At 36.5% G+C, this 144,179-nt stretch overlaps 2 protein-coding genes across 15 annotated transcripts; both read left to right on the forward strand.

Annotated features, from left to right (window-relative positions):
- The first annotated feature begins 840 nt into the window (after positions 1-840).
- LOC131148234 (uncharacterized) lies at positions 841-1,305 on the forward strand. The gene has a single exon (XM_058097961.1). It carries the CDS (start codon positions 841-843, stop codon positions 1,303-1,305), a length of 465 nt encoding a protein of 154 aa, XP_057953944.1.
- A 44,480-nt stretch (positions 1,306-45,785) lies between these two features.
- Positions 45,786-112,093, forward strand: LOC131149508 (probable bifunctional methylthioribulose-1-phosphate dehydratase/enolase-phosphatase E1 2). Of its 14 annotated transcripts, none has more exons than XR_009135230.1 (15): positions 45,786-46,222; positions 54,031-54,078; positions 56,515-56,579; positions 56,750-57,300; positions 63,956-64,225; positions 64,517-64,653; positions 66,352-66,447; positions 83,048-83,137; positions 90,313-90,495; positions 93,336-93,491; positions 102,990-103,139; positions 103,211-103,312; positions 106,032-106,454; positions 106,628-106,708; positions 110,048-110,157. XR_009135230.1 is itself a non-coding variant. In XM_058100004.1 (15 exons), exons 3-15 carry the CDS (start codon positions 56,566-56,568, stop codon positions 111,887-111,889), a joined length of 2,070 nt encoding a protein of 689 aa, XP_057955987.1. In that variant the 5' UTR covers positions 45,786-46,222; positions 54,031-54,078; positions 56,515-56,565; the 3' UTR covers positions 111,890-112,093. The 14 variants fall into 14 exon arrangements, 11 of the variants coding, with proteins under 11 accessions (XP_057955987.1, XP_057955990.1, XP_057955991.1 ...); XR_009135231.1 differs by having other exon boundaries at positions 103,260-103,312; XM_058100004.1 differs by lacking the exons at positions 106,032-106,454; positions 106,628-106,708 and adding exons at positions 110,242-110,360; positions 111,798-112,093.
- Positions 112,094-144,179: the final 32,086 nt, after the last annotated feature.

Genomic DNA, 144,179 nt, shown 5'->3' on the forward strand with positions numbered 1-144,179 from the left:
GTATTATGATGCAAGTTGCTTGACCATAATAGCCAAATATTTATTATATCATATTTCTTATTTATATATGCTTGCTTGGTGTGTTTGTTGTTCTTGTGTTATGTCATTAGCATGTAAAATTTAAAATTTCAATGTTGGTTTATGCATGTGCAACTAGAGAATAAAATTAATTCCCAAGTCATAATACAATTTTTTTATAAAAAAAAAATATATTAAGGGAATTTGGAATTTTATTTGTTGCGTGTAATTTAGTTACCAATATTGGAATATTAAATTTATTTGAATATTAAACACATGTTTGTATCTCTCGTGAATTAAATAACTAAGTGGGTGAGGGAATATATTACATATAAATCTCATTGTCTCCATCACTAGTTTATAGGTGAAGAAATTAATTTTATGTGATGATATTAGTATCTTCCTCCCCATCGGATGGAATTAATTACAGACTCACCAAGTATAAACTCTAGTAATTGTTAGTATTGGGTCACCTCTCCATCTAGGGATTCACTACGGGACAATAGGTCTAGTATTATGTGATGGTATACACTTAGCTATGAATAATAGTATCCTCATCATCTGAGTTACTGCTATTGTTTATAAGACCAAAGCTAAGTCAACAGTTTAATTTTACTTGGCATAGTTACTTGCCTAGATAGTTAAATTAATAGGTCCTCACTTTTCTACACAAATGTTGAATAGTAGATTACCTCTCATCTAGCTATACTACTCAATTCTTTAGAAAAAATATTGGTAGAGGGAACCATATTCTTTTAATTGAATTAAAAGTTTATTATTGCTCATCATATTTTGTTATAATATGTGATTCTTAGGATTAAAATGGCTTTCAATCCTCTAGTTATTATTCTCAAAGAAAACAAACTGGTTGGACCTAATTATATTGATTGGAAAAGGAACTTGAATATTGTACTGACTACAAAGAAGTACAAGTGTGTGCTTGTAAAGGTATGTCCACAGAAACCCAGTGAAGGGGCAACCAATGAGGAAACCCAAGCTTACCGAAAGTGGATTAAGGCTGATAAGATACTGCGGTGTTACATTTTGGCATCTATGTCGAATGTTCTGCAACGTCAACATCAGTCTATGCCTTCTACCTATGATATAATGCAGAGCCTAAAAGAAATGTTTGGGGATCAAAATTGTGCTACTAGGCAGGCTGCTATGAAGGAACTTATGAATACTATTATGGTAGAAGGGACCCCAGTAAGGGATCATGTTCTGAAGATGATTGGTCATCTCAATGAGTTAGAGATCCTTAGAGCTGAAATCGATGGGGAAACCTAGGTCGATATCGTTCTCCAATCACCGTCTGACTCTTTCAAGCAAATTTTCCTAAACTACAACATGAATAATCTCTCTTACTCATTGGCAGAACTACTTAAAGAGCTTCAAGTAGCTGAGGGCCTCATCAGGAAGCCAACTATTGCTCTTGTGACTGAGAAAGGTTCTTTTTCAATGCCGAAAGAAGTAGAAAAAAGGTTTAGAAATCACAGGGAGCTCCTCTAGTAGTGCATGGGCTGCAGGATGGAGTGAAAAAGCCTAAGGGCAAGTGTTTTCATAGCAAGCAGGAAAGGCATTAGAAATCACAATGTAAAATTTATCTTGCCAAACAGAACAACAAAGGTATATCTCATTCCCTAGTAGTTGAAACGTGTTTAGCGGTGATATCTACCAGTAGCTAGTGTGTAGATACGGGAGCCACTAATCATATTTGCAATTCTTTGTAAGGGTTCCAGCAAACCCACTAATTAAGTGATAGGGAAATTTACGTATTTCTGGGAGATGGCACAAGAATGTCAGTAGTTGCAATAGGAGATACTCGCTTTTCTTTTGGTAGAGATAGGATTTTAATATTGAAAGACTCTTTTTATTTAACTTCCATTAGGAGGAATTTGATCTCAGTTTCCAAGTTGGTTTATCACGGATATTCCATTTATTTTAACAAATTGATGGTTATTATGTTAAATAAACGTTTTATTTGTTCTGGTACATTGGTGGATGATCTTTATATTATTAATCATGTTTCTCCTACAGTGCAACTAAATGAATTGAATAAAACTGATAAACTAACATGTATAGAAAGAAACCTTCAGAATTGAACCAAACTTAACTTTGGCACTAATGCCTAGGTCATATTAATCTGAGACGGATTTCAAGGCTGGTTTAGAATGGACCATTAGGTTCATTAGAAGTGGAGACACTACTAGTCTGTGAATCCTGCTTAGAAGGTAAGATGACCAAGCGGCCCTTTTTGGCTAAGGGGTATAGAGCAAAAAAGGCATTAGAACTGGTTCACTCTGATTTGTGTGGCTCCATGAATATCCAGGCTGGAAGTGGCTTTGAGTATTTCGTTACTTTCATTGATGATAACTCAAGGTATGGGTATATTTATTTGACGTGCCATAAGTCTGAATGCTTTGAGAAATTCAAGGTACTTAAGGCAGAAATGGAGAAGCGTCAGGGTAAATGTATCAAGACACTATGATCTAATCATCGTGGCGAATACCTCTTAGGAGAATTCGTGGATTACTTATTAAAGGAAGGAATTGAATCCCAGTTGTCTGCACCTGGAATACCACAACAGAATGGTATAGAAGAAAGAAGGAATATGACTCTTATGGACATGGTCAGATCTATGATGAGTTATTAAGATTTTCCTAATTCGTTTTGGGAGCATGCACTAGAAACAGCAGCCTATATTCTGAACTTTGTCCCATCTAAGTCAGTACCTACTACACCCACAGAATTGTGGACTAGGCACAAACCTAGTCTGCGGCATATTTGCATATGGGGTAGTCCAACACACGTGCAAAAAATTCAAATAGATAAGTTGGAATCAAAGACAGATGTCTACTTATTTGTTGGCTACCCTAGAGGAACAAAAGGTGGTTTATTTTATTGTATTAAGGATCAAAAGGTCATTGTTAGCTCCAATGCTCGATTCTTAGAAGATGACTATGTAATGAACCACAAACCCAGAAGTAGGATTGTTCTAGAAAATTTGAAAGGTGATATACCAGCTATACCAATAATGCAAGAAGAACCACCACAAGATAGATTTATTGACAACCCATTGCCTCGTTATAGTGGGAGGAATGTTGTGACTCAAGCTAAGTTTGACCCATCACGTGTAGCTACCATCAATACGCTAGTTGTACAACCAGGGCAGATTGATGGTGCACAAGGATCAGGATCAACACAACAAAACATGCCTCATCATAGTGGGAGGGTTGTACACCAGCCTGATCAGTATATGTTCTTAGGAGAGTCTTATGAAAGGATCCTTGATGATTTGGATACCAAACCCAGTAACTACTGTGAAGCATTTTAAAGATGCAGAACTCTGGTAGAAGGCTATGAAATCAGAGATGAAGTCTATGTACTCTAATCAAGTCTGGGATCTTGTAGAGCCACTTGAAGGGATAAAACCCGTCAGATGCAAGTGGATCTATAAGAAGAAAAGAGGAGCAGACGGGAGGGTGGAAACCTTCAAGGCTAGGCATGTTGCGAAAGGGTTTAATTAGAAAGAGGGAATCGACTATGAGGAAACTTTTTCATCAGTAGCCATGCTAAATTCTATCCGAATTCTTTTATCCATACAGCTCATTTCAATTATGAAATTTGGCAAATGGATGTCAAGATAGCTTACCTTAATGGAAGTCTTGATGAGTGCATCTATATAGTGCAACCAGATGGTTTTGCAGCAATAGGCCAACATGACATGTTATGCAAGCTTAAGAAGTCCATTTATGGACTTAAGCAGACATTTAGGTCTTGGAACATCCGTTTTGATCAAGTCATTAAATCTTATGGTTTTGATCAATGCCCTAATGAGTCATGTATATACAAAAAGCATGACGAAAACATGGTGGTATTCTTGGTGCTATATGTGGATGATATCTTACTCATCAAAAACGATGTGGGGGTATTATCTTCGATTAAGGTATGGTTATCTGAATAATTCGACATGAAGGACTTGAGAGAAGCCGGTCACATCCTTGGGATCAAGCTTTTGCAAGATCGCAAGCAAAGGATGTTGGGCTTATCACAATCTACTTATGTCAATATGATTCTTGCTCATTTTAGCATGCAGGATTCCATGAAAGAGTTACTCCCTTTCAGACATGGAATCTCTCTATCCAAGGATCAGTGTCCTAAAACATCAATTAAGGTAGAGAACATGAAGGCAGTTCCTTATGTATCAATAGTAGGAAGCCTCATGTATGCTATGCTTTGCACTAGACTTGACATCTATTTTTCCGTAGGCATTGGTAGCAGATATCAGTCTAATCGAGGGCGGGAACACTGAACTTTGGTAAAATATATAATCAAGTACCTAAAAAGGACTAGGGAATATATGTTGGTTTATCATGCAGATAGTTTAGTACCTATTAGGTACACAGACTTAGTTTTTCAGTTAGATAAGGATTCCATAAAATCAACCTCAGGAAATGTGTTTACCCTAGAAGGTGGAGCCATTAGTTGGAGGAGTATCAAGAAATAATGTGTTGCTGATTCCACTATGGAGGTTGAATATGTGGCAGCCTCTAAGGCAACCAAGGAGATCGTTTGGCTTAGGAACTTTCTATTGGATCTGGTAGTCGCGCCTTCGTTACAATCACCTATTACACTTTATTATGATAATAGTGGGGCAGTTGCTAACTCAAAGGAACCCAAGAGACTCAAGAGAGTTAAACACATCGAGCACAAGTATCACCTGATATGAGATATCGTGCATATAGGTGATGTAATGGTGATCAAGATTGCATCAGCAAGAAACCTGGCAAACCTGTTTACAAAGAGATTACTAGTTAGTACTTTTGATAGTCATGTAGATGGAATGGGAGCGAGATGTATGGCAGCATGGCTTTGAGTCTAAGTGGGAGATTGTTAGGGATTTATACTAAAAGACATGCTTTATGTAATCGGTTTTAGTATTTATTAATAGCTTCAGTTATTCCATTTTAATAAGAATCCTTATGAGCAATGTTTGTCTGACATTATTTATTTAATGATAATGCATGTGTGTCTTTTTTTCTATATAGTAGGTGATCTAGTGTGTAGAGTGTGGCTTATACACAGAAGATTAGATCATCAGTTACTATAGAATATAAGTTTATTGTTCACAGTCTTGAATGAAATTGGACACACCATTGGTAGGACTGTAACACAAAATTTAAATAGGTCTGTCTTGACTATTAAGAATGGTTCAAATCCAACTCCTTGTGCTAGTACACTTTGTGTGTATTGAACAGGACCGTCTTGAGGTAATTGCTTTTATACTCACTATATAAAACAATTAATACCTCATGGTTATTATAAGTGCTTATACTCTTAATCCTAATATGATTACTGGACACATGGATATAATGTTTATTACTTTGATTCATACAAGAGTGAGATTCTTTCTGGGTCAAAATACTCAGTGAGTTGGGTGATGACATTATGTGTATGGTGAACATTAACTATTGATGAAATCCATGTCCCGGTATTGGTATTGATGATACCCTCTTGAGGAAGCTTATAAGTTTTGATTGTGTTAAACCCTGCAAGTGGATTTTGAATCCGGCGTGTCAAATAAGTTAAGTGGAAGGTCTCAGGGAATTAATATGTCAATCAATTAAATTGTCAATAATTTAATTTAATAGATGGGTATCTGTAATCTTTACGTGACGAGATAAATAAGCATTTAATAATAGGAGCTCAAAATTTAATTTTGAATATGACAGGGAGTGCAATTATAATTCTTTAGTGGTATGAATTATAATTAACATAATTAAGGATAAAATCAGGTCAAATTAGGAATTCTTAATTACGTGGGAAGCCTTAGTCATATTTTCCTAGAGGTTCCTGTTGTAGCCTATATACATGCGCTCCATTCAGCAGTTAGGAGGGACAAAAAAAATCTCACAAAGGCAAATATTTTCATGAGAGAAGAAAACCCTAGCAGCCGCTTATGAGCCCACTCTCCTAGGAGCAAAGCATGTCTAAGGAATAAAGTAGAAGATTCATGGTCATCTTCAAGAGCTCGTTTTTGTACATGCAAATTTGAGATCAAACCAAACAGATCTTGCAGGTATAATCCTAATAACGTAATTAGGGATTGCTTGATCTGCTAATGTTTTTTTTTTGTTATCCGTACGCACTACAACCGGATCTTAGGGCTATTCCGCAAGTCCCTTAAGTGAAAATTTAGGAAACACTCTAAGAAACTTGAGGAATACAAAATTTAACTTTTTCTATCTATAAATACATGGTAAACCTAAGGATCATACATACCTACAAGCAGCAATCAATCTAAATTCTTTCAACTCTTCAAAGCTTTCTTGCTCAAATATTTTCTGAAGTATTGTTGTGTTCTTGGTGATACAAACTCACGGTTTCTGATCTCTTCTACTGAGTTTTTCAAATCTAATCAAAATATCGGTGATAAAAATCTGAGCTTCACTCTTTTATATTGATTTTTGATTGAAGTATATTGGTATTCAATTGTACTAATCTGCTCTTGTTGAGAGCTTTTCTTGTACCCAAGTTGTTTCTTATTTCTTATGTTGTTTGACAATTCAGGATTTTTGAATCATTGGCTAAAGAGAAGGGGTGTTCTTATTTGAGAGAGATCTCCATCTGATATAGAGAGGTTGTAACTTGCCCTATAAATAAGTTGGAAAGGAAAATCCTCATAGCGGTTGCTTGAGGTAAGGATGTAGGCGGCTGGCCGAACCTTGTAAAAATCTGGTGTCTCTCTCATCTTTCCTAAATCTCTTTAAATTTTTGCAAACATATTAACTACGTGGATGTTTTAATATTTTCTAAAGTTTGGATTTTATTGAACATTGATTTGAATCAAGGCTTTTGATTAGATTAAATTTTTTAAAGCTGAAATTATTGAAATACACAATTGACTTAAACCTTGTGTTTTACAAAGAATCTCCAGATTGATTTATTGGAATTATTCATTGAAGCTATCATTGTTCATTGTTTATAAGAAAATTTGATTCTGAAAATCTGATTATATATTGAAGCATTAGATTCAAATACTGAAGTGTTGAATATTAAAATTGAGTTGAATACATCATTTTATTGAAACAAAATTGTAAGGACACTTAAGATAATTTTTTGAAATTAATATTATCTTTGGTATACAAATCTAATCTAATATTTTATCTATTGAAATTCTAGAAGCTAAATAAGCAACATCATTTTTATTGGTTAATATAAATAAGTTATTTGATAAGAATTGTGTTGCTGATTAGAGAGTGTGGTTGCAATCAACAAGGATTAAACTAAAGTTCTAAAGAAGTTTTAAAAACCCAATTCACGCTCCCTCTTGGGATTACACCTTACTTTTCAATTGGTATCAAAGTGTAGGTTGTAGTAAATATTAAACTAGAAGCTACATAAAGATCCCTATGGCACACCTAGGTGTATCTCCCTTTGCCAAAGGACAATCCTCTTCTAGACCACCTATCTTTTGTGGTGTTAATTACACCTTCTGGAAACAGCGAATGAGAATTTACTTGCAAACTATGAATTGGAAAGCTTGGAAAGTAGTCACACATGGTGACCTCATCCCTACTAAAAGCGTAGGCAATAAAGACATACCTAAGGAAGAAAAAGAGATGACTGATAATGACCTAAAGATGCTGCAAATAAATTCAAGTGCAGTGAATGCACTATATTGTGCCCTTGATGTAAATGAAGTCAATAGGGTCATGGCATGTAAATTAGCAAAAGAAATATGGGATAAACTTGAAGTAACTTATGAAGGAACAGTTGATGCAAGGGATAGTAGGATTGATATGCTCACTAGCGAGTATGAAGCATTCAGAATGAACCCTAAAGAAACCATCACTAGTATGTACACTAGGTTTACCCATATTATAAACTCTCTTAATGCATAAAGGAAAAACTACTCTACCTATGAAATGATTCGAAAAATTCTTAGAGTACTTCCACCTATTTGGGAACCTAAGGCAATTGCAATAATGGAAGGAAGGAACTTGAAAAATACCTCCCTAGATGAATTAATAGGATCACTCCTCACATACGAAATTGAAATCAATGAAAGAAATTCTGAAGATAACAAAAGCAAGAAATCAATAGCCTTTAAGGCTGCAAAAGAAATTTTTAGTGAAGAAGAAGATAACAAACTAGATGATGATGATGATGATGATGATGTAGCCTTAATTACAAGAAGACTTGGAAAATTCTTCAAGAAGAATAAGAAATTTACTAGAAAATTCAGAGGCTCAAAAACTGATAAAAGAGAAACTAGTATGAAAGAAACAAAGAATGAACCTCATATATGCTATAACTGCAAGAAAGCTGGACATATAAAACCTAATTGTCCACAGCTAAAGAAAGAAGCCAAGAAGAAGAAAAAGAAGGCAATGAAAGCAACTACATGGGATGACTTGAGCTTAAGTGAATCAGAAAGCGAATCAAGTGATCAAGATGTTGCAAACCTTTGCTTCATGGCAAGAGATGTTGAGGTAAATTCCTACACTAGCTCATCTGAAGAATCTAGTGATGATTCATGTAGTGACTCGTGTGAAAGCATGCCTTTATATAGAGAAATTCAATCTGAACTATTTACTTTGCATAAAAGGTTCATAAGAGTAACCAAAAGAAACTTAGCTTTGAAAGAACAAAATGAAATACTCAAAAATCAACTTGATATTTCAAAATAAGCTGAAAAGAAAAAAAAAAAAAAAAAACTCACACATTGATGATCTCATGGATAAAATAAATGAGATGTCTCAAGACTTAGTAAAGCTGCAAGTAAATGGTGAAAGTAAAAAAGGATTCAAAAATAAGTAACCTTAAAACTAAAATTGAGGATAAATACAAAATCATCTACAATTTCACAAAAGGAAAGGAAAATTTTAAAAAGTTGATTGGAACACAAAGAATGTCATTAGATAAAGAAGGAATTGGATACAATGGAGTTGAAAATAGAAGAAAAAGAATCGCTATATGGGATACTTCATAAAAGAATCAAAACATTATGCTAGCACATCTTCTACAAATGCTTATGGACACACTACTTGTTTCTTGTGTAAGAAAAAAGGACATATAAAGTTTGAATGTCCATTTAAAAGGAAAAATGTTAAAGTCAAGAAAGTATGGAGAGTCAAAACTGAAAATAAACCTAAAATAAAAAGAACTAAGAAGGTTTGGGCACCAAAAGTAACACCTTAAAACCCCTCTTGTAGGTGAGTTTTAGGAAAACTCCAAGAAAAGAAAAATGGTACTTGGATAGTTGATGTTCAAGACATACGATCGGAGACAAGTCCAAATTTACCACATTAATGCAAAAAGATAGTGGACATGTCACCTTTGGAGATAACGCTAAAGGCAAAATAATCGGTATCGGAAAAGTAGGTAAAGAACCCTCCTTAACTATTGATGATGTTTTATTGGTAGATGGGTTTAAACATAATCTACTTAGCTTTAGTCAATTAAGTGATAAAGGTTTTGATGTAATCTTAAACAAGATAAGTGTGTAGTTGAAAATCTAGAAAAACATGATATCTTATTCACTGCAAATAGGGTTGATAATGTGTATTACATAAGATTTGAAAACCTAATATCTCAAGAAGTTACATGTTTAACATCTATGAATGAAGTTAGCTAGCTGCGTCATAGAAGACTAGGACACGCTAGTATGGACTTGTTATCTAAATTAGCTAAAAAGAGCTTAGTCAAAGGCCTACCTAGCACAAAGTTTATAAAAGACAAAATTTGTGATGTTTGCTAGCTTGGAAAGCAAACTAAGACAAGTTTTAAAAGGAAGAAACACATTTCCACTAGTAGACCCTTGGAACTTATCCACTTAGATTTATTTGGCCCTACTAGAATACAAACTCTAGGAGGAAAGCAATATTCTTTTGATGACTACTCCAGGTTTACCTAGGTACTCTTCTTAGCCTCCAAAGATGAAGCTTGCAAGATGTTAATCAGCTTATGCAAGAGACTCCAAAATGAAAAGGGGTATGGAGTTCTAAATATCATAAGTGATCAAGGAAGAGAATTTAAAAATAAAGAAGTTGATAAATTTTGTAATGAACATGGAATAAATCAAAAATTTTTAGCACCTCGAACTCCTAAAAAAATGGAGTTGTTGAAAGAAAGAATAGGTCTCTTCAAGAAATGGCTAGGACCTTGCTTAATGAGCATAAATTACCTAAGTATTTTTAGGCTGAAGTGGTAAATACCGCATGTTATGTGATGAATAGAGTCTCCATAATATCAAGCCTAGATAAGACCCCTTATGAACTATGGAAAGGAAGACGGCCTAACATATCTTATTTTCATGTATTTGGATGTAAATGTTTTGTATTGAATGATAAAGAAGACTTAGGAAAATTTGATGCAAAATCATACGAAGGAATCTTCCTAATGTGTTCATTTAATAGTAAAGCATTCAGAATCTACAACAAAAGAACACTCACAATCATAGAATCGATACATGTAGCCTTTGATGAGGCAAATCCATTCACTAAAAATGATATTAAGGAAGCTGAAACAATACAACAACTAGAAGACTTAGAAATTAAGGAAATAAAATATGAAAACAATGAATCAAATGATGGACCTACAGTTAAATCTAAACTACCTAAAGACCGAAAGTTTGTAAGAAATCACCCAAAAGACCAAATCATTGGTGAACCTTCACGTGGTGTGTCCACTAGATCCTCATTGAAAAATCTATGTAATCATTGTACATTTCTATCTCAAAAAGAACCAAAGAATTTAGAAGAAACCTTAAGTGATGATTCTTGGATAATAGCTATGCAAGAAGAATTAAATCAATTTGAAAGAAGTAAAGTATGGAAATTAGTTCCTAGACCTGATGTCCATTCAGTAATTGGAACCAAATGGGTATTTTGGAATAAAAAGGATGAAAATGGTATAGTAGTATGTAATAAAGCTAGACTTGTTGCTCAAGGATATAATCAAGAAGAAGGAATAGACTATGATGAGACCTTTGCTCCCGTAGCTAGAATGGAAGCCGTAAGAATGTTATTAGCTTATGCATCTCACAGAGAATTTAAAATCTATCAAATGGATGTGAAAAGTGCATTCTTAAATGGATTTATAAGTGAAGAAGTCTACGTGGCACAACCTCCAAGTTTTGGGGACACTCATAACCCTAATTATGTGTTTAGACTAAAAAAAACACTATACGAACTAAAACAAGCCCCAAAAGCTTGGTATGAACGGTTGAGTGGGTTTCTATTGGATAATGGCTTTTCTAGAGGAAAAGTAGATAGTGCATTATTTATTAAATCTAAAAATGAAGATATTCTTATTATTCAAATCTATGTGGATGATATCATTTTTGGTGCTACAAACAAAGATCTATGTAAAGTCTTTGCACAGTGAATGCAAGAAGAGTTGGAAATGAGTATGATGGGAGAATTAAGTTACTTCCTAAGACTTCAGATTAAGCAAGTTAAAAATGGAACCTTCATAAATCAATCAAAAGATATAAAAGATATGCTTAAGAAGTTTGATATGGAAGGTAGCAAACCCTATAGGAACCCCAATGAGTACGTCTATAAGTCTTGATAAGGATGAAAAAGGAAAAACGATAGATATGAAATATTACTGAGGTATGATAGGAAGTATACTATATTTGATAGCCAGTAGACCGGACATTATGTTTAATGTATTCATGTGTGCTCAATTTCAGGCAGCCTTTAGGAATCTCACCAAATAGTCATCAAAAGAATCTTAGATATTTAATAGGTACTATTGACTTGGGTCTATAGTATCCTAAAGATGCAGACTTTGAAATGATTAGTTATACGGATGCTGATTATGCTGGATGTAAAATTGATAGAAAAAGTACAAGTGGTACTTATCACTTTCTAGGAAGATCTCTTGTGTCTTGGTTCTCCAAGAAACAAAATTCTATAGACCTATCTACTGCTGAAGCTGAGTATGTGGCAGCAAGTAGTTGTTGTGCACAAACTCTTTACATGAAGTAACAATTAAAGATTTCAATTTGGAATATTCAGCTATACCTATAAAGTGTAATAATACCAGCACCATAAATATCTCCAAAAATCATATATCACACTCAAGAACCAAGCATATAGACATAAGGCATAACTTCTTAAGAGATCATTTGCAAAAAGAAGACATCTTACTTGAATTTGCGAATACAAGTGATCAATGGGCCGATATATTTACAAAACCTCTTCCAGATGATAGGTTTATCTCTATAAGACGGGAACTAGGCTTATTACATAGTAAAGAAGTTGTTTAAAAAGAAAATTGGATGTGAAGCCAAGAAAATATTGAAAGGAAAGTAAGGTTAGGAGACTGATCCTCTGAACCTCAGTTGATTGACTCGCTACTGTTTGGGTAAAATTTAAATGCACTAAATTTCCAGGCGACTGACCCTCGATTTCAGTCAACTGACTAATGGAGATTTAAATACCTAAAGTGCGCGAAACCCTAACCTTTCAACTTCTAAGGCACGTGACCCTGTTTCTCTTCTCTCATCCACTTATTCTCCTTCGATCCAAAGTGCCCTCATCTCTCAAAATCCTCCTTTTCAACCTTGAAACTCATCTTCCTACAACTTTCTCTCACTATTTTCTAGGGTTTTACCAGTTATTTTTTAAAGTTGAGGTGTAGTCCCAAGAGGGGGGTGAATTGGGATATAAAATTTTTATTTTAATTCCTTTTATAAATTCCCAACTTATTTTATATTTAGCAATTACTCAAGAATAATTAAATATTCAATGCTTGTATAGGCCCATCACAAATCACACTCAATTAATGAACGTATTTAATATCAACACAAAATAATGATTCTTAATGAAAATCAACCAATTGATTTACCAAACACAAGTTAATATATGAACTGCTGCACTATCAGGATTTGGTGATTAAATAGCAAATTTTGAATATGAATGCTTGCAAAGATTAAGCCCTGTATTAATGAAATTTATGTTTCAAAATGATAAGAAATATAACATCCAACACTCTTTCAAAAATTCAGATTTCAAATAAACCTTCAGTTAATAGGTTTTGGGTGTTAACCAATCAACCTACTCCCTTATGGTTTCCGCAATTTATATTGATCAACCAACGTACTTCCTTTTGGTTTTTGAAAGTCCCAAAAACAAATTAATCTTTAGTTTATTTAAAGTCCAATCTACATTAGTATTTATGATCAAGAAATTTAAATCAACCACGCAATTAACAAGTATGCTAAAATTAAAGAGTAAGGGAAAGAGAGTGAGACCAAGTTTTTTACGAGGTTCAGCTTATACCTAGCCTATGTCCTCACCTTAGGCAACAACCTAAGGATTCCACTATACCATTCCTTTTTGGATAGAACAAACCTTTTACAATCCCTCCTTTATGGTGGATCCCCCTCTCTAAGCGATACCCAATGCTCGATCACTCCTTCAATAGGATAGAGCTTTCCTCTCCAAGCGATACCCCACGCTTGGTCCAATGATCCAATCAACCTTGAACCGTAAAAAATTAAACCTATCACTGATATAATCTTTCTTTGAATGAAAGATTCAGACTTTAAAGCTCAATTTAGGTGTGAGAAGATCAACAAGAACTCAGTTGAGAGAATAGCAAGATGTGAGCAAGATAGCCTTTGTGAATTGAGAGCACTTGAGAGTATGTAGTTGCTGAAAATATTTCTTGGTTATTAAAATCTTTGTCTTGAAGGCTATATATAGAGTTTAAAAAGTTAATTTCTTGTTCCCAAGATTACTTGGAGTGTCGCTCAAGTTTGGAAAAAGTTTGGAGCCCAAGAAACCAATTTTTGAAACTTTCCCGTAAGCAATTTTTAAAAATCTCTCGAGTGGCAGTCACCTATCACGCATGGTCAGGCGGCTGTCTCGGTTAAATTTGAAAGTCATAACACTGGCAGTCACATATCGAAACATTGACAATTGCCTCAGTTGATAAGGCAGACGCCTGTCTGGCTATCGTGAAGCGCATGTCCCCTTTCTATCTACCAATCTTAAAAACATAAAAAGAGTCAATTGTCTGTGGGTTTTTGGTCAGGCGCCTGATGATTTCAAAAACACATGTTTTTTAAGGTTTTGATTTTAAAAACTCTTTTTTCTTGAGACCTTCATAATTTATAACTTTAGAAATTATATTTCAAGGTCTTTAAAAAATGGTTTCTAGGATTTTTAATTTTTACTAAAGAGCTTCAATGCTTTTATATTGAGTTTTACTTGAAGTACTTACATAAGACTTCCATAAGACTCTAAATTCTTCAACTCTTGGAGTCTTCATGTATGTCCTTGCTTTGAGTCATTTCTTGAGTTTTCATCATACTTTGAGCTTCCATGATATTTGACAAACTTTAAGCTTTCATGGTATTTGTCAATCTTATAACTTTGTCATCCTTTGAGTTGAGCTTTGCTTGAACCACTTTTTTGTATGTTTTCATTGTACTCTTGTGATTACTTGATCTTTGAGCTTTACTTAAACTTAAACTTGAGCTTTAAATACCTGTTCCCTAAAGATTAATACTCACAACTCAAACATGTTAAAGAACATTTTATTTGTTATCATCAAAACAAGATTAGTAAGTCATGTTAGGCCAACAATTTTCTTTGAACTCATCATGCCACATACAAAAATAGTTGGAGATAAGGCATCATTCTCCAGGTAAGATGATAGCTCATTTATTGAGCAATGTCTTGTAGCTCCACACGCAAAGAGACTATACAACGAGCTTCTTCGTTCGACAGAACCCATTTTCGGTAAATTTTTGGATATCGATTTCTTTGACAAAAACTTTCTTGATATTCTACCTATGTTTAGAGCATTAGGTTGGAAGAAATTCATCACCTATCAAGCTAAAGGTGTCTTTCCAAACCTTGTTAAGATTTTCTATACAAATATGATTAAAGGAGAGACGATAACCACTATCAAAGTCATAGGAAAATCAATTGCCCTGACTCCTCAGACCTTGGCCACCATTTTCAATATCCGACAAGGAGAGTTTGAACGTCCATCCCTTGGGCAATCTTGGATTATGGAACAAGGTTTCACCCCTGAAGACTTTTTGCCTCTGATCATGATTGAAGAACCCGTTTATTTTGTACATCCCGCACTATATAAGCAACTAAATCTTCAGGCACAAATCCTCCAAAAGATCATTACATACAATATTTTGCCTCAGGTAGGATCACATGACTACATTACCTATCTAGATTGTTTCATTATGTGGTGCTTACTCAAAGGAAAGAATCTTGATTTACCAAGTTTAATTCTTAAATGGATGATCTCTAGAGCAGAAGCCTGCAGAGTAATTTTTCCTTATAGAGGAATGCTAAATCTCATTTTTGCCCATCTAAACGCATCCTATCCATCTCACTTGCTCATCAAGAGAACCCATTATGACCTCTTCACCTATACTACACTTAGGCAAATGGGTTATGAGAAACTTGATCAAGGTTGGTTTCCTAAGTTTAACCGTAGACGCTTACAAGCTCAGGAACAACAACAACCACTTCCGTAACCAGATCAGCACCCTGCTCCTCCAGCTGATGATGCACCATATTAGTTTTTAACTTACCATTAGCAATTCTCCAATTTTAGTGGTGAAATTAGAGTTGGTTTTCAAACTCTTCAAGACAACTTTGCTGCTCTTTAAGTTAACTATTCTTCACTGGATCAACAACTTGGTCGTATTGAGCAGCTTATAGCTGGTTCTTCATGAGGAAAAGATCCAATGAAGATAAATGAAGCAGGCACTGAAGAAGAAGGAGATGAAGAAGAAGATGAAGATGATGATGAAGAAGAAGATACAACTACAGATGATTTGAAGATGATGATGAAGATGAAGATACAACTGCAAATGATTAGATATTTTTGTTGAAATTTTTATGTTAGACATTCGCTTTGTAATTCTTGGATGTTTCTCATGTTGCTTTTGGACTCCTTGATTACAATATGATGACTTTTACTCTCTATTTCTGTGCTGATACTGCTTTATGCTTTAGCGTGTTTGTGTTTATTGTTTCATCTCTTTTTGATTGATGTCAAAAGGGGGGAACTTTTGAGCAAAACTGAAGCACACCTAAGATATATATATATATATATATATATATATATATATATTGCTAATATAGATATTATAAATTGAGATATACACTACCGATATTCACTACTGATGATATTATGAAATGAGATATACACTAGTGATATACACTGTTGATGATATTATGAATTGAAAAATATGAACTTAACATTGATGATATTATGGATTGAAAAATATGAACTTAACATTAATGATCTTGAAATATGAACTTGAATTGAATTTGATGAACTGAAACTAAATCTGATACAATTTGATATGCAATTATATAAATAAATGACTTATTTTCCAAATTTTGTTAAGACTATGCTTATTGTAAGGGGGAGCCTTATTAAGGTTTACTCATTTTTACTCCTTACTTGTCATCATAAAAAATGAGGAGATTTTTGGCCTAACAAGGCTTAAGAATCTTATTTTGATGATAACAAATCAAGGGAACTTAACATATTTGGTTAAGTGATGATGTTTTAGGATTCAAGTGGTTTTAATAAAAGGTTCAAGATCTCAAGTGCTTAATGAAGTTCATTAAAAGCTTGGAATCAAAGATAGAAGATCAAATGAAGCTTAAAGTCTATTGAAGAATGAAGACAAGACAGACTCAAAGAATGGAAGCAAAATGTATGAAGACTTAATGTTTTAGAAAGTTAGAATCTTAAGAAATCTCATTTAAGTACTTCACAAATCTCAATGTAAATGTTTGAAGCTCTTAGGAATCATTATGGACTTAGAGACCTATTTTTGAACACCTTGGAAAATGTTTTAAAGACTCAATTAAGTTTTCAAAGATTAAATATTAAAATCAAATTTTTTGGAAAATTCTGAAAGCTGTAAGATCTGGCAACTAATAGTGTTTCATCAGTTGACTGACTTAATTATGTTGTTAAAAATTTGAGCAAACATAATAGAATTAGGCAACTGATCTCTCAAACTCAGGTGACTGACTCAATACTGACTTTTGAAATTCACTGAACTATAAAAGCTCAGGTGACTAACCATTCAGGATCAGGCGACTAACACTACACTGGCTTTCAAAATTTGTTGTTGTATAAAAGATCAGGCGATTGACTCCGATAATCTCATTCGACTAACCTTCGTAACTTTCAAATGAAAACAGAGAGTGAAAGTTTCCAAATTGGATTGCTTGGTCCCCAAATCTTATGAAAACTTGGGAAACACTCTAAGAAACTTGGGGAATACAAAAATTAACTTTTTCTATCTATAAATACATGGTAAACCTAAAGATCATATATACCTACAAGCAGCAATCAATATAAATTCTTTCTACTCTTCAAAGCTTGCTTGCTTAAATATTTTCTGAAGTCTTGTTGTGTTTTTGCTGATACAAACTCATGATTTTTAATCTCTTTCTCTTGTTGTTTGACGATTCAGGGTTGTTGAATCGTTGGCTAACAAGAAGGGGTGTTCTTATTAAAGAGGTTATCCACTTGATACAAAGAGGTTGTAACTTGGCCTGTAAAGAACTTGGAAAGGAAAATTCTCATAACGGTTGCTTGAGGCAAGGACGTAGGCTGGTGGTTGAACCTTGTAAAAATCTAGTGTCTCTCTCCTCTTCCCTAAATCTCTTTAAATTTTTGCAAACATATTAACTATGTGGACGTTTTAATATTTGCTAGAAGTTTGGATTTTATTGAACACTGATTTGAATCAAGGTTTTTTATTGGATTAAATTTTTGAAAACTGAAATTATTGAAATACACAACTAACTTAAATCTTGTGCTTATCTCATCTATTTTACAAAGAATCTCCAGATTGGTTTATTGGAACTATTCTTTGAAGCTATCATTGGTCATTGTTCATAAGAAAAATTGATTCTAAAAATCTGATTATATATTGAAGCATTAGATTCAAATACTGAAGTGCTGATTATTAAAACTGAGTTTAATACATCATTCTAGTGAAACAAAATTGCAAGGACACTTAAGATAATTTTCTGAAATTAATATTATCTTTGGTATGTAAATCTGATCTGATTTTTTTATCTATTGAAATTCTAGAAGTTGAATAAGCAACATCATTTTTATTGGTTAATATAAATAAGTTATTTGATTAGAAATGTGTTGCTGATTAGAGAGTGTGGTTGCAATCAACAACGATTAAACTAAAGTTCTAAAGAAGTTTTAAAAACCCAATTCACCCCCCCCCCCCCTCTTGGGATTACATCTTAAAGAGCAATAGCAACACAATGGTTAACCTGTGAGATCTTTTTTCTAGTTCACACAACCAAATTCTAAGAATCAAAACTTTGAATTTAGAGAGACTTGTAGAGGGACTTGACCCATTAGGTACGACATACAATTAGAAACACGAAGTTACAACAGCAACAAAACAACAAAGTTAAATAGCAACATGTAAAAACAGTAGTGTGAGTTTGAAGCTCATGCATGTTGTTTCCTTGCATTTGGTTAGTCTTCAACCAGTTTTGTAGGCAAGTTATTAGAATCTAGAGGCTTCGATAGGTTTTGTAGTAAATGCTTGATTGGGTTGGAAAATCTTTTGCACATGAAGTCGACTATTAATGCTAGTCAAAGAAGGTAATTTCTAGCTGTTGAATAATTCTTGCTTGATTCTCTAATTTCAAATTTCAAAAATTAGAACTTGACATGGAGGACTTAGAATCTATATATGATAACCAATCAGCAATATGAGATAATGTAAATCATATTAATGCATCAACATGACCAAAAAACATACTAACTCGCACAATAAGATTATAGTGCGTAGATTAACGAATCCATGACAGAGTATGCATATGAGTCTATGAGCGCATCTATTACAGTTTTTGCGATTAAATCTATTCATGAATTTGTGTATATGTCTATCATGAGTCTATGTGTGAGTCTATTCGTGAGTCTGTTTATGAATTTTAAAGCTAAGCTCCACTCTTTTCAATCATCAAAACTAACATCAATAGAGTTGTCTACTAGAAGTTATGGTAGCTTGAATTTTAGTGTGCAATCAACTACTAGTTTAAGTCATTTACTATTTTTTTTATTAGGAGAAATATTTTCAAATAAATTGATCGAAATGTCATTTTCCCCTTATCTCATCTCTTTTGCCCTTGAATAACACTTAGTGCATACTTTAGGTAGTATTATCCCATTATTTGTTCCCTCATTTTGTTCTCTACCTTTACTTCCAACACCCCCTCTCACTCTCTCAAAAAGCAAGAGGAAAGGAGTGAGAAAGGGTGATAAAGTGAAAAAAATCAATAGAAAAAGGAAAATCTTAAGAAGATTGTATAAATCAAGGAGAGTTTCTCATACTTGAAGTTCTCCCTCTACCCAATCTCCTTTTTCCCTAGCAAGTGCATAAACTTTTCATCTAAGAAAGTGAAAGAGAGGGATAGAGTGTAAGAAAGATTGAATGAGGGAAGGATAATATTTTCATACTTGAAGTTCTTGCTCTTCTACTCTTTCTATTCTTCTTTTTCTCTTTCCAATCCTTCTTACCATAGCAAGGACCCCAATTTTCTTGCAAGAAAATGGGAAATTAATAAACAAATAAATAATCAGAGGAAAGAAGGGAAACCTTGCTCTTGCTTCTTGAATGTCTAGGTTTTGCATTTTCTTCTCAATTATCTTTGTTAATTCATCTCCTACCTTCTTTTCCTTATATCTTGGATTTAAATCTTATCATTTTATGTATTAGAATATCCATTAAATATTCTCTCTAATACATGAAATATAATGATTAAAAGACCTTTTTATGTAACAAATTTGACTTATAAAAGTGGTATTTGTAATCATGTCATTTATAATTTTGTATTATGTTCATTCTTTGACTTTGGAAGCATAACATGTCTTTTTGTTAGATTATCACTTTACCTAAAAGTTTAAGCTGTTAAATTGTAGGATAATAATCTATATCAAGCTTATCAATTTTAAAGATATTCAAGTTGGCTTTTGAATGGTACTAATCTTGCATTTGGATTCATTTTGTAATTGAAAGTATTCTTACATAACCGAAAAGGTGCAATAGAGAATGTACATGACAATATCTTAGTTTAACTAAATTTTGACCACTTCCCTTTTGAGTTCGCCGACCAATAAAATGCTAGTTTAAAGCTCTTAGAGTCTTATTCTAAATAGTAGATGTGCACTATTTGGAGATTTAATAATAAAGTTATGATTAATTTTACCAAGACGCCATTATGGATTGTAGCACTCATGGACAACTTTTGAGATTCAACTAAGGACTCTTACTTTGAGTTTATTGATTGAATCATGTGACTACCACCCATCATTTTGAAGCCCTATGAATCTAGTTTCTAATAATGGTAACTTGGTCTCAATTGAAATTCTTTGGATGAAGTTGTTTGCTATATGTAGTTCAAATTAAGTATATTCTATATTTAAAAAAATTTAGGTTTTGTTTTCATTTTACCTTTTTTAACCTTACGAGGATGTAAATTTTTAAAAAGACCAAATGAAATCACACTTGATAGCAAGAAAGGGTTAAAAGATTTCTTCTTCCATTGGTTAGAGATACATAAATAACCTTCTTTTATGAAGCAATCTTGACCCTTTGGTTTATGATTTTTTTTTTAAAGATCTTTTTTCTTTCATAATATGGTTCATGATTGAATTAATTAACAAATCTTTTGAAAAGGTTGACCCTATTTCGGGCTAAACCGAACTGGTCTCACTTACGGGGCTAAGAATCCCCAATTCAATTTCTGGACTGAATCGAATCGGTCTCATTTACGGGACTGAGACTTCCCAGTTCAATTTTGGGCTAAACCCAACAAATACATGAAAAATATTTTTGTACATATGAAAGAGTTTCTAAATACAAGCATGGATATACACCATTAAAGCTCAATACAAACACTCTAGTATGATATGAAATATATGCTCAGTAAAGTAAAAGGTGCTTATCTGAATAATTTGCACAAATAAAAAACGTGGATATAAAAATGATTATTATGTTCTCCAACAAAGATTTTTGTAAATAAAAGTATTTGGAGAATCCAAAATTTAAGTTCAAGAAAATATTTGTGTAATAAATAATTTTCTCCCAAAAATATGTATCAAAGAAATAATCCAGAAGGAAACTTAAGCAATACTCTCAAAAATATTTTTCAAAGATTAAGTGTCTAGTGAGAGTATATGCAAATAAAATGCCCTAAATAAAATACTCTCCTCAAAAAATATTTTGAAATAAATGCATGAAAGAGAGTTAGAGAGATTTGTATAAAAGATTTTGCCCCAAAAGAATGATTTAAACAATAAAAATTGGTTTTGGGAAAACTTTGATTAACAAAGGTTTAGAGAGAATTTGGAATTAATCAAAGTTGCTAATCTGGAGTAATGAAGGGGTATTTATAGATTTTACGAAAATTACTACTGTTGGGGACACGTTGGGTATTTTTCAAATTGTTTAATTAAAACTTAATTACATTTAAGCCCTTAAAAAATTCGGAACCCGAGAGGTTCGGTCGATCAAATTTTAGGTTCGGTCAACTATCTCACTAAGTTCAGTTGACCGAGGCATTTTTGAACTACAGGTTTGGTCGACCGTCTTAGGGCGATTTTTGGAACCTCCGAAGTTCGATTAACCAAGCTAAGTTTGGTTGACCGAATTTGAACGTTCGATTGACTGGGTCATTTTACAACTACAAGTTTGGTCAACCAAGGCGTTGGGATTTCCCCACATGCTAATTCGGTCGACCGGAGCGTTGGAGTTCATTTTAAAGTTGGTCAACCAAATGGTCAACTGTTGACCCTAGGGCGGTTCGGTCGACCGAAGCTACTATGTACGTTCGGGTTCAGTCGACCGAGTAGTCAAACTGTTGACTCTCACAAGTTCGGTCAACCGAAGCTTTTATATAGCTTCGGGTTTGGTCAACTGAGGCCATTCAATTTGTACATTTGGGTCTGGATTTTCATTTAAAGTCATTCCTCTTCATATAAGTATAATTTCTAAGTTATAGGGGACTTTTCATGTGATATTTAGGAACCTAAAGTCACTCTATGGTCTTTGAGTGTTAACCCTAAAAATTCGGCATCAGTCGACCCCCTACGGTCATTTGGTTCCCTATGGTAAATCTACGGTCATCTGGGCAGTTAAAACATATCATGCAAGATGTATGCATTATTACAAACCAAAATAGAAAAATTAAATGCATATACAACTGAAAACATGTCTTCTTCTTCTTCTTATTCTTCTTCTTTTACTCTTCCATCTTCATGGAATATGTCAAATAATGTGTTCTTTGAGCTCCGTCTGGCTTCCATCTTAGACCTCTTATGTGTGTGGTAAATTATAACCTGTTCAACCACTAGAAACACATATAAGTAACTTGTGGTTTGTCATTATCAAAACTAAGGATTGGACTCAAAAAGCCAACACCTTCATCGAAACATGTCTTTTGAAATTGCTTCCTTGATATCAATGATTTTTTGTTGAACATCTTATAAACAGTTTGGTTTATAAATTTTAAATGAAAAGGATAAGAAAATAGTGAAAGGTCATTGAAAATTAAGCTAAAGCAAGTTTTGGGTTACAATGGTAGAATCATTACTGATTGCTACGATAATATTTTTTGTTATCCTTGATGAAATATGATAGGAAACTTGAACACAAAAGAATAACCTTCGAAAATGACGTTCACTCCCTCAAAAACTACCCCAGTTGAAATCCTTGATAATCCACAAAATACCTTAAATTGCTTTAGTAATAGTTGAATGAACCTTTATCCAAAATTCTAAGTCTTTACTTACTTCGAAGCTTTGATTTCTCAAACTAAATGGCAAGCATTACATTCTTATTGAAAACCTCAACTTTGTGACATTTCAAATTGAACCTATATCATTTGTTTCGATAGGTTGCTTACGTACCCTTTTTTCAAGGGATTAAGTCCAACTGTAGTTAAGAATTTATTGAGATAATGAATTAGGAAATCTTTTCCTTGAAACAGCAAATATTTTCTATTTTCTTTCCTTTCTTTTTAATTTTAATTTTTTTTAAAAGATCTTCTCTTATGAATATTAATGAAATCAAAGTTGAAATTAAAAACACAATAAGGTAAAAACTTGAACTTTATTGATTGTCAAAAGATTATAACATTATTTTTGATATACAAAAATCACAAGTTGAAATTAAGGACACATTGAGGTAAAAGCTTGAACTTTATTGCTTGTTATAAGATCATTACATTATTTTTGAAATACAAAGCTGTAAGTTTAAGACTTAGATCTTATTGATTACATTGGAGACCATTGAAACTCCTCCTTATGTTAAGATTGTAACTCTTCTAAAGAAAACCTTCCTCATTACATAGATCCCTTGATAATGATGAATCTTCTTTGTTGATGTAGTTGTTCATTGTCTCCAACCTCTTTAACTAATCTATTCAAACGAACACATCCGCGGGTTTCATTACTCTAGTTTGATGAGATAGACCAATTTTCTAGCTTTTTGCAGGGAATATTTTATCCATATTTTCTATATGTCTAATTTTTGTGCTTCAATCATTTAAAAAAATTCTTCTAACTAAATCCTCATCTCTTTCACTCAAGATAGATAAAATTACTCTCGTTGCAATCTATAATGTTGTAAGGTTCAAGGAATGATACAAGGAAACAGAAAGGATGACAAAAATTCAAGAAAAACGAAAAAGGTAACACCTTAGTAGTCCTATTGCCAAGAAATTTTGATGCAAATCAAAAAAAAGTTTGTGTTTAACAAATTACTCATGTATAGATAGGACCTTAGTAGTCCTATTACAAAGCAATTTTGATGCAAATCTAGGAACATCTAGCTAACACCCTTCTTGATCAAATAATAACTTACATTCAAATAGTTCGACAAACTTCTTAAGCTTGATATCTCCCTATGGCACAACCTCCAATTTATAATGCATAGCACATGAGGGCTTAAGGAAAGTGTAATGAACATTTGGGACACCTAGTCATATGAGTTTTTCCTTCAATTCATCTTCTTGTTTCTACATTTGTTCTATAGTTATCATGCTAACTTTTGCAAGTCTTGATTTTGGAACTTTTATATGTTAATTACTAAAAGTTGGAGATATTATCTTAATTGTATTGAAAAGACAATTAGCCAGCTTCGCTCCGATGAAAGGGACTGCACCTAGTTTGACAACTCTAATGTTCCCTTCTCCTTTTATAGTAATCAAATAATTTTCATGAACAAACTCCAACTTTTGATGCAACGAAATGGTATTGCCTTAACTGCATGGATCCATGACCCACCCCCTGCAGCAAATTGTGTGTGTGTGTGTGTGTGTGTGTGAGAGAGAGAGAGAGAGAGAGAGAGAGAGAGAGAGAGAGAGAGAACTTCAAAAAGGAGAAAATCCTAAATAGCCCCTTTTCCTCACGATTCATGGCCACACCATCTTTCTTGTCCTATGACTCAACCTCAACCTAGCTTTCAAGAAATCTATTTCTAGGTTTCACTCATGCTAACACTTGGTTGCCTTCAGGCAATCAAACCCTCTCCCTCACAACCTCACCTACATGAGTCATGGCTGGGCTTGAATCTACCACTCCTTAAAGCTCAAATCTAATTTCAACATTTCAATTCAAGTTTTAAACTTTTGTGAAATTTCATAAAATTTAGAGAGCTTTGAGTATTTGAGCTATTTTATTTGGAGCCCTTATTTGAGGTGAACCCTAATTGCTACTTTTCCATATTGTCCTATTGATTTGATTTTTTTTTTTTTTTATAGTTAAACTCTTGTTTGAAACTAAATTCTAAAATTTCTTTCAAAATGTTTGAAAAATGTAAGATTTTTTTTTCACAGTGTCATGTTATTTTGTTTATAGCTCTAATTCCCTTATGATCAAAAAGCCTTATTTGGATGACAAATTTTTTTAGCTTAATCTTTTAAAATTTTATTATCATTTCAACAACTTCCTAAATCTAACTTATTGTAAAATAATTTTGTTTACGCTAGAATAAATGCATTTGGAACTTGCAAGAATAAATAATACAATTCTTTTTTTCTAATGTTTGTTTAAGGGGCCATTTCGTATCATTGTTAAAAATTAGAGAAACAACAACCAGAACAAAAACCAAAAATCAAAAATAGAAACTAAAAACTAAAAACTAAAAACCAACAACCTATTTGGTTAACATTTATAAAACAAATACAAATTAAAAAAATGCTTATTTTTATCTTTAAATCATATAATATTATAAAAATATGATTAAAATAATAAAACAAATAATACACATTAAAAAATTACTATAATAAAAAAATTTTAATTATTATTATTTTATTTACTTATTATGCTTCAAAATTTACTTTACAATAAAAATTTTATTGGACATTACAATTGAAAAATAGTAAAAGTATTTTGTAATTGACTTTACTATTATTTTTTGAAATCCATGTATATTTTTATTTTAATTATATTTAAATTCATATGATCATTTAATTTTAAATTTAATTTAAAAGTGCTTAAAATAAATAATTTAAGTCAAAAAATTATTTTGGGATATTAAAATTCCTTGCAATAGGTTGTTAAAATAACTGAAAATCATAAAATTTGGTTTTCAGTTTTTTTGAAAAACAATGGAAAATTTGTAATAGAAATAGAAAACTAACAACATAAAAAAACGCGTTTTTTATAATATGTTTTTTCACTGTTCAGAAAACAAAAAATAACAATGACACAAGACAAACTCTTAAATTTTTGTCATAATGTTGACCCTCTGTGTCATTCCCTGTTTTGATTATGACAAATACTCTAATATTTAATGTCTATCTAGTTTGTGTGCAGGTTTATATTAGCAAACCAATTGATGGCACATGAAGTAAAGCATGAAGACCCTAGCATATTCATTAATTGTTTTAATATATTTTGGGTCTGCAATAATTTCGTTTCAAATGGGTTTGCAATAATCACTGCACATCACGCATATAGGATTTGTAAGCTCAAAATGACCGTAGACTATCCATAGGGACCAAATGATCTTAGGGCACCCTTTGGTCGACCGACGCCAAGTTTTTGGGTGTACTTGAAAAGACCCTAAGATTCTACACATTGTGCACAAAGTCTCCAATATCACTTAGCATATCAGGGGAAATTAATTGAAGTGAAAGAGAGAGATCGAGCGACCGAACCCCAGGAGTTCAAAACTCCTTGGGCGCCCGAACTGTTGAAAAGTAAACAGTTGACCTAGATCTCGGGTGACCAAACCATTTTTGAACCTATCTCCCTCGGGCACCCGAACCTGACAGGGTTGGCCCACCAACTCGGGCTGCCGAAGAGTTCAATTCAAAAACTAGTCCGGGCGACTGAACCTCTGTGTTCAAGCTACCAACCCACTAACCGAGCACCCGAACCTACGAATAAATGCTACTGACTTTTGTTCAGGCTACCGTATCAGGACTTGGGCTGCCAAAATATTTTAAAGTGTTTTTAAAAATGAGTTTGTTCGGGCGACCAAACCTCAGTTCAGCCACCCAAACCTTCTCGGGTTAACTTTATTTTACCCAAGGTAAACATGGGTTAATTTGGGTTAATATTTCCTATGCATTTTAAAACTTTTATAATAATACCCTAAAGGTCCCAAACGGTTATATTTTTGACCTTGTCTATAAATATGAGTTCATTTGTGTGGATTAGTGGTGATTAGCAAAAATCATTAAGTGAAAATCCTCTCTACTCCCAAAAGTTCATATTGCCCAAATACTCTGAAAAGTCATTCCCTTGATACATCTTAGCTTTGTGAGAGCTTATTGAGTGTGCTAGTGCATATTAGAGGTTGCTTATACTTCAATTGTTTTTCTTAATTGAGTGTTATTGTTTTTGGGTAGTCAACCAAGAGTTTTCTGATAGATTTTTATTTGAAAAATCTAGTGTTGGGAAAAACTCATTTGCTTAAGGATCTTTGTATTATCATTGCAAAGATTCCTATAGCTTGACTTTGTTGTACAAAATATTTTTAACAAGCTATTATTTTTCAAACAACTCTTGAGCATATTTCATTGAAGAAAATAATTTTGAGTTGATTTAAAGATTGTTACAGCATCTTTGAAACTCTAATTCATTATTGAGATTTGATATAACTTGTTTCAAAAAAATAGCTTGATTAGAACACTTTTGAGCATTCTTGCGATCATATCTTGTTGACTGTGGCTTGTACAAAAATACACATCACTGAGCTTATATTTACCCATATAGTTGATGTGCATTTGATTGATCTGTATTGGTACATATCTGCTTATCGGAAAAGCATTATGTTGTACACAGTTTGTATTGTAATTCATATTGATTGTATTCTAGGCGTAGGCCTAAAGAGGGAGACTAGCCCTGTTGAATAGTTCTAGACTAGCTTAGACCCACTTAGGAAAGTTAGGTGAGCCATCCTAGTAAGGCGTATTGGTTGAGTTCAGCCCCGTGAATTGACTTGGTTGTAACCGGTGCCGCTCCACCCGTTAAGTGAGCATTAGTGGAATCCTGAGGCTTGCGAGCTAGAAGCAGGGACGTAGGCAGTATTGGCCAAACCCCGATAATATATTGTGTGTTTATTTATATTTTTGCACTTTATATTTACCGCACATGTATGTTATATTGTGAATGATGTGCATAATTTAATTTTTGCATATCATTATCTGCGCAATTGGTGTATGATTAGAAACACCCTAGGTTGTGTTATACGGCCATCTCGTTTAACCTAAGAGATAAATTTTAAAATTCCAATTCACCCCTCTATTAGGAAGACACCAAAGCTAACACATAATTTGTTCCTATAGATATTTTTGTTGTTGTTGATAATGTTGCCAAGACATGAATCATTAAAAAGTTTTGATTAGTACCTAATGTTATGTCTAAACTTATTATAGTGGTTAATGATCATAAATGAACTTAATCTTAGAAAATAAAAAAAAAAAATTTAAGCCTCAATTCCTACTTGCTACAAGTCATAGATCCGCAACCGAGAACTGTATCAAGTAGTCTTTCGTATCCCACTATTATGCTTGATGTCTAAATAGAACCTTTATGAACACTCCTTCCAACGAGCTTCTTTGAGCTTCCTTAGAGCTTCAACCTTCACACAGTAATGTTTGGAATAGAAAGAAAGACTCAAAGAGAGAGAGGTTTAGAACTGAATAGACTTCTATTAATGTATCTTAATTTTCCCTCTTGGTTATAGGATTCTGGACACACTGGGTGTTGTAATGTCCATACTGGCTACAAATGAAACATTGAATATGACTTTTGTCACTGGCCGAGCTTTTCATCTTTCCTAAATGAGCTTCCCTTCTTCATCTGGCTTTGTTCCAGAACTTGAACTGAACGCTCTCTCTTCTGAGAAACGCTTCTTCTTTCTTTGCTACTTCATTTTCCCTTTCTGGAGTTGAAAGTTATTTGTCTTTGTTTGTCAACAAATCTGGCAACTGGGCAATCTGCCACCTTATGCCTTTCCTGAAAAATTGGAAATTTGTAATGGCGGCTACTGCTATTGCTACTGCTTGTCATTAAGAATTCAAATATCTGGTTAAAGTATCAACAATAATATTATCTCTTCCCTTAATATATTCTACATTAAAGGAGTAATGTTGTAACTCATTTCTCCATCTAACCAATCTTACTTGAATGCATCGTTTTAACTTAATTCCCATGAAGTGTTTTCCATAGGAACTATCTGTTTTAACGATGAATGGTTTACTCAAGAAAAGTTCATTAGCCCTAATTCCTTTAAGGACTGACAACAACTCCTTTTCATGAACTGGGTAATTAAGTTCTGCTCTATTAAAACATCCATTCCAATATCTGTTGAGGTGTTCTGTTTTATCAATCTTTCGAATTTTTAAAACACATCTCCATGTTATATGTTGATTTAGGTTTAATCCCAAGAAGGGGGTGAATTGCGTATTTTAAAAATTCTTTGAAACTTATTTACCACCTAGTCCCTATTCTTTATTTAACCAATTACTTATCTAGATCGGGTGAATTATTCAACAAACACACATGAAATACAAGTAATGAAATGTAGTGTAAAGAGATAAGGGAACAAAAATGCAAATGTGATTTTACGAGGTTCAGCCAACCCGGCCTATGTCTTCGCCTTGAGCAACCCACTCAAGGATTCCACTATAATCCCTGCTTCTTAAATTGGGATGGAGCTTCTCTTACATCCGCTACTTACAAGAGGTACAACTTTCTCATAATCCGCTGCTTACAAGAGATACAACTCTCTCTTCAAACCCAGTTCACAAACCAAACCTTGATTATAATATAATTTGCAAAACACTCAATGTTGCTTCTAACAAAACTAGTGAGTACAACTGAAATTTCTAATGCACAATCATATGATGAAACTTGAAGCTCAGAATGTATGAAAACGATACAATCGTTTTATGAATGAAATGTTTCAACGCACAATTTCCATTTTTACCAAAACTCCCAAGTAATGATATAATTAAAAGCTTTGGAGAAAATTGGGGTTCTAGTTCACTTTGCAAAAATGCATGAATATCTTAGGTGAACTTATCAAAAGTTTTATTCAATATTATATCAATCAAAATCACAAAGTTTTCTTTCAAATATTCAATCACAACACAATCCTTGTAATATCCAAATCAATTTATATATATATATATATATATATATATATATATATAATACGATCTCCAAAGATCAAAAATTGACTATAAAGTTTTCCAAAGAAAATATCTCTCACTAAAATAAATATTTATGAACACCAAGGATATTTAATCAAATGTTTTAATATATCTAAAATATAGATCATTTAACTGAACACACACTTGAATTAAAACTATTTAACCAATGACGAAACCCTTTTATCAAGTAGTGATATTATCTAAACAATCTATATGAAAGTATACTCGCTATCAATCACTCAGCTTATTTCAACAATAGATTTTAAAATTAGAAGTTCTTGGAAAAATATATATCAATCAAGCAGATCAGTTTATATGAAGAACTCTATGAGAAGAAATATCAACGTGTAGATTGATTTACCAAACCTCAATACCAAAATGATTCCACAATGATAGCTAGATTGCTTTTTGAAAAACAAGATAGCCTTAGCTCAGATTCGATGTAAGAACTTTGAAATCCTAGGCAAAGTTTTCAGCAATGTGTTCAAAGTTGTGCTAAACGTGCAATCTCTTCAATTATATGCAAAAGGTTTGTTCTTTTCTCTTCCAAAAGTCTTAGCTTTAGCACTAGGGTTTAGATTATGTATAAATAGGTGCCTTACCCTTAGAATCAATCCTAACTTTTGGATCAAAGAAATAGCTCATGTGTTCTTTCATTAAAAAATAAATTTTAAACTTTCTTGCAAGTTCAAATGACTAAGGTTAAAGGCCCAAACGACTGAAGTTCCTTAGAGCTTCAAAAAATTAACCTGGACACAGGGTCAGACAATTGAAGTGTCGAGTTTAGAAGACTAAAGTCCGAGATTAGTCTTCTGAGGTGCTTCTACCAGGTTCTGTGTTTCACCATTAATTTTTCAAACAACTAAACTTAATCTTTGGTCTTCTGAAGAAATTCTTTAGACGACTAAACTTATCTTTGGTCTTCTGAAATGCAATCCTCATATGACTGAACATTGAGTTCAGTCTTCTAAAGTGCAATCTTTAGACGACTGAACGCTGAGTTCAGTCTTCTGAACTAACCAAATCCTGGATTTTTCTTTTTAGTTTGAAAAATCTATTTTGCTCTCTTTCTTGGATCTTTTATAAGAATATTTTTCGAGGTTTTAAAAATATTTCTAAGTCCATGAATGTCCCTTAAGGATGTTCATGAAATGCATGAATCCTAAGGTCATTCTAGGATATATGTAGAGTCTCAAATTAAATCATATGAAAATGTAAATACATTGGTTCTAAGTACCCATTCCCATGACGCTTTTGAACTTATTGCTTGCATCTTTATTCTTGTACTCTTTGGGTTCCATAGATTGTGCCAAGATATGTATGCTTTAATCTTCATGGCTTAAATGACTTGTTATCCTTTGGTGCATGCTTAATATAGTTCCTATTCACAATCTTAATGCATAGATCAAATACCAAGTGATTTTTCATTATCAAAATCGGATTGGACTCATAGAGTCAACAGTCTCCCCCTTTTTGATGATGACAAATACACGAGCAAAAATATAGAATAAAATGGGTTATGCCTAACAAGGCTCCCCCTCAAATAATGCATCAAATATTCAGTAAGTGAAATATGCTCATGCCAAATGAAATATGTTCATTTTCATACACTAGTTGTTTAGCCTGATTCTTCTCCTATTGCTTGATTTTTCTCCCCCTTTTTACAATTATTTTTGCCAACAATTAATGCTATAACCTGAGTTTTATAACCTGATTCATCTTATAACCTGATTCTTCTCCCCCTTTACACAATTAATGTTGTCAACCATTTTTGCCCATTTTTGCATTTTTGCCTAAAGCCTGATTCTTCTCCCCCTTTTGACATCAACAAAAATGTGTATAATAATAATACATGGGTGGACATAGTCTTATATTTTTCTCCCCTTTTAAGTCTTAAAGTTTTAAACTTATTCAACCATCAGATTTGAAAAATTTTACTTCTCCCCCTTGCTAATGCAGACATCTGTGTTGTTGAATTTAAATTTCAATGTGAACATACATAGTGTGGTAATTTTCAAAGATTATGTGATGATTAACATGTGATGCCAAATGTTAACAAATGTGATATCAAATGAGTCGAAAGTGAAGTGTTTAACAAATTGTGAATATCAAGTGGCGTTGCTCCCCCTGAATTATGTCATCTAATATGATTCTAGGCAACCTCTCGACTATGCAGCAGACCTAATTCATGCCTAATTTGGATAAACTTATCCTCTGCAAGTGGTTTCGTGAATATGTTTGCCTATTGTTCATCCGTGCATACAAACTCAAGTGTTACATCTCCTTTTTGCACATGATTACAAAGAAAATGATGTCTTATTTCTATATGTTTAGTTCGTGAATGTAATATGGATTCTTTGAGATGTTTATTGCACTCGTATTGTCGCATATTATAGGAATTGGTTCATAACTTAATCCAAAATCTGTCAGTTGTGTCGCGACGTCCCGGGAGCACGTGCGCCCCGGGCGGCGAAATTAAAATCATTTTAATTTTCAAGGAAAAAATTTGGAATATCGGAGTCGTCACTAACCTTTTAGTGTGGTTAGAACACGTGATTACTACCCCGTTAGGGGTAGAATCGGTCTACATTACCAGAGTTGGGGCCGGGAGTTCGGTTACGCGAAGGGAAGGTACGAGCACCCCCTACGCGCCCGTTCTTACGAACGGTACCTAATTAATTTGAAATTATCCCTAAGTTAATCTAATAATTCTTTAAATTATTTCTTTTTATGAATTTATAAATACATGTAAAAAATAAATAAATAAATAAATATATACATATATATATATATATATATATATATATATATATATTCCCTCAGAGCTTAAGGTATGTAAAGCCCAAAGGCTAATACCCCCTGCAATTAAATCATAGGGATATACACACATGAAAATAAATAATAATAAAAATAAATACCCTAATATGCAACACAAAATATAAATATACCAAAGAAACAAAAATACTAAACATATTTAATATTAATAATAAAACAGAAATAATAGTAACAACACTGAAAACAATATAATAACAACCCTGTACTAATAATATTATATTAATAATACAATGCAGTACTATAATTGTAGTATTTATTATCATAATAACATCATACTAATATATGTAGTAAAACTTCATAACAATATAATAATAAAAATAATAAGTAATACATAACAAAATATCATAATAATAAACTATATAATAAACTACTATAAAAATGAACTAATACAATAACGTATAATACTAAACATACCATAATAAAAATACCATAATGTACTAAAATACTAAAAATAATATAATATATAGTACTGAGTATAAACATAATAATAATACTGAAATACCATAATATCATATATATACATATACACTACCATAATAAGAAACTACCATAAACAATAAGAATAATTATATAATAATAATCTACCATAGTAATTAATAAAATATCATAATAGTAAACTACCTTCCTACATAATAATGATACCCTAATAATAAACTAAAAATGATAGTAAATACAAACATGATACACTAAAATAAAGATAATAATACAATAATAAACTAACATAATAACACAATACGTAACTCTACACTACCATAATATATAATAATAAAAAGAATCATAACAATAAACTACACATGATAATGAACATAAACATAACAACAAACATAAACCTAATAATAAATGTAAACATAATAATAAGTATAAACACAATTAATCCTATAATAATAAAGAAAAAAAAAACACAATAGTAAGTATGAACGTAATGATAAATATAAACATAATACCAACACGTAATAACAAATATAAGCATCACACACTAAACTAAAAAAAAAACCCTGCGATAAGAAGAATAAAATCAATTAGCGTTTTCCATGCATAAACAAAAATAATTAAAATTTGAACATGAACAAAAATCCTGCAACAAGAAGAACAAAATTAATTAGTATTTACCATTTAAAAATAATATTACTATATTGATTCTCTAACAAGTATAGTACTAACGAATAAAATAAAATAAACACCTAATAAGAAAACTTAAATAAGTAAAAGTATACACATCATGTAAGAAAAAAAAAATTTTTAAATAAAAAAAAAATAAAAGACCTAAACCTTATGCCATAAAATGCAAACCTAAACCCATATTCATATATATATATATACATATCCCTGTGTGTGTGTGTGCAGATATAACAGAGTGAAGCACTTACAGTGGGCAGCAGAAACAGCAGAGGGAGGTCGGGGGCTCACCTGGTGTTCTCATGGAGATGCCGGAGGATAGAGGTTGCCGGAGTTGCAGGTTCGTCGGAGTTGCAGGGATGGAGCTCTGGTCGGCTGCTGCTGCTAGTGTGGTGGTTGGCCGGGTGTTCAGGATTGCAAGGTGGAGAAGCCTCGGGCTGTGCTGGTATGTCCGCAGTAGGGGATGGTTTTCAAAGGGCTGCTGCGGTTAAACTGCAACTGCTGGACTGGCCTGCTGGTGGAGCTCCTCTGGAGGCTGGCAGTGGCAGCAAGGGTGACCGGCTGTGCTGGGTTGTGGTGGTCGGAGCTAGAAAAAATGAAGCTGCTGCGGGTGTTGCTGTGAGGTTGGGGCTGCGGCTGGAGGAGTGGCTAGGAAGAGGGTGGCCGAGAGACAAGGAGAGAAAAGAAGAAGAGTTCCCGGAGAGAAAGAGAGTAGAGAGGGAGAATTGCTAGGTTTTTTTTTTTTCTCCATCTGTGCGCTTGCCCCCCCCTCTTGTGTGAACCCTTATTGCCATTATATAAAAAAAATTCCAAAACCCTAAAACAACTTTCCTTTTGGGATTTTATTTTTATTTTTCTTTTTTTATTCTTTTATTCTTATGGTAATAATGAAAAAGGAAATAATAATAATAATAATTATCATAATAATATTAGTATCAATAGGGTAATAATAATAATACTACTACTAATAATAATAAATAATTATAGTAAAAATAAAAACTAAGATACTATTGGTAAAATAATAATAGTATTAATATTAATAAAAATAAAGCAATAATACTAAAAATAATAATAAAAATAATAATAGCCAAAATAGGATACTAATGCTAATAACAATAATAATAATAAAATAATAATAATAATAATAATAATAATAATAATAATATATCAAAAACAATAAATGAAAAATCAAAATAATTATAGTAAAGTAAAAATAAAATAAAGATAATAAAAGTACTAGTAATAATAATAACAATGAAAAATAATAATAATGATAATAAAAATACTAGAAAAATAATAGTAAAGTACTAATAATATAGGAAAATAATAATAATAATAATAAAATAATAATAATAATAATAATAATAATAATAATAATAAAATAAGAGGGGACCCAGTGTTCTATTTGGCTAGGGCAAAAATAGGGTGTCTACAAGTTGTTGCTTCATGTATAGCGTTTGAGCACAACAACTACCTACCGTTATGTATTCTGCCTCAGCTATGGAAAGAGCAACTGAATTCTGCTTCTTGGAAAACCAAAAAACTAACGAATGTCCTAAGAAATAACATGTACCACTCGTGCTCTTCCTATCCACTTTGCTACCAACAAAATCAGCATCTGATTAGCTGATAATCTCAAAAGATGTATACTTAGGATACCATAACCCAAGTTCAACGGTTCCTATTAGGTATCTAAGTATTCATTTTATAGCTAACAAATGTGACTCTTTTGGTGCTCTTGAAATCTTGCGCACAAACATACGCTAAACATTATGTCAGGTCTACTGGCAATCAGATATAGTAAGCTACCAATCATTCCACGATAAAGCTTAACATCTACTGGTATACCTTGTTCATCTTTGTCTAATTTCAATGAAGCGCTTATAGGTGTACCTAGTATTTTTCCATCTTCCATATTAAACTTTTTTAGCAAATCTCTAATGTACTTTGATTGATTTATAAATATTCCATGTTGTGCTTGTTTGATCTGAAGCCCTAGGAAGAAATTTAGTTCACCCATCATGCTCATCTCAAATTTATTTTGTATGGTACTAGCAACTTCATTACACAATTTTTTAATTCTAGCTCCAAATATGATATCATCTACATATACTTGAATTAGGAGAATGTCATCTTTCTTAGACTTTATGAACAAAGTTGTATCTATCTTTCCTCTGATAAATCCATTTTCTAGTAGAAAATCGCTTAGCCTTTCATACCAAACTCTAGGAGCTTGCTTTAAACTGTACAAGGCCTTTGTTAGTCTATAAACGTGATATGGATTCTTATGGTTTTCAAAGCCTGGGGGTTCTTCTACATATACTTCTTCACTTATATATCCATTTAAAAATACGCTTTTGACATCCATTTGATATAACTTGAAATCCTTAAAAGTTGCATAGGCTAAAAGCATTCGAATGGCTTCCATTCTAGCTACAGGTGCAAAGGTTTATTCAAAATCTATTCATTCTTCCTGATTATATCCCTAAGCTACAAGTCTAGCCTTATTTCTAACAACTATCCCATGTTCATCTTTCTTGTTCTTATATATCCATTTTGTCCCAATAATTGTCTTATCCTCAGATCTAGGAACTAATGTCCATACTTTGTTTCTCTCAAACTAGTTTAACTCTTCTTGCATGGACAACACCCACGATTCATCCTCAATTGCTTCACTCACATTCCTAGGTTCTTCTTGCATTAGAAAGGCAAAATGACTCATCATATTCCTAAGTGAGGATCATGTGGCTACTCCACGTAATGGTTCACCTATTATTTGATCAATGGGATGATTCTTTATGTACTTCCATTCTCTAGGTAGTTCATTGGCCTCATTTTCAATTTGATTAGTTTCAGTGGATAGTTCCTTAATTTCATTTTTCTTTTTTGAATCATTCTCAATGGATAGATTCTCAAATTCCTTGTTTATCTTAATTTCATCTTCATCGGTTCTTTTGGAGAAGGGATTTGTCTCATCAAACACTACATGAATAGATTCTATAATCGTTAATGTTCGTTTGTTATATACTCTATAGGCTTTACTATCTAAGGCATACCCTAGGAAGATACCTTCATCTGACTTCACTTTATCCCCGGTCATGTGACATGAACATCCGCTATCCATATACCATCTATCTTTTGAGGAGGATGATCTTAAGCATATCTGCATGACATAATTAGACAACTAGCTTTGGTACCCAAATTTTCTTGGGTCCATGGGGGTTAGTACTAGATTCTCCTTTGACCTTCCATACTTTCTTAATTTTGACATCTTTATTTTTGAAAGGACAGTCAAATTTTATGTGACCCAACCTTTTACATTTAAAATATGTAATATTTCTATGATAATCCTTGGTTGGAACATATGATTTTGACTCTCTTATAAAATATCCCATGTAAAGATGTCTCTATTTTAGATTTTCCTTCCCATTAAAACCAACACCTTCCTTTTCTAGGGAATTTCTTTGAGCTCCTAGGAGTTTTTCAAAAAATTTTTATCCTTTAGTAAATTTACAAATAATTTCCGATTTATCTTTCAAATTCTTTTCTAGTTCCTTAATTTTCAAATCCTTGTCTTTCATATGAGATGCATGTGATTCATTTTGACGTTCAACTAAACTTGAAAGTTCTTTGACTTTATTTTTTAAATCAAAAATTTTCTTAGTTTTCTTCTCAAGCATTTTAATAGTGTACAAATATTCTTGTTTCAGCTCATCATATGAAATCATGTCATTCTCATTTTCAGAATCACTAGAATAAGAAGAAGATGATGAGAATGATGATTGTACCTCAAGGTCATCATGTGCCATTAGACACAGATTGGCAATCTCATCATCACTGGATTCAGATTCTGAACAGCTTGTGCTGTGCATATCCCAACTGACTTTCAGCGCCTTTTTCTTCTTCTTGGAGGCTTTCACTAGTTTGGGACACTCAGGCTTGATGTGTCCAACCTCTCTGCAGTTGTAGCATGTTGGTGTATCTTCCTTATTTTTCTTCATGCTTGACTCTCCTCTTTCTGACTTTGAGTTTCAAAATTTTCTGTTGAACTTCTTATTCTTCTTCAAGAACTTTCTGAACTTCTTTGTTAACAAGGCCATGTCATCATCTAATTCTGAATCACTTCCCTCACAGGAGCTGTAAGATAATGCCTTAAGCGCTGTGGCTTTCTTTGCTTTGCTTTGCTTATTCTTTATCATTTATTGCAAGCTCATAGGTGATGAGTGATCCAATAAGTTTGTCAACAGACATCTCCTTGAGATTTCTCCCTTCTGCTATTGCTGTAGCTTTCACTTCCCAAACTGGAGGTAGTCTCCTGAGTATTTTCCTAATCAACTCATAAGTAAGGTAAGTTTTTCCAAGTGCATTTAAAGAATTTGTGATGTGTGTGAATCTAGTGTACATGGATTGAATAGATTCATCAGCAGTCATCTTAAATGCTTCATATTCACTAGTGAGAATGTCTATCTTACTATCTTTTACTTCCTTAGTGCCTTCATATGTAACTTCTAATTTTTCCCAAATTTCTTTAGCAAAGTTACATGTCATTATCCTATTAAATTCATTTACATCTAATGCACAGAAAAGCAAGTTCATTATAGTAGCATTTATTTGAATTGATTTCAAGTCCATTTCAGTATACTCATCCTTAGTTTTAAGTACATTTACCTGATCAATTACTTTCATAGGAACATGATTTCCCTTAGTAACTATTTTCTATACCTTCTAATCTACATTAAACAGGCATATGCTCATCCTACGTTTCCAATAGGTGTAATTTACACCACAGAAAATTAGTGGTCTAGTAGATGAGTGTCCCTCATCGAATGGAGTTACACCGATGTGTGCCATGTGATCTTTTTACAAATGAAGTATTAAGTCTATGTAAACCCTCCCTGATACCAAATGTTGATTTATGTGTAATCCCAAGAAGGGGAGGGGGGGGGGGGGGTGAATTAGGTATTTTAAAAAATCTTTGAAACTTATTTACCACTTAGTCCATATTCTTTATTTAACCAATTACTTGTCTAGATCGTTTGAATTATTCAACAAACACACATGAAATACAAGTAATGAAATGTAGTGGGGAAAGTAAAGAGATAAGAGAAGAGAGAATGTAACGCGATTTTTCGAGGTTCAGCCAACCCGGCCTACGTCCTCGCCTTGAGCAACCCACTCAAGGATTCCACTATAATCCCTGCTTCTTAAATTGGGACAAAACTTTCCTTACATCTGCTGCTTATAAGAGGTACAACTTCCTCCTAATCCGCTGCTTACAAGAAATACAACTCTCTCCTCAAACCCGGTTCACAACCCGAACCTTGATTTTAATATAATCTGCAAAACACTCAATGTTGCTTCTAAAAAATCTAGTGAGTACAATTGAAATTCCTAATACATAATCATATGATAAAACTTGAAGCTCAAAATGTATGAAAACGATACAATCGTTTTATGAATGAAATGCTTGAACACACAATTTCCCTTTCTACCAAAACTCCCAAGTAATCATATAATTAAAAGCTTTGGAGAAAATTGGGGTTCTAATTCACTTTGTGAAAATGCATGAATATCTAATGTGAACTTATCAAAAACTTTATCTTGAATATTATATCAATCAAAATCACAAAGCTTTTTTTTCAAATATTCAATCACAACACGATCCTTGTAATATCCAAATATATATATATATATATATATATATATATAATATGATTCCAAAGATAAAAAACTGACTATAAAGTTTTCCAAAGAAAATATCCCTCAATAAAATAAATATTTATGAACACCAAGGATATTTAATCAAGTTTTTTAATATATCTAAAATATAGATCCTTTAACTGAATACACGCTTGAATCAAAACTATTTAACCAATGACAAAACCCTTTATCAAGTAGTGATATTATCTAAATAATCTACATGAAAGTATACTCACTATCAATCACTCGGCTTACTTCAACAATAGATTTTGAAATTAGAAGTTCTTTGAAAAATATATATCAATCAAGCATATCAGTTTATGTGAAGAACTCTATGAGAAGAAATATCAACGTGTAGATCTATTTACCAAACCTCAATACCAAAATGATTCCACAATGATAGCTAGATTGCTTTTTGAAAAAAAAATGATAGCATTAGCTCAGATTCGATGTAAGAACTTTGAAATCCCAGGAAAAGGTTTCAGCAGTGTGTTCAAAGTTGTGCTAAACGTGCAATCTCTTCAATTGTATGCAAAAGGTTTGTTCTCTTCTCTTCCAAAAGTCTTAGCTTCAACACTAGGGTTTAAATGATGTATAAATAGGTTCCTTACCCTTAGAATCAATCCTAACCATTGGATCAAAGAAATAGCCCACGTGTTCTTTCATTAAAAAATAAATTTTAAACTTTCCTGCAAGTTCAGACGACTAAGGTTAAAGGCCTAGACGACAGAAGTTTCTTCGGTCTTCTGAAGTGCAATCCTCAGATGACTGAACGCTGAGTTCAATCTTCTGAAGTGCAATCTTCAGACGACTAAACGCTGAGTTTAGTCTTCTGAACTGACCAAATCCTGGATTTTTCTTCTTAATTTGAAAAATATATTTTGCTCTCTTTCTTGGCTCTTTTATAAAAATATTTTTCGAGGTTTTAAAAATATTTATAAGTCCATGAATGTCTCTTAATGATGTTCAGGAAATGCATGAGTCCTAAGGTCATTCTAGGATATATGTAGAACTTCAAATTAAATCATATGAAAATGTAAATACATTGGTTCTAAGTACCCATTCCCATGACGCTTTTTGAACTTGTTGCTTGCATCTTCATTCTTGTACTCTTTGAGTTCCATGGGTTGTGCCAAGATATGTATGCTTTATTCTTCATGGCTTAAATGACTTATTATCCATCCGTGCATGCTTAATATAACTCCTGTTCATAATCTCAATGCACAGATCAAATACCAAGTGATTTGTCATTATCAAAATCGGATTGGACTCATAAAGTCAATACTATATCTGAAGCATTGGTTTCCAGAATTATATTTAATTCTGTACCGTTTGGATATTCTAACTTTGGCAAATTTGTAGCTTCTTTCTTTAAGACTTTTACTACTTCAATATCCTCTGAAGTCCAATTCCAAGGATTCTTTACTAAAACCTTTCTCTGAATTGGTGTTGCCTTCTCTGCCAAGTTTTTAATAAATTTTCTAATATAATTCAATACTCTTAGAAATCATTGACACTACCTTCTGTCTTTGAATTCATTAGGAAATTCACATAACCTTTCTGCTATATGTGGCTGAAATTCCTCTTCGCTTCCTCGAATTTTTAAACCTAAAAATTCAATCTGAGGTTGCATCCATATGGTTTTTCTTTTTGAAAGAACCATTCTTTTTTGAACATTTGTGCCACCTGCCTCAAATGTTCTAAGTGGTTCTTAGTATTTTTACTAAATACCAGAACATCATCAATGTATACTGCAACAAATCTAGTTATTCCTTCAAAAGCCTTATCCATCCTTCTCTGGAAAATTCGTGGGGCATTCTTCAATCCAAATGGCATAACTAGCCACTCAAAAAGCCCAATCGCCGTAGTGAAGGCTGTAAGAGATATTGCTCTTTCTTTGACCTTTATCTGCAAATATCTTGATTTGAGATCGAATTTAGAATAAAATGAGGGTTTCTCCCTTCTTAGTCTATTTCTAAGAGACTCCTGATTAGGTAAACTATACTCATCATCTCTTGTTTTCCTATTCAGATCTTTATAATCAATTACCATCCTGACTTTTCCTTGTACTTGTTCGGCATGATTTGTTACGATAAATGTAGCACTCCTGTGCTCACTTGTAATGTACCTAATAAGTCCAAAATTTAATAATTCTGGAATTTTTTTCTTAAATTTCCTTTTCTCATTTGGATAACTAATCCCTTTACTTTTGATAATTGTATCGGGATTTTTGAGCACAATATCAGCTTCTAGTATAACTTTTTTCCATAATGCATGTGGATTCTCCAACCAGTTTTCTGAAAGCATCTTCTTGATTTCTTCAAGATTAATTTCTTCTTCCGACTGATTTACCTTTAGGATACTTCCTAATACCAGTTCCTTCCAATTATCAAGTTTCTCCTGATAATCAGATCTTCCTTCCTTGACTATCATATAATTCTTTATAATAGTACCAGAGGACTTTGGAATGAAATGGTTATCTAGGATTATTCCTTCTAAAAATATTGTAAATGGTTGATAGTTCTTAAGGAATTTATTTCCCAAAAGAAAATCATCGAGTAATTCTGGGATTAAGCAAAGAATTTGCTCCTTATAATCTTTGCCATTCATCCTTATCTTCACATTTCTTGCAATTTCTCTTATCTAAAGAATTGCACTATTTCCCATTGTTACCTGAAGATTAGCCTATTCCCAAGTCACTTTTGAAAAACAAATCTTTGTACAAGACCACATACATCCTGTGTCTATTAGAGCAATACAGTCTATCCTACTGATAGAAATATTGATGAGCGTTGCCCATTCCTCTAATTTAGCGCTTAGGATTGACGTTCCCATGTATATTACATGAGTATAATCTTCTTCTTCATCTGCGTAGATAGGGATTCTTATGGTTCTCTGACCAACTATCCTTCTACTACTTGAAGGTCTTAATTGAGATGGTCTAGATCCTTCTGACCTAGTTTCTGAATTAATATCTTCCTCTTTAGATACACTCACTTTACTATGAGTATAATCACTTAGAGTTTCTGTTATAATTAATCTATTTGCCTCTTGTTATACTGACTCTGGCAAAATATTTTTCAATCTCTCTTCTATTCTTGGGGTTACCCAAATCTGTGGTTAACTTAGTGCTATTGGATTTATGACTTCTAGTTGTAATCCTCTGACTAAGTCAGTTTGATTTGTTTTGAAGAGTTGAGTAACTCCTCTTCTGAGGGCTGGTTTCCCCATGTTATAAAACTTCAAATATAATTTGGCAATGAGTCTAATGCACCTCTTATCTGGGCTACATTTTAACATATTCTACCAGTCTCTCGTATTAACTCTAATCTGAAAAGTTTTCTCCACACTTTTATCCTAAAGAACAACATCTAAATCTAGTATTACTTTTATCCAGGCTACTCTTGAATGTAAGTTAGCCCTTACTCCCCCTAGTAAGGACCTACCAAAATTACCGATACTTCCGTCCATAACTGCAATAAGGATAGGAAGATCTTGCCCTTTTCTTACTAATGGATCTATCCCAACTTGGATAATTCCATAGTGGCATATCTTGCCTTCTTATCCATTGCTCTCTTGAGCTTCCTGTGTGGTGAGTAATGGAACTATAAATGTTCCTGCATCCGTACTGGACACTTTTGTCGTTACCTCCTTCTCAATTACCTTTCTTGTCTCTTCATAAGGTATCCATGAGGTTTGGTATGCTTCAGCCAAACTGGCTCGAGGCATCCTCCATTCCTGACAATCCCTACTTTCTGAAGGAATTTCAGTTTCTACAGCTTACACTAGATCTTCTTCTTCTCCTTTTAGAGAAACTAATTCTGGTGCTTTGTTTACTGCTCTCATCATAGCTAGTCTTAACTAACTTAGCTTAAGATTATAAGGAGATTCATTTCTTCTGAATCTTCTTCTTCATCTCCTTTCCTTTCCCCAAATTGGTTCATAAAGAAATTCTGAAGAGTTCTCCATCAAGATACTCTTGAGGCTACCCTTCCTCTTTTCAGCTTCTGGACAATTATTAGCTTTATGACCCTTCTTGCCACAAAACCAACAACAGTCACAATTCTCCAGAGATTTTCCTTGCGGACACTTAGGATATCGTCCATATTTCTTCTTGAAAGATTCCTTGACATCTTCTCTAACCCTACTGGGTCTAAGATATCTTTTCTTTGGGTTTTTCTGCCCTTTTCTAGAGCTCTTCCTTTTTCCAAATTTCTTCCAAGTCTTTCCTTTGACTTTGGATGATTCAATCTTCTTATGGCAAACTCCTCCGGCACAACTAGTTTCTACTCATTTTGAGTATCTAGTTGGTCTCTAGTTACAGCCATATCTCCCTGCTACCCCACTTGTCTTGGGACAACAATCTGGATTCATATAAGGCATATTTCTTACATCTTGAAACATATGTCGCTGCGTACAGTAAAGTCTTACCATTTGTCTTACTATTTCCGCTCTAACTCCAAAAGTATTTGATAATCCTGTATATCTCTCGAGTCTCTGCTTAACAACCTGTTTTACCACTTCTGGCCAACTACCGAGTAATTTATTAATGAAGACTTCTTTCGCGTATGCTTGATCTTGTGGTCCGAGCTTGTAATACCAATATTAAAATTCACAAAGAAACTCTTCAAAGTAACACATGTCACAGATCTGAATCTTTGTGAGAGTCATTCTAGCCTTTTCAACTAGCTGCTATGATAGCAATTACTAGTGAGTATCCTACAAACTCCTGTTTGAGGAAATATGCTATGATAGCAATTACTTCTTCTTGAGTTTTGATGGTGTTTATGATAATGATACTCACACCTGAGTTCCTTTGAAGTATTTCCCAAAAATCTCCAGCATTTTCTCTTAGTGTGGCTACTGCAAATTTATATGCTTACTTCACTGACCAAGATTAGATTCCTCTGCTAAGGATATGATATCTAATATCCATAACCCAATCATCAATTACAACTACAGGATCCTTTTCACAATTGAGTCTAAGGATTGTTCCATTCTGGGGTACTCCCTCTGGAACACTTTTTCTTGGCCTGAATTCCTCCTGAATTCTGCTTGGATAATTTAAAATAGACTCCTATTGTTTGTCATGGTCTAGAGCAATTCCTTGAAAGATAACTTCTTTCGCTCTCACAGTTGTGGTTCCATTCTTAGGGGCTGCCATACTGGCTTTGCATCCTAATGAAACTTCTGGAAAACTCACTTACACAGTTTCCCTATAATTTGATAGTCCTGCTCCTACAAATCCACCCCTTGCAGATCCCTTATTGGTTCTTGCAAGAATTTTTTCGGCATTGGCTAGTTTCTTAGCCTTGAGATCTTCTATCTCATTAAGCCTTTTATTGATTCTGTTTTGAATTTATGAGACTTCATTCTCTGTCCATTTTTCATGATGTAGAAGTTTATCCAACTCCTCCTGAGCATTCTGGATATCTTCTGTTATGTCTGACAAAACTTTTGTTTTATCAATGTCTCTGAGAGCACTCTGAACCTCCTGTTCATGTGCATTTTCATAGTCTTTAGCAACATATCTTCTTGATATACTGCTTCTGACTTGAGACGATTGAGGTTCTTCTCCTTTATTGAGAGTTTGAATTTTGTCCTCATAACTTTTCATTATTTCTCTAATTTTATTCGCGATGGATTGATTTTTCTTCATCTTTGAAGATTAATGAGATCTTGGCCGTTAGATTCTGATCCTAGAGTTCTGTGGAGTTGTTTTAACTGCTACTCACACTGCCTAATTCTAGATTGATAAAGACTAATCTGTCTCTCAATTTCTATTAGTTGTGATTCTAGACCTTTCTTAACTCTCTTTAGATCTATCACAATAGGATCTGATTCAAAATTATTGTCTTTAGAAGAAGATAGTTTAAAATATTTTTCTCTCCAAATTTTTTTCTGTTAAGTTCTCATAAAATCTTATATTAGATCTTATTGAAGTCTTTTGATAAAAAAAGTGACCTTTGTTCTTTGTTGCTTCTGCTGATCATAATACCATATTTCTCCTCTCGAGAAACACTAATATTAGGACACAAGCTTTGATATCAATTTTTCACGAATCTCTATTGAACTCAAAACTGAGACAATAATAACAAAGAAAAAAGAAAAATTAATTAATAAAAATTATTACCTTATCTTAATCCTTATCTTTTGAATTTCTAAGACTTCATTTTTTTGTCCATTTTTTACGATGTAGAAGTTCATCCAACTCCTACACAAAGCTGTATCTGAAAGATTACTTGTATGAGACACCTAAAGATTCGAAATCCAATTACAGTTATACCCCTGGATGTAGGATTATTTGTGTAATTTACCTTTAAAAAAGTATGCAAGTTGACATTAATATTCATGTTGAAGCACGTGTTTTTGAGGAGTGACGAGTGTAGGAAGAGAGGATGCTGATGGCCGCAAGCAATCCCAGGTGTGCAACACCAGCTCCGCGGGCGAGGAATGGCAACCGAAGAGTTCGCATAGGCACAAGAGAGCCCTTGGCTTTAACACCCGTCTCCTTGTATTCTCCAAAACCCTCTTTGGCACTTTCCCATGTCTCCCTTGGACAATCCCTGAAGCCTTCTCATCTCCCAATTTCCCTCTCTTTCTCTATCCTCCACTGCCATCAACCATTTCCATCTCCTTCCACGCCTGTCCCTTCACAATACTGCAAAATCAAACCCCATAGTTTTTTTCTCCCACTGGCTTTTGTTCTCAGCGGCACTCTCTCTCTCTCTCTCTCTGTTTGTGCGCGAGTGCTGATTTACGGTTTACTTAAAGTTTTTCTTAGAATTCAACTGTGATCAGCTCTGCAAAGCTTGCACAGGACTGCATTAGTAAGTACATGTCTTAAAAGCTCTCCGTCTTTAAATACTTTAAGAGCATTAGTGTAGTTAATCACTCCAAGTTTTCTCCGCTATATTTGGGAATTTTCGTGGGAATTTATATGTTGGAGGTAGTCGTATTGATTGGCATTTCAATTCGGACTATTGCAGTACTGACTCGTTTTGTGATGCCTGTGATAATTTTGTACTTAAATATTAAGTGACGCATTCATGTTAGGAAGCAAAAAGAAGGGAAAAAACAAGTATTTTTGGATTACAGGTAATTTGAATATATCAATTTATTGTAATTAATAACTTCTGGCATGATTCCAACACTTTCCGATGCAGCCCGACACGTTTTTGGATGCAGCCATAACACTTTCTGAGGCAGCTAGACATGCCGTTCGTGTTTTTTTTTTTTCGAATTTTTTGTTAGATTACTACCCATTAAATGAATGTTTTTATTATCCTTGTTGCTGGTTGTTTCTTATCTTTTGCTATTAGGCAAATTTTTTTTATAATTGGTGATACTGTTATGATTTTTTTTTTTTTTAATAAATTCAATGGATACTTACATATGTGTTGTGTCAAATTACAAAATATGAATGTGGGCTATGATAGTAGATGACATTTATTTGTGGAGTATACATTAATTATTGCCTATGATTCATCATAAATGTACTTTACCACAATATTTTACATTTAAAAGGAAAAAAAGTAACACTAAATAATCCCAAATATATATATATTTAAATTAATTAATTGGAAATATCCCACCATGTTATTTATATCCTTGTTTTTATCTTTCTGAAAATTTTTGTTCCTCATGTTAAAATTGTGTCATGTTTGTGTAGTGAGTTGGTATTGGTGCTTCGTAGTTATAATTCCAAACAAAATTGCTTTGTGACTTGATGTAGAATGATATGATGAATGTTAGATGACAGTGACATGTTTTTGACAAAATTTGTTATGTGTCTACATTTAATGCATGATTATATATGTGTAACAGTAGACTCATAGTGTGCTATAGTTTTAAAAGGCTTTTGAACCCTGGGTTGAGGCTTACAAGAAAACTTGGTCTGTTGGAAAATAATAATGTAACTCTCAACTTATATGTTTTGTTTGAGTTAGCAGCATTGTTTCAACATTCTGCTTCAAATTTTTTTTTTTTTGAAGGAAGACAATTTTATTAAAGTAATAAACAAAGTACATAATATAGGGGACAAGGAGTCCTCTTTGGATAATAAAAGATAGTACAAAAAATTGTAAACTACTAAAAGAACTAGGAAAAACAGTACAAGTATCAATTACAGGAGTGCTGCTCGCCAAACTATTGGGAGGTTGGAAAGTGATAATCCTTGAAAAAATCCAGAGAGTGAACCCTAGGGGCTGCAATGAAAGTCGCTTTATCCCAAAGCAATCGTGGACAGGTTGAGCGACCTTAAAAATCCTAGCATTCCTCTGAATGCACAGGGTCCAAAAGATGGCAAAGATAGCCGTACCTTTTTAGTTTCTATTCTTTCAAAACCCTAGAAGTTGACCAATACAGGTCACCTATCTTTCTTGGGGCCACTCACTGTTCCCCCGCAAAAGGAAAAAGGGCATTCCAAAGCTTTGATGCTACCTTGCAATGCAAAAAAAATGGGCATTTGTTTTGTTTCTTGCATAAACATGAAGTGCATGTTAGGACTGAGAGCTTTATGGGTCCTTGTCCTTTGAGGAAAATCCTGTGTGTTAATCCTTTCTAAGATCATGGTCCAACCAGAGGCCCAAATCTTTCCCAAGGACCTTAGCCCTCTAAAAAATGTGGTTCCAAGGAAAAAAGGTTGCCTGGGAGGTGGGTGGGGGGAAGGTTTTAGAAGGTGAGAAAGAAAAGATTTAGAAGTTAATGTACTCAAGGAATCACCCTCCCACGGTCTCCCATCCACTTGAATGGTAGGAACATGTTGGTCTGATGAATAAAGAAGGATAGTGAGCTCTTTAACCTCTCTTCATTGAGATCCCTAAAGAAATGGAAATCCCAAGAAGTAGGATCCCCCTTAGAAGAAATTAAGGAGCTTATGGGAGGTGTTATGAAGCAATGAAAGCTTGAACAAACGAGGAAATTTCAACTTTGACAAAGATTCCCTAACCTACACGTCATCCCAAAAGCGAACTTTTTTTGCCATTATCCACTTTAAACCAAGTAAGAGGAAAGAATAGACAAGTATGTGGGGCATGATTTCTAGGGGCACACATGAGAGGTAATGCCACTGAACATTCTACTTCATTTTTTGATATAGGTTTTGGAGGTCAACTTAAGTTCAAAGCCCTAGAATAAGCAATTGCTAGTTGGAAGGTGGACAAATTTGGCCGGCCCATTGAAACTACTCTCTCAAGTATTTTCTGCCATTTAAGACACATATGGAGCTGTTGACTGGCATTAGAGGTTAATCCATGAGGTTGGTATGAATTGGTGGCATTTTTCTTGCTTGCTGAACAAGTTTCCTTTTTGGGGTTTGAGATGGCAATGGTATGTCTGCCGTTTTGTGCATTTCGACATAAAGATTTGCTTAAAGATTTGAGCATTCCCATTTTCTTAAATAAGATTTGAAAGGGTTACTTCACTGGAGAGGAAAAAGTAAGATTCTTCCCTTTCAGAGTGATGTATAGGGCATTACTCCTGTCATTTATAGAACAACCAAACATTACTCGGAAAAAGTGAGATTCTTCCCTTCCCTTCTTCCGGGAGTAGGGCAAATAATTGCTTTGACCTAGTTCATAGTGATGTATGGGGCATTACACCTATCATTTCTCATGCTCATTATAAATATTTTGTGACATACATAGATGACTATAGTCAGTATACTTGGGTATAGTTTGTGCACTATAAGTTTGAAGTCTTTGCTGTTTTCAAATTGTTTCTAGCATATTTTGAGAATCAATTTAACACTAGCATTAAGACTTTACGATCTGATTTTGGTGGAGAATATATGTCTCATGAATTTCTTGAGTTTCTTCATCACAAAGGAATTGTTTCTCACTGCTCGTGTCCTTATACGCCTCAATAGAATGGCGTGGCTGAGCGCAAAAATCGACATTTGTTAGATGTTGCTAGGACCTTGTTACTTGCATCTTCTGTTCCTCCTAAATTTGGGTTGAAGCTTTAGCTATAGCAACATATTTGATTAATAGGTTGCCTTCTAAAGTGCTAAATTTTGACTCTCCATACCATCGTCTGCATAAATAGCACCCTAGCTTTCTTGACTTACACACTTTTGGCTATGTCTGTTTTGTGCATCTACCTCGACATCAACGTCACAAACTTTCTGCACAATCTGTGAAATGTGCATCTATGGGATATAACTTATCTCAAAAAGGATTTGGGCTATGATGCTTCTTCCAATAAATTTCATATATCTCATAATGTTGTTTTCTTTGAGCATCAATGTTTCTTTCCTAGTTCTCTTACATCATCTCCTGCAGTTTTTGTTCTTCCTCACTTTGATGATTTGATATGCCCTCTTGAACGCTTCCAGCCTGGTTTTGTGTATGAACGCCGTCAGCCCCTTCCTGAGTCTGATCTGCCACCTGATCCTGATCTTGTTTTGCATCCTCCTCGACGATTTGGCCGTGCTTCTTATCCACCAGATAGGTATGGCATCCCTCATACCTCTTGCACGGCTACCTTATCAATTGTGTCGATTCCTAGTTCCTACTCACAAGCTGATAAACATGAGTGTTGGAGAAAGGCTATACAGGAAGAACTTCAAGCTCTTCAAGAAAATCGGACTTAGGACATGGACCCTTTTTCTTCTCATATCAAGCTAATTGGGTGTAAGTGGGTTTTTTTTCTATGAAACTGTGGCCCGATGGGTTTGTGGACCGTTATAAGGCTCGTTTGGTTGCCTTGGTAACCTCCAGGAGTATGGGGTTGACTATGAGGAGACCTTTGCTCCTGTCGCTAAAATGACCACTGTGCATACTATTATTGCTATTGTAGCCTCTCAGGGATGGTCCTTTTGCCAGATGGATGTGAAGAATGCATTTCTTCATGGTGATTTACAGGAAGATGTTTACATGACACCTCCTCCTGGTCTTTGCTCGTTGTCAACATCGAATGTGTATAAGCGAAAGCGCTCTTTGTATGGTTTGAAACAGGCTCCCAGGCTTCGTTTGATAAGTTCTAGGCTACCTTACTTTGGTTTTCTTTCATCCAAAGCTAGTATGATTCCTCATTGTTTCTTCGTACAACTTCTGTTGGTATCATTCTTCTTCTGGTTTATATCGACGACATTGTCATCACTGGGACTGATTTTGCTCTCATTGATAAGCTTAAGCAGCATCTTCATGATTCCTTCCATATGAAGGATCTTGGTCCTCTCTGGTATTTCTTCGGCTTGGAAGTTTAGTCCAATTCATTTGGGATTTTCTTGCATCAGTATAAATACACGGAGGACTTGATTTCCTTGTCTGGTTTGCAGGACTCATCTTCAATGGATACCCCTTTGGAAGTGAATGTCAAGTATCGACGTGAGGAGGGGGGATCTCCTTCTTGACCCCATGGTGTTTCGACAGTTAGCTGGTAGTCTTAATTATCTCACTATTACACGACCTAAAGCATTCTCTAGTGTCACGGGATGACTATTTTCACACCTTTGTGAAGGGCCGTGCAGCGCTAGCTAAAGCACTCTTATGTAACTAGCCAGCCTATTGTTTACAAACATTCTTTCGCTAAGCAATCATGAAAATAGTGGCAAGCAAGCAGTAAACATTGAATCTACGCAATTCATTAACAACACCTCCGTTGACATTGTGTGTTTAGTGAGGGAGGCTGGTAGGCTAAACACGTTGACAATAGTTAGTGAGTTTTACAATGACTGATGAACACTCATCCTCCCCTAAAGATGTTTTTATGCAATTATCAACTTGGCACTAGGAAACATCAAAGTGACCGAGGAATCATACTGTCTTATTTGGCATACAATGAAACAAATACTCGAAAATAACCCTACACTAGTATTTACATGATGGAAACTAGGGGTGAGTATAATTCGGTGAAAACCGAATTAACCAAACTAACCGGCTGAAATTGGCCGGTTCGGTTCGGGTAAAAATCCCGGTTCGGTTATAATTCTACAAAATTTCGGTTAATCGGTTTCGGTTCGGTTAAGGGTAAAAAAAATTTTGGTTAACTGATTAACCGAATTACTAATTAATTAGATTTTAAATATAATTTATGAATATAAATTTTGCTTATGCAAGTACATTAAGGAGTTTAAGTAACCTATTTTGATTGTTTGTTCTATGGTAAAATATTATTTTCATTAATAAAATTAATAAATAAGGTATTTAATTAAGTTGGATTTGGTTTTAAAAAAAATTTATAATTGTATTATATTTCTAGCAATTAATTTTAAATGATTTTGGTTAAAATCGGTTAACCGAATTACCCGAATGGGCAATTCGGTCGGGGTCGGTTCGATGTCCTTCGTCAATTCGGTCGGTTCGGTTAATGATATTATTTAACTGAATTTTTCGGTTAACCGAACTGACCGTTTGCTCACCCCTAATGGAAACCCATTCCAAGCACACGAGACAAGCAGTCACATGCAAGCATAATGCCCTGAATAAGCTTAGCTCGTGACACCATGGGCCTTTAAAAAAAATAGGAGTTTGTGATCCCTCCCCACCTCAAATTTAGTTTGAGGGGTGAAGAAAGGATAAATATGAGAAATGGACCTCCACAGATTTCCTAAAGAACATCTTATACTAGCATTGGTCTCCCACCCATTCTCATGTAACTCAAACTTCTTATTATTCTATGCAAAGGGAAGAGTCTTCTAAAGGGAAGCACCATAACCATTTAGCTAAAAGAGCAGTGGTTTGTTACACTAACTTAGCAATACCTAGTGCCCCCTCTTTTTTAGACCTACAAACCTCTTTGTAGCTCACTAAGTGGTCCTTATGACCCCCCCACACCAGATCACAAAAAATCTCTCATAATTCTTTCAAGCTTACTGGCAATCCCCACTTGAATCTTGAAAATAGACAAGAAATAGAGGGAAATGCTAGAAAGACAAACTTGAATTAGAGTTACTCTTCTCACGAGAGAAAATAGCCCTCTTCCAACCATCTAATCACTTCGTCACCCTTTCCACTATCAGATACCAAAAATTCGTAGCTGTATGACTACCCCCCAAATTAACCCTTAGGAAAGTCAAAGATTGATCCTATATACCACACCCCACTTTAGTAGCCCACTTCCTAACACGCTCAAGGGGCACATCCAAAGCTGATAAACCACTCTTCTCCACATTAATTTTACGCCTAGACACCCTCTCAATAATTTGGAGAATATACTCAAGATTCTCTTGAAAGAAGGGCTATGATCATTTAGGAAAAAAATGGTATTGTCAACAAATTGGAGATGAGAAACCACCACTTCCTCTCTCTTCACTTCTAAACCTCTCACCAGGCCCCTCTCCGCATCCCTATCCACCAATTTATGCGATCATGGACCATTTCTTTTGATAAATTCAAGGATATTAAATCCTTACTTACTATCTCCTCCCAAGTTATTTTAGGTCTACCCCTACCCCTTCTACTACCCCCCACAGTAATTAAGTCACTCTTCCTCACAGGTGCACTATAAGGCCTACGTTGCAAGTGTCCATACCATCTGAGTTGTCCCTCCCTTATCTTATCTTCCATAGGAGCTACACCTAACTTAATTTATTGTAAGCTTTCTCAAAATCTAATTTGAGTACAGATCCCCGCTTCTTATTCCTATGTATTTTTTGCACCACCTCATTCATCACTTGAGTGGCATCCACTATTTTCCTTCTCCCGCAAACGCACTTTGAGCGCTAGAGATAGCATTAACGACACTGCACTCTACCTATTAGCTAAAACCTTAGTGATAATCTTATACGCACTAGAGATGAGACTAATAGGTCTAAAATTCTTTACCTTAATGGATTAGGATTCTTTAGGCACGCTTGTTTGGGAACTGTAATTTGACGAGTGGGCATCTTGGCATTCCTAGAGATGAAAGATAAAACATAGGCATCCCATTTTCCCCTCCTCATAGGTAAGTTTTTTGGGAGTTCGATTCCCAAGGAATCTTATTTCTGGGACTAAAATTGCCCTCCTTATTTTGGTTGGCTGGACATTAATGCTCCCTACTATTACATGCTATTATTACATTTAAAACAATAAATTATTCATAAAAAATAAATAATAATATTATTTTATAATTATATGATATAATGGTTAAAATTTGGAAACCTTTTTGCCCCCAATTATTTTGATTAATTGGCTTATTAAGTGTTGAATTTTTTAAACTTATGATGGTTGAAGGTTTTAGGACGTGGATATAATAAGTTAAAATTTTTGTAGGTTTTTATGTTGAAAATAGAATTATTCTTTCATATATTATCTATACAAAAGTTAATGATACAGTGGTCATCTTCTTGAAATGCTTGTTAGGATTTCCATGTTAAAACAAAACATGGGCATCTTTTGTACATTCTTGGGAATCTTACAATGCAAACCAAGTAAAGGAATTCCTATGAGGTAGGCACTCCATTCTTAGGAATGATATTCCTTGGAATGTTATTGCATGGGAATATTTTTGACACTACGAACCATACACACTCTAAGGTTACTATGATGATGGTTTGGTTATGCCAATTTCTGGGTGTGGCAATATTCTTTCTATTCTCTTTTTCCTTTGTTTTATATGTGCCCATATTCCCCTCAAATATGTTTACCATTAGTCAATTAACTAAATCTCATAACTGTTCTGTAACCTTCTTTCTTTCTCATTTTGTTATTAGGATCTCACGAAGAACAAGATTGGCACCATTACGATTTTGATGGCAGTGGTAACAGATCTAGTTCTTGTCATTTGACTTCTTCAATTCTTATTCATAGTGTTTCTTTGGATCTACTCGTTTGGGTAGAAAATAGAGAACGAGAACGAAAAAGAATAATATATAAGGAATTCTTGATTGGATCAAGAATCCAATTTTGGATTTGGTGTGGATAGAGGATCTTCCTATGTTGTACTATTCAATTTTTTGATCCATTCATCCCTTAAAAAGGTGCACCATGATTTTCCCTTGTGCAAGCCTATTTCTCATTTGAGTGTTTTGTGTGTCAATTAGAACAGTGTAGTATTTTATAATTAGTCAAGTCTTGTAGTAAATCATTGTTTTAAGAACTTGTAGCTGAGTTTGCTATTGTAATAATTATGTGGTGTGAGTGGGGCATTTTTATTTTTCATGTTTTTTTATTATTATTAATATATAAGATGGTAGACGTGGAGCTGAATGTATGCTCCATGAAATTGCCTCTTGATTTTTCTCTCTTTTTTCTTTTCCTTCTTCTTTTCTCCATCTCTAACTTTACATTTGAGCTCAATAATTTTGAGACCCTTCTAGTTTGAGTCTAGTTTCGAGCTCTAAATTATCACTAAGCTCTTAATTAATAGGATAGTGTGGTGGTTGGTGATACCATTTCTAGTGCCCAGTGGTGCGTTTTGGGGGGGGTGGGGGGTGGGGGAGAGGCAAATAGCGGATGCTATACTAGTCACCAATGAGGTGGTGGAGGATGTTTGTAGTAATAAGAAGAGGGGGTTAGTCTTTAAATTAGATTTTGAGAAAGCCTATGATAGAGTGAGTTGGAGCTTCTTGGATAATGTTTTGGAGAGAAAGGGTTTTGGTGAGCATTGGCGTAGGTGGGTTAGGGGCTGCTTGTGTAATGTGTGGTCCTCTACAATTGTTAATGGTGAGTCGATATCTTGGTTAAGTGCTTCTAGGGGCATTAAACAACGTGACCCTTTATCCCCCTTTTTATTTGTCATTGCAGGCTTGCAACTGATGTGTTGAGTAGGATGTTTGATAGGGCTATGGAGAGAGGGCTGGCTAAAGGTTTAGAAGTAGGGAGACAGGGAGTGGTGGTTTCCTGAATTTAATTTGTTGAGGATACCATTTTTTACCTTGACGATCATAGCCCGCCCTTCAGGAGAATTTTGGGTATTCTTCAAATTTTTGAGAGGGTATCTGGCCTTAAAGCTAATATGGGGAAGAGTGGTTTAGCTGCTTTCAATGGGGATTGCTATCAAGCTTGAGAGAATGATGAGAGAATTTCTATGGTCTGGCGGCCGGGATCAAGGGACCACTTAGTTAGATAGAGTGAGGTTTGTAGGTCAAAAGAGGAGGGAGGGTTGGGTTTAGGGAAGATGGTGTTTAAAACATAGCTCTTCTAGCTAAATGGCTATGGCGCTTCCCTTTAGAAGAATTATCCCTTTGGCATAGAGTAGTAAGAAGCAAGTTCGGGTTGGATGCGAATAGGTGGGGGCACCAATGTTAATTTAAGATGTACTCTGGGGAGTCCATGGAGGTCCATATCTCAGATTTATCCTTCTTTTATCCCTTATTCTAAACTTGAGGTGGGGAGGGGGCAGGGCACTTGGATTTGTTTTCGGAAATACCTTTGGATGGGTAATGCATCCCTATCTACTTCATTCCCTCATCTATTTCGACTGAGCTTTGAGCAAAATAGAGCCATATCATTCTTTCTTGAGAATTGAGTAGCCAATTGATTTCCTGGAATCTCCATCTAAGGAGACCTCTTAGTGATAGGGAGTTGGTGGAATTGTCTTCTTTGTTATCTCTATTGAATGGGAGTAATCTTTCTTTCGAGAGGGATGTTTGGTCGGATTGGTTGGATCAGTGGGTGAACCGGCGGTTGAACCGGTAATATTAATATGACATAGATATGTGTGTCTGTGTGTTTTTTTTTTTAACTAATGATAAATAGTACACCAATTAGAGATAATATTACGAAAGATGTTGGTGATAATTATCTATTAAGGTAATTACACAATAAAAAGTAATTGCTAAAAACAACAATTAAATAGAATTTGTAATTTTTTATTTTTAAAATATTCTTGAAATTAATATATTTATTATGTCATTAAGAAGTCAAAGAGAAAAAAAAAGAGTATGTTCTCCATTCAAAAATGTATTTAAGTAGGTGTCAAATGCATTTCAGAATATTTGGAAGCTTGACAACTTCACAAGTTGGCCAAGTGGTATTGTCCTACATTAACATTTTGTGGTGGCCATGTTCAAGTCCCACATACTGCAGCCTAGCTCCATTTTATGTATTTTTTTATTTTTTATTTTTTATTTATTCATTTTTTTTGTGAAAAACGAGTTGCCCCATTGGAGACCCCAGTTTAGACCAGGTCAAGCTGGTTCAGACTGGGTTGATTGGGTTGACACTGATTTAGAGCAAATTTGCTTTCTGGCTAGTGATTGGACCAGCTTGGTGTTTGATTCCACAGTTGAAGCAGGTCGGACTGGATGGTCTTGTCCAGGTACAATAAGAATTGTGAAATAAAAAATAAAGAGTGAAGTATAAAAGGGTAATGAATTTTATTTGATTGCTGTAGTAAATATTGTGAGCTGCCTTTTCCCTGTTTATTTCTCTTCTCCCTCATATGTATTTATGAATTTCTTGTGATTAGATTCTTTTGGTTTCTTCTAGATTCCAACGTATGGTGATGGGTGTGGAAGATGGTCATGAGCATTTGGAACAAAATAAAATGCTTCCTCCACCAGTAGGAGTCTTTCCGACTCGTGAGGAACTTCTCAAACATGTCCGTGACTTTGCCCTAACGCAGGGATATATGGTTTCTATTAAGGATTCTTCAAAAGATAGGTATGTGACAATTGCTTGTGACAGAGGTGGTATTTATCGTAGAAGGCTCAAAAATGGTGAAAATATGCGTAGAAGGAAAACTCCTACTCGCCTTACAAATTGTCCTTTTGAAATTGTGGGCAAGAAGGATTATGACTCATGGACACTCACCCTTAAACATGGAGAACACAATCATGGACCTTCAAAAGATATCTCTGATCACCCATCTTGTTGTTGTTTCACAGAAGAAGAGGTTTTGATTATAAGAGAAATGACTGCGACAGGTAAACGGCCGTGCCAAATTCTGAAGGCATTGAGGCAAAGGAACCCAAATTTAGTGTCAGATTCCAGGAATGTTTACAATGTAAAAGCTAAAATTCGTCGAGAGATTTCATCAGGTTAGAACTTATCCAATATTCTTTTAACATTTATTTTATCTTCAGTATCACCCCAAATTAAATTTCAATAGCTATTGGCCCCAAAATGCTAGTTTGTCATGCCACTTGTACAGATATTCTTAATGTTCGGTGTTTGCTCAGTTTGAACTAGGGCTTAAGAGAGGGAGTCCAACATTTCCTGTGTAGGAGTTGTCCGCAAATCACAATTGTGAGAGATGATGTTATTATTGCTAATTGTGACATATATATATATATATATATATATATATTTATTCTTGTTAACATCTTTTGCCAACTGTCATCTTTGTTATACCTTTTTGAGGGAGGGAGGGAGGGAAGGAGGGAACTTGGACTCAAGGGAGTAACTTTTCCTGCCTAAAAATGTCTCCCTATGATAAAGAGGGATAAAGAGGGCAGATAATGTTATCTTTTCGTTTTTGCAGCAAAGGCAGTGCTGTTTAAGGGATGCAACAATATGGGGTGTTGGATTCTAATGCATTCCCTGTAACCCCTTATATTTGTTGGTTTGCCATGTGCAGTGCAACATTTTCAGCATGGGAAATTGAGGTGGCTCGACTAAGTAGCATGCTTTATATAAAAATACTTTTTACTGTTGGTGCCAATTCTTGAAAATATGGCTCCTAGATATCAGAACTTATATTATTTCGGTTGGGTCTTCATGGATGGTTGAGTTGTCCATTTTGCTGATGAAAAAAATGCTTGCTTCTTCTTCTTCAATTATAATAAGAACAGCAACAACAACACTATTATTTTTCTATTTATGCCCCCAAGTTGTAGTTATTATCATTATTGTAGAGCCTGTTTGATATCACTGTCAAAAGCTATGAAGAAGAAAACCAGAAACGAAAACCTGCAACTTGTTTGGTTAGTATTTTTAAAGCTAAAACAAATTAAAATTTTGATTCAATGAATTTTCATTTTTGTATTTGAATGAAATAACAATAAAAATATTATTAAAATAATAAAATTACAAAATAATACAAATTGAGAATATATTATAATAGTAAAAGTCTCTTTGGAGACATTTGATAAAGAATATTATAATAAAAATAAAAATTACTGTAATTAATTTACTTAATTATTATATTTCAGAATTTACTTTAAAAGATCAATATTGTTGTACATGACAGTTGAAAAATAGTAAAAACATTTTTTAAATAACTTTTATTATTTATTCTTATTTTTTGAAAATTTAGCGATATTTTTATTTTAATTGTATTTCAATTCATATTATCGTTATATTTTAATTTCAGTTAAAAATTTTGTATAAAATGACTGACTTAATCCATAAAAATTAATTGGATGTTAAAGTATTCTGGAAATAGGTGTCAAAACAACTGAATATAATCTGGTTTTTAATTTTTTTGAAAACAGCTGAAAACTGACAAAAGAAATAGCAAACTGGCAACATAAATAAACACGTTTTCATAATCTGTTTTTCCATTGCACATAAAAGAAAACAGAAAACAGAAAACAAACATAATACTAACAGACTTGTAATTTTTGTTGTTATTATTATTTGTTTATCTTCAGTAATAATGGAATCCAATAATATATATCTTTTGTTTTTTTGGTAGGCTAATTATTATGGTCTCGAATGGCAGTGGGCACAAGAAAAATGGTATAGGAAGCCAATGATGCTTTCCAGAGTTTAAAATTTTTTCTTGGATGTGAAGATAGTGAAAAAGCTGCCAAGTATAGGAGTTGAACTAGAAATGGCTCAATAGTGCTTTGCTTGTATTGAGTGGGCTCACTAATCTAGATACGTTGCATATGCACTGTTGATTACTAGGTTGAGGTGATGTTAAAGCCTAACGTACATTGTTGGTCCACAAACTAAACCCCTGTTTGGTTTAAGAAATCAGGCCTTGAATGAAATCAAATTTTAGGAATGGAATTGTATTCCTAAGTTTGGTTTGCAGAATTAAAGGTGGAATCATGTTCCGACAAGATAAAGATTCATACGAGGCTTCGAATGGAGGAATCGAAGGCTTCAAAGATTTGAAGCTGATTTTTGGGTTCTTACGTTGGACAAAGGAGATGAAGGACTGAAGGAGACGAAGCTGTATGAAGCTGATTTTGGGGATTTCGAAGCTTCAGATCAGTAGATCGAAGCTGTACGAAGGAGATGAAGAGTGATTCGAGTGAAGAGGGAACTCAGCTTGCAGAGCACAACAGATCTAAGGCTTTGAAGCTGCTTTTTGGTTCTTTGGAGGCTTCAAATGACGAGATCTAAGCCAGACAAAGGAGAAACACACAAAATGGAGCAGATTCGAGGAGATAAGGTATGCACGCAGTAGTGTAAGGGGCTGTTGGCCATAACAGACGTTACCCACGTGAATTTTCTGCTCACCGCTAATGTGGCTTGTAATAGTATCGCCCACCTGTTTGTTTTTTGTTATGTCATAGCCGCTACGCAACTGCTGTTATTTAATACGATGGCCACTACCTCGTGTCATGTTTGGCCCTACGCTGGTCAATTTGCTATTCAGACTTTCAATGGCAGTTCTTTGCCAATAGCTGCTGACATAGATGCCTCTTCTAAGTTCACTAATGTGTTTCTTGCTCCTCAGCTCTTATATCTGTTGGTCAATTAGTTGATAACAATTGCGTTGCTAGTTTTTCTTGTAATGGTTGTGTTTTGCAGGACCAGGTAACAGGGGAGCCGATGATCGTGAAGGGACCTAAAGTTGGGCACTTGTTTCCGCTACTTTTGCCTATTCTAGCACATTCTCCAATTTCTTCTATTAAGTCTTTTTCTTGTAATAATGTTTTAGATCTTAGTATGGTGTGGCATCGTCGTTTAGGCCATCCCAATACTCAAATCTTATCTCATGTATTGAACTTTGGTTAACTTGGTAATAAAGAATGTTCTTTTTATCTCTTGAGTCTGCCTTTTGCAAACATGGTAAAAGCAAAACTCCTCCCTTCCCCTTGCATGCTAGTAGAGCTTCTCAATGTTTTGAGCTTATCCATAGTGATGTTTGGGGACCTTCCCCGGTTAGTTGACATGAAAAATTTAAATACTATGTGACTTTCATTGATGATCATAGCAGATTTACTTGGGTCTACTTTCTTCGCTCTAAATCTGAGGATTTTCGTACTTTCACTGAGTTTTTAGCGTATGTTGACAATCAATTTTCTGCTTCTATTAAGACATTACTCATAGATTCAGGTGGTGAATATGTGTCTACTGAGTTTTAGGCATTTTTGGCTTCTAAAGGCATTATTCATCAACATTGTCCTACTACTGCCCAACAAAATGGAGTAGCTGAACGGAAAAATCATCATCTCCTAAATGTGGTCCGTACACTCTTGCTGGAATCCTTTGTTCCATCCTTGTTCTAGGTTAAGGCTCTAAAAACTACTACTTGATTAATCGTTTACCTTCTCAAGTCCTACTCATGGAGTCTCCCTATTTCCGTTTATTTGCTAAGCAAACTATTTACGATAACCTCCATACCTTTGGTTGTGTATGTTTTGTTCATTTACCTCCTCATGAGTGACATAAATTATCTACTCAATCTGTTCGATGTGCATGTCAAAAGGGATTTATTTGTTATGATCCTATATTACATCGTACATGCATTTCTAGGAATGTTATTTTCTTTGAAGATCAACATTTCCTTTCTGTCTCCTCTGTACCGTCCTCTTCTACTGTGATTCTCCCCTCCTTTGAGGAGCAGTTCACAGACCCTCATCCAGTTAGTTCTCGTTTTAAACCAGGTATTGTGTATACGCGGCGCCCCTGCCCACAGTCTCTTCCAGTAGCTCATCCGATATCTGATCCTACCACACTCCATATTTAGTCAGTTGCAGCACCTCTAGAGCCTTTGGTACGTCGCTCTTCTCGAGTGTTTGTACCCCAAGACAGGGATGGGTTTCCCTCTTCAAGTTCTGGTAACTCTGTTTTAGCTTTTACTGCTGTATTGTCCAATTTATTCCCCACTTCCTACTCACATGTTGCCAAGCATGATTGTTGGCGACAAGCTATGTAGGAAGAAATTGCCGCTCTAGAGGCCAATCACACCTAGGACATTGAGCCTTGTCCTTCGACCATTGTTCCTCTGGGTTGTAAATGGGTTTACTTAGTCAAGGTCCGATCTGATGGAAGTCTGGATCGTTACAAAGCTCGCCTTGTTGCACTTGGAAATAATCAAGAGTATGGTGTCAATTATGAAGAGACCTTTGCTCCTGTGGCTAAGATGACTACTGTTCGTACAATTTTGTCTATTGCTACTTCTAGTGAGTGGCCACTATATCAGATGGATGTTAAGAATGCTTTTCTTCATGGGGATCTTAAAGAGTGTATTTATATGAAGCCACCCCTGGGCTTGTTTCCCTCTTCGACTTCACATGTGTGTAAGCTTCTTCGTTCTCTTTATGGTCTCAAACAAGCTTCGAGGGCTTGGTTTGATAAATTCCTCACCACTTTATTACAATTTTCATTTAAATAGAGCAAGTATGACACTTCATTGTTTCTTTGGAAACTGGACATGGGTATTGTTGTTCTTTTGGTTTATGTTGATGATATTGTGATTATTGGTTCCGATTCTGCTTTACTTGCTCAGCTCAAGACTCATCTCTTAGTGTCTTTTCATATGAAAGATCTTGGGTCTCTCACATATTTTCTTGGTCTTGAGGTGAATTGTAGTTCCTCAGGTATTTCACTCAATCAACATAAGTATTATGCTAGTGACTTGGTGGCCACAACTGGCCTTTAGAAGGGTACTTCTGTTGATACTCCCATGGAATTAAATGTCAAGCTTCGCTAAGAGGAGGGTGACTTGTTGATCCCAATTTATATCGGAAGTTGGTGGGTAGTCTTGTCTATCTCACCATTACTAGACTAGACATTTCTCTTGTTGTACAGCAAATCAGCCAGTTCTTCAGACTCGTCATCTTCATTTGGCTGCGGTCCGTAGGATCATACGCTATGTTCAGTGCACTTCTGCCTGTGGTTTATTCTTCCATGCAGGCAATTCTACTCACCTTGCTACTTACAACGATGTTGATTGGGCTGGTTGTGCGGATACACGTCGCTCCATCATTGGTTAGTGTGTGTTCTTAGGTGATGCATTGATCTCTTGGAAGAGTAAGAAGCAAGACAGAGTTTTTAAGTCATTGATGGAATCTGAATAGTGGGCGATGTCTCTTGCTTGTTCTGAAATTATTTGGCTTCGAGGCTTGCTTGTTGAGTTAGATTTTTCTGAGACTGAACCTACACCTCTACATGCCGATAATACGAGTGCTATCCAGATCACGGCCAATCCTGTCTATCATGAGTGCACGAAGCATATTGAAGTCGATTGTCACTTTATCCATGAAGCATTTGAAGCTTGTGTTATCACTCTTCCACACATTTTCATTGAATTACAAATTTCGGGTATCTTCACCAAGGCTCTCACTCGTCATCGACATTGCTTCCTAAGTAGAAAATTGATGCTTGTTGATCAACTAGCATCAATTTGAGGGGGGCTGTCAACGGAACAGCAAACAGAAAAGCACAAGATTTCTTTCCTTACTTCAGCCCACATTTATTTCCTTATATTTCAATTCATTATTTTGTATCGTTAGCATATATTTAGTTTACATGTATAGGGCTTGACAGGATAGTTTACTTGTATAGGGCTTGAATCATGCTAGACCTTATTTACGTTCCAAGTATAGCATTCTTGTAAAGTCTATATATAATATACAAAACTCAAGGCCAATTCATTCGGCCATTCACAAAATATTTGACATTTGGGTGGGTGAGACTTCGTTGGAATACCTTGTGCCTCAATTGTATAGACTTCCTTCTGTACATGATGCTCCTATTTCTAATCTATTCTTCTGGAGGGGGCCTGTGTTTTGGGACTTCCATTTCTTTAGGAGACTCAATGGGAGAGAGATAGAGGAGTGTACTTGCCTGTTGAGTGTTCTGAATTCATTCATTCCGAAAATCAGGGGGGATGGTAGGCTTTAGATTAGGAGGCTTTGTGAGGCTGTCAAACCTGACGTCTGCTTGATGTGTGGCAAGGAAGGTGAGACTAACTGTCATTTATTCCTTCATTGTCAGGTAGCAAGGGCACTTTGGAATAATGTGTTTTCCTGCAGTGGTGAGGATTGGGTGGCTCCGAGGACTAATGATTTCATATTGGTACAGTTTTTGGGCTTCGGACGGAAGAGAAAAAAGAAAAGGTTTTGGTTTTGTGTTATTTTTGCTATATTGTGGACTCTTTGGCTTGAAAGGAAGGGTAGGATATTTAGAGATCAGAAGACTCCAACGCATTTGATTTGGGAGAAAGCTTCATTTTTGACTGCATTTCGGGCTTATTCTCTTGGGGCTTTTGAGGGTATCTTGCTGTCTGACATCCAAAGGGATTGGAAGGCAGCATTGGTGTAAATGCTTTGTTCCTTCTTTTTCCTTTTGATTTTGCTGTGAAGGAGGATGGGTTGTCCTCTTTGTCCTGTAATTTTTTTTTTCTTTTCTTGCATTAATAACGTTTTTAACTATTTTTTAAAAAAGTCTAGTGAGTATGCACTTTTCCTGTCAACACATGAGTGCTGTGACTACTGTCTGCTCTGTTTCTTTCAGCGTAGCTTAACCCTGAAAAGTCTCTCTATCTCTTTCTGTCTCTCTCATGTGAAGGAAAGATGCAGTCACTGTCCTCATCATCAGCAGGCATGAATGGCGCAACAACATCCCAGCCAACAATGCCTAACGGGGTGGCTGTGACTGTGTCATCACCGACATATTTAGAGAGCCAGAATGTAAGGGACACGAGGGCTTTAGTGGCAGATCTGTGCAGACATTTCTACAGTCTTGGTTGGTTGTCTGGTACTGGAGGTAGCATTACTGTGAAAGTCCACGATGATTCCATTCCCAAGTCCTGCCAGCTCATTGTCATGTCTCCCTCTGGTACATCTCCCTCCTTATCTCTCTCGCTCTGTAGTGTACACACATACGTTCATACAGAATTGCATGTGAAGTTACAGACACACACATGCTTGTTTATTTATCCACTTGTATTGAGTTGCATTTGGTGTAAGTCTTGCTAGCTGTACACTTAATGATTTTCTGTTGGACTGGGTAAGGAATAAGTTGAACCAGGGATTTTCTTGTTTGCGTGTTTAATTTCTATATTTTATGATGTATATTTTATGTTTGTTTGGTTGATTGAATTTGTAAGATGGTATTTGGTTGGATTAGGTGTTCAGAAAGAGAGAATGGTTCCTGAGGACATGTATGTGCTATCCTCGGAAGGGTTTATTTTATCGACACCTCCCCTTAAGCCTTACCCCCATCATCCTCCCAAGAGCACTGATTGCGCTCCTCTCTTCTTGAAGGTAATGCTTAATGTGGTCATTCTATTATCATCATCATCAGAAACTTGGTGTCTTTTTTATTTTTTTTGGTTTCTAGTTTCTAAATGCTGAGCTTTGGATTGTCCTCAATTACTGACTAAATTCCACATCAATCCATCTGAGGCCATTTTGTTGTTTACATTGCAGCCATGAAGATCTTAGAATATGATGGGAGATATTTTGTGTTCATTATCAATGTGTATCTCTATTTCTATGGGCTATGGTGTTATTATTTTTTAAAGAAGCTCTTCAATTGTTATAATCACATAGCTAAAAGCACTAGACAATGTTGATGAGGGAACTGTCAATATATCTGCACATTGAGGCATGAATCATACATTGCAGTGAATATATGCACATGCATCAGATTTTGGACCTATTCAAATTTCCAGAAAGTGAAGTCTTAATATCTGTTGATTAACATCTCAATTTGCTTGCTTTTGCTGAAAGATGGAAGGATCTGATCCTGAATATGTGGGTCACATCATGCTGTGTCATTTTAAAATGGGTTTAGTTGTATTCTGATTTGCATTAACAGATTGTGGAAGTGAAAATAGTTTTCTTTGTGAGTCATATATCACTATGATTTTAGCAATATTTTTCTTTAGGGTACTCTGTGATTTCTTGGATGCAACCACATTAGGCGTTTTTACCCTAAAAAGAGTGTAAAACATTAAGTGGGAGTGGCATGAGGGTCAGAATGTTGATAAATTAAGAAAAAATTCTCTTCAAAGTGTGAGTGAAACTGAAATGAAGATGTTAAGATGGATGAGTGGAAATACAAGATAGAATAAAGCTTGCGGGAGATATTGGTTCAGGGAATGATAAAGAAAATGAGGGGTAAGACAAGAATGAGCAGAATGGATCAGTTATTCTTCTACTTTATGTCTCATTTTCAATATGTGGTGGATAAGAAGGATATGTTGCTTGTTGATTTGGAGGGAAAGGTAGTTTGTTTGGATGGCGGTAAAATCAAGGCTACGAAGGGACAATGGGAATTGGCTAATTTGCAGTGCTCTATCAACTACGATGGGAAGGGTTTGAAACTAGGTTTTCTTAGGCAGCGTTTTTATTTTGGGGTGGGTAGATGGTGTTGGTTTTGTTTAGGTTCTTTTTGGAGGATATTTTGTCCTCGCTGGATTTTAATGTCTTTTTTCTTAATATATCTTCTTTTATTATCTTAAAAAAAAAAAAATCTTACTGGAGAAGTATTGTCATTTGAAGTTGAGATGAAAGATCATTGAAGCTAGTTTAGACATGTTAGGTAGATGCATGAGGAAGGAAGAGTGATTTGATCAAGTTGGAGGGCTCCTTTTGGTATGGAGAAGACAAAGAATATGGGCAGAGGAAATTTTAAAAATAAAAAAATTATAGAAGATATAGGGTTAAACTGGAATGAATGAAGAAGGATCAATTTAGCCAACATTATCTGAAAACAAAGTGGTTAGAGAGAGGCATAGAACTAATAATTTAGTAGCTTTTTTATTTTTTTAAATTCGCTACTGTTTGCAGAAATTCTTTGAAAACTATTTTTTTCACATTCACTGCTCCTATGTGGAAATGTGAGATGCTAGTTTTGAATCACATGCTCATTGAACCAAAATATTGTAGGCTGCTTAGTTTAGTTTAGTTTATTTTTTTTGCTTTTAAGCTATTTGATTTGTTTTCCTTGTTCTTTAGGTTTATGAGAAGTGCAATGCTGGGGCTGTTATTCACAGTCATGGACTGGAGTCTTGTCTTGTAACAATGGTGCATCCTTTATCAAAGGAGTTTCGAGTAAGTTTTCGAGCTTTGGGAAAATGTTTTTGAGAGAAAAAATGTTCACTAGTGGAGGTCCTAGGTTCAATTTCTATTGAGATGGGGTTCAGTGCTATCCATTGTTGTCTAACCCATGATCCAGTGGGCCTCCTGGTGAGCCCAATAAAAAAAAAAGATCAAAGTTCGCCCTTGTATTTTTTTCCCTCTTAACCACAGTAATTATATGATTCCCTTTATGCAGACACTACATATCTTGTTATTTCTCAAATCTTTATGAATATGCAGTCTTCCTTTTTGATATTGTCTACTGAATTTTAGAGATATTTTAAGTAACTATGTTTTGGTTTGTCTTTTGATGTCTCTCTCCCCTTGCATATGTCTTGCTCCATTTCTTACATGGATACATTTTTTCAAAATGAATGAAGTTTGAATTTTGGCGGATTATTTGGAAGTTTAGGATTAAAAATGACTAGGATCATAATGGAATTCTTGAATGCAATTATACAGGATCACCGTAGATAGAAGTAGATGAAATTAAGTTATGAAAGTGAAGTAAATTTGATTACTATGAGGAATCTTTTAGCTTGACATATTAATTAGTTAATGATGGTAGTTTCAGTTTTCTTGCTAGGGCTCCCTAAATGGGTGGACCCTGGTATACATTTTAAATCCTCAAAGTACTTAGTTTGGTAAAGATTTGTGGGATGTTGAAATTACAGTAGGCATGGGATTATGGTGACTATTGCTTGGCTAAGAAATTTCAATCACAATTTGCAGTTGAGATTGATTTGTATGCGCTTGAACTTGGAAATATCCTGACACTGACCCATGCTCAACTCAACTCCTCTTATTTTGAGCCACTGGGTATTTTGCCTGCCTTAGAAATGTTCAGAAATTTTATTTGTCATGCAATCTAAGTCTCTTCTTCGTTTCCCACTAGTCTTCCTTCTTCCTCTTTTTTCCTCAATTCAATTTTATTTTATTTTTTTAAAATTTTAAATTTCTCAACAAAAATTTTGACAAACCTACCCAATCCAACTCTGGAAGCTCTGACAGGAGGTATGTTTTTCAAGTATCTTAACTCAAATGCATGTGCAAGGCTATGTGTTAAGCCTAGTCCATAAGGCTCCCATGGCATATTTGGGCTTCTGGGGTGGGCATAACATAATATTTTACAACATTATCTCCCCACCTGCCCAAACACTGATTACAAACCATCGACCATTGACTGTGCTGCTGCCAAGGAAACTGTAACCAATTGCAAAGTGGGATATGGAATATGAAGGGGCTGGAGGTAGGGCCAATGACCAATTGAAGAGTTACAGATTAAAGTATAAAGTCCTCAATCATGCTCAGTGTTCCTCTCAAACAACAAATCGAAACCATCCTTCCCTACTCTCTAAATGCAGATTGAAGGATTTCCTTTTCCATTGGGACAATCTGATGTGAGCCTTTTCTCTCTCATGGCGAGCAAGAGCCATGATCGAACACAAACCAGACAAAGCCAAGGGCTATGAGAGAGGAGAGAGGTGAGAGGGGGAGCTCATCAATGAAAACTGAATCTCATTTGACCATCCATGGAGATTCAGGAATGAAGGGGATAGTCTGCAGAGCAATGCTGTCATGGAAGAATGTGGTATTGCTAGAAATGGTTGGGCTCCTACTAATGTGGAAGAAACTATGACATAGGCCTTTGGAAATTCTCTTGCAGTGTTTGGGAGGATTTCTTTAGGTTTGTTTCTCTTGAGTGGTTGAAACTTCTATTTTTCTGGGATAATGTTGATGCAAGCATTCAACCAATCAACCCTTGGATCCCAATTCCCCAGATTGTTCAATTGGCAGCTTAGACTGAAACTTTAGTGTGTGACTATCCATATGGTGGAGAGTGCTGTCAATTGGAATATGGTTTTTCATTAGAGGTGTTCAATGCGATGAGGAGTATCTTGACTTGTTATATTGTTATAATAAAAGCTTAAATGGATATGAGGATGGGAGTTAGTGAAAAGGACATATCTTAGCAAGGCATGGCTAAAAATGGTGTATTTTTATTTGTTAGATTACCACTTTACAAAAAAACTTGAGTTATTTGTTAAAGCTTGATATACATTGTTGGCCCACAACCTAACAAGCTAAGCTTTTAGGTAAAGTGATAATCTAACATGGTATCAGAGCTGGTTACCAGGAGGCCCTGGGTTCTAGTCTTGTTGCCTACAATTTAAAAAAAAATTGCATTTCTTATTATGGGTGCTATTTATCATGTGTTTATCTCTCCACGTGCTATTGGGCTGCACGTGCGGGGGGAGTGTTAAAGCTTGATATACATTGTTGGCCCACAACTTAACAACTTAAGATTTTAGGTAAAGTGGTAATCTAACACTATTAGGTTGTGTTCTGATGATGGATAACAAGCTTTAACACTCCCCTATATGTGCAGCCCGACAGCATGTGGAGAGATAAACAAACGATATATCACACCCATTATAGGCAATACAATAATTTTTTTAAACGCATATAATAAATGTAGGCAATGAGACTAGAACTTATGACCTCCTGGTAACTAACTCTGACACCATGTTGAATAATTGGGTAAAATGGAAGATCTAACCTTAATGACAGGTATCCCCCTCTATTTATAATATATGTCAAGTATAATTCCAAAGACCATAACACCCTTACTAACTCACACTTAATAACATAACTCTAAACACATACTAGTAATGCTCACTAACCAAATAACCGTTAACACTCCCCCCCCAAGCTGGAGTATATTTATCATATGCTCCTAGCTTGTTACAAATGAATTTCACATGAGAACCTCCCAAGGATTTAGTGAACAAATTAGCAAACTGAAAATAAGACTTCACATGAGTGGTTGTAATGAGCTTTTGTACAAGTTTTTGTCGAATAAAGTGGCGATCAACTTCAATGTGCTTTGTCCACGCATGGAAGACCAAGTTGGAGGCAATATGAATTGTAACTTAATTATCACGCATCAACTCTATAGGATGAGAATATGGAAAACCCAGTTCTTTCAACATGTTCTTCAACCGAATAAGTTATGTAGTGTGAGTTATAGCCCTATATTCTGACTCAGCGCTTGACTTGGCCGCCACAATTTATTTCGTACTCTTTCAAGAAACCAAATTACCACCAACAAAGATACAATATTCGGCTGTGGATCCTCGGGTAGAAGGCGATCCAACCTAATCAACATCTGTATATCCATGAATATGAGTGTGACCACCTCTCACTGGTGCACCACTGAGATATCTCAAAATGTGAATACTTGTTCCCAGGAAATCGAGAAACTAACTCACAACACTTGTTGCGAAAGATATATCTGGTTTAGTGATTATGAGATAATTCAACTTTCCAATAGGTCTTCGATATTGTCTTAGGTTAGGCAACAAATAACCCATATCTGGAACTAACTAAATATTGGAATCCATCGTGCATCAACAGGTTTGGATCTCAATAGCCTTGTCTCATCTAAAAGATCAAGAACATACTTACTTTGAAATAAGATGGTTGTCGAACGAGATCATTATACTTCTGTTCTCAAGAAGTGCTTCAATGGTTCCAAGTGCTTGGTCTGAAATTTACTCTATAGGAAAAGATTTAGGTCTTGGAGGTCTTGATCATCGTCACTAGTGATCACAATGTCATCCATATATACCATAAGCAAAATCCTATCGGATTGAGTATGATGATAAAATATAGAGTGATCTAATGCACACTAGCAAAAGCCAAGCTCAAGTACTAAAAAACTAAATTGGCCAAACTGGGAAATTGTTTGAATCCATATAATGATTTCTTAAGCTGACACACCAAGCTTGACTCCCCTTGAGGAACAAACGTGGTTGCTCCACATAGACCTCCTTTGAAAATCACCAAGTAGGAAAGAATTCTATACATCTAATTGATGTAGAGACCAATGACAAGCAATGACTAAGGAGATGAGCAAACGTATTGAGGCAAGTTTAGTGACTATAGAGAGAATGTGTCTGAATAATCCAAATCGTACACCTAAGTATATCCCTTAGCAACAAGGCGAGGCTTCAAACGAGCCATAGAACCATTAGGATTGAGTTTCACATTGTACACCTAGTCACAACCAATGATAGACTTATTAAGAAGAAGAGTTACCAAATCCCAAGTATCATTATCAAGTAGTGCACACATCTCTTCAGCCATTGAAGTCCTCCACCTATAATGGGATAGTACTTTGGAAATAGATTTTGGAAGAGCAACAAAAGATAGATTACTAACAAAGGGTGACAAATAATCATAACAAACAAATTTAGAGCTTGCATGTTGGGTACAAGTGTGTTTTCCATCCCGAAGTGCTATAGGAGGGTCAACATTTGGGAAATAAGTTCATGTGATGAGGGAACTAGAAGCACAATGGTAGAAGTTGGAGGAGTCTCCTGTTCCTTGAGTCGTCGTGCAGAACTAGAAGCACAGTGGTAGAATGACTCAAACTGGATAAAGATGTAGGAGGATTGGGCATAGATAATTGGTTGGGATCTAGAGGACAAGGTGCAGAGGAAGAGACTCATCAAGGTCAACAGAACTTAAGGAGTCAGAGTGGTATGGTGTGGACTCAAAAAAGGTGACATAAGCAGAGATAAAGAATCGACTTAAAGTAGGACTATAGCATCTATATCCCTTTTGAGTATAAAAATAGGAATAGCCAAGAAAAAATACATTTGATAGCACCAGGATCCAACTTATCCATTCCTGGAGTTAACTGGTGGACAAAGGACACAATTGAATATACAAGGAGGAAAGGAGAACAAGGAGCCTTTGGGAAGATAATTGAATATAGGGTTTTACAACAAAAAGGACAAAGGATGACATTTTTTTGATGAGGGAGCAAGTTATGGTCACATCCCTTCAAAAAACTTTGGGGACATTCATTTTATACAATAGGGTACGAGTGACTTAAAGAATATGTCTATTTTTATGCTTTACAACTCCATTTTGTTATTGAGTGTGGGCACAATAAGATTGATGGATCATACTAGAATTAGTCATATAGGTAGTGAATTCGATATTGAAGTACTCCTTAGCTTTATCACTACAAAGTATTCTGATTGTCATATTAAATTGAGTCTTTATTTGAGAATAGAATGCACAAAAGATATTAAACAACTCAAAACAATGTTTTATTAAATTTGACCAAGTCATCCTGGAGTAGTCATCAACAAAAGTAACAAGCTACTGAAACCCCAACTTCAATGTGACACGACTAGGACCGCAAACATTGGAATAGACTAGCATAAAAGGACTAACTGCCTGTTTGTTGGCTTGGGAAGCAAAGGGAACACGATGATGTTTTCTTAATTGACAAGACTCATACTCAATATTAGACACAGAACTTAGAGTAGGAACTACTTGTTTCAACTTGTCCAAGGAAAGATAACCAAGGAGAAAATGGATTTGAAATGGTGTAGCAGTTTCTATGCAGGCAACGGGAGAAGAGAGCAACTCAAAATAGTAAAGCCCATGAGCCACATGCCAATTTTCTGCCACGTCTTCAGATCCTGAAGAGTATGACATACACATGAGGCAACACCTCTCAATGCACACTTAAGCATGTGCAAGAACACCATTTACGAATTGTCGAATTCTATGATGCTCCATGTCAAACCACATGTTAATTTATATAGTTGACAGTTTACACCCCCAGTTTTCTAGGGACAGCAGTTGACAACCCCAACTGAATTGGCTGGCTATAGTGTTTGCCAGCAAGGCATATCCAGTAATGTGCAAATTGGATTTGGAGAAAGCATTTGATCATGTCAAGTGGAATTTCCTTCTTTATCTTCTTAGGAAAATGGGCTTTGGGGAGCTTTGGTGTGGTTATATGGCACAATGCATCAAAACTCCAAGCTTCTTATTGATCATAAATGGCTGCCTTTGTGATTTCTTTTGCTCTTCAAGAGCTTGAGACACAAATCCCTTTTTCCCCTTTTCTTTTTATTGGTGATAAAGGTGCTAATCCTGATGCTGATGAAAGCTAATTGTTGAATAATTGGGTAAAATGGAAGACCGAATAACAATGATGGGTCTCTCCCTCTATTTATACTATATGTCAAAGTACATGCCAATGATCATAATACCCTTATTAACTCTCATTTATTTATTAACATAAATTAACATAATAGTAATGGTAAATGACTGAGAGAACCATCAACACTCCCCCTCAAGCTAGAGCATATATATCATATACTCCTAGCTTGTTACAAATGAATTTAACATGAGCACCCTAAGAATTTAGTTCATAAATCAGCTTGTTGCCAATCAGACTTCAGGTGAGCGGTTGTAATGAGCTTCTGCACAAGTTTCTCACGAACAATGTGGCAATCAACTTCAAATGTGTTTTGTCCGCTCATGAAAGACCGTGTTGGAGGCAATATGAATGGCAGCCTAATTATCACACATCAGCTTCATAGATTGAGAATGTGGTAAACCCAATTCTTCCAACATGTTATTCAGCCAAACAATTTTACATGTAGTATGAGCCATGGGTTCTGTCTTTCTACAAGAAGCTCTTTCTTATAGGAATAAATTGTAACAAATCCCCTTGGGTTCATATTTGGAGCACAGCGGCCCCTTCAATTTTATTTTTTTTGGGGGGGGGGGGGGGGAGAAGTCTACGCATGAAATTATTTTAACCTTAGAAAATCTGTAGAAAAGGGGGCTTATAATTTCAAATAGATGCTTTCTTTGGTTGATTCAAAATTAGTCAATCACATTCTTCTCCACTACCCTTGGACAAGAAATTTGTGGAATATGGCTCTACCCTTTACTTGATATCAGTGGGTTACTGCAAATTCCATGGGAGGGGAGATTTGGGCTTGGAAAGGCATCAAAGTCACCAAGGAGAGGAGAAAGGCTTTGAATCTCATCTCTCATGCCATCTTTTGGTTTGCCTGGAAAGAAAGAAATAAGAGAGCTTCAAAGATACAGTTACTTCACTTCAGCTTTTGTTTTTAGTTGGCATGGTGGGCAAATTATGAATGATCATAATGTAATTCTTGATGCTTGCGGTGTTCTATAGTGGTTGACATTTTGTACCATAGTGTGGCATCCCCTTTATGCCCGACTAATAAAAGTTTCTCTTTAGCCATGAAAAAAACCAGCTCTGCCTATATTTTCTTGGTTAGGACTTTGCCATATGTCAAACCCATGAGATAGTTTTCAGACAAGCATGCATGTCAGCCATTATAAGGAAAAATGTCAAGAATTCGGCCTGTCTGGTCAACATGTCAACCTTTTTGCCTTTTCTCAGACACTGGACATGGCCAGTGGGTCAACCCATTGTGTTGTGCACGATTTCCCCTCAATCATGACATATCCCACACATTAGCATGCACCACATGGCATTGAGACAATTGACCTGTACCCAAATTAATCATCCAGCAGCGAAAATCTGAAACGAGCCATTGTAGCACAGCTGTCAAAGACCATGGCCTGAAACCATGTCCATTTCTGATTATGTTGAGCATGTTCTCAACATCTCAACTTCAGTGTGCTCCTTCCTTAGTAACATAAAATGTAAATGAATCCAAAGCCCACAAGACAACCCATGACAGGCCATCTTTCGATATTGCCTTGGCATATGAGTTAATGAGACCACATGCCTAGGCATTGTGGATATCATCCATAACACACTTCCTAAACCTTAGCAGACCCTAAGCTGTCATATGGGAGTGTCAATCCCCCTTTTCTGCAATATGGATGTGGTGTGTGGTCTGTACTTTTCTGCAAATGAGAATCTACTGAACCAGGGATACATGAGACTTTACTGAAATTCTTATTGCTGATTTTCAAGCTTGTGTATTTTATACATTTGGCCTGAAAAGTAGGCCCATTTAACTCTTGGCTTCTTTGGGCGCAGATCAGATCTTCTTTTCCACCTCACAATTATTTCTGTCACTAATCACTGGCTCTTGACTTCCCAGCTAGGTTGAAATATGGGCCTGTTCCATGCCTGATCCCCAGAGAAACCAACTCATCCAGTGTCCAGTGGGTTTGGTCCAAGTAGTTATCTCCCTATGTCCCGACCACTTCATTGTCAATCTCTGTGTATCCTATTGCAAAACCCTAGCTGCGTGCCTTATCTTACCTGATGTTTTGATTTCCTTAGACCATCTCTGTTTATCTTCTGCTGCAAAATCTTCCCACACTTCACCCAGAGATGATCATTCTCCTGTGCCACATATTCCTTCCATTATTGAGGTTCTTGCTGCCGTGTAGATATTCCCTCTGCGGCTGGTTGTTTAAGACAGTGCCTTTCACCATAAAAGGAAGTTCCTTACATGAAGCCTCCACCAACATATGAAACTCGCTTGAGAAGCTCCTCCAACCATTGTGCACCTCTTGGGATGAATACCGAAAACTTTTTCTGACTCCACCCCAATCCTAATTCCAATCCCTTCCTTGTCACCCTAATCACTGTCCAATAGTCTGTTCTCCCAAATCTTATTTTTTGAGAGAATCTTCTGATCACCCAAACACCAACGACAAGCCATCTGCGAACCATTGTGCTGCCGCCAAAGAAACCCTAACACAGAAATTATGAATAGGGTTTGTTTCAAACAAAGAAACAAATCCATCCTTCCTTTTTCTCTCTAAATCGAAATCCAGTAGATTTCCCTTCAATTAGGACTGTCCTCCGAGAACCACCTTTACTCATGATTGTCAATATTGATGATAATAAAAAAACCAGAAAAGAATGAGGGATTTGCAAACATGCTTCTGTCCTGTTGTTGGAAGCTTTAGAGAATTGACTTGGGAAATGATTGGAACTGTTGGTTTTAAGCTTCTACTTGTCAAGGAATTTTTGGGAGAAAGGTTGAATAAGAATTTTGTCCCTAGTTTTGCTGCTTGTTTTCTGTCCATGGGAAGATGGAATCATGGGCTTTGAAGGGTTGGAGCAGATGTTTTCCTTCATTTCCTCCATATCAGGAAGCGTTTTTTGCAAGAATACAGATTGGAAATGTCCTCATTTTTAGTTCAAGTTGATTCTATATGACAACTTATAATGTCATTTTTATGAAAAAGTTTTTTTTTTTTTTTTTACCATTTAACTTCTACAAGCCTACTCCTTTCTCTAGAGTTGGGACTTGCTAATGGAAAGACACTAGACATAAGAAAACTTATCTTCCAATTAAATTTTGGTTAAAATGATGTTAGAAAACTCAATTTCAGTGTCTAAGAATTGTAATATGATACTATTTGTTAAAATCTATTTTACTTGGACACTTCCAAATTTGCAAAGAGCTTGTGCTAATTGTCAATGATGACATGACAAGGGTATAGCATTGGCTAGGGTGTGGCATTGTATATGTTTTGACATTTTAGTTGTCTAATGTGCCTTACCACCTTTTAAATAAAAGTGAGGAACCTACTCCCTTGTTTGTTCCATGTCCCTAAGGTTAGTTCTTGAACAGTAAGCCCCCAAAGGTTAGTAGTTATACACCTTTATTTTAGAAGGAACTTTAGCTTCCAAACATCCTGATAGAGAGGAGAAACCAATCTTAATAAGATAAGAGAAGAAAGATATGGAAACACTCCAGTAAAATGAGTAAAGAAGAAATTTCTCCCTTCCTCTATCATTCAAAACCTTTCTAAAAATGAAAGTCCCAAGGAAAGGAATACCTCTTAAGAATAAGAAATGAGGAAATCACTTCGTTATGGTGAGGAGAAAGAAGATACAAATGAGCAAAGGAAGAAGATAACGATGAGCCCTCTCTTCCCTCTCCCTAACACTAAAAAAGAAAAAAATAAAAAAAAACCAAAAGTCTTCCAAATGAGCAAAGAAGAAATCTCTCTCTTTCTCTATCATTCAAAACCTTTATAAAATGAAAGTACCAAGAAAAGGAATACCTCTCAAGAATAAGAAATGAGGAAATCACTTTGTTATGGTGAGAAGAACGAAGATACAAATGAGCAAAGGAAGAAGATAATGCTGAGCCCTCTCTCCCCTCCCTCCTAACACCAAAAAATAACAAAAAAGTCCAAATATCTTCCAAATGCCTAATTGAAATTTTGAAAGAGGAAGAAAAGATGGATAAGACTTGGAAACTGAACTTCCAATGACTTTAAAGTGTTTCAAACTTTTGTGAAATATTAAAACAAATGAATTTGAATAGTTTAGAAACAAAATGGAAATCGTCAAATTGCGGCCCCCTCTCCCCTTCTCAATTTTCTTTTTGAATTTCCAAAATTTTTGCAAAAGTTTGCCAAATGGAAGTTGAAACCCATTTCCTTTCAAACCCTCATGAAATCCAAAATTTTGAAAAATTCTGAAATTTAGGACTATATTTGCAGAAAACCATCTCTTCATGGAAACTGTTTATCACTTCAGATGTTTTTTGTTAGAAAATGTTCAGTTCTGCATTTGCCAATTGACTATTATACTTCTCTCCTTTACCGTGCTTACATAGTTTTGCTCATTATTTAGTTGATAGTAGTTAAATTCCCATTTAATTTTCTGGTTTTGTTTTTTTGAATTCAATCAGTGTTAAGAACTAACACTAATTGTGCAATATAAGCTTACATTTTATTATATTCAGTCATGTACCATGGAAGAACCACTACAATAGAGAACGTCAGTTGCTCTCTTCAGCATACTTAAGTAAAGATGGCTAGTTGTAAAAGAATAAACATGTGTTCTCCTTCATAATTGTGGACTTGGAAAGCAGCAAAGCACACCATAACAATTTAGTATTCTACTAATTTTTGTTTTATTAAATATATGTTTGCTTGGCTTTGTTTGTTTTCTTGGTCTTGTATCTCATTGAGTGGTTTAATTTAGTTTGATTGTTTTAATTTATTTTTTTATCTAGATTCTTTTAATGATCCCAATTGAAAGAAAAAAGGAAACTATCCACGATTCCAATCCTTGATGTTCTGTTTGCAAGACTATTCACATGTAGATGATATCTTGGAATGCTATAGGGGTTTATTCTACTTTCAACATCAAAAAGAATGTGATCAATGTGAATTGCCTTAACTTATTAACTTTTCGCATTTTAGAATTGGCAGGATGGCATGCATCTTTGGTCTTGCTGAAGGAGGAATTCCTGTGGTTTTTGAGGAAGATGGGTGTTTTATGCGAAGGTAATCAAGGCCTTGAGGTGGGTCTAGGAGGAGTTGTTCTCAGAGAAGTGGGTGGCTCCATTAGCATGATCTTATTGTCGAAGGGTAGGGGCGGTGGCGTGAAGAAGGCTAACCAAGGAGGGAGGAGCCAATATGTGTAAATCCCTAAGGGAGAACAACTTTCAAGGTGGCGAGCCTTCCTCTCTGCTTTGTTGGACCTGTTGATGACCTAGAATGAAACGATGGTGAACAGAATCGTGGTTTGTGATGCATCGAGTGTGGCTCTTTGGACATACAAAGGCCAGCGGTGCATGGGGATAAGGCAAATGTCTTTTATAGGCTCTTGATTAGCTCCTCTTTTGCCGGTGTGCTTAACTATGCTCTAGTGACACGGTCATTGCTTATCCAGAGGAGCGAGATTCAAAATCACAGGGATTGAGGGGGATTTATTTCCAAAACCCGCTTCTAGACTCTTGTGATACATAGGTAAAGAGTTGATTTTGAAATTTAAAATCTCTGATGGGCCTGTAGCCTTAGGCAAACATGGGCTTATACCTGTCCATCTGGACTGAAGGTGTCAGGTAGAACTCAACATGGAATAATTGGCTTGTTCAAACAGAGGGAGATAGGCATAATTGTTGGGCAGATTTTTCAAATCATCATGATAGGGGAAGATTTAGATGTGCAGCGAATGGAATCCTTGAAATTGAAGGAAGGTTGTTTCAGTGAAGCTTTATCATTCAACGGGGAGGATAACAATTGTATATGTAGGCTCTTTGCCAAATTTGATATCCAATATTGGGGAAGTACAAAGAAAGTAAAAAATCCTCTTGGCAATGGAGTGGAGGTCATTAATCCTGCCTTTATTAATCAATTCTCTCACCTGCGCTCTGATTTGAGGGAGAAGTAGAGGCTTATGTCAAAAGGGGAACTATAGGATGATTCATCCTTTGACTTGGAGGATGATTGGAGCAACCTGTTCGAGTCTGAGAAGGGACTGCTCATTTTCCAGTTGAGAGCTGATTTTGAACTTGTAGAAGAAAGGGGTTTGCTGCAGTTTTCTGAAGAAATTCTGGAGTGGGAGTAGAGAAGGTTTTGGGCTGAAACATAATTCCTGTGAAGACTGGAGAGAGATTATCTACACTTTAACTCTGTTTTTGCGCATGGTGGTAAAGATTTTCTTAAACACAGTCTTGATTAGATGAAAGCCTTAAATGGTGAGGGGTCTTTGGTTCCATGTTCTATTTCACTCTCTGATGGGAGAATCTGCCTTTACTAAATCATCCCTCCCACAGAAGAAGGTACAGCCAAGTTGTCCACCATGATGATATTATGCTCAGGGTAAAAAGGTGATAGTCCTGGGTGACCAATAGTAAAGTAGGTTAAGTGCAGTTCTGCTTGTGTTTGGCCTTCATAAATGCGGTAGATCACTCTGTATTCTATTCCCATACTACTGCCAGTAGGATTTTGCTGATTGTATACGTAGATGGCATTGTGATTACTGGTAATGATGATCAAGGTAACCAGTCTAAAAACGTTTCTTTAAACAAAGTTTCTGATTAAAGATTTGGGTCCTTAAGATACTTAATTGGGTATCGAACTATCCAGGTCTTTTATGGGGAATGTCTTGTCATAGAGGAAGTTTGTTCTAGATCTTTTTGACAAAACTTGTCTGTTGGGAGCCAAACTCGCTAATACACCTACGGATTATAACAACAAATTATTAACAGTTGTAGGTGACTTCTTGGCTGACCGTGAATGGTCTTGGATACTTGTTTAGAAGTTAAACTACCTCCTTGTCATATGACGAGGCATATCTTTCGCAACAAGCATTGTGTGCTGGTTCCTTGATTCTCCTCCAATGTGCCATTGAGATGTGATCATTTGTGTCTTGTGATATGTTGAAGTTGTAAGGATTCATGTGGCCAACCCATCTATTGGGACTTAAGGCTTGGTTTTTTGTTGTCTTTGTTGATATGTTGAAGTTGCACTACTATAAGGGTCAAACTCGCATTTGGGTAATCTAGCGTTGAAGACTAAGAAACAAAATGTTGTGGCCTCATTAGTGCTGAGCCTGAATATAGGGCCATGGCACACATTGCTTGTGAATTGGTTGGGTTGGAGAACATGTTGGAAGCGCTTGATTTTTCAAAGTCTTACTCTATGGAGTTGGTGTATGTTAATAAGGCTGCTATTCACATTGCCTCCAAATTCCAATCTTGTCTTTGACGAGATAATGAAGCATATCAAAGTTGATTGTTGATTTGTCTGGGGAAATTTGTGTAATAGCTCATTGAAACCACTCATATGAACTCAAGAACTAACTTGCTGATCTCTTCATTAAAGCTTTAATAAGGATTTATAAAAAACTAGGAGCATATGATATCTATGCTCCTGCTTGATGGGGAATGTTATTGGTTATTGTGGTGTACTTGCATATATTATACATTGGGGGTGGGGGTGGGGGTGGTTTGGAATCTACGGTCATGATTAGATCTTCGAATTTACACAATACTCTAATAGATGGTTCTTGGGTTTTTTCTTGTAATTGTTTTTTCTCTCACATTTCATTTGCCTTTTTTCCTTTCTTCCTTTTGTTGATCATATATGAAGAGTTAAGATTTCAAGGTCAAGGCTTTTGTTTGGTTGTCAGTCCTGTATAGAGTTAACGCCAATGAGTTTGCAGGTTAGGAGTTACTATCGCCGGATTCCTGTATGAAGTGTTTTGAATTGCTCTATAGCTTGGAGTTATGGAACATGTTGTTTGGGCATTGTGTTGAATGTTGGGTGTGTTCAAATTCCCTAAAGACATTTCCGCTCGTCCATTTCAAATTGTTGGAGGGAGGAAGGATGCAAGCAGGCTGTGGAACTATGCTGTTTTTACACTATGGATAATCCAACTTGAGAGGAATTCTTGCAAGTTTGATTGTGGATCTCTATTTTTGCAGTTGCTTTGGTATAGAGTTGGTTTTCTTGATTCTTTATGGGCATTTTCATCTGGTTGCTTCAAAGGAATGACCTTCTCTGATTGCAAGGATCGGATTAGATAAATTTTCTGGCAATTTGCCTCTTTCGGGATCTAAGCGGATATTTTACCAATAGACAAAATCGGGATAAGAATATATAGCCCAAATGGGGAGCCTGATTGCCCATTGGGAAGGGGTTATCCTCTGGGACGACATACAACTTGGTTGGTCCCACCACCACTAGAGATTGAACATTTATATAATCTCATTGGCGATGGGCGGTAAAAAGAAAAGAAAAGAGCAAGTGGGCTTGAATGGCATTATTAGCTTGATTTTTGCTGTTGTGTTGTTTTTCTTTGTTTCTTCTTTTATCTTGGTCTTCGTGATTGTAGTTCTCTTCTTTCTTAATATATTTTCTTTTCTAGTAAACAAAAGATGACATGGAGGGCATTTAGCATCTCTAGGAATGTTATTTATAATTTGTGGCCTTCTGATCCATACTAGAACCCTAGGTAATCTTACTTAACCATGTGAAAGAATATTTTTTGGGACATACTGGTTTACTTTTTTTTTCCTTTGGAACAAATCTTTCAGTGTGTGATTGAATGGGATTGAATACATTTGAACCCCATTTCCCAACCATACTCTAAGAGCCCTAGGTTCATTCAATGTTCCAAGCACAACCAATCGTTGAGGATTGACGACCTTCGGCGATCTCTTTTGTTATCTCATCATGCACTTCATTTTCTGTGACAGGAAATACTTGATTAGAGAGTGGGGATGAATTCCAAATCATCTTTGCTCCTCGTGAGCCCATCCATTGAATGCCATCATCATTGTAGGTCATCTTCTCTGGTGACTTGAAATCATTGACAACACCTGTGGACAGATTCAACCATCCATGAGCAAATCTAGCCATCTCCAAATGGATTTTGTCTGGGCCTGATTTAGTAACTCTATGTCCTTCAAAGGGAGAAGTTATTGGTTTAATGTTTTAGGCTGAATTGATCCAATTATCAAGATAAACTAAGCATTATGATGCAGGGGCAGCATGAAGGATCTGCAGCCATGGGGGAAATTAGAGGAAATTGATGAGGGGAAGAGAGAGGAGAGGGGAGATAAAGATCAACAACTACTACCTACTACAGGACATTCACACACTATTTATAAGAAAGCCTCTAAACACATGAAATTACACATATACCCCTAAAACTAGATTACATTACAAACATACCCCTAGATACACAAATATTACAATAAAGCCCCCAAATACACATAATACTATCTTAATTAAACTAAACATATAATAAACTACTAACTAAACCCAACAATCCTCGATTTCATTCTTCTTAAGTATCCTCCAATCAGGATCTTCCCAAGGTCTTTCTTCTAGTCCTAATGACATTATCAATCTGATGATTGAAAATTTTTGATGCTTCTTGTTGCATATTTTGAAAATCTAGAACTTCACGAAAAGGTAACTTTCAACAAGAGCAATCATGACTTATGGATTATGCTAGCAAAATTTTTTTTTTTTTTTTTTTTCATTTTTTGTTTTGTTTCAGTGTAAGTTGATTCTTGATGTTGAACAAATTTGAAGAAACTGAAGAGTCCTGAAAATTTAGAAAATGAAAGAAGAAGAGTTTGAACCTCCCAAATCTATTTTTCTCCTTATTTATTTATTTTATTTGTGGCATATCCTTGGCTGGCATTATTTTGTGGATTATGCTGGTATACTATTTTTGGCTGTTTTATATATTGTTAGTTTTGAACAGATTGTGCCAGATTATGCTGGTACTTTTTTGTTAATTTGACAGCAAAACCTTTGGTTTTCCTTTATGTACACGGTACACTAGCAGTGGCCAGTGGGCATGCGTGTGTGCTCTGCACCTTAGGGAAGTCAAATGGGGAGCTATGGGACGCATAATTTTTAATAAACTTTAATTTACTAATTTATCCATTATTGAACTTTTATTTTGATTTTAAACTTGTGAAAAAAGATATATTTTAGTTGGAATGAGGGGAAAAAATGCAGGTTGAAAACTGCCCCTGCTTCTCCTAATTAATAGTGTATAATTACATATATGGTTATAGTGTATTTTTATTTACAAATGAATGGTGTTTTGCGAAATTATTGCCACATTCCCGGAACTGTGCTTTGCGCACCAAATGTGGCATCGTAAGATTAGTTAGATTTTTAGGAATGTATTTTGCAAACCATGACATGTCAATTCTGTATTCTTGGATGTCAATTCTGGATTCTTGGAAGTTTAAATCCTGGCACTCACATTCCCAGGAATGTGATGCCTGGAGGGAATCTGAGATTCCATGGACCGAATGTTCTTTGGTTCGTATCAATAAATCTGTAACTTGGAGTCCTGGTTTAAGCCGTATTTTACTTTTAATTTTTAGATATATCTTAAAACTCTATGTTTGGTGTAAAATATTTTCATTTCTAGCCTTTCAGATATATACTCTTCTTGTGGTTATTTTGAAATTTTAACTCTGTTTCAAAGTAGTTTAACCTTTTCGCTTTTCAGATCAAATCCTATCCGAAAACAATGGCTGTACTTGTTCAAAACCATGGGGTGTATCTATGGGGAGACTCATGGATTAGTGCCAAGACTCAGGTTAGTACCAAGCTACACACACACACATTCAGCGTGTTTGTGTTGCTTATCAATATGTATATTTGATGCTTGCTTCCACTGTTTCTGAAAACTTGTTACAGCCTAGATATATTTAGTGGTTGTGGCAGTCTTCTTCTTCTCTTTTTTCTTTTAGGCAAGGAAGAGGGGGGGAGGGAGTCAAGAGTTGGGGGGCTGTTGGCTTACTTGGTGAGGACAAAGCCCATGCCTACACATTTTTTTTGGGGGGGGGGTGGGGTTTGCTTTGGCTATTACCATCATATAGATCATCAGAGGTTGATGAAGCCCTCGAAGGGCATGGTGGAGATTAGTTTGCCCCAGTTGGAGAAGTAGACTTTGCAAATCGAAGCAGTCATTGCATATGTTTACTTCGTTGTAGGTGTGCAAGTTACCACATTTCCTGTTTCTATTAGCCGGCTCTTGACAGGCTTGAAATAGTTCTATGTTGGCTACGGTGCTGCACAGAGCTTTGCTGTTAGCAGTGCAAACCTCCCTTTATTTTTTCCCCTAAAACAATCTTTATTTGAAGAATCAGCACAATAGTTCATCATGTATCAGACTCGGCACCACCAGCATCCCTTGGGTTGTCCATTGATCTGCCATCAGCGTTTTCCAGCTGAGCTTAGGTATTTTTATAGTTGCTCTTTTAGTGCATTACACAATCCAGTGGACTCATTTTTATTGCCAAAAGTCTCAAAATATATAGATGCACCATTTCAGATTAATTTTGTTTTGGGATGCAAACTTATGGACACATATCAATAGCTTGGCCAGATCTTTATTTTAACATACATATTCTGTATGCAATAATGCAATTAGTTTGAGATGATAATATGATGGAGATATCTTTTTTCTGCCGTCTATGTTTGATGTGCAAGATTACAGGTTTTTGGCATGTGTGAAGGAGGTGATATGCTTAATTATTTTTTTTTGTCATGCACATTCAAATTGATTCAGTATGAACTGGCAATTAATTTTATTTTCGTGCTTCTAATGTTAGGATATATATTTTATATATATTTTAATGTGATAGCTTCTTTATGACTAGTTAGCTTTAAAGAAATGCATTCTGTAATTCATAGATTAGTTTTCTTATACTCTAATTATAGCAAGCCTCTAAGACACCTCCTATGTGCTAGTTCTAGGCAGAGTTGAATTACAATTACTTTGTGTTGGACATTGGTCCTACATCTATTGTTATTAGAGTCAGGTCCTAATTTGGTATAAATGTCAGTGCTATTTGACAGGTTTTACAGTTTTAACTGAAATGGCTACAACTATCTCTGTTTGACTGGGTTTTCTATGATTTTCAGCTCAAACTTGTAGGTTTGGCGATTTTAACTGAAATGGTTACAACTATCTGTGTTTGACTGGGTTTTCTACGATTTTCAATTTAAACTTATAGGTTTGGCAATTTGAGCGTAAATTGGCATTGCCACCAACATCTTCTCTACTGACCGTGATTGCTCTTTTCTCTAGTCTTATTGCTCAACCCTTCTTCAGTCACATTTGAAGGAATTCAGAATGAAAAAATCATTGCTGCCATGAAAAGCAAAAGCATGAGGAGCAAAAATATTGAAGCCAAAGTGAATCGCTTTTCAGATCTGTCAAATTCCTTTGAAATAGTCAAAGCCCTTGATCATCGTTGTTGTCTACTTGCAATATTTGTCATCATCTGCCTCAAGTACCCATGGAAGTAATTGCGTTCATGCCCTTATTGGTGATCCGCCATCAGTTGCATTCATAGATCCATTCTTCATGCTGTGATTATAATTTTGCTGCCAGTAGCCTGGTCAATTGATTGTCACCATCCCTTTGCAGCTGATTTCAGCACTGATTTTTGTGTCTTTGATTTTCAATACTTGTGGTTTTTCTAGGTCAATTGTTGCCTCCCCCATTTTCAAGAATCTGGCCCAGGTCAACAACTCCCATCTCCAATCTTCATCTCCTCCTTCCTAGGAGAAACCCTAGCTGCCTCTACCAATCTTGTGGTATCCTCCGTAACCCTAACCACCTTTTGCCTATGGAATCTTTATCTCCGAGCAAGAACTGAAGGTTTCAAGCGGAGAAACCTAGCTTCCTTTTTTTGTGATCCACCACCACAGTGATCGCACAGGGTATATAGCTGATCTGTCCTTATTTTTGCACCCTTCTCCAATGAAGAAATTAAAATGGTTGTGTTTGAGATAAGTAGGGAGAAAGCTCCCAGTCTTGTTGCCTTCATAATATCCTTATTTTAGGTTAGTTGGGAATTTCTATGGGAGGGCATTTTGAGATTTTATAGGGAATTTTGTAATAATGGATTGACCAGTACTAGTGTGAATTCTACGTCCTCATTCCTTAAAAGGAGAGGTCTATAAGGGTGATGGATTCTAGGCCTGTTAATTTGATCTTTAGCTTCTAAGTTTCTTCATTCGAAAGTCTTATTTGAAAGATTAAGGAAGGTTTTGGGTGATACAATCACCATGGCTCAACTTGATTTCATTGAAGACAGACAAATTTTTGATGTTGTGTTGGCTTCTAAAGAAATGGTTAAGGATGTGTGGGGTAGGGGTATAAAGGACTAATCTTTAAGCTAGACTTTGACAAAGCTTGAGATATGGTGAATCACGGTTTTCTAGATATAGTGATGGTTAGGAACGACTTTGGGAATGTGTGTAAGCAGTGGATCTGAGGCCACTTGAGTTTAATTGATTTCCTGGTCATTGTTAATGGTTAGTATGAATTTAAGGCTTCTAGGATTTCAAGCAAGCGGATTAGTTGTCCCCATTTTTTGTTTTTACTTTAGTGGATGTCTTGAGTGGGATACTTCTGCATGCTAGAGTTGGGTTGGGGGGTGGGAGGTTGATTTGAGGTTTATTAGTTGGGATGGAGGAAGTGGAGGTGTCCCATATTTAGTTTGCTGACCATACCATTTTGTTGCACGAGGACAATGTTGCAAAATCACAAAAGATATCACTTTGTTGTAAATTTCCAAAAACATTTCAGGATTAAAAATTAATTTTTCAAGGGTGAAGTGGCCGACATTACTAGACTTTTTAGGCAATCCTAGTTTTGTGGGGGCTTGAGGGCATGGATAGGAGCTTGGAGGGGTGGAAGAGGGCATACTTATCTGTTGGAGGTTGTATTACTCTCATTAGTGTCTCTCTCTCTCTCTCCAAAATGCCTATTTATTTCTTATCTTATTTTAGAGTTTCCTAGGATTCTTGAGAGGTTGATGCGTGACTTCGTTTTGATTTTGGGGGAGAATAAAAGAGATCGCTTGGTTAGTTGGAGATTTTTTTTTTTCCCAATAATAAAAAAGTATATTAGAGTAGGAAAAAAAAAAAGGTACACTAACGCAGACAAGAAGTTTGCCACAAAAAAAAAAAAAAAAGGAAAAAAAAAGAAATAAAGGAAAAAAAAAAAAAAAATCCTAAAGATCAGACCATGAAACTAGATAAAATTAACCTAGAAAACCCCTTTTTATACCCTTTCCATCATAATTTACTCAACTCCTCAAAGTCGCAAACTCTTCTGACCCTTCAATTTACAATTTTTGCCACCATCCAAGTGAAACTCATTTTCTAATATCACTCAACTTCAAATCCAACTTATCCAAAAGATCTTGAGCTTCTAAATTCTCCTTGGGAATTTCCTTTGCTGGAGTAGGCAACAATGAATTTGAAGAAGCAATAGTGCAGCCGTGCAGGCGGTAGAAGGAGATAGCTTAAAGCAAGAAAGCCCCCCAACTTCATACCCTCTGCTAATTGTCTTCCTCATCTTGAAATCCTGAATGACCACAAAATCAGAGAAGAATGTTACTGAACAATTTATTGATTTGGTAATTTGCTAATTGACATAATAGTGAAAGAAAACTTGGGAATATATAAAACTGAAGGAAAAGAATTAGAAGAAGTGGGATTTACAGTCTCAATTCCCTCAATGACAATGGTGGATCCATCAGCAAGAGTAACAGAAGGTAAGCTTTCAAGATACTGGTGACTAGAGAAGAAATTAGGTATATCTGTAATATGATTAGCGACAATGGAGCCTATAACCCAAGGACTAGGAGGAGAAGTACTGGATGACGGGTATGCCGTGGGATTACTTGTTTGGGCAAGAGATGCAATGGGAAATGAAGCTTGTTGTGGCGCTTGATACTATTGGAACTTGGAATCTCTTCCTATGACATAGATATGGTACGTTGCCCCCCACTTGGCCTCAAAGGAGGTTTCGTGGTAGCTGCATTGGCTTCCCCCAAAGGTGTGGAGTTGGTGGTGGCTGCATCGGCAACACGTGGAGGTTTACTATGGAGATCCCAACACTCACAAACTAGTAGCCACACCATTGTCGAACAAGAAGAACAATCAAAACTAACTAGAAGAACGACAAACAAGGTGAACCACTGAAACAACCACGGATGAGGTGAACGGCAACGAACTGATATAACACTGCCACAGCCTCACAAATCAACTTATGTACCACGAGTGCATGGTCGAAAAAGGTTGGATCTTTGAGCAAAAAACATGCCCAATAGCTTGATAATATGGTCTAGGGAAGGGATTAGAACATACTGGAGGAAAAAATCTCAAAAAAGGTGGCCTTAAACAGTCTCAGTCACCGGTGTGTTGGAGCTGCATGGGGAGGTTTCGGGCTATGAGATTTTGTAGGTTTATGGTTTAGAGGGTTCTTTTTTTGGCAATATGGTTGGTTTTGTGAAATAATGAAGGGTTTTGGTGGTTTTGAGAGGTCAGCGACAGGATGGTGTCTTCCAGTGACGGCTGAGTTTGGGTTGGTGATAGGGCTTAGGTTGGTTCATGTTCTAATACCATGTTGAGATTTTGGATTAAACAAATGACCTAACTCAAAGATAGGTGTCTCCATCTATTTATATTACATATCAAATACATTCGAATGACCATAATACCCTTGCTAAATCTCACTAGTTGACATAACCCTAACCCACATAACGATACTAAAAGAATAAAATAACCATTAACAATAACTTTTGAAATGGAAGTGGATTTCCCAAAGGAGAATGTGTCCTTCAGCAAGGGGTGGGGGGAATTAAAACAGGCAAGGGAATGGACCTGCATGTGGGCTCAAAGGGAAATGGTAAAAGGAAAATTTGTGGAGCTTAGGGAGGGGTGGCTGTCTTGAATTCAAGAATCTTCAAGGGCCACACAATTGTCCTAGTTTGTTATGGGATAGAGATGAGTTTTTCTTGCCTCTTTTTAGGCTCGTTCTTTTGTTTTTCTTTTTGTTTGTTTGTTTGGTTTTTTTTTTTTTTGGAGTGATGTTACTGGCCAACTTGCGAAGGGAGTGGCAAGGTCTTAAATTTCAATTTCGACTAAAATTTCAAGGTTATAAAAACATGTAATTTTGATGGAAATTTTGATATTGATGCCAATTTGAAATTACTAGTAAAGCATGGAATTCTTTCATAAAACTTTAGAAATTGTGCATAAACATAATATGCAAGATTTAGAACTAAAATATTATGAATAAAATACAACAATAGCATATATGTGATGCATAAAACTAATTGTATTAATCATATTTAATTTAAGTAAATGAAGTTCATAAATTAGTTAAATATTATTTTTTATACAAATATCGATAGTTTACGTATAAATTACCAAATAAAATTTTGTAGGTAGTATCTATCATTTGTATCCTTGCAAGAATCTTTAATTTCAAAATTTTGAGATTTTGATAAATTTTGGATAGTTTGTGAAATTTTGATGGGAATTTTGTAAGACGGAAATTGGCTGTTCATTTTGTTTCGAGGGTGTTGGAAAGCAGAAATTTCAACGATTTCGTGGAAATTTGAGACCATGGGGGTTGGAGGGCAGCTCTTTTTTAATTGTTTATATCTCTTCTTTTGTTTCTTTTAGAGGACATCTCCTCTATATATACTTCGTTTTCTCGGTTCATATGTTTTCCCTCATTCAATAAATGAAAACAGAAAAAGCTTGCAAAAAGCTTGAAGTAGTTCAGTTTGACCCCACAGAAACTTGAATTTAGCTTGAAATTTCTAGCCTAAATTGTACTAACATAAAATGATAAATCCAACAATTGGTGGCTTAGCATGTGATTTAGGTTGCTATGCATATCCTAGGATTCCTAATTGCATGGAAAAGAATATATCAGTTCATATGGTGATAAAAGTAGCATATAACTATGAGAACTGCAAACATTTCAAGATTTTTTATTCTCTTCATGATGGATTGTCCAACGGCTCATCATTAATGAGTAAGCAGAATTCTAGAAAATCATTAAAATAGGAAAATTAGAAAGTTGACTAGTGGTATAGTAAAACACTGAGGTTTCACTTTGAATTCTAAAAAATGGGAGGAAGTATATGCTTGGAAGTTTATTATACTTGAAATGATTAAGTTCCACTTAAAGTATTCTCTATTAAACACAGTTGTTTCTTGGCTTTGTTTTCCATTTCAGTCATGTCTAACCCCACCGTATTTGGTTGTATATGCTCATAATTATGTGGCTTTTTTTTTTTTTCCAGTTTTGGGGGTTCCGATGTTAGTAGGCACATCAGTACTTTATTCCTAATATTTCTTTTTGAATTTGTGCAATGAATGAGTGCTTATAATGGCAGTTTGTACCCAAGATCTCATTTATGCATTTTCATAAAGGTTTTGTTACATCTGATGCATCCTTTCCACTTTAATAACAGTAGAAACCAAAAATAAGAAAAGAAAAAGCAAGTTGATTAGAGCTCTTTTCTGCTTTGCACAGAAGTTATGCTGAAATGATAAAAGAAATATAGTTTTTTTGTTCTCAATAACTTAATGTATGATTAGAGTTGTATGAATAAAGAATGATAATTAACTGTTAATTTTGTTACCATAATTGCAGAATTTACTTGCTTTTGTGTATTTTGCAGCATGCTTTTTATGTGTGCATCATATTACTACTTGCTAGCATGTTACATTCAGAATATCACATGATGTTTTTTATCTGCATCTTTGCTAAATGTTGATGCCCTTGTGAGTTAGCTTTGTGGGATGTGAACTTTGTGTTAAAACTTAAAAATTGTTCCTTACTGATGAACTGACTCTTCCATGCATTGTATGTGTTTTCCCAAACAAAAAGGATTTGGGTGTTGTGTCTTTGGATTGTTTGTCATTTGATTTTCAAATTGTTGATTTCAGGCTGAATGTTACCACTATCTTTTTAATGCTGCTATCAAGCTTCACGAATTGGGATTAGACTGGTCTAGTCCAAGTCATGGTCCTCTTCACAGTGTCAAAAGATTTGGGGGATGCAATGGGCATATAAGCAGGCCTCTTAAGATGGGGCCTTTCGGTTTGGATTATGTAATCAAGCTTTCCCATGTGAGTTCTTGTTGTTATTTGTCCTCACAAGGTAGTAGCAGGGGTCAGAATTGGACATAGTTTCTAGGGTGACTTTGTAACGCCCCGGACCCACCAAGTGGGGCCGGAAGGTTACGTGTTTCATTTACCTATTTCTGATAACATACACCAATATCATGCAGCGGAAATAAATATACAACCTCAATTTAAATACCGGAGTCTATCTATAAACCTTGAAAAACAACTGCATCCATCTGTATAAATTACATCCCAGTATTTAAAAACATAACTATACATAAGCAGTTCTTAGATTCACCCCAAAATTCACCAAAATTTCTACCCTGTCCAGAGCTCTAAGCTCGATCACCTGATGGACCTGAAAATATAATCATTTGCTAGGGTGAGACACATCTCAGTAAGGAAGAATAAATCATAGCAGTGTGTGGAAGAGAGTTTAAATAAATACAAAATATATATTCATTTGCAATTCACTATCAATAGCGGCTGAGAAAATGCATCATTAATAACAACACTAACATCTGATATCACACGCACATACATAATTATTTTTAGTGATAATTCCCGAGAATAGGAAAGATTACCCGCCCATACAAGTAGCTTCCCTCTGCTCTGGTACTAATATTAGGGCGCTCACCTTACTCGGTAAGCCCTCGGTTTATGTATCTAGACAAAGTCTCCGAGAATAGGGAATATTACCCACCCATACAAGTAGTTTCCCTCTGCTCTGGTACCAACTAAAAATTACCATGGTACTCGCCTTCCTCAGCAAGCCCTCGGTGGAGAACTTTGCTTTGCCATAAATACTTTTGTAATTAAATTTACATGCATCCAATGCTAATCATTTCACAAAGATCCCTGTATATACGCATTTCACAACCAATCCACACAGGATACACATACACTTCATTCACACCCACATAGGGTCCATATCCACACAAGAAATACACGGTCCACACAGGACACACATCCACACAGGATACACGGTCCACACAGGACTCACATCCACACAGGATATGATGTGGCCCACACAGGCACCACTCCGACTTTTGCAACACGTGGCTCACACAGACACCACTAATCACCAGTACCAATTCTCATTACCTACCCGTAGTATATCAGTATAACAACCTCCTCAGGCCTGCCGACGTATATCGTGATTATATCTAGGCAATATAATAAACTCCTCAGGCCTGCCAACGTTATTTTGTGACACACGAATAACCACACAAAATGACCCATTCACACACATCACATTATTCATCACAACAATCACACATGGTTAGTATTCACAACCAATCCATATTCATAAATAAACTGTATCCACAACCAGCCGTTTAAATTATTAAAGTTGTATTCCTGCCAAAATTTCTTTTCCATATATATATCATATATCAAAAGTCATTATTTTTCCAAATGCCTAGCTGTTCAGATAAATCATACCTATATATATATATATATATATTTGTATACTCGAATTAACTGGTTTAAAATTTAATAAAAACCTACTATAATTAATTCCCCTTGCTCAATTTCCTAGATTACGCCCGCAAAGACCCCAAATGATGTCCATGGCACTCACCGATCCCTAATTTAAAAACCCAAGTTTATCAACTCAAATCTCAATAAAACGTTATTTTATCATTCCCTAGGCCCTATATACTTCATATTAATAATAAAACTTAAAATACCCTACTTGTGCTGATTTTGGGATGATGCCCTGGAACCTCAAACTGAAATCTACTCCACGTAGGTTGCAAAGAATCTTCCCAGGAACCCCGTGGTGGTTCCTGATCATCAATTTGGGCTTTATCAGAGCTGGAATTGAAGAGAGAAGGGAGAGAGAGCTGTGGGTTTGGAAGAGAGAGAGAGAGAGATTTTGTTTTGTTAAATGAAATGATACTCTTGGTTTCCCTTATACCGCCCACTGCAGAGAAAACCGTCACCTGTTTTCTCTAACCCTCAGAAAACCGTTTTTGATTTTCTATTTAACCGGCCCAGTTTTTACTTTTTTCCCATTACCGTTCTGCGGTAACTCCAAAACCGTTGCCGATTTTCTGTCTCCTCTAGAAAACCGTTGCCGGTTTTCTCCTTAACCGGCCCAAAAACTTCTCTTTCCCATTTCTTTTATTATTTTATCTTCCCATGTCTCTACAGACTTGGCTTATCTTGGGCTTGTTGGGTTCTCAAATAGTGATGATGCGAAATAACTTTTACATGCTGTTGCTTTTTCAGGGGCTCTCTAGTGTCAATATCAAAAATTATAAAATGAATAACACAAATGAAAACTGAGAACTGAAAACTAGCTACTTGTTTCTTTGATGTTTATAAAACTAATACAAATTAAAATTTTGATTGATCAAATGATCATTTTTGTCCTTGAATCAAATAACAGTGAAAAAAAAAAATTGTTTATTTCAAAACTCATGTTTTAACAATCTTGTTGTACATAAAAATTGAAAAATGATAAAAATGCTTTTTTAGATTACTTGTTATTTATTCCAAAGAATTTTATGGATATTTTTATTTAATTATATTTTAATTCATTGTCATTTTATTTTAATTTAGTGTAAGTTTATTTATAATTTACAAAAATTAATTTTGGCATATTTATTCAGGCTGCCAAAACAATTACCAAATTTTATTTTCAATTTTTTTTCTAAAACAATTAGAAACAAGCAACAAAAATAGAAAATTGGCAACGTAGACAAATGCTTGGTCATTTTCTGTTTCTTCATTGTACACGAAAGAAAATGAAAACAAGAAATTATACAAAACAGACCTTTATTCTTTGAAATTGTTGAAGCTGTAGTCCTTTTATCCTTGTACTTTTTATGGTGCAGCGTTGTATTCTCCTCAACATAGAAGGGACAACCACACCTATGTCATTTTTTACTGATGTTCTTGTCCCTTATGCTCATAACAACATGGTAAAGCATTTGGCTGCGACATTTGATGGTGAAGAAACTAAAGATGCTATAAATTTGCTGTTTTCTCAGGTGAGATCCTTTGTCTTCATTGGCATGAGTATTTTGATACTAACAAAACAAGCATATTAGAATCTTTAGTAATTATGTTTCAGTTTATTGAGATATCATTTTGATGTATAATATGGTGCATGATTGCTGTATGTATTCTTTCAGCTGATAGGACTGCAAGAGTGGTGCATCTGTATGCAATTGTCTTGAAAAATTGCTAGTTGGTTGAAGTTTTTAGCTCTAAAATTTCATGAGCTCTAGGCATTGATGTTGTCCTTTTTAGGAACAATTTTTTTGCTGCCTAATGGCTTTGGAGATGCCTCAAGTAATCACTTTCTTTTATCTTATTAAAAGACGGGGCTGGAATCTAACCTAAGCCCAACCCATAGCTGATATAATCCAAAAATGAGATGAGTTCAATAATGTTGTGCTTCATTTGGGAACTTGGTTGGTGCTTAGATTACTCTCCAACCTAGCCTAACTTGCCTAGGTTAGATGTCTATTAATAAATGGCTGTGCCAAGGGACATTTATTCCTCCCCGTCCTTTATTGCTCTTTCTTCTCTGTGAGATGGGCACTTTTGGCTTTTATTCTTAGTCTTTTGTTCTCTTGTTTTGTCTTGCTTCAGTTTCTCCTTTATATGTGTATCATTCTAGACAAGATCTTATTGACCTTGAAGATGAAAAGCTTACTTTTGTCATTGATTTTAATTTTATTAACAATCTATCACTTTTTCTTTATAACCTTATTAGAGCATTTTAATGGAGAGTTATAGTGAATATTTTGTTGCAAGTTATTCCACTCAATTCAACATTCCCTGTGCTCCCACCAATCTCCCCAGTACATGTAAGGAAGCTTTAGGGTGCTTTCATTAAGAATTAACTAGAAATCACTTCAAACCAAATGTGTATGAAGTGACATGCTGTGTAGGGCACTTGCCATCCTACATGTCACAATTTGGTTGTTAAATAATTACTAATAATTGGAGAACCTACCAGACAGTTAGGTTTCCTATTAATAAATCACAATGGCCTTAACATGCTCGTGTGTAACAATCTCCCTTGAAGCTTAAGTGCATGTATAATGCTCCTATCTTGTTTGAAATGAACTTAAGTTGGGCACCTGCAAGGTTATTAAACTATTCAATCATTTGATATTTGAACTTCAGAATGAGTTGTTGTGATGAGCTTTTTGACAAGTTTTCCCTTAACAGAACGACAGTCAACCTCATTATGTTTCGTCCTCTCATGACAGCTGCTTGGTTATCACACAACCATGGTCTTAAATTTCCATGAAGTTATCGAAATATCCATACGAATTTATAATTTCCACTTCCCTCGAAATCAAAATGGCAATCATTTTTATTTAAATTTTTTTTTTTGGAAATTTCTACGAATTATCCACAATTTATCAAAATCTCGAAATTTTAGCTAAATTTGCCAAAATTTTATCGAATGAAATTTCCTTGAGATTTAAATTAGAGATCCAAAACTCATTGAAATTTTTTTCTTAATTTGTTATTTCTTAATTATTATTATTGGAACTAAAGATTATTAAATGATATTTAGCTAAAATTTTAACTATCGAATGAAATTTCCTTGAGATTCAAATTAGAGATCAAAAACTCAAGTTGAAAGTTTTCTCTTAATTTGTTGTTTCTTAATTATTATTGTTATTGGATCTAAAGATTCTTAAATGATGTATATAATAGCTTTTGTAATTTTGAAATTAGATGAAAACTCATATATTAGCTGTAACATATTCTTTGACTATTTATCTGAATTATTTGTGTTTGCATTAAAGCTTGATATACATTGTTGGCCCAGAATCTAATAGCTTAAGCTTTTAAGTAAAGTGGTAATCTAATAGTATGATAAATAATGTTTAACTAATTTATGACTTTTATTTATATTAATTGAATAAATGTACCTTATACACCACATGCCTGTCCTTGTGCATTTTGTTTATAATATTTTCATTCTAAATGTTACATTACTATGTAAAATAATAGTCTCTAAATTTCCATAAAAAGAATTCCATGCTTTAGTAGTTACTACTAATCTCCATCATATATTAAAAATGAATAGAAATTGTAACCACCATCGAAATTTCTGCCTGTACTTCTAAAGCCTCATAAGTTTAGTCAAGATTGAAATTTAAGGCCTTGCACGTAAACCCATAGGTTGTGAATGTTGAAACCCAAGCTTTCCCAACATATTCTTTAATCAAATCAATTCACAGGTAGTACGTGCCTTGGTTCTATCATCATTATTTTAGACTTTGCACTAAAGTTTAAAACCTTAGTTCTTCCTAGAGATCATATTGCCTCCAAAAAAACACTATCCAGTCATAGGATCTTCTAATAGGGTGAATCAGCCCAATCTGCATTTTTGTGTATCCCTGAATATGAGTATGATTTATATCCTAATTCAAGATACCTCTCCCAAGTGCACCCTTGCTATATTTGAGGAAATGAATATTAACATTCCAACGACTAGGGATGTTCATGGTTCAATTACCTGAACTTATTTTCTGAAAACCAAGTTAAAGCTCATCGGTTTATCAATAGTTTGATTATCCAGCGGTTCGTTTGGGTTATCCGATGCAAACTAACATCACAATTCCTTTAAATGGACAAATTAAATCTTTTACTTAGGTTTCAATTTAGTATGTGCAACCACACTTTATTTGTATAAAGTATAAACCAACCACTAAAAAATAGTTGTGCATACTATTTTGTAACTTCAGGATATATTATATATTGTTATATAATAATATGCAATATATATAATATATATTGTAAATAAACACATGTATTGGTCGGATTGTGTAAACATTGGTTCATGAACACTAAAAACCAAAATTGAACCGATAATCAAAAAATGTAAACAGATGAACCGAAACCAAACCGAACAAATTGGTCTACTGAATTTTTGGTACAGTTTGAGTCGTTTTTTTGGATTGATTCGATTTTCATATATATTTGAATATCACTACCAATGGCTAGTTCAGGAACAGTACTTGCAATAGTGCTGCTCGAGTGACTAGAAGATAATTCAACTCCAATAGGTGTTTGGCATTGTCTAGAATCAACGGACAATTCTCCCCCATTTGGCATTAGTCTGCCATGAGGGTCCATGTATTCATCAACATATTCTAATCCCAAAAGGCATGCCTCAGCCACAACGTATCAAGAAAATATTTTCTCTCTTCCAAAATGGGTCCCCATGTGAGATCTTGATACTTTAATTCCCAAAGGTACTTCAATGGTTGTAGTTCCTTAGTTTGAAACTTGGTATGTAAAAATTGCTTCAAATGCTGCGTATTTGACTATAAACACCTATGGCTACAATATCATTCAAAAAAAAAAAAAAAATGATTAGAATAATATGATGGTAGAATATATAGTTGTCCGCCACACATCTCTGGAGACCAAAATCAATAACAAGTGTAATAAATCAACCAAAGAATGCATTGGATGACCTCATTAAGCCATACAAAATCTTTTATAGACAACTTACTCATGCTGAGCAGCTAACCCATGAGGCTGCTCAATATAAACTTTATGAAGATCACGACATATGAAGGCATTCATCGCATCCAATTGGTGTTTAAAGAATCCAAATCATACACTTAAGAGTGAAAACCTTAGCTGCTAGTGTACCTTTCAAGCGAGCAACAGAACCACTTTGATTTACTTTTGCAGTAAACAGCCAATAAGAACCAGCTGCAGACTTATTAATAACAAGCTGCATAGGTACCCAAGTCTCATTATTCTTCGGGGTATGCATCCTTTGGAATACTCTACCAAAAATGGGACAAATAAGTTTGGTCAGATTAACCAACCCACTTACAATGGGGTGGCCTCACTAAAAGATTGGTGGCCAAATTCACACACAAACCATTCATTATCAGTTTTTAAGTGCTTAAATTGTTTTTTTAATGGGTGCTAATTCTCTTAAGAAAGTGAAACCTGGAATGTTTTGTGCAAGTGGTGCACCTTCTTCCTTTTTCTTTGAATTGAAAAAATAAAGTTGAAATATGCAAAGTTCATATTAATGGAGATGGGGGCTTCTCATTGATTTTTTTCTCCCTTGGGGTGGTTAAGTGTGTGTGTATGTGCTCATACCTGTGAGAGGGTGATCCTTGATAGAGTGGCAAGGATGTTATGTCCAAACTTGAAAGTTGAGTGTTCACAACACACAAAAGTAGTCTCTCTAACCATGATGTTGTCACTACATACATATTGACCTTTCTAGACCCCAATGGCATCAGAGCCTTACGCATTGGGTGTTAATTTATTTTTTTTCCTTTTATGTTTTAGATTTTCCTTTTTCTGATAAGTACAAGTTTTGGAGTTAAGGTTTCTAACGAAGCGTTAGTTGACAAAGCTCTTGGTCCTCCGTCTGCCCCATCACCGCCTCTAGTCTTTCTCCTCTAGCGGACATCTGACCTTCTCTTGCACCAACTAGATCCTCATGCCATTGCACATTGAGCTTCTCAAAGTCTCGCTTTACCAACAGCCGAATGATCCCCTTCACCTACATGGATCTGAGAATGAATTGAACTAGGGATTTTTCTACAACAACAACAAACCAAGCACCTGGCTCTCACTGCTGACAGAGAAGCCCTTGTCGGAGAAGATTGCTGGTTGTGGCATCTGTAGTCTCTGTCAAGTCCATATTGGGGCTTGGCGAGCTTAGATTTGGGGTTGGGAAGTTTAGATATTCTCTGGAGAGCTTGTCCAACAAGTTCATTGGTCCGTCAACTCCTCATCTGCTTTTTTCTTTCCAACAGGACAAATGGGCTACCTTTGAGAATCGTTTGCTTGGATCTGCACCGTCGAGCTCTAATCTAGGGTTCTGAAAGCTCAAACACTGCCCTTGGGGGCAAGGGATAAGGGTTAAAAGCCCTCCATCCCCCCTGATTATTGACTAAATAATTCTTTACTACCCATGTTTGCATTTAAAGTTCAAAACTTTAAAAAAAAGACTCTGTGATTTGGTTTACTATTATTAGATTTAATTTTTCTCATTGTATGAAAAATAATAATAATTTATCTTTTTACTTGTTTGATGCTGGGATGTGATTTTGAGCAATGTTATCTATTACGGGCAGAACACTTAACTCTTTGTCAAGGGTTGTGCAACACTAGTTATAGCATAGTAGCTGAACTGGTAAGTATGCTGCGGTTTCACCACTTGAACAAATTCACAACCACCAAATACAAATAAAGCAAAGCAGTATGCAAACATGAAATCAATTGAGAGTCTCGCTGTAAACTGTAAAGTAATGCAATTCATTATTCAAACTTCTGTAGGCAACATGTGTTTTGCGAAGGAAGCTAGTAGACTAAACATGTATACAATAGCTAGTGAGTTTTACAATGATTGATAAATACTCACCTACCCTAAAGAGCTTTCTATACTATTCTCACTTTGTCACTTGGAAACATCGAAGTGACTAGTCATAATCATTATTATCACTTAGGAATTATCCCACTTAAAGAATAAAACCTCTAATAGTATTACATGATGATTACCCATCCCATGCACACAAAACAAGTGGTCACTGGCAGTATAATGCCATGAACAAGCTTGGCTTGTGATGTCCTCTCGCATTTGTGCGGTCAATGTCCTCGTACACTTTGAGTCTTAAGTACTCTTCAACTTTGTCCATGAACAGTTCCATATCTTGTGTTTTCATCCAATTGATATGTTCATCTTTGAGGCTTTTCGACTTTACTAAGAACTCACACAACTTCTTCCTTGATGATGTGAACTCTTTATCGTCAATGATATCTTTATATTTTTGTTTGTTGTATTGATATGCCTTTAGTGGTACTTTGGTTGACCACAAATTTAAAAGTCAGCATGTAATGGCCATTATGGACATTGCATAATGATATGGATGGTTCTGAGACTGTTACCTGCGATATCTTGAAGGTGGTTCAATTACAATATGCAATGGTTGTTACAGGCGGTTATAGCAGTTACATGCCATTATGGGCTGTTTGCAGTGGCAAATTGGCAAGAATGACTAACATGTTTTTCAATCCTTTTTGCCTTTCCCCTCTCTTTTCCTTTTATGGAAGCTTAGAAACTCAATTTTAATTTGGTTTTTTAGTTAATGATTTTTTTATTATTTAAAGAACAGTTCATTTTTAGGTTTTTTTTTTTCCTAAAATTTAGTTTGCATTTGACTACCATTCAAATAAACCAAACTTTTTATCTCATTAAATTACATGTGCTCGTGTTCTACGTTCTTTCAATTTTATTTTATTTCATTTTTTCCTTTTTCTTACACCTATTTTAGAGACTAAAATACGTTTGATCGTATGCATATTTGTTCTTGTTTAACATATGAACATTTCGAAACAGCAAACATTAAAGATTTTTTTTTTTTTTTTGGGGAGAGGGCCCGGGGGGGGGGGGGGGGGAAGGGGCCTTACAGTGTCCCCCCACCTACTTCAGTTGGTCCTTACTACATAGCAGAACGCTACCTTTATTAGCCTAATGGGAAAGCGATACAACCAAATCCGGAGCATCTCAAAGTATGGGGCAAAGGATCAAGCACTTTGACTTCTATATTTTATTTTTCAGATAACAGAAATTCCATTAAAGAATAAAAGAGTACAAAATATATTTTCTATTTCTTTATATTTATGATTTCTTAGTTTGAATTTCACTTGTAAGTTGTAAGCACCAATAAAGTAGTGAAAAGTAGCAAACACATGCTTCTTCTCGCTAATAGAAACTAAAGCAACCTAGATGATGTCCAATACTTGTAGTTTCTATTATATTTAATTTGTTAAAATTTACTAAAACTCATTTAATGCTTTAGTATATAGGATTCTGGTACCAAAACATGTGAATCTAAATGGTTTTAAAAAGTTTGCTCATGCAAAAAATGAATTGATGGATGCGGTGTCCACTACCTATTATGTAATGACGATGATGATCGTGACCGCTACTATTACTGTTACTGTTACACAGATCTTTACTGTTATTTAAAACCATGCTAACTTCAGTTTGGATCTTCAATGTCAATGATGAATAGCTTGACGTTCCTGACATGAAACACAGGATGCACCTTCACCCCAGCTAGAGGATCAACCTTTTTAGAGTACTTTTTTTGACTTTGGCCAAGATGGGGATTGGTCCTTCATATTTTTGTTGTAGTTTACTATCTCAACCTCATAGTGACTTGATTTGCTATGGATGGAACTTAACAAGCACCAAGTTACCCATGCTGATGTGCGACGGTCTTCCCCCTTGATCTGCCCACCTTTCCATCCTATTGCTTTTTCTAGGTAAGCTCGAACGATCTTTGCGTTCTGCCTTCATTCTTTAGCGAGGACGTACTCTCTCTAACTCTTTCATCTATATGACTTGTCCACAATGTGAGGTAATCATGGCTGCTAGTTTATGACAAGCTAAAAAATTCTTGTTGGATGTTGAGCACTTTTGGGTTTCGAAACGAAATTGAGTGACGTCAAGTAGCTGCTCCCAATTCTTCTAGTTGGCGGTAACAAAATGGTGCAAGTACTCCTCTAGTAGCTCATTGAATCTCTCTTTCTATCCATCTGTCTATGGGTGGTAGCTCGAAGAGATTTCAAGATGTGAATTGAGGATTTTGAAAACTGTACTTTTGTGTGAGTAATGAAAGTACTGTAATTCGAAAACTTGTCTGTAACCACAAGTATAGACTTTGTGCTCCAATTTTTTGATTAACAGAAAATTTATTAGAGAGGGTGGAATGTACAAGAAGAAAGAACTTAAGACTTTGCGTCCTTGACTCTACAAGGTTGGTGAAGTCAAGTGAAACACTCTCCATTGTCTTGTTGGTATGTGAAAGGGCTTGCAGTCTTCTCCTGCTCAACTTTCTCTTTCTAGTAGGTGAGACAAGTTTCATACACAACCACTTGATCATGCATGTGTGGCTAGAAATACCTCTGCCTCAACAATGCCAAAGTTTGATACCATGTTGGGTCGCCTTCCCTCTTGATGTCATGTCATTCTTGCAACAGTGTCTTCCTCAGATCTCCAATTAAAGGCACAAAGAGCCTGTCACCATGTGTCAACGACAATCTATCTTCTGACCGCAATTGGTGTGCTTTGCCCTCTTTTACCAACTTCTTGAGGTTTTGAATGACCAGATCTTTGACTAGGTTCTCCTTAATGCTCCTCCTCACTTTTTTTACTTACTGTCAAGTGTGTTACCAATTGTAATTGCAATCTCAGCCTTTCTGCTCAGTGCATTAGCAACTTGATGTATTTGCTTTGACTTGTGCTCAAAAGAGAAAACAAACTCTGCAGGAATTCTTACCAAGGATCTGCTTCTGCTTGGGGGATGACTTAAGTTGTGTGAAGAAATGACTAGTAGCTAAGTAATTTATTTTCATCACAAACTTAGACCTAAGTAGGTAATGCCACCACGTGTTGGCAATAGATTACAATTAGCATCTCCTTCTCTTTTGACTTGAATACTTTCACTCAACTTTAGTAAGCTGAAGGCCCTTGTATGCATTAGGATAAGCATCTTGTAATAAGACTGCCAAAAGCATAGTTTGATGCATTTGTACGTACCTTGAAGGGCTTTATGAGGCGTGGAAGTGCAAGTATTGGATCTTGCATTACAACTTCCTTGAAGTTGTCAATGGCTCCCTGTGACTCCTCTACCCAGTTTCACTTGGGGCTTTCTTCAGCTATTCTGTCAATAGGGCAGTCTTGCTTGGGTGGAAGTTATATCCCTCCACAAACATGCAATTGTAGTTGATGAGTCCAAGAAAGGGATGCAGCTCCTTGACTGGTTTTAGATCTTTGAATGTTGCATTACTTTTTCTTTCTCTATATCCATCTGGACAGGATCTTGTTCAACCATATAACAAGGAATTTGATACTCCTTTGAGGGAAAGAGTTCTCTTTTTTAACCTAAAAGTTTTTCTGCTTTCTTTATCAATTATGCTTTTCTATATGGACTTTAAGCTGGGGAAAAAATGGAGCCTTTCGAATTCTAAATTAAAACAGTATAGATGATTTGAATTCTTCATTACACTTTCATGTTATTTGTTAGAAAAAAGCTGCATCAAACAACACAAGAGAATGGCAAACTAAGCAGCTGCCCAATACACACAATGCTTAATGTGGTTTGTCCCTGCCAGTTGGTATACATGTATGGATGAGAGAAAAATCTAGACAACGATGAGGTTACAAGGAGTACCCACCAAAAAATGTCACTCTTAGTTTGATGTACCCCATCCATGTGCACAAACTTTCACATCTTTGTCCTTCAGTCAATCAGCCTCATGCCTTCACAATTTGTACATGGATATTTTTAGTGTTAGGGAACCCTACATGCACTTGGATTAGAAATACCTTATCCTTCAAGGACTATGAGACTCAAAATTATGAAACTTGTCCACCAAAAATCCTTCAAATTATAATCTTCAAAAATAATTTTATCATCAAACCTGGAATTTGAGGCATGTTTTGACAGCTTTTGTTTGTTTGATTGCAGATTCAGGAGGATTTGGAGCAAGGCGCTGTTGGTGCTGTGCCCATCCCTTCGGATTATGGGACAAAAGATCTGGTGATTGCTTCTTTAGCTGCTAATGTGGAAGCGATGATTAGGACTGCTAGAAAGGTTACTGCCCTGAAACTACTCGAAGTAAGACACTAAAACCCTAATCTTCTTTTCAACAGAGATTTCTTGTTCTTCATTAAATATTCTGCATGCAGGGTCACATTTGGAGAACTGGTTTTCAAAATAACGAGTTGGTTGGTGTAGTTTTTGATGATGTGCCTGAAGCTCTTGAGAGGTGGCACGCTTTGGGTATCAAGGTTGTTCATTTCTTTGCTCTCACCCCACACCCCCAAAAGGCTTTTATTTGTTGGTAGGGAGCAAACAAAAATGAGCCAAAATGAGGAGATTTTTGTAGGTTACTGCCATCAACCATAGACCAAGCTTCAATCTCTACAGTTCTGCTAGATAACTAGAGAACTTTTTTTGTCTCTAGATTTCTTTGTTTTCTGGTAGATTTATGATTGCAAGTTAATTTAAAATTTTCAAGCTTGTTTTTCTAAGAGAAGGGGGGGGGGGGGGCTCCAACTAAATTTCATTTTTCAAGTTTTAATTATTTCAGGAAAATTCAGAAATGCTATAAAATTTGGCGTATTATTATGATTGGAAAATTCTAGTTATTCAGATTTGGCATTTATTTAAAATCTGTTCTAGATGTTGCAAGTGATAGAAACAGTGCTGAATTTTCAAATGATAGGATTTGAGGGATGATGCTTATCAAGATTTTGAAATGATGACATTTTGAATCATCTTCTGACATTTCTTTTAATGCTTGAACTAGTTTTTAAAAATGAACACACACACAGCCTAAGCTATTCAGACAGATCCATCTTTAAAGCGAAGGTGTGCCAGTGTCTTCATGCTTACGCTTTCACGCATATACACCTATAAATGCCATCACGTTAAGTGTTTTTCTATGGTATTTACCATCTTAAATTGCTCTTAGTTTTCATAAATGTTTCCATTGAAAATAATCTTTCCTCTCCTTTATACAACAACTCACCAGACCTTTCGTTCAACAATTAATGTTTTGAAAGTAAGCCATGCCATGCGTACTCTCGTTACACTTGTCTTTTTTGTTTTTACTAATTTTAAATTTTTCATTACCTTTTACCTTCAGATTAATCTCTTTCCATTCATGTGCCTATTAATTAGGTCATACACACACACACACTTGAATATGCTCATAACCATACATATATATATGTACCTTCATGTACACATTCATGCATGTGCAGGTGCATATATGCAGGTACTGATCATATGTATATTTATTTACATGTATCCATGCATGGGCTAAGATACATGACATGACACTTGCACTGTAAAGCCATGTACATGTACTTGCGTGTATAGTCTTGGCAAACAGATAATTTTGCTCTTGAAGGACATGATATGTTTTCTTTGATTGTGTATCTACTTTTTATAATATAACATTTATTGTGTATATATATAATAAATTTATTACAATTAAAAAATAATAAATCTAGATAAATGATACCAACCCTTATACACACACACACATGAGATAATTTATCATCAAATGGTTATGTAATGTAATTAAATATCAGCAATGTTTGATTACAAAACCCACATCATAATTGCAGAAAATAAGAATTCATAATATATGCAATAGATCATATGTATGTGTATGTATCATATAATTTTCTCATTGCACAAGCTAGTAATTAGTTAAGTGTTGTGAATAAACCACAAAGAATTTGTCAGAAAATCATCTTAAATATTAGCTGATTGTTTTGGGGCTCTTCCTTCTCCTTACATTATTTATGCATTATTTTTTAAAAAATAAAATAAAAGAAAATTTCACTTCATTTTGGGTCAATGACATAATGCTAATTTAATCAGAAGTGATATAGTGAAACTTAGTTTTAAATGATGAATTGAGAAAAAACCAAAAACACAAACATTATAATTAAGAAATTATTGATTTCTACTTGTTAGCACCAATTGCTGGTTGGACCTTGTAGAAATTCAAGTGATTTCAACTGAAATCATTGTTGAAGATCAGGAGAATTGTCCTGCTGTAATTGATAATGTTGCAGTCAATGAATACAGAAATACTTGCTAAAGTTTAGGGATGAGGAGATATGATTCTGAGGACTTCAAACTTAAATTTGAATTTGAATTTGAATTTGAATGTCTAAACATTGTTGATAATTGGGAAATTAGTTGTAAATGTGTTTATATATGCTGCATGTAAGCTACAAGCAAATAATGAGAAATATAGAAATCTTCCAACACTTTCTCTCTTCTATCTCTTCACATGGTATCAGATTAGCCATAAAATACCAACGTCTAAGCCATGTCTTCCTCATCTTTACTTTCCTCTACTACCATTGATAACCAACACTCACAATCTCCCTCTGTCCTCACTATGTCTAATGTGGTCACTGTCAAACTAAATCTCAATAAATTACATTCTTTGGAAAGCACAAATAGTGCCTTAATTTCGTGGTCAGGACCACTTTGTATACCTTGATGGTACCATGCCCGAGCCTCCCCACACCATCTCTGTATCTCATCCTAATAGTGGTGTTATATTTGAAACACCAAATCCTGCCTACTCTCACTTGATGCGCCTGGATAATCTTATTCTCAGTACACTAATGTCCTCCCTCACTGAAGGGTACTTGCTCAGGTAGTAAATTATACTACTTACTATGCTGTTTGGCATGCACTAGATGAAAATTTCTCCTCAAGGTCTCGAGCAAGGACTGCAAATTTGAATACAGCTTGCAACTGCAACAAAAGGCAGCAAGTCTGGCACTGAATATTTTCTTTTCATTAAGAAACTCACTGATTAATTAGCTTTTGCAGGACAACCTATGACTTGTGAAGATGTTATCACCTATGTGCTAGTAGGATTAAGTCACGAATTTGATAGCTTTGTGGCCTCAATTTCTGCTCGCACCGACAAGGTTACAATGGAAGAATTTAATTCTCTTTTGCTAACAACAGGGGCCTGTCTTTCTTGACATCAATTTCCAGCTCCAGTTCCACCAATGTCTTTCAATGTTGCACAAAGACAATACCAACACTCTACAAATCAAGGAAGAGGTGGTCCTTGAGGGAGGGGGCATGGAAATCATGGTTGTTTCAATAATACTTCTTGTAACACTGATAAGAACTACTTAATATGTTAGCTTTGTAATAAACCAAGCCACTCAGCACGCAAATGCTATCATCATTTTGATCTTTCTTATCAGGACTCAAAACCAGAAAATAAACAAGCCATGGTCACTACTCCTGCTAGAAATTGGGAAATTGAATGGCATGCAGATATTGGTGCAATTCACAATGTGACCAATGATATCAACAATCTGAGCATCAGAAATGATGACTATCATTGTACATATCATGTTCGAGTTGGAAATGGCCAAGGTTTGCAAATCTCTAAAATTGGTTTCACTAAACTTTCCACTACCAACTCTACCTTTGTTCTTAATCAAGTTGTTTTTGTCCCACAAATTCAAAAGAATTTGTTATCTGTTAAAACAGTTTGTGTTGACAACCATGTTTATTTCGAATTTCATGACCATTTCTTTCTTATGAAGGATTACAAGGGGAAGGTCCATCATCAAGGACATCTCATTGATGGACTCTATCAATTTACATCCAAATCACGTTGTCCACAGGTTCTCTCAACTATACGTGTCTCTCTTCATGAATGGCATCGTCGACTTGGATAGCATCCACACCTATTGTCAATAAAGTTCTTTCATGCATCACTTTTCCAGTAGAAAGCAATAAAAAGCACTTTGTGTGCCCTAAATGTTAGATGGCCAAAAGCCATGACTTGCCATTTAAGTACTCTACTCATGTTTCTTGATATCCTCTAGATTTAATTTTTAGTGATGTATGGGGACCAACATGCGTGGCTTCTACCACTGGTGCCAAATATTATGTTAGTTTTCTTGATGATTATTCAAAGTTTGTTTGGTTATTTCCAATGAAATTCAAATCCGAAGTTGAATCAATCTTTCTTCAGTTTCAAGCCTATGTTGAAAAACACTTTGAGAAAAAATAAAATCCGTCTAGTCTGGCTGGCATGGAGAATTTCAATGCTTGAACACTTATTTTACACAAACTGGAATTAATCGTCGACTAGCATGCCCTTATACTCATCAACAAAATGGTTCTATTATGTGTAAACATCGACACATTGTCGAAGTTGGATTAATGTTAGCATACTCAAACTTACCATTGCTTTACTAGGAAGATGCTTTTCAAACACCTACATTTGTTATTAATAGACTGCCAACGCATGTTTTGAAGCAAAAATCTCCCTAAGAAATTCTATATCACCACATGCCTAATTTCTCTTTTATGCGTGTTTTTGGCTGTGCATGTTGGCCTAATTTAAGATCTTACAATACAAACAAACTCAATTTCTGCTCAAAAACATGCATATTCATTGGCTATAGTCTTTGTCATCAAGGGTACAAATGCCTTGATCTTTCTACTGGCAAGATTTATGTCTCACGACATGTGGTTTTCAATAAGACACTATTTCCATATACCAAAGAAGCCCTCTCAGCTGCAATATGTTCCGCTTCCTCCAAATATCAATGTCTCACTTCCCTCTCAGCTCCACAGATTTGCAATCTAACCATATTCCTATTAGAACAATAGAGCTGCACCTTGCTTGTCTCTTTCTCCAGGTCCAAATGAGGATATCAATCCACAAGCTACTACATATCAGCTTCAAATCAAAGAGCTCCCCTCGGTTTTGCCATCTCATAGCAGTGTTTCAAGCCTTGTCACAAACATTCATCCTATGACGACAAGATCAAAGAACAATATTCACAAACCTCGCAAGCAATCAAATGACTATGTTAGGCATCCACTACCTCGAGCATTGCTAGCCGAAAGATCCATCACAACTGTAGAACCGAGCTCTTTTATTGAAGCATCAAAATCAATTCTTTGGCGAGAAGTTATGAACAAAGAATTTATTGTATTGCTGCAAAATGATTATTGGTCCTTAGTTCCACACTCACTAGGTACAAATATTGTGGGATATTGTTGGGTTTACCAAATTAAAAGAAAAGCTGATTGGACTATTGAGCGTCGTATAGCTCGACTAATCGCCAAAGGCTTCTATCAATAAGAAGGAATTAATTTTTCAGAAACATTTGGCCCAGTTATTAGGCATGCCACAATTAGATTGGTTCTTTCAATTGCAGTTTCTCATGATTGGCCCATTCACCAAATTGATGTGTGAAATGCATTTTTGCACGGTGATCTTCAAGATGAAGTTTTTATGACTTAACCACAAGGTTGCATTCATCCTTAATTTCCAAGTCATGTCTGTAAATTACACAAATCACTATATGGTCTGCGACAAGCTCCCCGAGCTTGGTTTTCTGAACTTTCAGACAAGCTAAAGTCATTACACTTCCCTGAAAGCAAAACTGATACTTCACTATTTGTTCTTAAAACAAAAATTGCAGCTGTTCGGCTACCATCAACCGAGTAATTCATTGCTTAAAGGAAGCATTTGCTATCAAAGACTTAGGCCCTCTTTACCTTTTCCTTGGTGTAGAAGCACTTAGATGCAGTGATGGTCTTTATCTTACTCAGTGCAAATATATAGTGGATTTGCTCAAAAAGAGCAACATGGATCAGGCAAAACCATGCAGTAGGCCGATGGCTTCCACTTACAATCTCACTTCAACAGATGGCAAACCGTGTGCTGATGCAAGCCTTTACAGAAGTATTTTCAGCAGCATGCAATACGTTGCATTTACATGGCCTGATTTGTCTTTTTCTGTCCACAAAGTCAGCGAGCTTATGCATAATCCTCTTGAATCACACTGGCAAGCCGTAAAGCGAATGCTTCGCTATCTTAAGCATTCGGTTTCAACAGGCTTGTTAATCTCTAAAGCTGCAGAATTCATACTTCATGCATTCTCAAATTCGGATTGGTCAGCAGATAGGGATGATAGAAGATCTATGGGTGCTTATTGTATTTATTAGGGTCCTAAGACTCCTAACTTGATCTCCTGGAGCTGTAAACAGCAGCCAACAGTGGCTTGTAGCAGCACTGAGGCTGAATACAAGGCACTGGCAAACACAGCAGCCGAGCTAATGTGGATCAAGTCAATTCTAGCTGAACTCAGAATTTCTATTCGACAACCACCTGTTCTTTGGTGCGACAACATTGGTGCCACTTATTTCACATCCATTCCTGCGTTTCATGCAAGAACGAAACACATAGAGATCAACTTTCATTTTGTTCGAGATCAAGTCTACCGCAAACAATTAATAGTTCAGTTCATCTCTAGTCGTGATCAGGTAGCGGATGCACTGACAAAACCATTATCACCAATGAAGTTCCGAGATGTTCAATCCAATCTGAATGTTTGTGATCTCCCCTTCAGATTGAAGGGGCGTGTAGAAGATCGAGTGATTTCAACTGAAATCACTGCTGAAGATTAGGAGAATTGATCCTGCTGTAACCGATAAGGATTCTGTCAATGAATACCGAAATACTTACTGAAGTTTAGGGATGAGGAGATATGATTTTGAGGACTTCAAACTTTAAAATTTGAAATTGAAATTGAAATTGAATTTGAATGTTTAAACGTGGCTGATAATTAGGAATTAGTTGTAAATGTGTTTATATATATTGCATGTAAGCTACAAGCAAATAATGAGAAATACAGATATCTTCCAACACTTTCTCTCTTCTATCTCTTCACAAACCTTAATGATATACTGCCTTGTAGCAGATGCGTGGTCCCTGATGGTTGGTCCTTTTATTTACTTGACATTGCTTCTTATTAATAGGTCTGTTATGGCATTTCTAAAATAAATTAAGCTACTTTTAGCTGAAATACTTTATTAATTTTGAAGAAAAAAGATATAAATAGTGTCTTATGAAATTGCTATATAACTTGCTGAGTGATATGCTTTTTTATCCAAAACAAAAAGACTGGCGCTAATCATTCTTGTTGCTTATCTTGATTCAGGTGTACGTATATTCTAACTGTAGCAGAGAAGCACAACAGCTTCTCCTTGCGAATTCTAATTTTGGGGACTTGAGGAAATACTTCTGTGGATTTTTTGACACCACAGTGGGGCAAGTTCTGCATGTCTTTCTCTGTTTGTTAGTTCAACAGCTCTGCACTTTTTGAAAATTTATGCTCGTCATTTCAATGTGCAGAAACAAAGAAGAAAATCACAGTTACTCTGAGATTTTACAATCTGTGGGAGTAGTTAAGCCGACAGATATGGTATTTGTGACAGATGTCTTTCAAGAAGCTGTGGCTGCGAAGGCTGCAGGTAGCATGCTGCTAATGTGGCTGACATAATATTGTAGGAAATCTTTTTTACTGCTAATGTTTCCACATCTCTTTTTTTTCCCCCCTCTTTCCTTTCTTTTCACCGATCAAAGCAAGAAAAACACTTCTAATATTTTTCTATTTACTTTCAGAAAAGAGGGGGAATTTCCTATTCTTTCCTTAAATTCAATGCAGTATTAACTTAAATATATTAAATATAATAGAAGACTGAAAATGGAAGTCTCTTTCTAGTATCCATTCTACATCACAGAACAAAAATATCAGATGCATCAATATGGAAATTTTTGGTACCTGAATTCAATGAAATTGGAAATATCGACAAATTCTTGTGTTTGACCTAACAATAGGAAAATAAAAACTGCTGCAACCTGCACTAGGTGGGAAGAGGCGGCATATATTAAGAACCGGCACAAATGTAGAATTAACACCTAGTTGTAGATGAGCAAAGATCTTTCTCATGATTTACAAGGACTCGAGCACTTAAGTCTCAGGTGTCAGGTCAATGACTACTGGGCTTAGCTCGTGGTTCCAGGTGGTCCAGGTCTTGGATTAGCCCCAGGCTCCTCTTCCCTGTATGTAGCGGAGGCCATCGTCCTCTGTGCCCTCAACTCACTGCCATGTGGCATACTTTGAAAAATACAGTAAGTTGAGGTCAATCATATCAGCTCTGCCCACATCTTAACTAATGACTGCATTTTAGTAAATGCATATCCTCATAGAGAAGCATTGTCAAATTCTAAAGCTATATGTTCTGCTCATGTGTGCTTTCTAACTTCTGTTTGTAAATATTTATTTGTTTATTTTCTAAATTTGGCTGACTGTATATTATATCTCTATTTTTCTCCCCAAACAATATCAATTTTTAGATACATGCACACTGTTCATAGGGGTTTCCTAATTTTTATGCAGATATTTTCTTTCTATTTGCTTCTTGTATATGGTTTGTAAATTTTTAATTGCTGGGCAGAACACAGATAATAGAGGGAAATGAAGAACCAGATTGTGTATGCGGGTGTTTTGGGATTAAGGGTTTTGTTTTTTTTGTTTGTTTGTTTGCCCTTTTTTTTTTTTTTTTTGCCTCTCTTGTGTGAAGCCAGGGCACTTGGATTAGTGTCAGTTGGCAAGATCAACAAATCTACCTTTTAGGAGCAGTCTGCATGCATGCTTTGTTAAAACTTCATGCATACTGTTCTAATTTTTCAACTTTCAAATGTTTGCTAATTTACTTAGATAATTCCAGCATGTTGCACTATTTAATTTAAGCAGGTTAACGGGTTTAGGATCCAGATTGATTAGACCTTGACATTGCTAGTAGTCGGTAATGCCGCCAGCTTAGATTATTAATACTTCTCTAATTCTTATGCTAATTATTTCTGCTGTGGAATTATATCTTTTGGTGAATTAATCCATGTTTCAGGTCTAGAAGTCATGATATCCATACGAGCAGGAAATGAGCCTTTGCCAGAGCATCATGGATTTAGAACGATTGAATCCTTGTTGCAAATCTGATCTCAGGTTTGATCTGTAGAGACTCTTGGTATCATTACAATCAAGTAGTATAGTAACCAACGTACAAAAATAAATTGTATGAGTTAGGGGATATACATTTTCTTTTTCTCCCCTAAATGCGAGAAAAAAGGAATGGCTATTGAAACTGTAATTAATTTAATAATGTTATAAAGAAGTCTTTCTAGATTGGTGAAGCTGTTCAAATGACTTCTCAAACTGAGTCACTGCTGGGGTTAGCCTTACTCATTTTTAGCAAATCTGGATGGGTAATTGGTTTGTGCAGAATACCAGTGGTAATAGAGCCATAATGGACTTTATGATCATTATAGCTTTCAATGTGAACCTTGAGAAAATCATGCGGGCTTGGTTGTGTTCCATGCATCGGCATCGGTTTTCCTGGAAATAATTCTAGGCCTTCAGCCCGTGGATATAGATGGCCCCGAATTTAATAGATAGATGACTGAGTTTTTTTTTTTTTTTTTTTTGAAAAAAAAATATTTTTGGTCTTGAAAATATGAAGGAATATATTAATCACTATTGGAAAAATACAATTGTACAGTTATTCCAGCTAAAGAATTGTTGCCCTAATGCATAAATATTAAAACAGTAAAAAATGGTCCTATGGAAGCAAGAATTTCCATGTATTCATTATATACTTAATATTAGATTGATGGGTCTAGAACTACCAAGGATGCTATTTATAGTTCTCATTTGGTCTGCCTTTTGACGGTTAAATGTAGTATTATGGCATGATTTATTGGCAAATTATTTGGTCAAGCTGGATTACCAGTGTAGACATACTACCAACAAATTCATAGTTTATCCCCATTAATCACTTGTCAATTTTAGGCTGATAATTACATAATGAACTTCCTTTTATAGAACCAAGTAACTGGAGTTGCCTCATGAATGTGCATGTACCCAACACTAGAACGATAGAGTTCTTGGAGCTGTCAGACATGGTTCAATCCAGTGATGAGGCGCAACTGTATAGTCTGTATTTTCGGTGATTTACAGGATTTTATGTTCTTGCTGTTTTTTTTTTTTTTTGGGAGGAAGAACAAGATTACAAGTAAATGTTTTTCAAAATTATATTATTCCTATATTAAATACTCTATAGTAAGTAAAATTTATATCTTGCCCATTAATTTTCAATATATTTAGTTCACATTTTTTAAATAACAATATGAAAATAGATTCTTTAAATTATTTTATATATAGTTTTTTCCAAATTTCAATTGGGGGGCTTAAAATTTGTAAGGTAAAATAAGGAGTCGACCAAATCCATTTCCTAATGGAACTTTCTTTCTTGAGGTTATTTAACAAGCATCACCCACAATCATCATATTTCTCATGTTTTAATATTATAACTTGGCCATTTTCATCTTAGCTTATTATGTTGGTCTCTATTTATGTAAAATAAAACATTTTAAGATGTTGGGTATTTGAGAGATGGAAAGTGTTGAGATAAATGAGAACTCAATTCCCCCCCCCACCTCAAGGCATAGGTACCTACAAAGGTGATTGGGCATATATTAGAAGACGGGAGGGGAGCTACATTTAGATAACATAGTGATGTGTTTGATGCTAAAGAAAGTGTGTATGAATAAGACTCTTGTCCTCTGTACTAATTTTAAGTAGTTCTAACTTACTAAGGACTAAGAAGTTGCTTATATACATTTTTTAGGACCATGTTTTTACATGGTTCAAGTTAATATTACTTAACATTCGCTAAAGGTAAAGATTAATAAGCTAATCTAGTCAAGACTTCCATTTGAGCCGTAATGTGTGCTAAGTTCTTGGTTTTAAAAATAAAAAATAAAAGAGAAGGATTTAAGATGGTCAAGATTTATGATAGTTATAGGTTCAAAATTTTGTTAAGGATCACCTTTTATGAGGTATAACTCTAATTTTCCTTTCATTCCCACCTTTCTTTCTTTTGTTGCATTTTCCGTTTGATCATTTTCTCTCTTTTATCTTTATCTTTCTTCCTTTCATTTCCTCGATTTGTTTTTTCTTCTGGGAGTTTCTCTCATTCCATTCTCACTTTCCCTTTCATTTTCCTTTATTGGTGATATTTTTTCCTTCTTCCTTCTATACCATGAATCTCAAAATTGTTGTGTGAGGGGGTGATCCTCTAATAGGCTACTAAATACATGATTAACTGTAGGCTCATAGAGGTGTTGAGGGATTTATCTTATTTTGACATCCATCTTTACTTTAACTAAATTGTCAACCCTAAGGCCAAGGTAAATTTTGGTCAAGTGACTTAGAATTTAAGACAACTTGTAATTTGAAGCTCAAAGGGCTAGAAAGGGATTACCTTTCTTACACAAGGGATATATAGGATATATTAATCGACTAATATTAAACTACTACCTATCATTTGGTCATAACCCCTATCATAACATCATTGAGGTTTGCTGAATAAAGGATTTTGACTTCTATGATTTGAGACAAAACTTCTTGATAGTTTAAGCAAGTTTATTCATTTATTAATAAAGCCATTTAAGTGTGAATCATTAGAGTAAGGATTATAATTTTCACAATGTTGGGTACTTTTCAAAACTTGTATGTCCTAATCATTCTGTCTTGATTGATGGTAGACGTGACAAAGATATGTTGACTTCTGGATTATAACTTGGCGATAGCCATTTTTTCACTAGCTTTGATTTCATTGGATTATCTCAACCTCATTTCCTTCCAAGATTAGTGCATATTGAATCAAGTATAGATGCTTTTGTATTATATACATCAAGAAAAGCTGTTTCCCTAGTGTGGGTGTGATCCTTGATAAGGGAATTAGAAGGTTTTTTCATTTTAAACTCAAAAGGTTGACTAGGGGTATTTTTTATTTTGAGTGAGATAGAAAAGTGACCATTTTTCACTTAAGCCATGTCTACTTAGTTGAAATGATTTATATTTATTTATACCCTTGAGTATATGTTATGCTAGCTTTCAACCTTAGAAGGTAGAAACTTTTCATTTTTTTATTCTCCTTGAACACAATGAAAGTTTATCATCCCTTGGTCATTGACTGTCAAATCATCCTTCATTGAAATTCTGGAAGTGATGCAATTTCAAATATTCAACAATTGAAGGATTTGCTAAGACTATCCTATGAGTGCAAATTAAATTTTCAAAAGTCATGTCTTTGGTTCCTTATTGCCCAAATGATTCAAAGGAGATAATTTTTCTCTCTTTTATGATATTTATGCATGAAATTTAAGGAAAACAAAAATGCAAAACATGCAACTCACATATTAAATCAATACATTTTATAGTGGTTAATACAATAGGTCAAAGACATTGAAACTCATGCTTTGATCAAGAACATCTTGAAAGAATTTTCTTGTACTTCTTGAGTCATTTATCAAGGCGCATTCACTTGATTGCCTATATTTGAACCAACCCATTGAAGTTGTTTTCTACTCCTATTTTTGCAAAGATAATTCCCTAGGTGTAGCCATCTAACCCGCTTTGTTTAATAACCTCCTTTTACCTTTGGTGCATCCTTCATTGAAAATGTCTTCTAGGGGTTTGATATCTGCTTTTTTTTTTTTATTTAGACAAGGATTCCTATTAAGTTAGTCAAGATATTTTGTGATCTTGCCTATATATTTCTTTTTTAAGGGCAGTATAGAAAGAGTTTAAACTTGCTTCCTTAAAATAGCAACCTCCCATTCATCCTTGTTTAATAGAATTTTGGGCTATCCAATGCTTTATGTCAAAGATAGCGGCAAAAGAACAAAAGAACAATGCTCAACGAATAAACAAGATGTATGCTCAAAATCAACTACTTAACACATTTGCTCAATCATGCCTAGGTCAAGAATATGCTTTTGCAGTCAATGCTTTGTAGCTTTTTTAGTAAAACATGAACAAACTCGTACCCTTGACAATATGCATGCAGAATCCTTCTGAGCATGCAAGTGGCGCAAGTGAGGGAATGAACAAATGTTCTCACATGGTATGAATGAATGAATTAATAAAGGCATCATATGTGATTTGCATAAATGTTTGAAACTAAGAAGAAACAATCATATGTGGAATGATGGGATGTGTGTTAAGTGACTCAATGACAGCATGGAGAAATCATTCATATGTAAAAGCATGAATTAATGGACATTTGCACTCTAGGGAAACAAATGAATGGAAGAAAGGGTGCTCACATGATGCACAGATATGAGGATTCTTCACACTTTAAGTTACTAAATGATGGCTTGCATATACAACGGTTGCATGAATTACTAATAGGATGCTCATACCATCTATAGTGTATAGATGTGAAAATGCCAATCGAGATAAATGGATAGAAAAGTGTTGTCTTGTAAAGTGAATGGATGAAGAAATCGTTCACATGGATGTGTGAGTAAAGAGTAGAGATGTTGGTTAAATAGTAAAGTGAATACAGGCTTGAAAGAAACAATTATTTATACATAGAGTAAATGGACGTACTAATGAAGAAATCACTTACATGAATAGTCAAGGATGAGAAATCACTCACACGCAAAGGGAATGAAGGATTATATAAAGCAGTTGTTCACATATGGACTAGAGGGAGGAAGGCTTATCGGTTGAAATTGATGCTTTGCATAGAAACCTATGTACTCATTACCAAAGGGAAGCAAGTGAGAGGCTAGTTTTAGAATGAAAAGCTAGACTGCAAATCTTAGTATGAGAGCTAAGATGAATTGCAATGATATACAATATCTCATTTTTAATTTTTAGTGCAAGGATCTACTTATGAATCTCTTAACCTTAACAAAATCAGAAAGAAGCTTTTTACGACCATATAAAGTAAAAAAGCATAAATAGAATATTGAAAATGATGGCTTGAGTATGAATCACATATAACCATACAAGACACAAATCTCCATGGAGAAGAATGAGGCTCATCTCCTATAATTGGATGGGATTCTCATTATATGATTATACTTGAGGCTCCACTATATATATATATATATAGAAGAGGATTTTCACTCTATGTAAATTACGCTCTATCCTTTATAGACCAAAGATTTGTAGATTATTTATACTATCCTCAAGATTTAGGCTATCAAAGTCTTCATTTCTTAGTCACAATAGGATTTAAGTGAAAAAGATAGAAATTGAGCAAATTGATTTGTATGCCTACATTGTGAGATAACGCTATTAACACTCTTATATATTCTTAAAGTAAACCCTGGCTTCCACAATCATGTGCTTAAAATACTTGATCCTTACCCTAGAATTCATCTTATACAGTGATCTTTGATCAAAATATCGTTGTTCCATCAAATAAAAGAAAGGAAACGTGTGCAACTATAAAGGATAAACAAATCATATAATGGTAAAAATAGCTTTGTGTAGCTTTAGCATCAGATAACACTTTAAATTCATTCTAATTAAAATTCAACGTGTTAGCACCTTAAATCACTCATTCCTTTGAATGGTTATCTGCGAGCCTGATCCGCTTGCCTAATTGGATCATCTAAAAAATATTAAATCACTTGGATGAGACAATACTCAGTAAGAGGAAATATGCTATTATTAGTATATGACAACTGAGTTTCTTAAATACTATACTGACAATATCTGAAACTGTAAAAGCTGGGAAAATAATATACAACATAACTTGCATCTATCATAGTTTAAAGTATAACTGTATTATCTGAGTTGTTTACTTTCTCATACTTCTAGAATCATATTGTATCTGCTGATATTTTGTAAATCTGTATACATATACATATAACTAAAATGTTTACCCTGGAAAACTGTACATCATGATTTAACCCCTCATAACAGGGTTGTGTGGCCCGTAGGTGGGATTTAATCCCGGTTGACTTACTAGGTAAGTTAATTGTAACTTTACCAATCCTCAACTTGGCCAAACTGCAACAAAAAAACTTGACTCACTCGAAAAATAAACAGTTCGGAACCTATCCCAAGTATAGGAGTTCTGTCGTATAATATTCAGCTCAAAGGCGAGATCGTCTCATTGAGGAATGCAGTTTAATCTCAATTTTTACATATTTCCAATCAAAAACGAAAAGTTACCGAACTCAGTTCAGATTCGGGGTTTTCAGGATTGTTGGAGATTTGTTTTGACAAATTAAATAAACATACAATTTAAAATCTGAACCCTAACATGTATTGAATATAATAACGGGGAACGAAAATCCTACATCTAATCAGGCAGACATTGAAACACACATTGAACTTCGGAATGAAAACTAAAGACGGTAACTTTAACACATCACTTAAAACGTGCAATAATACAACTCAATCAAACACAAACATGAACAAGAAAAATCGAGCTTTTAACAAATTCAAGAACCTGAATCAATATAAAAAATTAAATGCAACAAGAGTAAGATCAACCATAAACTAAATCGTATTGAACAAACACAAATTAAGTTTTAAAGTGAACTACTAATTTAACTTCTAAAAAAAATTATTATTTTTTTCTTTTTTTTTGGTATTTTATTCTTTTTTTTTTTTTCAAGAACCAAATCAGACTTTAATCATTTAACTAAATAACTCAAGTAGTATTTAAATATAATGCTAAATTTACTTCAGAGAAAAATAAATAAGCTCTAATAATAATATCACTCAAACAAAAGTTCACAAAATAAAAAAGAAATAATTATTTTACCTGAACTCAACTTAAAACTAACAACACTCAACTAACTATTCAAAACAAGAATAAACCAAAACTTAAGGAGAAAAGAAAGGAAATAAAGATATATATATATATATATATATAGAGAGAGAGAGAGAGAGAGAGAGAGAGAGAGAGAGAGAGAGAGAGAGAGCAGTTGACGCACAGCACCAGCAAGAGACTTTCGACTAGGCAACAATGGGTAAGCCTTGGGTTCTCCTTCACCCACCAATAGCAGAGGAATTCTTCATGGTAGCAGGTAGGCTCGGGTGTGTTGTACGTGAGAACAGCAGCTTCATCCGCTTCTTGGTTAGCTACAGTAGCTCTGCAGTAGGAGAAGCTCAGTTTGCAGCACAAGGAGTGACCGAAGCAGGGAGGTAGCAGCAGCAGCAGTGATGGAGGAAGGAAGAAGGAGAGGAAGGGAAGAAGAGAGGAAGAAATGGAAGGAGAAAAAGGAAGAAGGAAGAAAAAGAAGGAGAAAGAGAAGGGAAATGAAGAAGGAAGAGGGGGCTTCGGTTATAACAAAGAGGAGAGAAAGCTGAGGGACGGAAGAGGGCTGAGAGTAAGGGTTTGAGAGTTAGAGAAGGAGAAGGAGAAGGGAAGGGAAGATGGGGCTGGTGCGGCCTGCTAAATGAGAGAAAAGGAGGAAATTTATAAGGGAAGAAGCCACTGCCCTACCTAGCGAGACACCTGGACAAAAGGACCCGACTTGACTGCATGGTTGGGTCACATTAGGGCCAAATCTATTTGTATTCTTTTTCTCATTTGTTTTTCTCTACGAACGAGGCCAATCTTGACCCTCCTAGAGCCCGTTTCTCTCAAAGCTCAAAACACATAAGTTGTAGATAATCTTCTCATCTTTCTCCAAAAATTTGAATCATCTAGATTAGAGCTTGGATGGAAAAATTATGCACGAATTACGAATTGATGCCGGTTTTAGCTCTCGATAATTTTCCTACAGTAAAAAAAAATGCCAAAAATTCATAAATTACTTAATAAAATCCAAATATTATAAATAGGACACCGTATTAAAATATTAAGAGTAATTAGGTATTTAATTAAAAATATAGACCCCAATGCATGAATTAAACTACCTAATTACGAAATTTAAGCACGTAATCATCGGCCAAACTGTAACCTCTCCTAGACACGAAACTAGTAATTACCTCGTCAAATTGGCCACCTCAACCCAATATTTTGGAGAGTATACAATCCCTCCAGGCACGGTTGACGGAAATCTCCCACACACTATCTAAGATGTGTTGTTGCACTCTGATCTTGTAGTAGCAACAGTGCTGTGTTCTAATAACTGAATATTTTCTGAACTGATTCATCAGGGTCTGATACTATATAGTACCGATATACATAATTATCTCACTGTTTCATCATGATTCCAAAATAACCATAACACTAAAAGCTAATCCTAAATATACTGTAATATTTGTACTGTGTAAACTGTAATACCATAGTGTTATGGAAAATAACCATAAGACCAGAAACTGATCTAAGAATACTGTATTATCTGAGTTGGATAAAATGTAATAACATAGTATTATGGTTTTAGTATTTTGGAAAATCATAGTAATCTAGATATGCTGCATAATATCTATCTGTATAAACACTGTAATTCATACTCTTATAAAATCTGATTAAACATATCTCTGCATAATATTATAAATCATATCAATCTGAAAACTGTATTGTTTCTGTACTGATCTGATAATGTCTCGTAAACATATTTCTATTTGGATACTATAAAACATAATAATCTAGAAACTGTATATTTCATATATTCATCTAATACTGACTCATGCCACAAAACTACATAAATAAATATCTCATATACTGCTACTGTATTTTCCGATATACAAATAATTTCTAAACTGAATACTAATCTGGAAGACATATAATTTATTAATAAATATTCTAACATTCCTAACATAGCATATTTCCTTTACCTAACTGGTTAGGAGGCTCGCCTCCAACTTTATTCTCACGCTCACGACGTACTATCCCCAAAATCCTATAATAATGCATATAATCCTATTTTCAATAAATCAACTAAATTTCTTGAACCTTCATACTCGTAATTTTCCAAACTATAATTTATTTTGGGCTCTTGGAAAAATATCCACTCGGGTCCTCAAACCATGCCTGCAAGGTCCCAAAACACCCTATCCCTGAAAAAATATAGTACCCTAGTTTTATTCCACAAAACTCTAGTAGATTCTCATATAATATAAAATCTGGACTCAAATAAGCCTGCTAATACTAAAAATACCTAAATAATCTACTTATTCTAATTTTGGGATGGTACCCAAATTGTTCAAACCAACAATATACTCCAGCAGACTTGTAGAGAATCTCCCTAAGATCAACGTGGCGGCTTTTGATCATTGAAACGGGGAGAGATGGAGCCAAAAACGTAGAGAGAAGGAGGGAGGTTCGAGCAAGAGAGAAAGAGAACTGAGAGAAAACAAATTTCCTCACTAAACTGTCGTTTTCTGCTATTTATAGACCTTTTGTCACGTGGCCTCGTCGACGAGCCATGTCACCTCGTCGACGAACACCTAACCCTCATTGAGGAGTTTCAAGCCCCGAAAATAGCCCCTCGGTAAACTCTCATCGACGAGATATGCGTCCTCGTCGATGAGCCCAAGAAGACTGCATCCCCCTTTAAAATTTCCTTTTTCCTCTTATCTCTATATTATTAAATTTCTATAATTATCCGGGTTACTACATCTTACCTGTGCATTGAGATTGTGAACAAGATCATTACTTAACATGGATAGAAGGTAAGGATGTCATGGAAGCCATGAGGAACCTAAAGCGTATACAACCTAGCACACTCCATGGAATTAGAGGAGCAAAATGATGAAAAAGCTCAAAGTTTTCAATTGTAATGGGTATTTAGTATTGCTTGTATTTACATATCTCATATGATGTAGTTGGGAGCTCAAAAGACCCCTAGACTGACCTTAGGACTCATGCATTTCATGAAAAATCTATTTACATTAGTTCTAGGTTGGCTAGAAATTTTAACTGTAAATAATTCTAAAAAATAGAGGCTGTGTTGACGAACCTCCTGGCCTCGTTGGTGAATTCATAAAGACCACTTGGTGACGAATGCTTTGCTCTCGTAAACGAGAAAATACCAAGAGCTCAAAAATCTCAAACATTCCACCCATCGACAAACCAATGTTCTCGTCAACAAATGAGTGTTGAACACTTGTCAACCAATGTGTGCACTCATTGACAAGTCTGTCGGGCAGACTGACGCTCCAGCGCGCAACGGGCAGATTTTTTATTAACAAAAATATTTTTTTTAATGATCCAATGGTCAAGATACGCCCATATGCGACCATGCGTTTAAATATCAAACCTATAATCCCTAAAAGGAGTTTAGCACAACTCTTGAACACTCTTGCCAACACTTTATCAGATTCAAACTCTTTTGGGGCATTCTCTACAATGATTTTAAAGATCAAAGGGCATTAATTCATATTGTTGCAATCAAGATTGTGTTCTTGGAGGTTTGGTAAACAAAGTACTATGGTTTGATATTCAATCTTATTCTCAAAGCTTTTAGTCTCTCACAAACTTATTGCTAAAAATTATTTGAGAGCTAGATCTTGAGTTCTTATATATATATATATATACATATGTTATGTGAAGATCTTTGAGAAAAGGATTTGCTAAAGTTTTGAATCTTTGAAAATTATCATTTCTATTCTATATTCAAAGATTTTATCATAGCGTTATTATTGAAAAATATATTTGATTTTAATTTTGAAGCAAACTTGTTCAAATATTTTTATAAAGATCAAATATTTGATTAGATCTTTGAAGCAAACACGTCATTCAAATATTTTTATAAAGATCATATTTTTATACAACGATCATTCATTGTTTATTGCAAAAGTTTTCGTTGAGCATATTACATACGCTCAACTAAGCTTCAAGTTATATCATTTGAGTATGTATTAGGATTTAATTGTACTCATTAGCTTGTTGAGGAGCATTTGAGTTTGCAAGAAATTGTAATCATATTATTGTATTGATGGTTTGGGTTGTGAGTTAGGGTGAGGAGGAAGTTACGCCTCTTGTAAGCAGCGAACTGTAAAGGGAAGCTCCTTCCCAGTTAAAGGAGCGGATTAGTGAAATCCTTGAGTGGGTTGCTCAAGGCAAGGATGTAGGCTGGGGTAGGCTGAACCTCATAAAAATTTGTGTTTGCATCTCTCTTTCCCTTAACTCTTTTTATTTCTGCTTGCATTTAATTAATTGTTTATTGTGTATACTTTATATTATTGCTGCACTTAAAACTGATTGGGTAATAGTGAATTGCTTGAGAAAATATTAACTTGAATTTAGTAAATTGATCAATACTAAAATTTAAATATCTCTAGGCTAGCATTTGAAGTTGCATTTTTAAAATTAGAACTTAAAGGCCTAGAATTTTAAATACCCAATTCACCCCCCTCTTGGGATTACACCTAAATTCACATATTCCACTAACCACTCCTTCAATAGGTGGAGATGTCTCACTCCTTCACTAGGCGGAGATGCCTTTACAATCCCTCCTTTACTAGGCAGAGATGCCTTTACAATCCCCCCTTCACTAGGCGGAGATGCCTTTACAATCCCTCAAGAGAAATACCCCTTTCGCTTGAAATGATTCATTCCCTAACTGTCAAAGTACAATGTGGAATCAAGATAAATTGGTGTACAATAAATGCTCCTAACTTGAGCTGGTAAGTATAGTGAAAAATGGCACACTAATACACTCCCAAATGAATAAGAATGAAGCTCAAAGGAGTAACTAAAGGTTCTTTAATATTTAGATAGCAAGAGAGAAAATGAGCACTTGAATGATGAACCAAAAATACAAAATGCTTGAAAATGATTTTTACTAAAGATCAAATGCTTAGCTTCCTTGTTAAATGATACTAATAAGAATGTCAAAAGCATAAAACAAGTTTAGAAGCCTTGTATTCATAGGCAAAGTTAAGTTCTATCCATTTTTATGGTTGTTAGACAAGTTTAACAATTTAATATTTTCACAAACTAGCCATTTATAGCCATTGGGTTAATAATTCCCATAGGTTCAGTCAGCTGACCTAGAGTTTGGTTGGCTGACCTCGAGCTCAGTCACCCGAACTACCTGGAGTAGGACCAGTGCATGACCAGTAGCATCTCGGTTGACCGAGTCCCCTGCTTCAGGCGCCCAAATTGCTTGGAGCAGAAAAACCCTTAGTTCTCACTTCAAAATTGATTTTAACACTATGAAATAATTTTTGCACTTTTATAAAATGATTTTTCATGAAATTTAGTGTGCCTAGAGTCCAACTAAGGTCACCTGTGAGCTTCATCACATTATCGAGGGTAGTGTACTCGCATGGGTCCTATTTGCAATATACATTAAAAGAATTATCTAAGTCTTCAAGCTTCGTCTTTATAAGATCCATGATCATAACCAAATAAAATCATCTTGTACACTTCATGGCTTCCAATTTGCACATGTTGTCGCGACGTCCCGAACCCGGCCCAGAGAACCAATCTCTGGTTTAAAAATGGGTTCGGCTTGCGAACTGGGAAAAATGAATGTGTATTTTGAAAATGTGAATTTTCGTGGAAAACGATGTGTGGTGGAGTCGCCACTAACCTTTTGAAGTGTGGTTAGAACACTTGATTGCTACCCCGTTAGGGGTAGAATCGGTCTGCGTCACCAAAGTTAGGCTCGGGAGTATGGTTACGCAAGGGGAAGGTATTAGCACCCCCTACACGCCCGTTCTTACGAATGGTACCAGATTAATAAAGAGTTTTCCTGAAATAAATGTAATAAGCCTTTAAAGATTACTCCCTTTCAAAAGTCAAAAATAAAATGAAAATACTATATAGGTATTCCCTCAGAACCGGGGCAATCTAGTACTCCGAAGAGTCAATGTTCTCGTTTGCAATCATCGGGAAGGAAAATCGAAAATAGGATACAAAATACGCTCCCGAGGATTTTGAAATCTATAGGTTTTTTTTTTTTTAAGTATCAAAAATACTATTTCGGGAGGTTTTTGAGATTGGTTCGGGATTGGAATGAATTTTTCTTGTGCCTAAAAAGATATTTTTGTGATTTTTCCTAAGTGTGAAAATGATTTTTGATATTTTTCCCGAACTTTCAAAATAACACAAATGAAATCAATTGAAACCAAAATGTGAAAATACTTTTGGAATTTTTGAAAATTTCATGATTTTTGTGAATTTTATGGATACAACAATAATATACAAGCTAAATGGAGAAAACTGGGGTGAACCAGTTTGGGAATGGTGAGCCGGTCAAACGTTGACCAGTGTGGGCGGGGGAAAACCAGTTTAAGGTCTTGGTCGAGACCAATGATTTTCCGGAATTTTCCAATGTCCTTCCGAATACAACAGAATTTTAGACAATAATCACGAAAGTCATGGTTTTAAAGATATGCCTTTAGAATATATTTTTGAAAATCTTGAATGTAGGGAAACAAATCTAACCTTTGCCAAACATGTTAGAAACTTTCTTGGATTTTCTTCAAAAATTTTCAAAGGTAAATAAGTTTCAAAGCTTTAAAAATTTTTGAATTTTCTTTGAAAATTTTTTTTGTGTCTTTTATGAAATTTTTTTTTTTTTTGTTTTTTTGTTTTTATGAGTTAAAAGGAAGCTATTTAAAGTAAAGAAAAGTGAAATAAAGTAAAATAAACCAACAGAGGCCGATTAGGGAAAGGGGGACGAAAATGTAACATAGGAAGAGAAAGTTCATTGGTCTTACCTATCGTCTTTTTCTCCTTCGGTCTTCTTCTTCTGTCTGTGAATCCGCAAGGTTAGTCTACAGCGCCTTCCCGAGGGTTGTTCTTGAGTTCCGACTCGAGGCACTAGGGAGTACCTTCTTCAAATGGAGTGACCCGGTACCGGTAGGAAAAGGGATCAATCGATCGCTTGATCTTCTTTCGTTTTCCTCTGCTCTGGTCTTCTTTTCCTGTTGATGAGTTTACTAGGGCCGCTCTACAACGTCTTCCCGAGAGTTGTTCTTGAGCTCTGATTTGAGGCACTACGGGGTGCCTTCTTCAAATGGGGTGACTCAACACCGATAGGAAACGGGATTAGTCGACCTCTTGATTTTTACTCAAAAAAAAGACTAACTTCACAAACTCGTGATAGAAAACTTCAATATTTGAAATCTTCTCCTTACCACCACTAAGAGCTCCTCCCCTTGTGCTTGAAATGAGAGGGCTATTTATAGGCTTAGCTTGGGGCAAGCATAGGAAAGAAGACATAGGGGAGTCATGATGGGGGGAACCAAGTATGGGAGGAAGAATGATGAAGGGAAATTAGCATGGGAAGAATGATAAAAGGAGAAAACATGACATGTGGTGAGTGATGATGGAGGGAACAAAGTATGGGATGAAGAATAATGAAGGGAATATAGCATGAGAAGATTGATAAAGGGAGGAAACATGACATGTGGTGAGTGATGATGGAGGGAACAAAGTATGGGATAAAGAATAATGAAGAGAATATAGCATGGGAAGATTGGTAAAGGGAAGAAACATGACATGTAGTGAGTGATGATGGGGGAACAAAGTATGGGATGAAGAATTATGAAGGGAATATAGTATGGGAAGATTGGTAAGAGAAGAAACATGTCATGTGGTGAGTGATGATGGGGGAACAAAGTATGCTTGCATTTGACAAATTAAAATAAATAAATAAATAATAATAATAATAATAATAATAATAATAATAATAATATGAGGGTTCTAGAAGCTGTGTGGAGCCCATCGGAGATGTGTGGGTCCCACGCGCCATGTGGGGTCCACAAGCCGTTTGAGGGTTACAAAAGCCCGAGCTAGCAAGGCACCGGATATGTGGATCCGGACTAGCATACCAGAGGGGGTAACGTGCACCGGATGTAGGAATCCGAGCTAGCGTACCAGGAGAAGTGGGGCCCACAAACCGTGTGGGGCCCAATTGAGATATGTGGGGCCCACAAGCCATGTGGGACCTAAAAAGATGTGTGGGGTCCACAAGCCATTTAAGGGTTATAGGAACCCGAGCCAGTAGACACAAGCATGCCAAAAGAGGTAACGTGCATCGGATGTAGGAATCCGAGCTAGCGTACCAGAGCAGGTAACGTGCATCGGATGTAGGAATCCGAGCTAGCGTACCACAGGGGGTAACGTGCACCGGATGTAGGAATCCGAGCTAGCGTACCAAAGAGGGTAACGTGCATCGGATGTAGGAATCCAAGCTAGCGTACCAGGAGAAGTGGGGTCCACAAACCGTGTGGGGCCCAATTTGAGATATGTGGGGCCCACAAGCCATGTGGGACCTAAAAAGATGTGTGGGGTCCACAAGCCATTTAAGGGTTATAGGGACCCGAGCTAGCAGGCACAAGCATGCCAAAAGAGGTAACGTGCATCGGATGTAGGAATCCGAGCTAGCGTACTAGAGCGGGTAACGTGCATCGGATGTAGGAATCCGAGCTAGCGTACCAGAGGGGGTAACGTGCACCGGATGTAGGAATCCGAGCTAGCGTACCAAAAAGGGTAACGTGCATCGGATGTAGGAATCCAAGCTAGCGTACCAGGAGAAGTGGGGTCCACAAACCGTGTGGGGCCCAATTTGAGATATGTGGGGCCCACAAGCCATGTGGGACCTAAAAAGATGTGTGGGGTCCACAAGCCATTTAAGGGTTATAGGGACCCGAGCTAGCAGGCACAAGCATGCCAAAAGAGGTAACGTGCATCGGATGTAGGAATCCGAGCTAGCGTACTAGAGCGGGTAACGTGCATCGGATGTAGGAATCCGAGCTAGCGTACCAAAGATGGTAACGTGCATCGGATGTAGGAATCCAAGCTAGCGTACCAGGAGAAGTGAGGCCCACAAACTAAGTGGGGCCCAATGGAGATATGTGGGGTCCACAAGCGATGTGGGGTCCACAAGCCGTTTAAGGGTTATAGGAACCCGAGCCAGCAGGCACAAGCATGCAAAAAGAGGTAACGTGCATCGGATGTAGGAATCCGAGCTAGCGTACCAAAGAGGGTAACGTGTACCGGATGTAGGAATCCGAGCTTGCGTACCAGGAGAAGTGGGGTCCACAAACCATGTGGGGCCCAATTGAGATATGTGGGGCCCACAAGCCATGTGGGACCTAAAAGGATGCGGGGTCCACGAACACCATGGGACCTATAAGAATGTGTGGGGTCCACAAGCAGTGTGGGACCTACAAGGGTGTGTGGGGTTCATAACCAATGTGGAACCTACTAGAATATGTGGGGTCCACAACTAGTGTGGAAAGGTTTTGACATGAGGTCTCCTCGGAAAGGCCTGGTTAAAATTGGGGTGTCGACAGCTGCCCCTCTTTATAGGTCTTGTTGCTTTGGGGTAACAGTAGGAACTCTCCTACGTTATTTATAGCAACAGGCCTATAAAGATAAAAGACACCTATTTTAGCCAGGCCATACAACTGACCACATGTCGTGTTCTGAGTAGAGTCATGTGCTAAGTAGGAGGATGGAGGGTGACCCGGATTGAAGACTTGGCATGATCTAGTCCAGCCTGGGAAAACATATATCGAATGGTTGAGGAGGGGTGCCACGTGTTAGTGACTGAGGGGCTGGTCAAATGTGACCCTGATCAAGGCGTGGCATAATCCTGACCATCCTTGGAAAACACAGATCGTGCGGTGATCAGGGTGGCCACGCAGACTTTTTGTGTGTGGGGGGAAAATGAGCCACGTGTTGGTGACTGATTGGCTGGTCAAACGTGACCCGGATCAAGGCATGGCACAATCTTGACCGTCCTTGGAAAACACAGATCGTGCGGTGATCAAGGGTGTCACGTGTCAGTGACTGAGTGGTTGGTGTATGTGGATGTGGATCAATGACGTGGCCCAATCCAAGCCATCCTTGGAAAACACAAATCGTGCGGTTGAGGACCGATGCCACGTGTCAGTGGCCGAGTGGTTGGTCAAATGTGACCGGGATCAAGGACGTGGCCCAATCCAAGCCATCCTTGGAAAACACAAATTGTGCGGTTGAGGACCGGTGCCACGTGTCAGTGGCCGAGTGGCTGGTCAAATGTGACCGGGATCAAGGCATGGCACAATCCAGACCGTCCTTGGAAACACAAATCGTGTGGTGATCCGGGTGGCCACGCAGACTTTTGCTTGTGTGGGGGGAGAATGAGCCACGTGTTGGTGACTGATTGGCTGGTCAAACGTGACCCGGATGAAGGCATGGCACAATCCTGACCGTCCTTGGAAAAGACAGATCGTGCGGTGATCAGGGTGGCCACGCAGACTTTTTGTGCATGATGGAGAGTGAGCCACGTGTTGGTGACCGAGTGGCTGGTCAAATGTGACCCGGATCAAGGCATGGCACAATCCTGACCGTCCTTGGAAAACACAGATCGTGCGGTGATCATGGTGGCCACGCAGAATTTTTGATCGGACGGATGACGGGTTGCCACGTGGTTGAATCTCGTGGCTCCGAGGCATTGGATATTTAAACCAAATTTTTAGTTCTGTTCATTTTACTGCATTTCATTCTCTCGAACGCCCTCTCTTTCTCTCTTCTCTCTCCTTTCACCCTCTCTGTTCTCCCCTTTCAATCTCTGTTCTCTAGGCTTATTTGTTGCAAACTCAAAACCCTAGCCCCTCAGTGATTTCTTTTCTACTCTTGCCTATCTCCAAGCTCTCTCTCTCTATATACCGTTCTTCAGAGACCTTAGATCTTGGCAAACTTAAGATCCCAACACCTTTAGAAGTGATCCAGCTCCGATTGGCCTCCTATTCTGTTCTCACGGTCAGATCTGGAGAGATCTGGTGAAGCCCAGACAAATGATGGTCACCGGGAGTGGCCCGGTAAGGAAGATCCGCACAGATGCAAGGGGAGTTCTTCCGAACTCCCAAAGGAGATAAGTTCTTTCTTCCTTCCCTTTATATATATATATATATATCTCAATGTTGTGTATGCTTTATTACTGATTTGTTGGAAATTTAGGGCTTGAGGTATTTCTGGTTAGGAAGTTAGGTTTAGGGTTTCATTAGGGTTTCAGTTGGGGTGGTGAGGTCGAGGATGAGTCAACTCATCTTCGAGTTGAGTGAGTTGAGTGAACTCGGGGGGTCACGGGCGAGCCACATGGGCTCTATCACGTGTTCAGGTCACGTGTGGTCTTTGGGATGGAATTGGGCCCGAGTTTGCTTTTCAAAAAAATGGGCTTTGATTTTTTTAAAACGGGCCGGCCCAATTCAGAAAGAAACAGGGCCCAAGTCATTTTTAAAGCAGGCCAGCCCACTTTTCCTTTTAAAAAATAAAGCCCGTGTCTAATTAAACGGTTAGACTTGGATGGAGTTTTAAAATTGGGCCGGCCCAATTCAGAAAGAAACAGAGCCCAGGTTATTTAAAACAGGCCGGCCCAAAACAGGTCCCAAGTCATTTTTAAAATAAGCCGGCCCACTTTTCGAAAAACAAAAGCCCGTGTCTTTTAAAATGGTTGGGCTTGAATTGAGTTTTAAAACTGGGTCGGCCCAAAAGAGGTCCCAAGTCATTTTTAAAATAAGCCGGCCCACTTTTTGAAAAACAAAAGCCCGTGTCTTTTAAAATGGTTGGGCTTGAATTGAGTTTTAAAATCGGGCCGAGCCAATTCAGAAAGAAATAGGGCTTAGGTCATTTAAAACAGGCCGGCGCACTTTCTCTTTTCAAATATAAAACCCAAGCTTATTTAAATAGTTGGGCTTTGTGCAAAACAAACCGGCTTCGGGTTCCTTTTTAAAAAAAAAAGAAAAACAGGCCCCAAGAATAAATGCGCCCCCACTTTCTTCTTTTTCTCTTTCTTTTCCTCGAGTTTAGGTATTATGACTGCTCCACATCTTTCAAAATCCGCCTCGGGATTATTTTTCGCCGCCTTGTGAACATAATCCTCCACTGAGGGGACTGCACAACTCCCATAGCTTACCTCGCTCACAAACTTTGGGGGCTTCTCGATGCACGTCGCCTCTTTCGTCTTTCTGTCAGACACACACTTAGCATGGCAATCCTTTTTATCCTATTTAAACGGACTTCCTCTCACACTTAAACACCACCAGTAAACTCCACGTGCAATTGTAAACCATCTTTGGCCATCCTCTGTTACGAGAAACCGTACCTCGACCATCTCAAATCTCTCAACACTCCTAAACGTTTCTCATGGCTGGGGCCTCATCTTCCAAGCGGGTTCCTGATTTGAATGCGGCACCAGAGGTGCCATTTTGTTCTAATGCTCTCGGCTCCTTCCAACTCTCTCCTCAGTTCCAAAAAGAAATGCTGAGGAATGAGACAGTACTGGCCTCGATGTCTGATCCCGGCATAGCCAACCAGGCACTCTATCACAGTACCCAGGCGATGTCCTCAACATCTCACCTAGCCCGTCGTCTGCAGAGACAGAACGAGACTGTGACCCTCCTTGGGAATGAAACCTACATCTTACGGACGAAATACCAAGAGGAACAGCAGAAAACGAGGGAGTTAAGGCAAGAAAATAATATGTTAAAACGGGAGGTTGATGATTTGAGAAAAATGGTAGCAGTTTACTCCAACGACCTTGGGCCTAGAATAGCTGAGTTAGAGAAAAGCCGGGAGGACATCCAGCGGGAGCAAAAACGGCTCAAAATCATGGCGTATGGAAAAGGTCCGACTTCTCGTTCTTCAGCTTGAAATGAAAATCCGTCTGTACGTGACCTGGAAAAGATCTTTTTTTTTTGTTTTTGTTTTTGTTGTTGTTGTTGTTGTTGTTTTTTTTTTTTTTTTTTTTTTTTTTTTTTTTTTTTTTTTTTTTCTGGGTTTTGGGAGAGTTCTGGTTGTAATCTCCTAGGACCATGACTGTAACCACGGTATTCCTCCGCCATAAGTGAGGGCAATTAATAAAATCTGAGTGTTTTCTCTTTCCCATTTTTTTATTTTTTATTTTTTATTACTGAGGACAATAGTGTTGCTGGTACACTGAACCGGGTTGTAATATCCTCTGAATGGCTTGTTATGGATGTAAAAATTTGGGTCCCGAGGGTACAACGACCAAACCCCTACGCTGATTGGCTATGGATGTAACAGGATTAATCAAGAATTTATTCAATCAGGCAAGTATGAATGAATGGTGCTCTACTGCTATATGTATGCGTGTTACTAAATTGCGATGCTTGAATGCAGGGGCATGTTATTATATATACATGATGCCTGTTACATAATATGTCTGTATGCTGCTTCCTATAATGGGAATGCCTTTCACTAAATGCATGAGGATGCATGAAGTGCATGCATGAAATGTATGAGGATGCATGGCCCTTCTTCTCGATCCCGGATCTTGGCCACACTTTTAGGTTCTAGTATGGCACGATGGTACCCGACTTCGCCTTAAATGGAAACTCAACAACTGCCCTGGTTTAATCCATACACTATTAGTCTTACCGCGTTTCGGATTCCAAAAGGGTTTCGAAATCTGGCCCAGTGCTTTTCTCGTCACGAGTCTGACCATTTTCAAATTTCTACAGGCACTCAAAATCTGCCCCAGTGTCTGACTGTCAGTACTTTTTCCGAAGATACTCAACCTTTGTTCTGTCAGCGCTTTCCTCAAAATCCAAAGATGCTCAATTTCTGCCCCAGTGTCTGGCTGTCAATACTTTCCATGATCTTCCAAACTTAGGGATTGTTTAAGATCTAACTTGGTAGTTAATCACTGACGCTTCCACAGATTCCCAAACCTCGAAGGAGTACGCCGAATCTGACCCAACATTCCTTCATTACCGATGTTTGACATGCTTTAGGCTCCCCATTGGTGCCTGAACACCCTCCTGGTGTATTAGGTTCCTGATTTTTGACCTCAATAAACGGGGAATCCCTAATAATGAGAATAATCATGCATTTATGTCTTTAATGTGCTGAATCAGGACGTCAATTTGTGCGAAATAGTTGTTCTGTTACATTCAAAATTTATTCAGGAAAAAGATAAGTTTTACAACAGCATCCCTTGTTTTAAAAGGTATCGACATTAATTTGTGAAAACTAAAACCTCTTGTTTTCGCGAAAACTGCCCCTGTTTCAACTAGAAGAAGACTGGCCCTTTTGGTACTGTAAGGTTGAATAGTGCCTTTAGGTCCATTGTTTGCTCAAGGTTTATTTTGGTACTTTGCTTCACATTTCGATCTCTGGATGGTCTTTAAGACTCGGGACGAAACGTAGGCTTGGGGATTTAGGTTTTCAGAAGAATAAGGAAACCAAGGCTCAAAAACCCATCCCATGGCAACAAATCCTGCCCCAGTTTGGGGCGAGACATTTTTGCGAGAGTTTGACCGAACTCGTCCTTTTGAACAAGTTGCCTACGTACCTTTTCAAGATCAGGTCATTACGTAGTTCAGACTCGTCATTGAGTCTGACAAATCATTAGAGACAACAACGTATACCAATCTGGTCAGGACTTCATTTGGACCGTAATGTAGGCTGGGGGGTTATAGGTTAAAGAAGAAAAAGGTTAAATAAGGCTCAAAATCATAATTTTCATTAAGAGTAATTTGGTCAAGGATCACATAGCGTAGTATGTCTTTATTTTCTTTCTCTTTTCTTCTTTCTCTTTTCCATGTGCTTTACTGCTCCCTTTTGGTTTTCCTTTCATGAAGGGATTTTGTCATTTGTTGTTGAACTTCATTTGGGACTGATTTCTTTTAAACTGCCCCCCAGTGTGTGGTGTTGGATCCTTTGACGGGTTAATCATAAATGAATTTTCAGGCTCAAAAGGGCTTGCAAGAGATTTCTTCTTTGAATTTCTTTTGGGTAGCAGAAAATGGCCTGCCATCATTTTGATAGCCCATTGTTGTCTTGCATGATTTGTCTGACCCTTGAAAATCCCAACCCGGTTTAAATTTTGGGAATTGACTTTTTCAAAGAAGATGGTTTTGATTTCAAAGCTCAAAAGGTTCATCAAGTGATTAAAAACATTAAGTTCTTTAAGGGAGCTGGTGGTCCAAAAATGGCCCTCCGTCATCTAATGAAACAATGAGCAAAGAGGAACATATGAAATAACGCTGTGATCCTTTCATTAATTTCTTTTGGAGATGTATACAACCATTAGCATAATATTTCGTGCACATCAAGTTAAACAGGGTGCAATAGGTCAGTTCCGTCCATATTTGCTAACATAGGCACCGCTCCTAAACGCCTCTTTACAACGTAAGGCCCTGCATAGTTTGGTGTCCACTTGCCACGGGTCGGTATGAATCGTAAAATCTTTTTCAGCACTGGGTCCCCCTCCTAAACTGTCGGGCCGCACTTTTCGGTTAACGCTCTCATCTCCGTCATTTGGTATAGTTGTCCCATGTGGCCTGGCGGCCATCTTTCTCCTCAATCAAGTTTAACTGTCATATCGGATTGTACCCACTCGCCCTCCAACTCTACTTCTTTAGAACTCTTAGAGTATGGGATCCTAACTTTCTGCAGGGACCACATGCCTCCATTCCGTACACCAAAGAAAGGTAGTAGCGCCCGTTGGGAGGTTCTAGTCGCTAGTCCTGTAGCCATTAGGTCAAAGGGAAGCTTGTCCTGCCAATATCTGTAAGTTCTGTCATCTTCTCCAAAATGTTGCTAATGTTTTTGTTGGCTGGCTTCCCTGCGCCGTCATCTGTTGTCTATAATGCCGTTGAAATTGTGATGCTACCCTTGAACTGATTGGCTCTTGGTCATTACGCTCCGCGTTGTTCAGGTTTCCTTGGCAGATCCTGATATTCTCTCGAGAACTCGTACGCGGCAGATCAACTCTTTTGACGAACGACGCCTACATTCCGGTGTGATACTGGAATACGAGGCGGCTTCCTACCATGTTAGTGATAATCGATTGCCACAAGATGAACTGTGGTCCCGTTACTGGGCGTTTGGGCTTGTGGCCCCATCACAACACTCCATGCCCAGGCTGAAAGGGCCAAGGTTCGAAGACTGAAGTGGTGCTGGTGGACTGGATCCGATCACCGTAAACTGCCTTATGGCTCTTTCGGGCGTATCGATGCATTCTCTCTCCATGGTCACCATAATAACCCTCCTAAGTATTTTTCGTGCCATGAGGGCCATCCAGCATGGGTACCGCAACCCCTCGTGACCTCACGCGTGCTTGTTGGGGGCTTCCTGTGCCTCTACAACGCGTAGGAGGGTCTGTCATGTTCTTTTGGTAACAAAACTCACCATCTAAGAGAAGCCCCTGGCCACCCTTCTAAAGTCCGCTCCGATCATTATTGGTGCCCCGTCGGGATACTCATTTTTCCTGGGATGTAGGTTTTGGGATCATAAAACACGGTTTTCCTCGCCTCTCCTATCACGTGCATAGGCAGTCAGGTTGTACTCTGATATGAATACTTCGATCTTCACCCTTCTTCTCTCTTGAATCAAGTCTGGCCAGTGTGGCTAGTGCTCAGACATTACATTGTTTTCTCTTGGGGTGTGTGAGAGAACTGAAGTACTGTCAACCTTTCATTATCGTTTGGTGTACTCTCGTACGGGACATAACTTGGATCGCGAGTTTCCCATTCCCGGTTAGGCTGTGAATGACTAAGGCCGAGTCTCCTCTTACTATTAGTCCTGGACAGACCCCGAGGCTAAAGCGTCTGCAAACCCAATATACATTCCTCGTATTCGGCTTGTTGTTAGTAAAGGAAGATGAGCTTATCTAACCAACCGATAATGTTTCCATCTGGTGATATGAACACTGCCCATCCCACGTCCCCCAAACATTGACGGCCCCATCGACAACATCCTCCATTCTTCGAAGTCTTCTTCCTCTTGGGTTAGGGAGTTTATATTTCTGGTCTGTAATTCCGAACTCCATAGGGGTATCCTCCACGGCTCTTTCATCAGCTAGGTATCGGCAATGACACTAAACCTTTGTAGCTTTCCTATGAATTAAGAAATATCATTTCGTCAACACCATCTCCATCGTGCTACTCTTCCGGTTACTAGGGCTTTCCAAATTTCAACACGTACTTGATGGGTCCATTTTGGAGATCACCAGGTGGATTATACAGGTGTATTGGGCCCTCAGCCTACTGACCGTCATACCAAAGCCGCAACAGGTTTTTTTCCATCAGAGTACTTAGAGCTCATATCTGGTGAACTTCTTACTAAGGTAATAATGCCCTTTCTTTCTCCCGTCCTCATCATGCGGGCCCAATACTCAACCCATGGAGTTTCCTGAAATCGCCAAGTACTAGATTAACAGGCCTTCCGGGTACTGGTTGGCACTAGTACTGGGGGATTCCAAAGTACTCCTTTATTTTTTCAAAGGCCACTTGCACTTCTTTGTTCTCAACCACGTTTCGGTTGTTCTTTCTCAGCGCTTGAATATGGTTCGCAGTGGTGGTTAATTGAGATTATGAACCGAGCAATGTCGTTTGAGCCTACCTAAGAAACTTTCCTTCGCACATTCCTTTTCAGACTTTGGGCTAGGCATCTCTCGAATGGCTTTGACCTTGTCAGGATCTACCTCAATCCCTTTTCTCACTTACTATAAACCCCATAGCTTTCCCGACGTAGCATACCGAAAGTACCTTTTTCGGGATTTAACTCAATGTGCACTTCCCTCCCTCCGAGCCTCTCAAACATTTCTCCAAGTTAACGCATGGTCTTTTTCTCATTATCGCGACTTACGATCCTGTCGTCTACAGAACCCAACTCCTTGTTCATTAAGTCTGAAAATGGTTACCATAGCCCTCTGGTAAGTGGCTCCGCATTTTTTAGTTAGTCCGAATGGCATGACTTTATAGTCCAGACAGTCCCCCCCGTAATGTGATGAAAGTGCGTGTTTTTTGTTTCCTTGTCCTCAGTGCCATCCTAATCTGTTTGTATCGGAGAATCTCCATTAATGAAAATAAGCACTCCCTGCTAGGCCAACACATCATGTGCGGGAGAGGGAAGTTGTCCTTAGGGCTTGCTGTATTTAGTATTCCCCGTAGTCGAACACAACTCGTACTTTACCATTCTTCTTGAATTATTGGGAAAACGTTGGCCAATCCATTCGTACTGGCTACCCCCTCCAAGAATCCTGCTCCAGCTGTTTCTGTAGTACCTCCTCCTTTTCTTGAGTACATTTCCGGCCGCATTCTCCTCGTTCTGCTTACTGGCTTGATCTGGTGAGTGGGATCTTGTGGGTTACTAAATCTGTATCTAACTGGCTGTCTGGGTACACCAGCAAACCGTCTCGTATTCTTAGTATTCAATCGATTTTGTCTTTTCTTCACCCTTTAGTAAGTGCTTCGTTTTCACCTGCTGGGCCTCTTCCTCTCCTCTTCTCGTTCGGCAATTAATGCATGACGTTGTGATCGGCTACTGGTCAAGGTTGGTTTTTCATTCATCCGACTTTAACAGTTCTTCCATTTCAGGACAATTTTATTTCTTGATCTCAACTGCGGTTTTCATGGATTATTTTCAAGGCTAATTCAGTTACTTGCGAGGATTCTGGTGTTGTTATTTCCTTTATTCCTTCCTGCATGAATTAACAAACCATTTCGACAGTTTGATTGTCCAAATCCATAAATGACAGGAATGCATGATCTTTTCATTAAAGAGCTTCCTCCCAATTTTTTCAGGGGGCCGGGGGAATACAAAAGAAAAGTAGAACTAAACAACTACGGAAAAAAAAGATCAGTACAGGATGATCGCTGGAATCCAAAACTCCAGTTCCGGAGCTGTACTCCTGGTTGGAGATGATGATCCACTCTGTAGAAGTGTTTGATGGGACTTCAGCCATCCAAACTGAGTACTTATTGCCACATTCTGCCTCCAGTTGGATTGCTGCTTTTTATTACGAAGGTCTGGCTAGACGGACGTACGTCTTCCTTGGTAGCTTGTTTCATCATTCAAACGTGATTCTTTCACCCTCCCGCAAGCTTCTTCCTGCACTTTCTTCTTCGTCTGCCACCTAGGTATGTAGCCAGGCCATATCTTGGTCTTTGACTTCTAGCCTTAACTTCCTTCGATCCCCTGTAGGTATTTTCGAGCCCTTTTTAATGGATGGTAACCCCTTCTGATCTAATTTCCTGATGCCATCATATGCACTTCGGCGGGATCTGGAGGTGCGGATTGAGTCCTTCTACTATAGTTGTGACATTTTCTGATCTCGAAGGCTCGGAATGAGTCCTCCAATCCTCTTCCGTGACTTCCCATAATGATGGAAGTGGGCGTTGTTATCATAACATCTGTTTTTCACCATATACACAAACCAATTTTCCCATCTACGACAAATTTGACCCTTGGTGTCAGAAATACGGAACTGCCCCAGTGTTTATGTATCCCCGGCCTCCCTAACAACGGCATTAAGACGGGGTATGCCATGACTTGGAATGTAAGTCCGAAGTGTGAGCTGGGGTCCAATTGCACAGGACTTTCAATAGATCGCTACCACGCCCGATTCCCTGCGGTGCATCGAAAGCCCGCACAGTCAAATTGTTTTGCCTTATGTAGCGGGTCAACAGCGCAGTGTTTTGTAGGGTCGTCAGGGGCATGACATTCAAAGATGACCCATTATGCTCAACCACCTCGTGCAATCATGTGTCTTGAAATTTAGGCGGAAACGTCACTCCTGATTGTGCCCTTGTCCTTCCCTGGGATCTCCTCATCGCGAATGTAATGTAGTTGGTAGCCCGTAAGACCACACCAATCAAGGTTAAATTATCGAATGCGATGTCTTGGGGGAATATAGGCCTGATTAAGAGCCTTTAATGGGCTTCCCGATGGGCTTCCGAGCTCAACAACAGTGATAAAACAGAGATTATGGGCTGGCATCTTCTTCAGTTGATCAATAATGTTGTATTCACTGTGTTTAATAATCTTCAAGAATCTTCGGCTTCCTGAGATTGAACTGGCTTCTTTAGGTTCCTATTCTGTTCTTGGCTAGGTTGCACCTTCTCCAAGACCTTCGGCCGTATAAAACCCTTCCACTTCTGGTTATCCCTCTTGCTTCAGCAGCACTGCTAGTTTCTCCCTTCGGTGCGTACTTCACATTGTACCTCCATGGCACTGCCTGGTCCCTGGTGGTATGCGAAGGGCGAGGGGCTGAGATCACTACCCCCGAACCTGGGGCCTCTGGGACTCGTGGGGTTTTCCCATGATGGGGATAAATGGTCTATTGGTGAATTGGGGATGGTCAGATTCCCCTATGACTGAAACTTCATTTGTTTTCTGAACGCGGCTAACTTCCACTCGTTTGCTGTCAATCAAGCTACTTAGAAAAATCCGGAAAGTCTCACATTGTTGTACTGATCTTTTCATAGTATTTTGGCATGTGCATGGGGCGCCTTTAGGGCAAATAGCCTTTAACCCTGCTAGGCCTGCCGTTGTGAGTTCACTATACACCCAGTCTAGCGTCATTTGCTCCCATCTTCTTTCGAATTTTTCCCCATCTTGTTCCTCGATCATTCCGACATTGTCCTTCCCATGGTCAGGCAAAGGATTCTCTTGAATACCAACCGGCTTCGCATCGAATGACAACCAACCCGCATCCTTCAAATCTTGCACCTTGTGTTTGAAGGCCCAACATTGGTCAATAGGGTGCCCTGGAGAATTGGCATGGTACGCGCATCGGACCTCGGGATTATACCAGTGTGGGGGAGGATTTGTGAGAGGAATCCCGGGGATGGTAGATATCATCCTTTGTTCTAAAAGCTGGGGGAATAAGTCTGCATATGACATGGGAATCGGTTCCAATCTCCAAAAACTCTTGGGTGTATTCCTCGTGTGTGTTTGCTGGCTCGGGCGAGTTGGTATGTTCGGCTGGGTTGGCACAAGCGCGGGGGCCACAAACTGGGGTCTGGGGCCCATATGCAGTGTTTGGTTTACTACTGGTTCCATGTAGAAATTTCCCCTAGGTTGTTGACTTCGGCTTCTCTGTCTTAGGCTTCTCATAGGTCCCTGTATCATTTGGGCCTCTTCTTCCTTTTTACCTTTGACCCACTTCTTACTTGGGCCATTATCGGTAGTGCCAGTCTTTATCCGTCCAGCTTTGACGTCGGCTTCCACTCTGGCCCCTGCCGACACAATGTCCATGAAGTTATGAGGAGTGGACCCTACTATATGTGAACGGTAGGGATCTTTTAACGTCCCTACGAACATCGATATTGCCTCACGGTCGTTGACCGGAGGGTCCACTTGAGTGGCCGCGTCTCTCCAACGGTGTGCATACTCCCTGAAAGTTTCTGTTGGCTTTTTTTCCATTTCAGAAAGAAACATCCTGTCTGGAGCCATTTCCAAGATATGACGATATTGCGCTTCAAAGGCATCGGCCAAGTCACCCCACGTGCGGATCTGGGCCTTATTCTATTGGACATACCATCTAGCCGCTGTCCCGGTAAGACTGCTTTGGAAGCAATGCATCATCAACTTCTCATTATCGGTATAGGCGGCCATCGACTGACATACATCCGGAGGTGGGGTCTGAGGGCATGTGGTCCCGTCAAACTTCTCGAAGTCTGGCATCTTAAACTTTGGAGGAATGACTACATTAGGCACTAGGTAGTAATCTGAGGGTCTGGCGATACTGGCGGTCCGAGTCCCCTCTATGGCCCCTTAGCCGTTCTTCCAATTCGTCACAACGGTATTCCCGTTGCAGTCTTGCTTGTCCCTACACCCGCAACCGCTGATGAGGGCATCCCTATTCCTGTCACTGCTGGGATAAAAGGTGGCGTGCCATGCGGCGGTTTCTCTGAGGTGAATGGGGGCGGACCAGAAGATTGCCCCTGAATTGGCGTAAAATCGGGCGGGTGGATAGGGTCATTTTCTTCTTCATGATCCTGATCTTGGACTGTCTTCCCTTTGTTCAGCAATAGGTCCAATATCTTCTTTACTTGATTGCTCAGCTCTTCCTGCCCCTGCTCGATCCCCAGAACACGGCTCTCTAACTGTTCTGCCATGGCCTTAGCTTTTCCGCGGGTGTTGTATGGGTGCGTACTTGCCTCAATCTTGCTGGATCTCAGTCACGTCCAACTTGTTTCCGCCTCCCTGTTCATGAAAACCCGCATCCTTCAGAATAAATGCATGTAATGTATGTTTATGAGTATGTATGAAAAAGGTGCAATCATGCAGTCCTATGTGCTTTAGCCAAGGTTTTGAAAAAAATCCTTATCATTTCTTTCAAATTTTCATACAACTTTTAGTGAGAAAAATAGAAAACTTCCAACTAGTCTACACAGGTGTCAGATCCTGATTTCCTGGTCCGCTCTTAACGAGGCAGCTTGAATCGTCTGGGGTTGGTTCTGACTTTATGAGAGCTGCACTTTCCACCTTCTGTTTCAGTGCTTTGTACTGGGCTTCCCAATAGTTGGCCTTGTTTACACAAGGCTCCATCTTTTCAAGTACTTTGTTGAAATAGTATCTCTGTTTTTCATACTGCTTCTCTAGGTCTCGTATGTACTGAGATTTTTCCTCAATTTCTGCTCTTGACTCCCTCAATTGTTGGACTTTTTGATCAAGCATCTTTTGAAGTCTCTGCTTCTCTTTTCTCAAAACTGCCGATGCTTTCTTTGATGGCGAGCCCTGAATCTTTGGTCGCTTGCTTGGTTCAAGTTGAGGATCTACTGGACCCTGTTTTGGAATCTGTTCTCTGGAGGTCATTCTTTTAGACGGACACATAGCTTCTCTCGACCGTTTCTTGTCTGTCAGAGTTTTTTCCTTGCACAGGAACCGAGGGTCCACCCTGTCACGTTTCCATAGTTCATAACTCTCCTGGACTCCCGAGTTCTGACTGGTTGCTTCGACTATGTACACATGCCTCCATGATACAAAGAATTCTCGGATCTTCCTTTGGCTATCATCATCCTCATATGTGAACCGAGCGTCCGCCAGTCCATGGGTCATGGGCACAAACTGTGTTGCGCCTACTTGCCTTCGGAACATGAGTGGTGCATAGGATATTCCACCCAGGGACCTAGCAGTGGGACCCAAGGAAGGTTTCCACATCTATATATCACTTTGGGCTGGTCGATCCACGGTGCCTGCCATACAATCCCCTTGCTGACTAGATTGTGAAGTCTGTCTTTCCATTCAGTCCTGCTGGCATGTTCCTCCCAACGAGCTACTTCGAACTCTGCTAAAGGTATTCTGATTGTTGAGAAAGCAGCGCGAAAGAATCCCTGGATGCATGGCAAATGGCTCATCATCCACACATAAAGCAATGGCACACAGCAGGTCAAACGAGCATGTCTCCTAATTCGGCATCTGTTAAGAGATCGGAACGTTTCAGCAAGAATACCGTAGACTGGGTTCACCCCTTCCTTTACTTGTGCTACGAAGGCAATGGTGGCATGATCGATGATTCCTAGTTCCTTCGGGAAGATAAGTAGGCCGTAGATGGCTAACGCTAGCAGATGCAGTTGGACTTCTTCCTTTCCTTCCTTCTTCATCAACTCTTTCAGGCTTTCCCAAGTGACCTTTGAGTCTCCCAGGTTCTGGACCTTAAGCTCGGTGGCCCTGAACAAATCCTTGATAACAGAGGTTCGAGTGGGTGCGTACGTTCTGTAAGGCGTTGGCAGTTTGACCAGATGCAATAGTGAAGTGTATTCTTCTATGGTGGGGGCAAGGTCTACCCCATCCAAAGTAAAGCAGCAATACGATGGATTCCAAAATTCCACCAATGCTTCAATCATGTGGGAGTTTATGGAAACATGCAATAGAAAACCGATGTGCCCGTACGTCTGAGAAAAAGTCAATCGTCTCTGAGGCGTCCACCCTTTCCAAATGTCTCTCAGCTCCTTTAAGGAATTGGATCGAGCGTTGATGTCAACCCTGTCTGGTATCTCAGGCATCGATTCCTTACTTGTGTTGTCGCCCCTTTTCTTTTGTTGACTTTCGGAGTACAATTGTACCACTAGTTCGGTTTCATGATGGACTACTGTGCTCCCCATGAGTCGGATTTTAAACAGAACCTTGGCCAAGCAGATGGGAATGCCTAGAATGAAATGTAGGATGCAACATGTTTTAAATCTCAAGTTATAATCATATTAAATCATAGGGAGAAGGATGGAGCCTCTGTCTTAATCCCGGGGTAATTATGTACATAAGGTCCTCCGAGGCTCTACCCTAGGCAAGGGATTATGGAAAATCATGTGTGGTTAAGCTCTAACCCTTATTGAAAAAGGTCCCCAGATTGAAACTTCATCCTCCCTCACAGAGGTCCGGAAAAAGTTTGCACTGAGCGGAGTGGTTCGCGGGTTCCCATAGGCCATGCCACATGGGAACTGGCACTATTACACTCCTTTCTAATCCTAACTGGGAAAGCCCGGGTGTAGAGCTGTGAGAGTGTGTGAGTTTAACCATTTCAACCTACACCCCCTACCCCACATCCATCCATTATTCAGAACATTCATGCATATGTAACCAAATTTGTACAAAAATGAAAGGGAGTAATCAAAAAGGCTTATTTAGATTTGAGATCGGGATAATTCTTAATTAATCACTGGCTTAACTCTCAACGGTCCCCAGCGGAGTCGCCAAGCTGTCGCGACGTCCCGAACCCGGCCCAGAGAACCAATCTCTGGTTTAAAAATGGGTTCGGCTTACGAACTGGGAAAAATGAATGTGTATTTTGAAAATGTGAATTTTCGTGGAAAACGATGTGTGGTGGAGTCGCCACTAACCTTTTGAAGTGTGGTTAGAACACTTGATTGCTACCCCGTTAGGGGTAGAATCGGTCTGCGTCACCAAAGTTAGGCTCGGGAGTATGGTTACGCAAGGGGAAGGTATTAGCACCCCCTACACGCCCGTTCTTACGAATGGTACCAGATTAATAAAGAGTTTTCCCGAAATAAATGTAATAAGCCTTTAAAGATTACTCCCTTTCAAAAGTCAAAAACAAAATGAAAATACTATATAGGTATTCCCTCAGAACCGGGGCAATCTAGTACTCCGAAGAGTCAATGTTCTCGTTTGCAATCATCGGGAAGGAAAATCGAAAATAGGATACAAAATACGCTCCCGAGGATTTTGAAATCTATAGGTTTTTTTTTTTTTAAGTATCAAAAATACTATTTCGGGAGGTTTTTGAGATTGGTTCGGGATTGGAATGAATTTTTCTTGTGCCTAAAAAGATATTTTTGTGATTTTTCCTAAGTGTGAAAATGATTTTTGATATTTTTCCCAAACTTTCAAAATAACACAAATGAAATCAATTGAAACCAAAATGTGAAAATACTTTTGGAATTTTTGAAAATTTCATGATTTTTGTGAATTTTATGGATACAACAATAATATACAAGCGAAATGGAGAAAACTGGGGTGAACCAGTTTGGGAATGGTGAGCCGGTCAAACGTTGACCAGTGTGGGGGGGGGGGGGGGAAACCAGTTTAAGGTCTTGGTCGAGACCAATGATTTTCCGGAATTTTCCAATGTCCTTCCGAATACAACAGAATTTTAGACAATAATCACGAAAGTCATGGTTTTAAAGATATGCCTTTAGAATGTATTTTTGAAAATCTTGAATGTAGGGAAACAAATCTAACCTTTGCCAAACATGTTAGAAACTTTCTTGGATTTTCTTCAAAAATTTTCAAAGGTAAATAAGTTTCAAAGCTTTAAAAATTTTTGAATTTTCTTTGAAAATTTTTTTTGTGTCTTTTATGAAATTT

The sequence above is a fragment of the Malania oleifera genome, chromosome 2 (assembly GCF_029873635.1).
Source record: "Malania oleifera isolate guangnan ecotype guangnan chromosome 2, ASM2987363v1, whole genome shotgun sequence".
Classification (NCBI taxonomy): domain Eukaryota; kingdom Viridiplantae; phylum Streptophyta; class Magnoliopsida; order Santalales; family Ximeniaceae; genus Malania; species Malania oleifera.

Coding starts and splice junctions, on each gene's coding strand:
- LOC131148234 (XM_058097961.1), top strand. CDS start 841: ATGGCTTTCAATCCTCTAGTTATTATTCTCAAAGAAAACAAACTGGTT.
- LOC131149508 (XM_058100004.1), top strand. Junction 64,654..66,351: donor GCGCTCCTCTCTTCTTGAAG/GTAATGCTTAAT, acceptor CTTGTTCTTTAG/GTTTATGAGAAGTGCAATGC. Junction 93,492..102,989: donor TAAATTTGCTGTTTTCTCAG/GTGAGATCCTTT, acceptor GTTTGATTGCAG/ATTCAGGAGGATTTGGAGCA.